General features: G+C 44.8%; 4 protein-coding genes and 1 long non-coding RNA gene across 26 annotated transcripts; 3 read left to right on the forward strand and 2 right to left on the reverse strand.

Moving 5' to 3' along the window:
* Positions 1 to 1,246: 1,246 nt before the first annotated feature.
* ARSF (arylsulfatase F) lies at positions 1,247 to 32,912 on the reverse strand. Of its 10 annotated transcripts, none has more exons than XM_077887805.1 (12): positions 32,748 to 32,912; positions 30,084 to 31,671; positions 23,853 to 23,914; positions 22,330 to 22,479; positions 20,697 to 20,818; positions 19,010 to 19,132; positions 15,850 to 16,273; positions 12,796 to 12,932; positions 7,416 to 7,550; positions 5,581 to 5,743; positions 2,369 to 2,490; positions 1,247 to 1,951 (listed from the first exon to the last, which is right to left on the reverse strand). In XM_077887805.1, exons 3-12 carry the CDS (start codon positions 23,861 to 23,863, stop codon positions 1,584 to 1,586), a joined length of 1,755 nt encoding a protein of 584 aa, XP_077743931.1. In that variant the 5' UTR covers positions 23,864 to 23,914; positions 30,084 to 31,671; positions 32,748 to 32,912; the 3' UTR covers positions 1,247 to 1,583. The 10 variants fall into 10 exon arrangements, with proteins under 10 accessions (XP_077743931.1, XP_077743932.1, XP_077743927.1 ...); XM_077887806.1 differs by having other exon boundaries at positions 31,514 to 31,671; positions 32,599 to 32,912; XM_077887801.1 differs by having other exon boundaries at positions 32,599 to 32,912.
* Positions 32,913 to 32,955: 43 nt separating this feature from the next.
* Positions 32,956 to 57,221, forward strand: LOC144308278 (uncharacterized). Of its 2 annotated transcripts, none has more exons than XR_013374797.1 (5): positions 32,956 to 33,217; positions 37,913 to 40,327; positions 47,605 to 47,763; positions 50,307 to 50,386; positions 57,027 to 57,221. It is a non-coding gene; the product is annotated as an uncharacterized LOC144308278 (long non-coding RNA). The 2 variants fall into 2 exon arrangements; XR_013374796.1 differs by lacking the exon at positions 57,027 to 57,221 and adding an exon at positions 50,576 to 51,854.
* On the reverse strand, positions 44,073 to 79,839 carry ARSH (arylsulfatase family member H). 2 transcript variants are annotated; one of them, XM_077888596.1, is made up of 11 exons: positions 79,479 to 79,839; positions 71,632 to 71,673; positions 70,025 to 70,174; positions 68,413 to 68,534; positions 65,941 to 66,066; positions 63,428 to 63,851; positions 61,909 to 62,045; positions 57,750 to 57,884; positions 54,362 to 54,524; positions 53,239 to 53,360; positions 44,073 to 51,624 (listed from the first exon to the last, which is right to left on the reverse strand). In XM_077888596.1, exons 2-11 carry the CDS (start codon positions 71,652 to 71,654, stop codon positions 51,257 to 51,259), a joined length of 1,770 nt encoding a protein of 589 aa, XP_077744722.1. In that variant the 5' UTR covers positions 71,655 to 71,673; positions 79,479 to 79,839; the 3' UTR covers positions 44,073 to 51,256. The 2 variants fall into 2 exon arrangements, with proteins under 2 accessions (XP_077744722.1, XP_077744723.1); XM_077888597.1 differs by having other exon boundaries at positions 79,116 to 79,839.
* On the forward strand, positions 78,865 to 100,901 carry ARSL (arylsulfatase L). 7 transcript variants are annotated; one of them, XM_077888599.1, is made up of 12 exons: positions 79,944 to 80,061; positions 81,684 to 82,204; positions 83,309 to 83,353; positions 84,545 to 84,694; positions 85,559 to 85,680; positions 87,631 to 87,753; positions 89,546 to 89,969; positions 91,498 to 91,634; positions 93,819 to 93,953; positions 94,699 to 94,861; positions 97,192 to 97,313; positions 100,464 to 100,901. In XM_077888599.1, the coding sequence occupies exons 3-12, from the start codon at positions 83,331 to 83,333 to the stop codon at positions 100,820 to 100,822; spliced, it is 1,758 nt and encodes a 585-aa protein (XP_077744725.1). In that variant the 5' UTR covers positions 79,944 to 80,061; positions 81,684 to 82,204; positions 83,309 to 83,330; the 3' UTR covers positions 100,823 to 100,901. The 7 variants fall into 7 exon arrangements, with proteins under 7 accessions (XP_077744727.1, XP_077744726.1, XP_077744730.1 ...); XM_077888601.1 differs by lacking the exons at positions 79,944 to 80,061; positions 81,684 to 82,204 and adding an exon at positions 78,865 to 79,009; XM_077888600.1 differs by lacking the exons at positions 79,944 to 80,061; positions 81,684 to 82,204 and adding an exon at positions 79,401 to 79,544.
* Positions 100,902 to 102,087: 1,186 nt separating this feature from the next.
* Positions 102,088 to 121,499, forward strand: ARSD (arylsulfatase D). Of its 5 annotated transcripts, none has more exons than XM_077888591.1 (11): positions 102,088 to 102,402; positions 104,482 to 104,631; positions 108,682 to 108,803; positions 111,072 to 111,194; positions 113,452 to 113,875; positions 114,059 to 114,195; positions 114,641 to 114,718; positions 115,287 to 115,421; positions 117,580 to 117,742; positions 119,041 to 119,162; positions 120,190 to 121,499. In XM_077888591.1, the coding sequence occupies exons 1-11, from the start codon at positions 102,350 to 102,352 to the stop codon at positions 120,552 to 120,554; spliced, it is 1,872 nt and encodes a 623-aa protein (XP_077744717.1). In that variant the 5' UTR covers positions 102,088 to 102,349; the 3' UTR covers positions 120,555 to 121,499. The 5 variants fall into 5 exon arrangements, with proteins under 5 accessions (XP_077744717.1, XP_077744718.1, XP_077744720.1 ...); XM_077888593.1 differs by lacking the exon at positions 102,088 to 102,402 and adding an exon at positions 105,299 to 105,378 and having other exon boundaries at positions 104,508 to 104,631; XM_077888592.1 differs by lacking the exon at positions 114,641 to 114,718.
* Positions 121,500 to 122,797: the final 1,298 nt, after the last annotated feature.

Here is a 122,797-nt window from a genome sequence, read left to right on the forward strand (position 1 = left end):
ATTTTAGGTTCACAGCAATATTGAAAAGAAGGTATGGTCTCCACAAACCAACTTGGAAAAAAGACACTTTTAAGTCCCTAAAAAAATCTAGAATTTTGTTTTATTTTATTTTTTTAAAGATTTATTTATTTATTTATTTATTTATTTATTTATTTGAGAGAGGGAGAGGAAGAGAATCTCTAGTCAGACTCAGATCATCTTCTGTGACATCCTAAATTCAAAATGAAACTTCTCACAAGATGTCTCATAAAATAAGGATGTGCTGGGAACTGTAGGAAAAGGAGTGGTGGAGACATGAAACAGCCTTTGTCAATAATCCCTTTATGGACACATAAGGTCCGACATGATTGCCCAGGATCACTTAGAAAAATGAAAACTTTGTTCAATATCCGGTATGAATATGGTTATTTGTGTTTGATAATTATATGTGGGGACTTGGACTTAGCACGGCCAGGAATCTAGTATTAGTCCAACAACACAAGCCATGTTCTCCTGAGCAAGTTACACAACAATTTCCAAGGCCCTTATACTTTATTGTATACATAGGAGTGTAGTGGATTGAATGGTCTTCCCCATAAAACATATGTTGGCATCCTAAACCCTGGTACCTGTGCATGTTTCCTATTCAGAAATAGGATCTTTGCAGATGTTGGGATGATGTCCTACAAATCCAACGATGGGTGTCCTTCTAAGGAGATTGAAATTTGGAGGTGGGCCCACAGAGAGGGAAGAAGGTCACAAGAATATGGACAGAGGGACTGGAGTGGTTGGTGTGTCTACAAGCCAACAGACACCAAGCATAGCCAGCCACCAGCTGGGACACACCCATGCAGTGCAGGTTTCTACCCAGAGCTTCAGAGGGATGCTTTGATTTTGGACTCCCAGCTTCCAGCACTGAGAGAGAATGAATCTCTGTGTTTGAAGCCACCACGCTGGCGGCGACCTGTTAGGGCAGCCCTCCCAAACTCATGTAAGGAGTCGTACCCAAATCACGGCGGTCCAGTACGAAGAAGAGCCTCCATCAAAGTTCTGGCACAACCTCAGGGCAAAATCAACACAGGGGTCCCTCCCAAGTTTTTGATGGACTACTCTCAACTCGGTTTCATCTGTGGATGAGAATCAATCCTTTCTGTCGGCTTAACGGCTACTTTAGGCTACTTCCTTTCACTGCGTCATGATTTAATCCATTATTATTTTGTCAACTATTCAGTTACCCAGATGGCAATTATTCAATTCACGTTCAATCGTAATTTCAATTATGATGCTTTAATAGTGGCTATTTTTCCGTTCCCCATCAACCAGTTAGATGCACACAGGACCTTACAGGGAGAGTTTGCTTTGGAGAGCAACAGAGACAATGGCACAAATGGATGCCATCGCATGTTTTCTAGCACCGAAAGACAGGTTTTGATACACACCTATCACCAAAAGCAGAAAAGAAGTTAACGATAGCGTCACAACCAATGGGCATTTAGTCATCCTGCAATGGTAGATGAACCCACTGGCTCTCCAGTTCCTTCCCGAAATTTTGCAGGTGCCATATTGGCCAACATTGACTGCTCGATCTCAATCATTGCTTCCCCTTATGCCCGCACAGTGGAGGTGCCTCCCTCCGTGTCACACAGGCAAAATGGGAACACTCCACAGCAGGGCTTCAGCCACGGGCTGTCATAATTCAATTCGGACAACTGCTGCTGGACGGGAAGGATGCTTTTCCTGTGTTCCTTCACGGCGTTGGCCACCGTCTGGATCACGACATCGTACAAGGGCTCTGTGTCCTGTGTCAGAGGTGTGGACTCAGAGGGATCCCTGGTGAGGTCAAAGAGCAGAGGAGGGTCGTGGTAGGTGACCAGTTTGCCGGAGCATCGGCAAAAGAGGGTCTCAAAGCAGGCGTGAGCTCCTGGCGGCTGGAACACGGGTGTCACGTAGTGAACCTTCCACACTGCATCACCTGGACAAGAAGAGCCACGTCAGAGACAGCCAACCCACATGCCAACCGACCTTGTGTTCTTCCACCATCTCAAGCATGTGTCCTGGTCTTTCTCTTGGCCCACAGGTTAATGCTAAATATCATTCAGTCCTTACAATTCAGTACTAAGAAATCAGAATCCCCTAATAGAACTTTCTGTATGCTTGGAAGCAGCCGTTCATTATGCTTCTCAAAATAGATCATTTCTTCAAGATATCCCCCCCTGTCTAAAGAGTGTGGCTCTTGGAAAGTTTTCCAAGACGGTATTTTCAGTGGTCACCCCAGAATCCAAGGACTGGTCTGGAGGTGGGGGAGGGGGAGAAAGGAACAAAGTTTTGAGAACGGACTTGAGTGACATCAATCTTGGCATCCGCAAGGAGCAGGGGCTGGTGTACTCACTGTCCTTGGGGTGCCAGCGCACGGCGTGAAGGAACGCGCCACAGTAGTGGTAAAGGAACTCATGCTCTGACCGCTGGACTTCACCCTGAAGTAGGGGCATGAGGTTCCGGCCGTCAATCACCCTGCAGACACACACAAAGGACATCAGGCAAAGGAAGTTGGCCAAGTGGCTGTTGGGAGGATGGTCAGTGCATTCCATGACATTTCCCGGGCCCGGAGAGCACCATGCTGACTTTTCTGGAAATCTGTGCACAGTGTCATGGACGCTACATTGTTATGGGAAATCCAGAAAAAAAAAAACCTCAGCTTTTACAGTGAAAAATCAAGAAAGAGGGACACGTGGGTGGCTCAGCAGTAGAGCATCTTCCCTTTGACTCAGGGCATGATCCTGGAGTCCTGGGATCGAGTCCCACATCAGGCTCCCTGCATGGAGTCTGCTTCTCCCTCTGCCTGTGTCTCTGCCTCTCTCTCCGTTGCCTCTCATGGATAAATGAAGTCTTAAAAAAAAAAAGAAAAAGAAAAATCAAGACAGAGGAGTGTGTCAATGCATGTCCATCTAAAGAGCACTGCAGCTCTCAAAAGCTCAGTTTTCTGGAAGACTTTACAAACCAAAATTTCATCCGCAATTGCCTTGCTCCCCTGAAAGGGGGTCTTACAGAACTTCTAAGGGGTGCCCGGTGGCTCAGTCAGTTAAGCGTCCGACTCTCAATTTCAGCTTAGGTCATGATCTCAGGGCTGTGAGATCGAGCTCCACATCGGGGTCAATCTCTGCTTGAGATTCTCTCTCCTTCTTCCTCTGCCCTCCCCTGACTGGTGCACACCCTCTCTAAATAAATAAATAACATATTTTTAAAAAAGAACCTTGGGATGCCTGGGTGGCTCAGCAGGTTGAGCATCTGCCTTTGGCTCAGGACATGATCCCAGATTCCTGGGATTGAGTCCCACATCAGGTTCCTTGCATGAAGCCTGCTTCTCCTCCCTCTGCCTGTGTCTCTGCCCCTCTCTCTGTGTGTCTCTCATGAATAAATAAATAACATCTTTAAAACAAACAAACAAACAAACAAAATAAAATAAAATAAAATAAGAACCTCTAAAAAATCTTATGCTTTCTCAGTTGTATTAGAAAATAGACCTTCTATCATATCAGAAAAAATCAAACCGACATTGTAATAAAAAATACAGTAAGTGTCACATGATCCTAAAAATGATGGTAAAAGAAATGGCACTGTGTTTATTCTCAGATACAATGCTTGCCTGTGTTGGTAATCCCTTAGAAAGCTGGTGGAACTAAGTTAGGCAAGGTCACTGGTATAGAATTTTTTTTGGTTAGAATTTTATTTCTAAAAAAAAAAAAAAGAATTTTATTTCTATATTTCAGCAATGAACAATTGGGAGTTCCATTTTTTAAAAGACCATTTACTACAGCATCATAAGACATGGGATATGGAGAGATATCTTTAAAAAAAAAAAAGATTTTATTTATTTGAGAGAGAGAGTACCAGTGCAGGCAGGGCCAGAGGGAGAAGCTTAGTCGCTGAGCAATGAGCCCAACTCGATACTGGGACTGCAAGATCATGACCTGAGCCAAAGGCAGGCGCTTAACTGACTGAGCCACCCAGGCTGGGCACCTAGGATATCTTTTTTTTTTTTTAATACCAAAATTTTGTGTGCTGCAACTACAAAACACGTGATAACAGAACTCAAAGGAGAGATAAACAATGTTCATAGATTGAAAGACTCAAAATTGTTCAGATCTTGATTTTTAACAAACCGATCTATAGATTTAATGCAATCTCGACCAAGATCCCAGAACGGTCTTGTAGAAAGTGAGAAACGTTTTTTTTTTTTTCTATAGTAGACAACATCGTTAGTCACGAGGGACACACAAATTTCCACCACCATGAGATTCGACTACACAGTTATTATAATGGTTACCATGGAAAAGAATGACCATACCAAATACGGTGGGAATGCCAAATGGGGCAGCCATTTTGAAAGTCAATAGGACAAGTTTCTCATAAACATATATCAACCCATATTGATAATAGACCAGATTCCCCACTCTTGGGCATTTACCAGAGAGAAATACAACATTGATGTCTACACAAAGACCTCTATGCAAATATGCAATGCAACGTTCATCGTAAGAGCCGAGTTTGCTTTTAGAATCTCACAGAGTCCTTCACCTCGGTTTTCCATTAAAGACTAAAAAAGTGCCGGTAGTAATGATAGGGCATTTTTAGAGCTAATTCTGAAAAAAAACAAAACAAAACAAAAAAAAAAAAAAAAAAACAGATTGATTATATGAAGGAAAACCTTAGTCAGAGCTCAGAGGACATTATTTCTTGAGACTGTAATTCTGCACGACCTTTTATGAGTCTAATACACAGACTATAGCAACATCCCAAAGTCCATAGACTCTACTGAGATCGAGGAAAGCTACTTTTATGACTATGATTGGCTTGGTTGAAAAAAACTACATTTCTGCTAACATAACTATTTTTAAAAAATGGATCATCAGCCAAAATTGATAAATATACTTCTTAGCATAGGGGACTTGTGTTTTGTTATTATTTCATATAAATTCTCAATAAATCCTATTATTGGCTAAAACAAAGGTTAAAAAAAAAAAGAGGAGATCTTTCTTTGCTGCTGTTTCTAATTTGCTTTGGGCTCCATTCTATTTTGCTTCAGAAAGACTTCAGAAAGGTCCATTGCATGAAGAAGGAAACATTAGAATCAGTCTTTGGGCTTACAAGGGGCAAGTGGCGTTGGGTTGGAGCCACTGCAATAAACTATCAGAAAGTCACCCGCAAGCCTGCCTTGGTTGGTTGTTCCCAGGGACTGGGACTGTGCCATATGAAGGCTGTCCTCCTGCCGGAATTCAAAATAGTCACAACAGAATTACAAGTAGCCCTGGAATGCCTTACCTTCCTGTCAGCCTTCCCGACCTTGCACAGTCCAGTCCAAGGAATCGTTATTCTCTTACATGGATGAGCATTTTACCAGCCACATCCTCATCCCCAAACCTTCCTGTGTCCACTTTTCTCCCCAGTGAAAGCCATAGAGTATCTAGAATGTGCCACGTAGTCATATAGGACCAATAATGCTCAATACACAAAGCTATACTTCCTGTTAATCTAGAGATTTGTGGCTTTTGTCCCAAATGCTCTGAGAACAAAGATGATGTGAACAGGGGTTATGATTATCACCTGTCCTGAGGGACCGAGCTTCCTGATACAGCTGCTAGCGTGGGGAAAATATCCATTAAACTGGTAGGTTCCTCAATCACTTTCCCAGCTGGCAATCTTCCCGACCAGCGGATGAGTCCCGGAACACGGATTCCACCTTCCCAGCCGGCCATGCCTTTCCCACCTACGAGGTGAGGCAACAGAGGGCCAGTTAGAATCATCGCGGTGGCAAGACTGCTTAAAAAAACAAAAACAAAAACAAAAACGTACAGTAGCATCAATACAGACAACATGTTCAGGGTCAACCCCATACAGAGTCCTGATGGGGTCAGCAGTACACGTCCATGGAATTACTATTTCTTGGGCTGCTGATGGGTGTTTAACCGAATAACTCATTGTATTTGAGATGGGGCATGTGCACTGGCTACACTGTCTGCCCCCAGTGCTGTTATCCTGCATATACAGCTGCTTCATTCTCCAACCACATTCACACCATTTGCTCCAAAGTTCTCCGTCAGCCTTTAAAATGAAAGCCGTGCCCTAGAACGTTTTCTGCTCCCTTTCTCTCTCTTTTGGAGATTTACTATCTTCTAATGTATCATAGAATTGACCTACTCTTCTGTTTTTCTTGCTGTGCCTCCCTCCACTAAAATGTAAGTTCCACGAAGGCAGTGATTCTTTGGTTTTGTTCACTGCTGAGTCCAGCGCCCTGAAAATAAACTTAATGGAATCGTGTGGTTCTACACGAACTGATGACCGCAAACCAGGCCATTACAGAGCATGAACCCAGGAGGCAACCATGACCTCAGGACAACAGGCATAGGCCAGGGTCCCCTTGAGTGAAGCAGGAGGAATGGCCATCCTACAGGCTTAATGGAGACTTATTACTTCATTAGATTGCTCCAACTGGAGTGTCAATCACACCAGATGGAGATTCTTTTTTTTTTTTTTTTTTGGAATGTCCTCATAGGTAAAAATAGAGTTTCAATAATAACGCTTTCCTTTATGGCACATACTTGCTCTCCTAAGCATGCACTTTACTTGTGCCAGCCCTAAGAGAGCAGACACCCACACTCTGCCTCCAGAATGAGGCAAAGATGATCCCATTCATACAAAAATCATTATTCCCTGCTGAATCCATACTATCATTCATGCAAATACAGGCTCAGTTGTTTCGCATTCAGTGGGAAAGCACAAATACTATATTTTCCTCTGGAAGGAAACTTTGAAATCTCTTTCGGTAGATATGACAACATGCACTGAACACTTTCCAGATGATTTTCTTATCTGGAAACACGTCAAGATACACGTCATGGGTCGGGCCAATGCGGTGGCTAACGGGACATGTTTTCATGGACTAAATGTTGCACCAGGATACGGGGCTGGTATCTGTGCATTCAATTATGAAACCAAAGACAGGGTTGCTACTTTGTGTGCTAAGTCATATCTTGACAAGAGAGCACCAACACTTCCTTAGTCACCAAGGAGCCTCTGGTTTTTGACGTCTTGGCTCTGGCTACCACATCAGATCATCTACCAACAGCCTTGTACATATGTAATCAATGACTTGGTACATATCCAATTCATTGGCAGAGTACCATAAAGGCATGTGGTTTCATTAATGCTTTATCATCTCATGGGGTTGCCAGGGAGGCTAGCCTCTCATAATGTTGGCAGATTTATGCCCATTTCATTGGGTATCAGCCCCTCACTTTATTTCACCCAGACTCAAGTCAAATGCACTTTTTCACCTTTTCCTGCGTTAATCTGTTCATTTCATGGATTCCCATTATCGTGAGCCCAGGAGAGCTGACTTACAACCAGACCCCACCCACGAGTGGATCCCCACTCCTCACCTCTGTATATTCCGTTCCACCCGCCACGCTGGGAGTGGCCCACCCGTGACTCCAAATGCCCTCCGTGGTCTGATGTAAAGTAGACAAGCGTGCGGTTCTTCAGATGAAAATTGTCGATAGCATCAAGAATTTTGCCTGAAATAGTAAAAAAAAAAAAAAAAAAAGGAGGGGGGGACACATGTAACGAAAGTCATTATGAGCTTTGGGCTATGACGCTAGTCCAACTTGCAGCACGTTTGTACGGGAGTCACTGCAGGACTGTTTCTCATTGACGATGCACCTGCTGACGGTGGGTGGTGTGTGAGCTCAAGAAGAGCGACGTTTTCCGAATTCCTCAAGAGCATCTTGTGTTGGACAGATGATTATGTTAAACTAGGAGTGGAAATGGATTTATCCTTTACTATTTTACTATTATCCCTTGTTACATCATTATTGCATAATAATATTTATTTTTATTATTTTATGATGCAGACACCAACATTCACACTTTTAACTTATAAGTTATGTTTAGCTCTTGTTGGTTTTTCTTTGGGGGCTTCGCTGTTTCTGTTCTTGGTTTATACAGACTCCTGTATTAAGGTATGAAAACATGTCACATCGTTGGCAATAGTTCCTCCTTTGGCAAGGAGCGTGCCTCGTCTTTTGCAATCACATTTGTCCCATGGCGTTAGGACCCACCCTAAGACCTCACCATAACTCGATTTCATCGGCAAAGGCTCTATTTCCAAATACCGACACATTCAGAGATTCCAGAAGTTAGTACATGGACCTTTCTTTTGGAGGATACAAAGCCACGCCCAACACTGACTTTACCCAATATATTCCATCCTTGCCACTCTGACTTGGTTTCCCTCCTTGTATCTTCTCACTGGACCATCTCCATGGTCATCTATTTCTGCTTCCCTGATCTAACATCAAAACTTCTGCGTGTTGTTCAGTGTCGTAAGTTTTATTTTTGATAGCACTTTCTTTGCAACCATAAAAGTGTGTCTGGATCCTTTCTCTTAACTGGCCTCCCATCAGACATCCTTGGGCAATTTCGTTTCTTATCACTTTCTTTCCCCATGTGTACTTCATCATCATCCTACTAAGGAGCACTCCCCAAGTGAGAGTAATTAATATTTTCATTAGAATCACCTTAAGCCTCGATATTAATTTTGGAATCATGAGTATTTCATGAGTCACCATTCTCATCCAGAACCTGGTATATTTCCACTTACTAAGGTTTTCTCTTATGAGTTACTTGGATTCAACAAGATCCTTACTTTTTGAACATATTTCTATATATTGGTTGTTGATATTGGACCTGCTACGAATGATACCTATCACCTACTGTATCTTAAAATGGGTTATTTTTAATATAGAGGAAAAGTCTTTTGGTGCATATTTCTAACAGAGAAATATTTTAACATGGACATGTGTGTACATAGATATTAGAGTATACACAAGTATAATTATATTATGCTTATTCTAAACTAGGGGTATACTTAATAATTATCACAATAACTTATATATTATCTCAATGCCTATATTATTATTTATATTATTACTATACTATGTATTAAGATAGTATACTAGCAACAATATCATATGCTGATATATGCACATGTTATATTATATAGAACATGATATACTATTACTAAAGACATATGTATACGTTATAGTATATTATTATAGTTTATATTATATATTATATATGTGAAGTATATATTTAGGTTGATGCTGGCAAGCATGTAAGTATTGTCATGGTTAGTACCTGATTAATAATTTTTTAAAAGATTTTATTTATTTATTCATGAGAGACACACAGAGAGAGAGAGGCAGAGACACAGGCAGAGGGAGCAGCAGGCTCCATGCAGGGAGCCCGACGTGGGACTCGATCCCAGGACTCCAGGATCAAGCCCTGGGCTGAAGGCGGTGCTAAACTGCTGAGCCATCCGGGCTGTCCTAATTAATAACTGTTTTAAAAATCTCTCAAAACATTGAAAAGAGAGCCAGTTAAAAGCATTGATCAATATCATGCTTAAAGGTACAATATAAAAACTATTTCATTAGTATAAGTTATAAAAGAAGACTTTTTCTGTCATTATTATTATTATTACTCATTTTTAAGATTTATTTGATTAATGAAATTAACAGAAAACCTAAATACATGTGTACTTAGAATAAGACCTAAGAATAAGACCTGAATAAGACCTGAAGTTGATACTGTTAATGGACATAATTGTCTATCTTGAGAAACCTAGAAAGTGTAATAAAACTATTATTATATGTATATACTATGTAATGTGCCTTATTAATTATAATACTGTATATAATCTATAATTACATAACACAATATATGAAAATATACTAATAGTTATATATTGATAATATATTAATAATATAATACATTACCAATAATGTAACTATATTATATACTATACATAATATAATTATAACATGCAATATGTACACAAATATTTGTTTTATTAGACTACAGTTTTCAGCATAGATAATCATATATTTTATTGTTACGAAGTTAGTTTCAGATGTTTCTAAGTATTTCAAGAGATTTAAAAAAAATAATTACATAGTGGTCATGGAAATGCATAACACCTTTATATAAAAATGAATTTATGTTATAAATGTAATATGTTTCTTTCTAGCAGCAACTGAAAAAGATCATATAAAAATGTATAGATATGAATGTATTTATACAGTCATTGGATTTGTATCATACAAATTTACATTATATATTTATTATATGGTATATATATTATATATTATCATGTTTATTATATTATATATTATAGATATTATATAAGACAAATATACACAAATATTATAGATACTGTATAGTACAAATATATATGTACACTTTTCAGTTGCTGCTAGACAGGTGCTAATAATTTCCATGGGTACTACCTAATATTTTTTTAAAGATTTTATTTATTTATTCATAAAAGACAGAGAAGGAGAGAGGCAGAGACACAGGCAGAGGGAGAAGCAGGCTCCATGCAGGGAGCCCGATGTGGGACTCGATCCCGGGACTCCAGGATCACGCCCTGGGCTGAAGGTGGTGCTAAACCGCTGAGCCACCCAGGCTTCCCATTACCTAATTATTTTTTAAACTTCTCTCAAAGTTACTTGACAATTGTAAAGAATAGAACTATGTTGGAAACCCTAGAGATTTCTGTGATGCTGGAAATAGATGTATCATATTTAAAATTTTATATATGCATTTCACACACGTGTCTTGGTATTTGCGTGTACAGGTAACTCTCAGACAGTTTGGCAGTCTCCTGGGCTCCTGCAGCCCTGTCCAGGGGAGCCGCCGAGTGCACCTGCACAACCTCGCACACAAACAGCCCAGAATCCAAATCCTAGACATCATCACTTTTGTGCAAACAGGTCCAGCCAAGTCTCTCCTCCTGCTGCCATGGCTTATCTGTCTGCCTCACCTTGGACACTCACCCTCTCCTCCCAATCTGGAGGAACCTGCTCTGAGCTACTGAATTCACCAAGACTCCTGTTGGACGCATGACTAATTAGGCCCCAGAGGATTTCCCCTGGGTCAGGTAGGGAATGTCATTTGCATTGGAAGCCTCCATCTGGGTTTGAGGAAGCAGGAAGCCAGGTGGAGGGTGGGTAGGTGGGAGTTTCCGAAGCTTTCCCAACACCTGTGAAATGACAGCCTGTAGGAGTCTGAGGGGTTATGGAATGCTTCAGAAGAACCTAGCCATGTTTCCTCATTTCTGTCCATCTCTGTCAGACCCTCCACCAGCACCACTGAGCTAGCGAATAGGAGTGAGTGGGTTCTGATTCTGGCTCCTCGGGGCATGACCTATAACCTGGAGCCAGCCCACAATATCTCATGCTTTTGTTTCCTCATCTTCCAAGGGGAATAACAAGGATGAGTATGATCCCCATCTCCTAGAATGTTTATGGGGATCAATCCAGAACACACCGGAGCAGTGCATGTCATATGAGTCAAGCCGTTTATTCGATCAATAGATCCCCCTGTTTAACCATTAAGAGTGCACTTTAACAAATGTATTAGTATGATATCCCAACCAGGACCCAATAAGTGATTTTTATTCTTAGTATTTCTGAAATCACATGTCGAAACAGATGATTATTTGTCCTGAAAGCTCAGTTCTGCCTGGACAGACAAACATACCCAACCCATGGGTCCCAATGGCTTATGAATTTCAGGCACATTCTTTGAAAATGTGGCTTTCAAATACCCGGCATGTCTGCAAAGCTTCAGCGCACCCATGGGGAGGTGTGTCATCACCTGAGGACCACGGAAAAAAATCCCATGGGGATCAAACCCCAGCTGGAATACCTTATTTGCTGCATTAATGCCACATCATTTGTTATATTAACTTAGTTTGCTAACTTTGTCTTGATTTAAAATTTTAAAGCAAATAGGATTCTTTTGTGGTCTTTGTCTGTTTTTAGTGATGACATCCTGACTTGGCGTTCTTTACATACTTCACACACCCAGACACACACACACGTGCTTACATAAACATAGACATATGTGCCTATGTTTAGTCAAATAGTATTTATATTTTAAATAATTTTTAGGAACACCTGGATGGCTCAGGTGGTAAAGCATCTGCCGTCGGCTTAGGTCATGGTCCCGGGATCCTGGGATGGAGCCCCACATCAGGCTCCCTGCTCAGTAGGGGTATCTGCTTCTCCTTCCCCCGGCTCTTCTTTTCTCTCTCCCTCAGTCTCAAAGAAATAACTAAAATCCTTTTTAAAAATTTTAAAAAATAATTTTTAAATGTTTTCTATATTTTTAAGACTGTGAATTGACAATATTGTTTGGCTTCCCTTTGCTCAGGCTTGAATTCTCTCTTTCTAAAAAGATCCTATTTATTTGTTCAAGAGACAGAGTGAGGGAGCAGAGGGAGGAGCAGAGGGAGAGGGAGAAGCAGACTCTTGTGCTGAGCACAGAGCTCAAGACAGGGTTCAATCCCAGGATCCAGAGATCACGACCAGAGCTGAAACCAAGAGTCAGGTGCTCAACCGACTGAATCAGCCAGGTGCCTCGGTCAGTCTTATTTCTCTGATTACTAAAATCTATTTCATGCCAACGTCCCACATTTGGAGGTTGTTATAACCAAAAGCCTGCCAACACACGAGGCCAGCCCCATGAGCTTTTCAGCCATCCTGTCGCAAAACTGGAACCTGATTTGCTCAGTAATATACGTACCATAGAAACACTGAGAGCTCCATGGAGAGGGCAAGCATTGAGTGTACTTTTGTGCTGACTTTGCTTAGGACTTCCACTTGCGACATCGTTGGGGCAGCCCTGGGGGCCGTGTCTGGGTGTCCTGAACTATCAAAACATAGAGTTCCCATCTCTGTAGGTCCTGCCACTTACCCACCATGGAGTCCATCTCCTGCACGTTGTCCCCGTATAAGCCATGCTTGCTGGTGCCAATGAACTCGGTTGTCGTGGGGAGAGGCACATGTACATGCAGAAAGGTAAAAACAAGGAGGAAAGGTCCTTCACGGTTCCTGGAGGGACATCAATCACTTAGCATATTGAGTTTGCAAAGTGTGGGGAAGTAGATCACATCATTTTTTTGTCACACCCTGTGTCCGTCTGTCCCCAATGCACCCCAAGAGAGCAGATGCACACATGAGGCAGAAACCATCCAGGATCCCCTAGCATTTGGACTGCTCCCCAAGGACACATGTGGGACAGCTAGATTCCTGCGTAGCCCCACCTGGCACGATGGAGTCATAAGCCCATCCAGCTCTTTGGCACACCTTCCCATGGCTAATAAAGTCTCTCAGGCCACAGTAACACCTGACAGACCCAAAGGGATGGTGGCTCGGGAGTGGTTTCTTAGATATGCCAACTCTTTCACAACCCCCAAGCAAGCATGGACAGAAACATCTTGGCAACATGTCTCCACACCTTCAGATATCCTGTGAGGACATAGGAAATGAGGTTGGCCCACTTTGAGCTGTGATGATCCACAGGGAATGTAGGTCAGCAGCTAACCAGAGCAGCACACGGCACAAATGACTGTCTTTGGGAAATTTCTACTCTGAGGACATATCATGGTGTAAAGAACGATGGAAAAAATGAAAAAAGAAAGTTGCGCTGTGGAGAGCTGGGTTGAATGGCATCTTTCCACAACTGATGTCCACCAGAAAGCTCAGAAAATTTCTGCTGTGTTAAGCCTCTCGGTTTTTGGCACTTTTTAATGGCATCACTATGAAGCTGACGCACGTCGTACTGAGGATTGAGATGATACCTATGTTGCTTTATGTAGCAAAAGGTAATCTGCAGATGGGATTAGGTTCAGGATCTTGAGATGGGGAGATAAGTCCAAATTCTCTGAATCACAAAGGTCCTTGAAAGCGGGACCCCAATATGGTCAAAATCGGACAAAAATAGTGTGGATAAGTGATAACCGAAGTAGAGATGCAACCAATCAGCTATACGCCAAGGAAATACTGCAGCTTCTCCAATCTGGGATGAGAAACAGACTTCCCCTGAACCTCCAGAATGGGCTAGTCCTGCCAATGCCTCGATTTTAACCGTGTAATGTGAGATTCAGATTCTTGACCTCCAGTACCATAAAGTAATACATTTGTGTTGCTTTAAGCCACTCTCATTTGCAGAAACCTGTTCCAGCAACCATAGGAGACTCACACACTCAGAATCCAGATAAAAGCAATTTATAGCATCTGTGAACCTATGCCACATGCTCATGGCCACATTATTAATCAGTGGAGTGAGCTTCTGAATCCTCATAGTCCCCATTTCTTTTCAGTATGGTACCACTGTGGATCACAAAGAGCTTCTGAAAGTCAATGCAAGTTTTGGTGATGGAAGTACATTTTTCACACCCCAGTATTTGTTCATGATGTACTAATGTAAACAGTAAGCAACGCCCTGTGCGGGTGTCTTCAGACTTAAAGGGGCTCACAGAATGGAATAGAATCTTTCATCTTGAGCTCTTGGTGTGATAAATGCCACCTCACAACATGCTAATGTGTCCCTTTGCAAAACATCTGTGCTTCTGTGCATATGGAAAGTAGCAGGGAATAAAGAGCTTGCCGTGAATGAAACCAGCCATTCCATTGCATCTACAATGCAAAGATGGTTTAATCTCTCACAGACTCTAAATTTGTATTGTGCCCACCTTGGCTATAAGGTAAGGACCAAGCTAGATACAAGTTGCCCAAGAGCCTTTACACCACCAAACAGTGCTATGTGCCAAACACACCAGCTTACAGATCCCTACCCCAGGATGATCTCAGCCTCAATGATGACACCTCCAAAGACCTTATTCCCAAGATCAACTGCTGAGTTTCTAGGTATACATGAATTCTGGAGGGATGCCATTTAAACCAGATCATCATGATACAACTTTTTTAAAATTCATTTTCCCCTTTCTTGACATTGTGATATTTATCAGAGCACAAATTTTTCAGAGTGGCATTTGCATTATGTGCTGCCCTCATTAGCTTAGGGCCTATCTTCCTTGTGCTTGAGCTTCATGCAGTAATGCCTGGCCACTTCTTCATTTCATCCTTGTTCACCTTTGAAGATTCAGTCAACATATCTTCTCAAGTATGGCTTTCCTGATATCTTGGAAAATCCCTACAGTTTGGACTGATACCACCCTGGATTTATGCCCACTAGCTTATTTCTTATCATGGGCTTGTACATATGTGATCATCAATTATATCAACTTGTCCCTGACATTCAGACCCCAGGATAGCGATCGATAAAGATAAAGCTTCAGTCAATGTTGCAATGGCCAATAGAAAATGTGTTCACATTCTCTCTCTCTTTTTTTTTTAAGATTCATAAAGTGAAGGCCCATAAATGTGGCTCCTTTGGAAAGTTTCCAGCGACTTTGTTCTGCATGCATTGGGCTTTATAATGATCACCACTGACCTCAGCTGAATAATACCCTTTACATATCTCATGCTCAATGATAAGCCCTCTGATTTTAACTTCTCAAAGAGATTTTTTGCCTAACAGGAAAACAGCACAGTGACCAACTTACTCTGCTATCTAGTTTCCTGGTAAATGCATTTCCCACTGTGCATTAACATGCAGACAATATAATTATTAATTATTAATATTATTAACCATAAATTAATAAGCCAGATTTCTAAGTGTGAGTCTACCTGCTTTGGTCTGACCAAATATGAATTTCAAGGCCAATGGAGAAATTGTGATTTTAATAACAAAAACTCAAACGAGATGGCCCCCCTTAGGTACTACCTAAAGAGTCCAACTGGCATCCAAAATATACGGTATTGTATTGTCTAGTCCTAACTAGTAATATTCCATTTCTTTTCTCAGTATTGTTCAAAGCATGACCTCTTATTTTTAAAAAATACTAGTTCTGTTAACTCTGTCTTAAACCCCTTAAAATACATGGACTTTTAAAATTATCTTTACCTTTCCATAAATGAAATTGCCTCCTTCACCATGATGGAGCCAGCTCGCTCTGCCTTCATGGGCTGTTCGGTGATATCGTGCTCCCGCATGAGGAGGCAATCCCAGTACAGAGGAGATTTGTAACTGGAGAACCAAAAGTAGCCCAGCAGAAAAATAAAAAGAATCATACAGAAGATGAGGGACCAGGGAAGAGAGACCAAGCGACTCAGTTTCCCCAGGGCAAAAGTGAGTGCAGCAACAGCGACCAGCTGCACACAAAGCCATATTTTGCTCCTGATGGCTAATTCTGTGTCACGAGAAGGGTCTGGCCAGCAGGGGTCAATCAGAGTGAATGGCATGCCATAGTAGTAATCAAACCCATAATGATACGGATGATGGCACTGGTCATATCGGGACTGGCAGTTTAAGCCTTGATGCCATTTGCCTGAAATTACAAACAGACAAATTAAGCATAGTATGCTCACACACCATGAAGATCACATGAGCACTCTTCATTCAAAACAGACGACTCATGCACAAAAATGGAGCAGCAAATAGTTCTCTTTTGCTTAAAAATGTGATTTCAGGACCTGATTCACTTTTTGCTCTCTTTTGCTTCACAGAAATTTGTGTTAAGAACTCATGGTGAGTGACAAGATAGGATGAAAAATAAAGGGAGGGAAATACAGTTGTGAGTTTGTAGCAAGGATGTGAACTGGGCAGTTTCTCCTCAACAGAAAGAAAAAAAGTCATAGGCACAAAGATGAATACATGACAGGGACAGGATAGATTATAGCTGGTGGATAAACTGGTTAGTAGGTAGGTAGATAATCGATAGATAATGAGATAGATATGATATAAGATTGATGGGCAATAGGGAAGATGGATAGATAGATGATGATAGATGATAGATAGATAGATAGATAGATAGATAGATAGATAGATAGATAGATAGAAGATGGATGGATAGATGTAAATTATACCTACAAAGATAGATAAATCTTAGAGATAAGATAAAAGACACATGATGAATAGATAATGAATGGGTGGAGATGATAGATGATAAATGATAGATAGATGATAGATGATAGATAGATAGATAGATAGATAGATAGATAGATAGATAGATATGATGGAAGATAGATGGGGCATGTGTACACATATGCATAGGTGGATAGATTGATAGATGAGGATGGATAGATGGGTACACTGATAACATATGGATATAGATAGATAATAGATAGATAGATAGATAGATAGATAGATAGATAGATAGATATAGATGAATGATGGAGGATGGATCAAGCATGGATAATGGATGGTTGGATAGCTCACTGGATGGAAACCCCAGGTCTACCACTAAAGTTCACTGAACTTTATTTGATAAAACTTGCCAAGCTTTGAATGGTAACAAAAAGATCCATGGGCATCCTATTGGGATGTGGACTCGAAGAGAGTATGGGCATGTGTAGCCACTAAAATGTTAATAGTTCTCTGCATGGAGTAAGGGCCACATGGAAGATGGACATACTCACATCTCTGAACACCTGAGAGGGTAAGCAGATGAGAGGCAAGGCTAGAGTCGAGGTTTTTCTGTCCTGACCTCTATTAAGACTGTCTTCTCTTATCAATGTCAAATTGGTTACAAAAATTGATTAAAAATAGCATGTTATTTTCATGCCAGTTGAAACCCAGGCTCTCAAATAGGGACAGTAGGTTTAGCTTCAAATTAGTCATCATCGGTTGAAGTCTATCATCTTTGGCAGTGAGAAAAAAGACATCCGTACAACATCGATGGTTCCATTTTAATGATAATGGGGTGAGCAAGAGAACTTATACTGAGAAAATATACACGCACAGACAGGCTGACAAATTTGATCGTATTGTGCAACATTTGCATCAAAACATCTCCTGTGTCTCTCATCCTTGGGAAGAAGCAATTACCTTATCTTTGAAGTTAGGGGGGATGGGTTATTCTCAGACATCCCTTCTGCCTGTAAGTTATCAATGATTCTGTCAATATGCAATGCAATTAACTAGAGATCATGATTCTTACCATCCCACTGCAGTGCAATTAGGAGACTAACTGGGGATTCAATCATTGCCAAAAGAGAGCAGCATTATCGTCTCCTCTACATTGACTCTCTCAAGCTGTAGGAGTGGTGCAAGGGGGAGCTAACCCAGGGGGACAGACTGGAAGGAGCCAGTGGAAACTTTCTGGGACAACCTAAATGCCCCTTATCTTGATTTGGGTGACAGATACAGGGTGTACATGTTTTTTAAAACATGTATATTTTTTCTATTTGGGTGATGGGTGTAGGATGTAGACATTTCTATGGAGTCAAAAGTTGACACTTCATAAGAAATGCATAAGGCTGTTTGTGTGGTTCAGGAGATGAAGGATTTCAGAGCCTGCAGAGAATAATATAGAAAGACCACCAGAGTATAGTGTGGTCTGTGCAAAGACGAAGAACATAGGGTGATAGAGAAATATGTAGGATGGCCACCTGGAAAGGCCTGGGGGTGAGGTGGGAAGGAGTTTTCTTTTGTCTGAATTATGTCTGAAAAGGACAAACAGGTGCCTTTGGAAGGAATGTGTGTGTGTGTGTGTGTGTGTGTGTGTGTGTGTGTTGGATGGGGGGAGGTTCATTATGATAGAAGGTCCCAGATGAGCAAAACACAGCAATGAAAGAAAGTTCTGGAGGACATGGGGGACACAGTGACTTGAGAAAGACATTAATATGACATATTAAGCAGATTAATGTTGAAAGATAAGGATAAAGGTCAGAGGTGGCCAATGAAATGGCAGATGTAGAACCTACATCACACAGAGGGTCTTCTCTGCCATAGCCAAGATGCATGATGCTTCTGAAATAAAGGGTTTCCAAGAAAACCATGTCAAGAATAGAACACAGGGGTCCCTGGATGGCGCAGTTGGCTGTCAGATTTGGTTTGGGTTCAGGTCATGATCTCAGGGTGGTGAGATGGAGCCCCGCATTGGGCTTCGTGCTCAGTGCAGAGTCTGCTTCAGATTCTCTCTCCCTTTTCCTCCGCCCCTCCCACTCATGCTCTCACTCTCTCTCTCTCTCTCTCTCTCAAATAAATCAATCTGTAAAAAAGAATAGAACAACACATATTATTTCTTTATAGTAAATACGTCACGCCTGTGGCTGCTTCTTACCTATCAGTGCCGTGCTATACCCTTGCTTCTTCAGTAAGGCTGCAAACGTCGTCTCATTATGAGGGAGTCCCGCGGGGGCTCCAAGTGTGATGATGACACGATCCACTGCGTTAGAAACCATTCCTGAGTGGGATGAAAAAACAAAACCAAAAAACAACAGATCACACACACACAGTGAGTAGGTGCCTGTCAGCTAAGGAGGAAGTGAGTCACGGATGGTTCAGGAGCTGACATTGGGGTATCTGAGAAGACCTGATGCATAGTTTTTGAATCTCTGCATTCCTTCCCCAAAATAGAGCAATAAGCGAAGAAAACTGCTCACCCATGGACATCACTAATGACAAAACTAGGTGACAGGTACATGGGGACAGGTCAACCATAAGCCCAAGACCTACATTTTACAGGAGAGGAAGGCAAACCAGTTTCTAAAGGACCCAGTAACCAAAGAACCAACCAGAATAGCCAACAGGTGTTCCCTGGAGAGGACTGGAAACAGAGGGACATTTCCCAGCCCCACTGCTAGAGTTCCAAGGGCGCTGGGTGTATTGAAAATGTTGCAGCTATCCAGCTTGAGGAACTCCCTAAACCAACCCATCCTGGCTTCCTTCCAAAATGGCAGCCCAACCCTGAAGCAATATCTGGGAGCAGACAGAAAATTGAATAAGACAAAACAAAGTACGTGAAAAGGAAGAGAAATTCCAGATAAAATCAGGAGAGACAAGTCAGGTGGAGACTTTCCGAGAGGGACCTCCCTCCATATACAAGGAGCTGAGAGAAAGGTCTTCCAAGTTAGATTTGCTGACCATGCCCTCTACAGGAAACCATCTTCTTCTGAATAGTTTTACATAACGTGTGCAGCGCGGAGCAAAAGAAAAGAGTCAAATCGCCTATAAGTTTACCGTAAGAAAAGAAAAAAGGATAAAGAACTTATCGGTTATTGGACCCAGCTCACCTTAGCACCAGCTAAGCAAGATATCGTCAAACTCATGGGATCCGCAAGGTTATGTGACACCCTTGGGAGCTGGACAAGGGGCATTTCTGTCTTGACGGAGAATGGGACACAGATCCTGACCTGTGAATTCTATGCTCTGCTTCCTCTTAACTACAGAATCTGTGCCCGTAAAACATGACCAGTCTCATCACCTTTGAAAATATAACCATACGGCCCAGCCATTCCACCCCTTGGTGTGTATCCAAAGGAATTAAAAATACGTGTTGAGTCAAAAACATGTATGCGCAGGTACAGAGCAGAATAATTCACAGGAGCCTAAAGCCAGAAACAACCCAATGGCTGGTCAATTGAGGGATGGAGAAACCAAACGGCTAAAATGTGCGATAAACGATTGAGACCTTCTGGTAAGTCCGCCTCATGACACCCGATTAGTGGAGACGCGTCCAGTCAATTAGTTCCTTCCAAGACAGCTTCTCATTCTTGCCCTGGGATGGCAAGTCCTGCCTAAGCCAGCTCGCAGGATGCACAGGGTGAGTGGACATAGCCACACACGGCGGGCTCGAGTCAAGTGGAGGAACCGTGGTTTCCACGCGGGCGTCGATAGCTGTGTATGCAACCGTGTGTGTACGCGTGTGCGTGTTTGAACTATTTTGGAGCAAACTTTTCAAAATGGACTAGCTACGTATCATTTCATTGAATCCTAGTGTCTCTACAGAGACTTCCCCGTCTACACACCTGATCGGATGGGGTATCTCCCCGTGAGGAAGGCAGCCCGGCTTGGGGTGCACATGGAGGCTGCGGCGATGTGATGGTTTAGCTGCACCCCTTCCCTGGCTAGGCGGTCGATGTTAGGCGTCCTGGATTGAGAGACAGAAAGGGAATTGCAGAGAGGATGGGGGGAGACACAGACAGAGGCGGAAACCAACACCTCCGTTTACGATGATTCCCCAAGCTCAGAACGGGAGAAAAAAGTAACTGCACACCGCGCCCTATTTCCTTTTTCTCCCCACATCGTGGAAAAAATACGGCTGAGGCTTTAGGCAGCCGTTGTCTATTGCAGGGTTGATATAACTTGGTTCTGCAATATGGTGTCTACTGAGTATACGGCCCTGCCTTCTAAAATATATATATAAATACGCGTCTGTGGACTGATTAATTAAGGCTAATGACTTACAGATCTTGGTTATGCCTAGCTACTTACGGACACGAGGACGCGTTCAATGCATGTGTTCTACAGACTCACGTCCCTGCTCTAGATAAAAGTTGCAACTGCTGCCTCTGTCATGCTGCAGATCCCTGCAGGTTGGAGACCATCAGAGAGACTTCCACAGAAGAGAAATAGTCACTGGCTGGATGCAAATAAATTGTAATGAGCTTCCTTAATGAGAGATATGATAGAACAAAGTGGAATTTTGTCCTGCCAAGACATGCTCTCAAGCTGTGATGTTTTCAAGACTCCCATAAATGGCTTCTGTTGAGCCTACCACAAAGCTCAGGCTTGGTTTCATGGATGTTCTTTTCTTCTTTCAGAGTGCCCATTCTTAAAATAGAAGGCTATCACCTTAAAAGGGTTCCAAAATTAGGAAGCATAAAGTGACCAAGTTCCATCGCGTAAAAAGTATGCATAAAAATCATCGCTCCTCAGGGGCGCCTGGGTGGCTCAGCGTTTTGAGTGAGTGGCTCTTGAGTTCAGCTCAGGTCATGATCTTGGGGTCATGGGATCAAGCCCCGAGTTGGGTTCCATGATCAAAGGGGAGTCTGCTTGAGATTCTCTCTCTGTCCTTCCCCCATTCTCTCTCTCCCAATAAATTCATGCATCTTTGAAAAAAATCATCAGTCATCATAATATTGCATATCCCAGAGGGCTCACCATTCTAAAGGCTTTGCACATACGAACGCACACCTGTATACCCCCCACCTGTGTGCTCAGCCAACAAGAAGGATAAGCAAGGCACACAGAAGTAACTTGCTCAAGATTTCACCGCCAGTAAGTGCAGACTCAAGATTCAAATCCAAACTGTCCTCATTTTATATTCTTTTCTTCTTTTATTTTTTTAAGATTGTATTTATTTATTCATGAGAGACACAGAGAGAGAGAGAGAGAATGAGGCAGAGACACAGGCAGAGGGAGAAGCAGGCTCCCCGCGGAGAGCCCGATGCGAAACTCAATCCTAGGACCCCAGAATCACTCCCTGAGCCCAAGATAGATGCTCAACTGCTGAGCCACCCAGGCATCCCTTATTTTCTTCTTTTAAAGAGAAATTCCAACCCATGGATTTGGTTTTCCACATGATGTAGCCATAAAACTTTATCAAGCCCCCAAGCCCAGACAACAGATGAAATAGCACAACTTAACTCGAAGCCATACCTGATTGTGTCATTGCCGAAGCAGCCCAAGTCACCGATCCCAAGGTCATCCACCATCATCAGGACTATATTAGGCTTATCATCATGTACCTCTTGGGACTGGCATGGGTTTAAGAGTACACACATCCAAGACAGAGCAACGAAGAGGCTCCTGAAAAGCAAGCACAGATGTTGCACGGATGATTTAAGGAGCTACGTCCCATTGCACTGTCCCCTTCTCATGAAAGCAACAGGACTCATGAGAGACCAGGCACATCTCCCTTGAGGAACAAGTGAGCCTCTCGGATTTCTCTCCCTGAGCATTGGCTGCTGCTGTGGAATGGGGCCCATGATGCTCAAAGGGAGCCTCTCCTGGGTCTCCAGCTCACATACACCAAACGCTCTTCCAGAAGGTGAAATCTGAAATTGTTTGCTTAGAGACAAAGCGTTTCTTAGGCCAGAGGCAATAAGACTCCTGAGGTCACGTCCTTGGGAGATGGAGCCAGCTGACTTTCCTTCACGGCAAACAGAATTCAAACGCGGGTGGGCATAGAGCTTTGCCAAAGGGACATTTGGTTGAAGGGAATGAAAACAGCCAGAAAAAAAAAAACAAGGAAAAAGTAATCCCAGGGTAAAGGGGAATGGAGAATGTTGGCGAGGGAACTAAATTCTGAAAAAGGAGCAGCCCGGACTCTGAAGACCAGTCTAATCTCCTTCACAATGCTGTTCAATCCCAGTAAAAGTCCCATTTTCTCAAAGAAATATATGATTCCCTTCCCACTGGATCCCTCTTTGATTATTAAGTAACGAATATTGGACACTTGAACTATTAGTTGCATCTCCATCTTGTCTTTATCCATATTTCAAAACCCACCTCAAATATTTCCTCTGGGAGGGGGGACAGTAGTGGTCGCTGACCCTCCTCTGTGCTCCCAGAACCCTTCGTAAATGCTCAGAAGCAATGCTGACCGCGTGAGTTGCAACATTTTGCTTTTACCCAAACCTATTCCCCAAGACTGGGACCTGTGTGCCCAGGACTTTTCCCGTTGTCAGATCACAATAGTCAACATGCGTGTTTTCATCTACCCAACGTGGGTTGAATTGCTTTTCTCACGTCCTGGTCTTACAAAATTTCATTTATTGTTATTTTTATCATTGAAGTGTAGTGAGAGCACGGTGTCACGTTCATTTCTGGTGCACAGCGCCGTGATTTGATAGTTGGACTAGTCTATATGTTATGCTATGCTCACCACACCCAGAGCCCTGCAACACCTGTCACCATGCAATGCTAGTAAAACATCTGCAGTATCTTAAAATAATACGACTGTGTTGGAAATCCGCAGTTCACATGTATCAGTTGCCAAAATATCTCCTATTTCATTATGGACTTATCGACGTCAGAATATCACTGTACGTGTTTACACCCAACCATATCTAGGAAACATAACATCGAATGCCAGTTATCTGTAAAGCTGAATTCACGGGTGTTCCCAGATTGTCTGTTATAGTCAATGCATTTGCAAAATAGTTCATGACTTCCCTCACCTGAGCTTCATCACAAGGCGCTGAGTGCCTTCTTATTTTCCTTGGCCAGAGATAAAAACGTGCTGAAAAACACAAACATGTGTTATCTTCGTGTTAATTACATTAGTCTCCATTGTGAAATCCTCACAAGATCACAAAGCCGTATTTCCACTTCCAACATTTAAAACTGGTTTTTGCAAAATCTGTCAGGACACGAACCTTCCACCATCAAGGACTCCGCTGCTCTCGCTTTGCTTTCAAGGAGCTCGGGTTGTACCGGGTCTGGGGTCCACCTGCTTCTTTGTGTCTCTTGAGTCAACAGACTCAATCCCCAAACCTACCCTAATATAAGTCTGCATGACAGCATAGTCTTGAGGAGCTGCTGAACCTGACAGCTTCTACTCAGAACGTCTACATGGGATGAATTTAGGTCACCTTAAAAGGCGTAGTTGCTTAAATGTATCTACTGCTTTGGTTTTGCGTTAGCGCAAATCCACACCACTCTGTGGTGATTTTAGGATAGCTCATCGTCGTATCCCATGAGGGGGGACAAGGATGGGCACAGTGTATTACAGTGAAATTCATTTCCACGAAAGACAACAAGCATTCATCTTCCACCTGCAAGCTGTTACTCATATTTATAATTAAAATAATATTGGGAACATAATACGAACCACCTCCTTCATCAGTCTGTCTTACCCAAAGCAAGATGCCACAGACCACAAGAGAAGAAGCTACTGGCTAAGATATGGAAACGAAGGAAGGAGAGAGAAAGGAGAGAAGCTTATTCAAACAAACATTGGTTTGTAATCAACCTCTCAATGCCTAAGCTGATCCACTGGGTTCTAGAAAATAGTCAGCCGGGACGCCTGGGTACCTCAGCAGTTGAGCATCTCCCTTTGGCTCAGGGTGTGATCCTGGGGTCTGGGATCAAGTCCCACATTGGGCTCTCCGTAGGGAGCCTGCTTCTCCCTCTGCCTGTGTCTCTGCCTCTCTCTCTCTCTCTGTGTCTGTCATGATTAAATAAACGTTTTACAAAAAGAAAAGAAAAAGAAAGGAAATAGTTAGCCAAGGAGTCTTCCGAAATCCCAAGTCTGCCCATGACAACAGAAACTAATCAAGAAGCAAGAAGAATCAAGAAGCTCCATCCTAACAAGGATGCCTCAACTCACCTGTCAAGTGATATGGTCTACCTGATGTCCAGGAGAAAAGAAGGGAGTCTTGAGCTCTTGCTCCTCCTCAACAGCCACCTGGACTCGTTAGCCAAGTGTCACCCTGCTGGTACCACCTCCCTCTGCAACGAGGAGGCTGGTCCACCCTCTGCCCACCCAGATGCTTCACATTTGTGAGACACAAATGAGGCATCCTGATTTGCCTCCCTGATTTGCATCTCCTTGTACAAGCCCAGGGTGTGTGGCGGTGGGGGGGGGGGGAATCCTAGTCAGCAAAAGCCTTGCAACCTTCCCTGCAGTAACTGAGACTTTTTATCTGTGACTACCACCAAAATGATTCATCAAGCCCAAGAAGGCTGGCTCTCCTACAGCCAGCCTACAGGGGAATGATCGCTTGATCCTGTTCACTGGATTCTGATGACTTCAGGAACTCCAGCGTTGCCTCGGGGCAACCTGTGTACCCAACTAGAGGAAGGAAAATACAATCTCTCCCCAACTCCCAGCATTATTTCTCCATTCTGTTCAGGAAGATAAACTGTGAGGAATAATTTGGGGGCTCATGGACATACTATTTCTCAACACAATGCCCCAAGTGGATTACCATCAAGCAGCAAGTGAAGCATAGCGAGACAGAGACAATCTCCCATATGATGAAAGGATCTGGGCGTAGAAGAACCAAGGCATTGTTATCCTACACATGAAGAAAAGCTCATGAACACCCAGTTAAACAAACCAGAGCAGTTTGGGGATTAGCTGAACAGATTCTCATTAAAAAGCCCTCTTCCTCCAGAACATAGTTCTCTATATTTGTCTCTTTCTCTCTCTCTCTTTTTTTTTTTTTTGAGGGGGGAGATAGGATGTCTCATTGCAGGTGCCACTATCTGGTTCTACCATAGAAACCAGATCCTGGACCATCGGACCCAATATACAGATTATCCCCAGGCCATCTTTGTTGCCCGGGGAACTCTGCATGGGAATGGTATAAAAACACCAAAAAAGCATGCATTAAGACGTTCTGAACCCATTCTGTGGAATGAGCACCACAAAGGGTATACCAAGTTTTCATCCTGAACAATAAAAAAAAGGCATAAAAGGGTTTCCAGATACAGATTCCCATGGCAGCTCCATAATCAGCGAGTTTAAAGTCTCATCGAGGGATCCCTGGGTGGCGCAGCTGTTTAGCGCCTGCCTTTGGCCCAGGGCGCGATCCTGGAGACCCGGGATCGAATCCCACGTCGGGCTTCCGGTGCATGGAGCCTGCTTCTCCCTCCTCCTGTGTCTCTGCCTCTTTCTCTCTCTCTATGTCTATCATGAATAAATAAATAAATCTTTAAAAAAAAATAAAGTCTCGTCGGTATGTTCATTCAACGGCCCTTCTCCTTCCACGTTCTGGGGGCTGTTATTATGCATCCCGTTTTTCTTTGTGTTGTGGGGTGAGATTCTCAGGGAGTTGCACGGGGCCCTTAGCTATCGTAGCATAAAAGGTTTTCCACACATGCACACTTGCACTCCGCGTCAGTAATTTGTTTTGATAGGATTTGCACATCTTGATATGTTCGGCACTTGCTGGCTGCCCCTTTATGTTAATAAATGCGACTAAGTGGCCATTATCTGTCCCGTTTCAAGTGTTGATTAATGCTACTTAATCAGCCATCCTTATATAATGCGATGCCACTATTATAAGCAACCATCTTAAAAGTCCAGAAACAAAATCATTAGAAGACAAGATGCAAGACGTCGGCCAGACTGGGCTCATGTTTCTTGAGTTGTATTCATCAGATACGATCCTATTAATGACGATGATTTGAAATCAACCCCATCCCTAGATTGAGTGCTTTATGGGAATGAGTTGGAAAACCCTGATTTTACCTAAATAGGTATGATTTGACACCTGGCTAGTCTCCTTGAAAGAAATGCATGAATCTTAAGAGGTAAACCTTAACAGATGCTTGAACAGGACTTTGAGGACGTGCAAACATTTGTGATCATGTTTTGGGCATGGTGTCCCTGGTCACCGTCTTCCAAGAAAAATTGATAAGATGCCTGCTTTGTCGAGGTTTGCAGGTTTCTGAGAGTGTAGACTCTGCCAGTGGAACAGGGCGTTGCCTCCAACAGGAGGTGGAGTTAGATCGTAAACACGCGCCTGTTTACCACGGATGGTGGAGAACTCCGCTAAGCTCCTTAGACTCTCAAGTTCACGTTCCTAAAGGATGGAATCATGGTTGCACTATGAACCCCGCTCAAGGACCGTCCGTGGCTGCAGCCACTGATAATTTGAGGTGCCCCCTGGAAAGGGAGTCATCATCCTCATCCTTCACAATGATGAGATGCTGAGGATTGGATAGACCATACCAAGTGACACGGAATCAGATTCTTTCTGACGTAAAAACGTTGCCTGCCAATAATCCAGTGTCGGGGAGGCAGCAACACATAACTCATTTTTGCAATGAGTAACACACTGAGAATATCCTTTATGGAAAAGTGGCCAAGGGCGCTTGAGTGCCTCAGTCCATTAAGCATCTGCCCTGGGCTCAGGTCACGACCTCAGAGTCCTGGGATGGAGCCTGGCGCCGGGCTTCCTGCTCAGCCGGGCGTCTGCTTCTCCCTCCGTTCCTCCACCCACCTCGCGTTCTATCGCTTACCCTCTCTCAAATAAAGGAGATTTTTTAAAAAAGAAAATGAGCAGAGTCCCGCCCGACGTTGGAGAACTAACTCTTCCGCCTCCAAGCAAAATCGCATTCGTTCATTGCGACGCCGGGGAAGCGTTCGGTATCTGCGGCAGACATCACAGCCATAAGGCTGAGGCGGAATGGCTTGTTGCTCAACAGACAGTCTTCAATTCCAGGACAGGAAGAAATGTGGAAATAACCAAGTGGAATAAAAGGCCACAGAGGAACAGCTGCACGCGTGCATCCTCGGTCGAAACAAGGGCGCAGATGAGAAGGTGGGAAAAAATTCTACTCGCGGGGCTCACAGGGGGATCTTGGCAAAGAGAACTCTTGGACTTGTCAAGTCCTGCCAAGGTGCATTTAGGGCAGGTCAAGAAGGTGAGGGTTTGCCGAGCGAAATCCACATAACACGGGAGCAAATAAATCTTGAGATGCTGGGAACTTTGACTTCACCACCTGGAATGGATTGTAGTTGACAGCAGCGGAGAGCTATTCAATGATTTATGACGGATTGTTGAAGTTGCAATGAGTTTGAGGAAAAGGAAAGCATCGATGGCAAAGAAAATGTGATGATCGGATGTCATGGTTCCCTCAAGGCTACAGGGTAGGACACCATGCGCATGTGTCATGGTCCTGGACAAGTGTGTGATTCCTCCTCAAAGGCACAAGATGCCTCCGGGACAGGCTGAACCACGCGGGGCTGAGTCCTGGTCCCAAACACGGGAGCTGGGGCCAGGACGTCTGTGATCCCCAGATACTGCCCCGCCTCCTGTTGCCGTACCCCCGATCCAGCTTCCCGACACACCTGTCTTACAAGAGCACACGGAGGTGTGTCTCCTGCAGCCATCACGCTCCAGGTCAGCCCCTTCCACGCAGGCTCTACAGGGCCACCAAAGAGATGGCTCCCTAGCCCACGAGCTGAATCCCACTCTCGCGGGGCTGTCAGATGGAGCAGATAAATGCCCTCCGGCTCACTCTGAATTTCAGTGACACGAGCCACGTTCGTTTTAGGGCAAGCATGTTCCCACGTACTACACGGGGGCCTCACACAGGGGACAAGCCCTAGTTGCTTCTCAGAATCCAAGTCTAACTGGGCTGTTTGGTGTCGAGCCTGGCCTCCCCCCAGCCCGCGAGCTGCGGCCCTGCACACAGAACAGTTTGCAGGATTGACGACGCTGGTTAATGTAACCCCTAACCTCACCAGGAGCAAATACACAGTCAGCAGAGGCATCCTCCTCCAAATCAAGGCAGGGATGCAGCATCCACCTCTGTCTCCACTAATACTAAACTCTAGCATCGGAAGCTCTGCCCAGTGAACATAAGAATCACAACAAAGAAAGGATGGGGTCATGCTATTATTTAAAAAAAGAAATCTTCAGCCCGGAAAACCAACAGTCCATGAAAATCGGATAAAACTAATCAACCAAAAGCCTGTAGATCCCTAAATCTACACCAAAGTGATGAGGCGCAGAGTCATAGCCAAGTACATGGCGTGAAGCAGAGGAGGGATGGTCCCCAGTTCCGAGGGACGAGGATGGACAAAGTGGGGGCGCAGAGCTGCCTGGGATGTTGGATCATCACAGCAAAAAGGAAACAAAAAGCACCTTGGGTGCCATAAAACATGGATGCCACAGTCATGGGTTGGGATGGTGAGTTCCGCCTTAGCCTGTGTGCCGCTCGCCAATGGGACCTGTCTACGTCTACAGGGAGGAGGATGCGAGGCAGGTGGCGGGGGGGGGGGTACCACATGCTCAGGTGACATCCAAGCCACTCTGGGGAACAGCCCAGGGTCCCTGCTCTCCAGGAACCCAACCTGTCAGCACCTCCTTCAGGATGGACCCAATTTACTCCAACACACCCAGGCAATTAGGGTTTCAGCATGTGGTTTAGGGGTGGGGGACCCCACTCAACCCACAACACGCCCTCAAACCTGACCTGTTGCCCACTCCCCAGACATAGACACAGGCTGTTCACTTACCTCCTCTCCGACGCTGTACGGGGGGCCATCCCTCCTTGACCACCCCTCCTGGATCCCTGCCTGCAAACCCCATCCCTGGGAGCTTCTCCTGATGACCGCTTGTGCCCCATTCGGATGTCAGCTGCATGAGGCTAAGGACAGGCTTTGCCGCCCCCCATCTGCATTCCCAGCCCACAGTAGACCTCCCTAAACAAACCCAGGCTCCCAGCTTGGAACTTCAAGACGGAACCACGAAGCCAGGTCCCAATCTATGACCTCTCGCCGCGACTCAGCTGACTCCCCTTTTGTACTTAAAAGAAAACCAACGAAGACCCTAAAATGTTGCAGTTCATTTGAGCAAAAGGGTCTGTCTACAGCGGGCACCTGCACACCTCACATCGTCCTGAGCACGGTAGGGACAGGAGCTCGGGAAAGGGTTTTATAGGATGCTCACAGCTGGACGGCTGTTTGTGCTTGGTCCTTCCCCAAATTTCATTTCCTTGGGGATGAGTGCATTTGCTGGTTTTGGTTTGCTGTGTTCGCTATGGACATATCAGGGCCACCTCATTCCAGCGCGCTTCTTGTTTAATTTATTACAGGATAACACGACCTTGTGGCCTCTTGACACGTCTGCTGTGGTCACACATTTTGACGTCACGATGAGGACCTCCATCCACCTCTGTGTGGGTCACCTGGAGCAAGCGCAGCCATGTCTCAGCCAGCGGCCTCGTTTTACCCGTTGCCCACTGCATTCTCCTTTCTGCGTCTTCCTTATGTATTTTCAGGTGACAGGTGTCAAGTACCCCGACATACCCTTGTTGGGAGACGTTTCAAATACAACCAAATGACCTTCATGCAGGTACATAAAGCCTAAAGAGCAAATGACGGACACTTAATAAATTATCAACGTGCCACGGATTGACGTCCAAGGGTGATCCCACCAGAACAGCATCCCTCGGAGTCTGTTCAAGCATTCCTTCAGCTTCGGATCTACTCCTGTTGAGAAATACTGAGCTAGAGACCGAAGGTGGAAAGTCTTTGCAGGGAATAAAATGGGATGATCGGTTGGAGACGTGATGTACGCAGAGCACCTGTGGGCTCCAGAACAGGAAAGACGGGCAGGCCCCGGGATAGGTAGCCGCGAGAGTGCTCTTCCTTGTGTCTGCAGCTGGGAAGGTCACAGTTCTCACAGCCGGGGTGTGAGCGTCAACATGCCTAAGGTTTAGGACAGCTGGGGTCATCACAGAAGGCAGCTGTACCGTCTTCACATCTAACGTCACGCACCCAAATCCGTGATTAAGTGCTAGTATCGAGTATTCAGGAGCACTGAACGTTCATTCTGTTGCGCAACCAGCAACGCAATAGGTTTCCATGCTGACAGGTCAAAGCTCTCCTCAAATGAGAGGTCCGTGCGAAGTGCACCACCCAGGGCGACTCAGAGAAGCCGCCGCAGCCTCTCCCAGGATGGAGCTCAGGACACTGAGCTACTCATGATGAGTGTCGGGATGCCACACGCTGCTGGCTGGCCATGGTGCCTGGGAAAGCAGCTTCCTCCAGCTGCCTCACCCCTGGGCGAGCACTTGAGGGCTCCAGGCAGGCACCTACTCAGCGGGGCAGCCGGCTTCCGGCCTTTCTTGCTCCACAAGTCCCCTTTGCGTTTCCTTCTGGTGTCCTTTCAACCGAGGAGCACTTTCATCTCATCAGGTGTCAACAAACAGTTCGCAATTAGGACAGTGAAGTGATGCTAGCGCCATGAGCTTCGGAGACGGGGACTCCGGAAAATGTCCTGGGAGCCGCTCTTAGGCTTAACACAAAGAACGATCGTTCGAAATTATATTTAGGATATTTAGGATATATTTAGGTGAGAAAGAAAAGCAGGGTTACGGGAAACAAAGACGTTGTCACTCGGGAGCTATGTTCCCTCACTTTGCACTTTTCCGGCAACGAACTATTTTGGTTTTACTTCTTAGAAGGTATTTCCACAGTAGGGTGTAAGTTGGAGCTGTTTTCTTTGAATGGCTGGATTGTAAACCTCTATAAGCCTGTGTCGACAATTGAGGAAAACTGTGCTGGAGTCTTAAGTGGAGCATTTAGGGCTCTATTTTAAGAATATACACATTATGTATAACACCTATGTTGTGTTTATTATATATAATATATAAAAAATATGATAATAAATATATAGTAACATTTATTATGTATATAATACAAGATAGCATAGATATGTTATATTATAATAGGTAATATAGTATAATAATATACTATTAATATATATTTAGTAACATTATAGTAATATATAATAAACATATAGTAATATGTAATAAATTATATTTATTGTATATATATTGTATATATTGTAGTAAGATGTAAAATATATGATAGTAATATATGATAAATGTATATATTATAGTAATATGTAATCAACATATATTATAGTGATACATAATAAATATACATTATTGTAATACATAATAAATATATGAGTAATATATAATATATATTGTGGTAATATAATTATATATTGTATGTACTATTATATAATATATAGTACATATACATATAATATATATTACATATTATAGTACATATATAGTACCATATACACTCAGTATATATATACTATATACATATTATAGTACATATAATATGTATTATAATAATATATAATAAATATATATCATAGTAATTAGATTTATATTTGAATAGTACATAATAAACACATATAGTAATATATTATAGTAATATAGAGTATATATTATAGTAACATACATAACAGTATATTACAGCAATATATAATAAATATATATTTATTGTCTATATTATAGTAACATACATAATAGTATATTATAGCAATATATAATAAATTATATTACAGCAATATATAATAAATATATATTACAGTAATACACAACAAATATATTTAGTAATCTATATGATATATATTATAGTGATAGATCATAAATACATACATATTAAAATATGTTTTTAATGATCGGTAGGCAAAGTCAGCCAGCAGAGCAGGACTAAGAAGGAGGTGATGGAAAGGAAGTCGTCCCCAACGGATCCAATGTGGGTGAAGACGTCGCGTTGCTGAAGACTAGAGTGAGCACCTACATACCTCTAGACGTAGAAGCTGCCGGAGACGGTGGGTAATTTTGACAGGTGGGCCTCTGTCTCCAGTCAGGAGAAGCTCGGTGTGCGGCAGCAAGCATGGTGGACGGGAAGGCTTGGCTTTCCCACAACACCGGCAGTGAGACATCTCCCAAAGAACTTTCCAGGAGAGTAGTAAGTGGTTATGACCTAATCAGTCCCAACAGAATGTTAAGGGTGATGACACAACACAGGGCGTCTTGGGATCTTGGATAGAGACAGAAAGGAACTGGTAAGCAGGCCACCTTTTCCCAGCAGAAATACACATGGTGATGATGAGACTCTGGGAAGTTGAGACCCACTGGGTGGCAGTGCCCACGTCCTGCCTAGGAGAAGTCACAGGGACCGAGGACAGCTTTGGGGACGGCCACACAAAGCCACATCTGTGTCACATCCATGGGCCTCAAGACAGGCCATCAGCTCTCTCTCCACTAGGAAGTAAGTCTCCGTCCCTAGACAGGCTCCTCTCTACCAGCATCTGCTTCGATGTCTGCAAAACACGTGCAGCGTTGTAGCCATGTCACTGGTGGGTGACATGGGTGGGTGAGAGATGGAACAGGATGTGCGGCACAGCACACGCTACGTTTTAGGTTTTTAATTTAATTCATGTATTTTATTTAATTAACTTATTTACCTTATTTTATTTATTTTACATTACTTACATTATTAATGAATGCATTTTATTAATCTTGTTATTTTATTTACTCAATTTAATTCGTTTTATTTTATTAATTTATTTTATTTTATTTAGGTTACTTACGTTAATTAATTTACTATATTTAATTAATTTAATTTTATCTTTTATTTACTTGTTATGTATTTAATTTACTTAATTTCATTTATTTTACTTTTTTATTTATTTACCTTATGTCAATTAATTAATTTATTTTTATTTTTATTTTTTTAATAATAAATTTATTTTTTATTGGTGTTCAATTTGCCAATATACAGAATAACACCCAGTGCTCATCCCGTCAAGTGCCCCCCTCAGCGCCCGTCACCCATTCACCCCCACCCCCGCCCTCCTCCCCTTCCACCACCCCTAGTTCATTTCCCAGAGTTAGGAGTCTTTATTTAGGTTACTTACATTATTTAATTAATTTACTATATTTAATTAATTTAATTTTATCTATCTTTTACTTGTTATGTATTTAATTGACTTAATTTCATTTATTCTTTATTTCATTTATTTACCTTATGTTAATTAATTAATTAATTTTTAAAATTTAATTCATTGATTTGAGAAATCTTGATGTCCCGGGATTGAGTCTCTGTTCAGCCCCAAGTCAGGCTCCTTGCTCAGCAGGGAATCTGCTTCGCACTCTTCTCCTGCCCCTCCCCCTACTCTTCCTCTCTCTCTTTCTCAGTAAATAAAACTTTAAAAAATTCTTTGCTTAAATTAATCAATCAATTTAATTTTATCGAAGGACAATTAAGACACAGCTTTATATTTCAAATATCTTTATCTATCTCTTGAAGAATTCCATCTTCCTGGCAGAAAAATCCCGTGGTTGTTTCATCTTTTTCTTGGCCTTCATAGATTTTAGGAGCCTTAGGGCCTCTGAGTGGCTCAGTTAAGCATCTACCTTGGGCTCAAGTCATGACCTCAGGGTCCTGGGATTGAGTCCCTCATCAGGCTCCCTGCTCAGCGGGGAGTCTGCTTCTCCCTCTCCCTCTGCCTGCCACTCACTCCCCCTGCTTGTGCTCTCTTTCTCTCTGTCAAATACATAAATAAAATCTTTTTAAGGAATGAATTTATGGGCAGGGAGTGTGAAGATCCTGAGGGCTGGGCTCTTAGCTTCACCACTTACAGCTGGGTGATTGGGGAAATTTAGCTATATAGACAACAAGGATGGTAACCACTCCTACCTCACAGGGTTCCTCTAATTCAAGAATAAAGGGAAATATGCTTATAAAGCCCTCAAGACCAGCACCTCGTGTCTGGAAATATGCTTATAAAGCCCTCAAGACCAGCACCTCGTGTCTATATATGGTATATATATATATATGTGTATATATATGTCTGTGTGTGTGTCCCAAATATATACATAAATGTTTATACATATTTAGACCATATACATTGGTAACATTTGTATACGAGATATATACACCACATATATACTCCATACATATATACATGCCATATACATTATATACACACAGCACACACACACATATATATACATACACCATATATGTGCTCCACATATATACACACCATATACAGATACCATATATATACCCCATATATATGTACACACCATATATATTATATACACACAACACATATACACCATATATATATACACACCACATATAGATACCATAAATATACTCCAGACATATGCATACACTGTATATATTATACACACAGCACGTATACACGCCATATACATATATAAACACACTCACCATATATATATATACCATATATTTATTTTCTATATACATATATACACATACCATATATATAAGCACACACCATATATACAGAGTACATGTATATGGTGTCCGTATATGGTAACTATATGTAAACACTGTATACACCTGCCATATATATAGTATCTATAAGTCCATATTAAAATACATATTTATATATTATGTGTATGTATATACATTGTACATATTACAAATACATGAACCTCATTTCAGGTCTTAAACGCTTATTCCCTGAAATCTCTGGCGTCGGCCAAATCCCTTATTCCATAGCTCATCTCCCAAACATTCTGATTTACCTGTTGCTAAGATATCTGCTTTCAATTATATATAAATATATATATAAGGAAATGGCTCTTTTTTGGTGGAGGATAAGTCAGCTTCAGAGAGCTTCCTTTAACTTGCCTGAGTACAGATCTCCAGTACTGCAAATTCCGGTCCGTGAGGCAAGTGCACACGTCCCTTAGCCATAAGCAGGACAGGAAGAAACAGGCAAACATTCGTCTCTACAGATTGAAAAGCCACTACCTGGGCCCCCCCCATGAGAACACCCCATTGTAAAACAGGGAATCAAATAGCAGCCAGCAGATGAACCACCAAGGAGCTGTTTATTCATGCATTCGCTGAAATAACTATTGGCACTAACTTGTAGATTTGTAAATGAGAGGTCCAAATTAACATATTATTCAAGGATATTCACTGGTTACTGGGAAAAAGCCCCATAGCCTGGAGCCCCAGCTGGTTATTAAGCTTACCACTGCAACTAATGGCCACAGATCCATTGTCTCCTATTTTTTTTTAAGATTTTACTTATTTATTCATGAGAGAGAGAGGGAGATAGAGACACAGGCAGAGGGAGAAGCAGGCTCCATGCAGGAAGCCTGACGTGAGACTCAATCCCGGGTCTCCAGGATCACACCCTGGGCCATACACAGGCGCTAAACCGCTGAGCCACCCAGGCATCCCCATTGTCTCCTATTTTTAGAGGTCAAAATTCTCCAGTAGCTACCATTTGGCCAAAACCAAGCTCTGAAAAGGGCTATGCTCCCTCTGGCCAATCTAGGGGAAGCTCCTGCCTTTGAGAAAAATAAATAAAATAAAATAAAATAAAATAAAATAAAATAAAATAAAATAATAGAATAGAATAATAAAATAAAACAAAATAAAATAAAATAAAATAAAATAAAATAAAATAAAATAAAAAGATAAAAATATGTACCTAACGGACTCCAAGTCAAAACCAAAACTGAAAATCATACATGATGTGTTCATCTCAGTCAGTGACTTCTTCAAAAAAGGCAATGCATGGGCATTAAGGAGTGCACACGATGAGATGAGCACGAAGAATAAATAAAGAGAAACTGGCGCTGGTGTGGCCTCGGGTAAGGAAAGGCTCCTTCGGGAAAGGGCGCTGTGCAAATTTGTACTTCCTGGTTTTCTTTTGCCGACAGGCCAGTGGGCTGTACATCATCAAAATGCCAAACTCTTCTTTTCTGACCCAGAATCAGGGTCAGACTGACTTCTGATTCTCACTTTACCATCTTTTAGCTGCTAGAATGTTTAAATGTGAGATAGGATCATATTTTATTATTCAACTAGTGGTATGTTTAAAACATCACGCAATTTTTAAAATTAAAATAGCTTATAAAAAATACTGTCAAAATGTCATTTTTTTAAAGAGAGAGAGAGCATTCTCATGCAAACCAGGGTGACGGTAGGGCCAGAAGGAGAGAGAGAAACCCAAGCAGACCCCATGCCCAGCTTGGAGCCCAACCCAGGACTCGATCTCCACAACCTGAGTTGAAAGCAAGAATCAGATGCTCGACTAAGTGCAAGCAACCCCAAAATGTAGCTTTAAAGCAGAAAAAGAGTAAATGTATAAAAGACCCCTTTAAACCTATGGAATGCTATAATTCTACATATGTAAAATACATTTATATATATTTATATATAAAATATATAAAGTGAATTTTTAATTTTATGTATAAATTCACATACATTTATTTAAATTTTTTTTTTTTATGATAGTCAGAGAGAGAGAGAGAGAGGCAGAGACACAGGCAGAGGGAGAAGCAGGCTCCATGCACCGGGAGCCCGACGTGGGACTGGATCCCGGGTCTCCAGGATCGCGCCCTGGGCCAAAGGCAGGCGCTAAACCGCTGCGCCACCCAGGGATCCCCATTTATTTAAAATATATGAATTTAATGTTTATACTTGTATAGATTTACACATATTTACATACAGAATATGCAAAAATATATAATATTGTTTTATTTTATATGCATTAATTATTTATTGTATTTTTTTATTCTCTATATACTCAAATTGAATCTCATAACTCGGACCTCAAAACACATGGACGTTTGAGGAGTCTAAGAATTGAGTTCACATGTTTCTTCTTTTTCTTTTTTCTTTTTTTTTTTTTTACATGTTTATTTTTCTATGAATTAAATGTCCAAAACATGACATGTTGCCTTTGGGGGCAACATGCATTTTCATGACAAGAGCATGTCATTTAAGTCATCGCTTAATTTTAAACAAGTATGAAGCGACCTGTGCTATTATTTATATGATTTTAGTGTCAGTAAACAAGTACGAACTGACCTACGGCATTATTTATATCACTATTAGTATAAAAAAAAGTCATGTCAACACGTATCGAGGCTTATAATCCTTTCGTCTTTCTTTTCTTTTTAGGAACTGAGTGCAAGCTATCCCCACTGTGTGATTTCAGACACGGATGCATCTTTTCAAGGAACTTAGTTTCAGTTGGGAAGCGCCAAGGATGTCAAAGCCGGGGGAGCCTCTGGGTTTACATGCACCGGCGGGTGAGGTGGCAGCCAGAGTCAGAACGTAGGACAGCCAGTTTCTACTGGAACTAGCAGGCCACCAGGGTCACCTCCGTGGCAGGTGGAATGGATCCGGGAGGCCAGGCAGGACATGGACATTCTGCACGTCCTTGCCGGCAAAAACACGAACTTGGAAACTGAGCCAAACCACAAATCCTCCAGGGATTCAGCCCACACCCCTGCAACCTGCTACAGGAAGATACTTTGCTTTAGTGAAAACCTTAGTAAGCAGTCAGGTTCAGCCAAGGTTCGTTTTCTGCCACCACCACCAGTTCCTTATAAAACAGCACACACAAGCATTCTCTGTCATCTCTAAAAACCCCTGACTTTTGTTCCCTGGGGAGGAGAACCGCGTTTGCAGCCAATATCTCTGTCCCAGCATGGCAATTCTGAGACCCCAAATAAACACTAGGGTCATTCCAATGTTGAAAATCTATTATTGGGACACCTGGGTGGCTCCGTGGTTGAGCGTCTGCCTTCGGCTCAGGTCATGATCCCTGGGTTCTGGGATCAAGTTCTGCATCGGGCTCCCTGCATGGAGCCTGCTTCTCCCTCTACCTGTCTCTCTCTCTCTCTCTCTCTCTCTCTCTCTCTCTCTCTCTGTGTGTCTCATGAATAAATAAATAAAATCTTAAAAAAGGAAAGAAGTAAAAGAAAATCTATTCTTATAAAAGAATGTTAAAAGAGAAGACGGTCACTTCTATAGACAGTGTAAAGACATCTGGGAAATGTCCATTCATATTTTTGAATCCTCTTAGTGAAAGAGAAATGCTGTATTACTCCCTTGGTACAGTAGCACACACACCTAGACACACACATGCACGCACACGAACTGACACTCTGTCGAAGCAAATATGTGGCTTATAGCGTGATTCTACATCTTCCCCTCAAGGTCACAGAATAACACACAGGAGCTCAGTCATGAGGGAGTAAGATTGTGAACGTCAAACTTACCATCTTTTATGTAATCAAATAAAACATAGAAAGTGTAATGAAAAAATAGCTCCATGTGGCTATGCTTTCTTGAGAATACATGTTGTAAAATCTAAACATGGATCAAGTATGTCTTTTCTATTTTTATTTATTTTTTTAAGATTTTATTTTTTTTATTCATGAGACACACAGAGAGAGGCAGAGATACAGGCAGAGGGAGAAAGAGGCTCCTCGCAGGAGCCCAATTGGGATGGAGGCTCAATCCCAGACCCGGGATCATGCCCTGAGTCGAAGGCAGACACTCAACCGCTAAGCCACCCAGGCATCCTCGGATCAAGTATTTCTAATGAAAACTTAGTGTCTGCATTGACATGGCTGTAGGCAACAAATACTCATCAGATTTTGAAGACAACGTGTTAAAAAGAATGTAAAATAGCTCGTTGATTACTTCCTACACCAATTATGTGTTGACACGGTAAGATTTTGAATATATTGAGTAAAGCAAAACACACTATAAAAATGAAAAAAATATCCAATAAACAACATGGCTCCAGATAACTATGGCAACAAATGTAAAATACATAAGAATGATACAAATCTGCATTAAAGAAACGAATGGACAAAAACCTATAATTCGACAAAGGTTTTTTTTTTTTTTTTAAGTTTTAAGTAAAGAAAAATACACACCTTTCCTTTAATGGGAAAATTTAGTACTCTAGAGATACAACTCCTCCCTACGTGACCCGTGTTTTTAAAGGAATCCTTTCAAAAACTCAAATTGTTTTTGTAACTGGACAAATTGACCTTGAATGCCAGCTAGAAAAACAAACAAAGCACAAAATACTTCTGCAAAAGAAATTATACCACCCGTTGACCCGACAGTCAACTGTCTTATAAAACTACAGCGAGGTAATGAATTCAGGGTTTAAGAAAGAAAGCGGAATGAGTATGTAAGGTGTGTACGTTACTTCACGCCAGCTGTGCGATTAGAGAAACACACCCACGATCTATCTATACTTGGGGCGAATGCCACGAGCTAGAAACCGCAGAGTTCTACACACAGGGGTGCTGGATAAAAGCCATCCTTTCCCTTGGTGATTTGATGGGGGTGACTAAGGCCATCCATGGACCTTTTTTTTTTTTTTAATAATAAATTTATTTTTTATTGGTGTTCACTTTGCCAACATACAGAATAACACCCAGTGCTCATCCCATCCATGGACCTTGAGACCAACAAGTGGATTAATCCAAATGTCTACATACACAAAGAGTCTGTTCAATGCCCCCCTCCTGAGCGCAAGGCAGGACCCTCCAGGAGCAGCCGACTCAGGTGGGTCCTAGAGTCTCGTACTGAGCGATGAGATCAGTATTGTTTCACGTTGTCCACATGGTAGTTGAATTAATTTGTTGTTGGCAGCAAATATGTCTGCACTGCTGCCGTAATAATATGTAATACATTGGTAATAATCAGTATGTAATAATATGTATCTACTAGGTACATCACATGCCTGTTCCAAAAATTTGGCACAGCCTTGCAAACATGGCTTTCCATACGTCTACAATCTCTCTGATATGCAGCAAAGCACAACTACTTTGCAACAGGATATTACAATACCACGCATGCACATACTTTTGTAAAAAAAAAAAAGTTTTTTTTTAAGATTTTATTTATTTATTCATGAGAGATACAAAGAGAGAGAGAGAGGCAGAGACACAGGCAGAGGGAGAAGCAGGCTCCACGCAGGGAACCCAACATGGGACTCGATCCTGGACCTCCAGGATCACGCCCTGGGCCGAAGGCAGCGTTAAACCGCTGGGCCACCTGGGGTGTCCAAAAAAAAGCTATTTTTTAATAGATGTAATAGAATTTAAGATTTAGTAGATTTGATGAGATCTATTGTCATAGATTTCATCCTTTTAAAGGATTTAATAGTGTTATTTCCGGGTGCTAAGAATATAGACGCTTGTTCTATTGGTTTTAGCGTTCTTTTTTCACATTTCCAATATTAGAAATTCAATCTGATTTTAAGACACAGGACAAACAAAGTCTGTCCAGAAACGAACCTTGGCGTGTCTTATTCCTTCTGAGCCAATTATTCTCTGACCTTATGTTGGTTTTCCTGGTTACCTTTATCTTTTCTGGAGCCAGAACAGATGGTCAACCAGAAGGCTGGATCCGACAGCCGACGGCTCCCATGTCAACAGACAAACTTGTCTCTGGATTCTTGACTTACAAGACCCTCCCTACTCCATAAATATAAAAACCAAACAAACAAAAACACCCCTTATCGTCATCCTGCCATGGACGTTAAGAGCCTTTGCAGGTGCGAAAAGGAGACACAGAGCTTGCAATGTTTCTGAGAGGTGGTGCTCAGGGCCCTTCATGGTTAAAAAAAACCCAAAAACATGGTGGGGTTTTAAAGAAAGTGTCCACTTATTTCATCTTGTAGTCTGATAGAAAGGCTAGTGTCCCCGTTTCTCCGATGCTCAAAGCATGAGAAGCATGTCCCAAGTGCCAGAAAAAGTGAAGACGCTTCTCTGGCACTTTGCTTTACACATTGTGCTTCTCATTCAAACCACAATTATTCTGCGATTCTCAATCAGGCACCCCAGTAATACTTCAGGAAATGTCCTAAAGAAACCATCTGCTCCAAGGATAATCAGTTCCGTAGGATCGTTCCCATATCCTATTGCAGTTTTGGTGAGTTTGGGGTTGTTTTCAGTGAAACGGAAGCAGGCGATCTTGACTCCCGTGAGAGCTGAACTGGGAACATTTTTGGTGACAGCTCAGTGCCTACCTTCTTGGGTCACTTTATACCTTGGTTGGAGATGGCAGCCCCTGGTTTGGAACAGGTGCCATCAGCAAGCATCTCATCCCCATGGGACCTCCTCACTCTGGCCCCCCACCAGCTGGCTTTACTCCGATGGGACTGCAGAGAAACCATGGCACGCTCATGGGGCTACAGCCAATGCCCCTGCACCCCGACCTCCAGGGCGACCCGGCCTCTCTCCCCACTGCCCAACATGGTTCTGTCCAGCTCTTCGGGAGTCTGCTGCCTGCCTGTCCCGCTGGCTTCCCTCCCTCCCTGTTCCAATCTGCAGAACCCTCAGTCTTGCTCCTTTAGACCTTTTAGATCCCCAGATACCTGACCTGCAGCTCTGAAGGGCCATTATATGATCTATGCCTCCTGCAACCCTATCCGTTTCTTCTTATTATTTTTATGTTTCCTTAAAAGATTTTTTAAAAAAAATGAAAATGAGGAAGAAAAGGGATACTGTATACCATCACCTCTGGCATCAGATAATATTCACACACAGATACAGGAATTAGCTGAATTAAAATCCAGCTCCGTGTCGTTCATGGATACGCTTCTTTTTTTAAAAAAAAGATTTTATTTATTTATTAGAGAGAGAGAGCACGAGCAGTGGGAGCAGAAGAGGGAGAGGGGGAAGCAGAGCTCCAATGAGCAGGGAGCCTGGGTAGGGCTCGATCCCAGGACTCTGACATCATGACCTGAGCTGAAGCAGATGCTTTATTGACTGAGTCCCCCAGGCGCCCCCATGGATACCAGCTTTCGTTCATGCTCATTCTAGAAATAGGCAATGTGTGGATCTGCATTCCGATGCATTACAGCCCATTAACCGTTGTACTGATCACCCCATTAGGCGGAAACGGTTTTTAACGTCTATAATCACAGGAAGCAAAAACAATGAGATTTTTAAGAATTTTTTAAAATTAAATGATTTAGGGATCCCTGGGTGGCGCAGCGGTTTGGCTCCTGCCTTTGGCCCAGGGCACGATCCTGGAGATCCAGGATCGAATCCCACGTCGGGCTCCCGGTGCATGGAGCCTGCTTCTCCCTCTGCCTATGTCTCTGCCTCTCTCTCTCTCTCTCTGTGTGACTATCATAAATAATTTTAAAAAAATTAATTAATTAATTAATTAAATGATTTAAAATTAATTGAGACTTAAAGCTGGACATCATTTGTAACTATTCTGTACAGGAGAGGAGCAGGATAGAGTGACCACGGGAAGCACGTCAAGGTAAGAAGAGCTGGGAAAGCAATGCCGCGGAGGTGCTGAACTGGTAAAAACAGAACAGAATTTCACAGAGAAGAGGCTATTGAAACTTTCTGAGTAGTCAAGAGAAGCATTTCCACGTTCGTATCTTTTTTTCTTTTTTAAACAACCGAGAGGTTAGCTCTCCCACGATCAACTGATCGGGTGCAGTTGAAACTATTTAAAACACAAGAGTAACCATGTTATCCTGAAACCTCAGCATCTACAAGGTGGTAAGGAGGCCACGAAGGCTCCCACAGAAACACAGCCAAGAAAAGACGAGGAAAACACGCACACTGCCTCGCCCCCTGACCCCCTTCAGGCAGCAGTGTGCTCCAGCAGCACATCCGTGTCAGCCCGGCTAATGACCTAAATGCTCTAAAATGCATTTTCCCCGTGGGAAAGCGACAGTCATTATACGTGCCTCATGGGAGTTGTCAGGTTGTCAGGTGTGTTACACAAAAAACTAAAAACACATTTATCCACGCTGTAGGAGTGGAGCCCTCCCGGTGGGCGGCTTCCCTCCTGGTTTGGGGAACGCCTGTCCCCTTTGTTCCGAGCAACCAGAAACCTAGCAGAGCCCTCCAAGCTCTCCTTGACAGCTCTAAGTTTCTTCTTACCCCTTGAGGATTATTATTATTATTATTATTATTTTTGCTTGAGGATTATTTTGATGTCAGTGCCCTCTGCAAGTTTTTTTAATGGAAAATGCGTAGATAAATATATAAGAACAGAACGTTGTCCCGGCAAAAGGCTCCTTTTATGTAATTTTGTCATTGAAATATACATAGAGGAAGAAGTACAGATTGCACGTGTGCCGCTTGATACGTTGCCAGCAAGTGAGCGTGAGAGCCACCAGCCTCCAGAGCATCTCACTTACCAAGGATATTGGATTGGTTTTCCCCTTTTCCTTCTAGTATTTTTAGGATTTTGAGTTTTGCAATCCTCGTTTGTTACATGGTCAAGGATGAGTGTCAAAACCTCACTTATTATTATCAAGACTGAATCAAATGCATTTTCAAGATGCATCAGTTTTATTTTTGGATAGCAATGTTTACAAACAGCCAGGTCTGCCACCGTGTGAGCTTGCAATGAAAAATGGATAGGTCAATGCGGAAATATTTTAGAACTTTATCAACTAATAATTAACATACGTTAAAAAACATGTGTGTTAAGTGTCGAGACCAATGACGTTTGACAAAGAAAAAAAGTTTCCTAAATGTTATACTGATGCAATCACCGTGAAAACCTCTCTGCCTACACCAGATCCACGTCCTGGACAACCAAAGCTTTGGTTTCTCCTAATCAAGATTCTATTGTCTTTTTCTAAAGGTTCATATAAATAGAATAATACTACAATACTTTATGTGCTCTTTGGGTGCCTTATTTCTCAATTTCAAGATGGTGGATTTGAAATTCCTCTATGGCTGTTGTATACGTTGTAGTCTCTTCTTGTTCGCTGTTGAGTAGTACTTCATCCTGTGCAACCTGTTTATGTGTTATTCTATCAACGAAAGATAGACTTTGTGTTATTCTATCAACGGATGGGAACTAATCAATGGCTATTAGAAATGCAATGTTTATAGGAAAGCCCAAGAACCAAAGTTTAGGAGAAAGAAAAAATCTGATAAAAATATGGCAAAGACTCAGTTCCCTAATAAGACAAACAAACCAGTGGTTGATGGTTTGGAAACCAACATGTCCTAGAAACATCCTTGTACGGGGATGTTCATGACCATGCGTCTCATTCCTCTTGGGTCAATACCCTTGGAAGGCATAACTTCATAAGTATATTTTCACTAGTATCTTTCCACGATGCCATCCACTCAGTACATCCACAGGGACCTCATGGTGGATTATTTCACACAGTGATAGGTTAGACATTGACTCTTCACATTCTGTCCCGATACTCTTGAGCTTTTAGGGAGGCGTTAAACTGAAGAGAGATTGTGCAGGAAGCCAGAACACAACTAACATTTGCCTCAAAGGAGCTGAAACAAAGCAGGAGATGGCCATTGGCAGGTGGTGTGAACCCTATGAACGCAACGAGTCTCACAAACTCTGTACAGCCTTCCGAATGGAGAAAACAGTCTTCTTTTCTACAAGGCGCAAGTTCATGAGTATAAATTCAGTATCCGTTTTATACAAGTGAATCTTCCAGTCAAACACCCTCCCATCTGAAAAAATTAAAACCACCCAAAAATATATGCGATATCTGGACACAAGCTTCTTCATATCTAAGTGGAGAAACTATAAACCCAGTAAGGCATGTCATATGACCAGTACTGTGACTTGCAAATTGTAGGTTTTATAGGACATAATAAGAGGGCACAATTTTGCAATTATTTGATGAGGTGATATGGTTTTGATCTGTCACTCACTCATCAGCCAAAAGTTTTTTTCTTTACCTTTTTTTTAAAAGATTTTATTTGTTTATCCATGAGAGACAGAGAGAGAGGCAGAGACATAGGCTCCCCACAGGGAGCTTGATGTAGGACTCAATCCTGGGACTCCGGGATCATGCCCTGAGTCGAAGGCAGACACTCAGCCACTGAGCCACCCAGGTGTTCCTCTTTACCTTTTTTTAAGCTCTGTGACCATTAATAGTTTCCACGTCCCCCCTCTTACCTATCCTTTCAGTCCTATATCCTACTTTCCTTAAGAGGGATGCAAATCTGGGATTCCTTTCCAGGAGCCCTCCAAGGATGCCAGGAGTAGCAAGGACATCCAATTTTGGACCAATTTTATTCAGGGCCATACCTATAATTGACAACATGCCATCTAGCAATGAGGGTCATTATAAAACGTGCACACAGCTCTTGGACTTACGTTCCACCTTGAAGAATGCAAGGTTATTTTCATTCAAGTTATTGTGAGTTGGTTGGAGACCACAAATCACTGAAGAAAATGTTAACTTCCTCATCAAGAATAGGGTCTAAGTCCCAACAGCATGAGCACAGCATCCAGTGACGCTGGGGTCAGTGTGTGTGTAATTCTGTTCTTATCCTGCACCATGATCTGTCTCCATCTGGCTGGCTAAAAATGTTGCCCCGAATGCCAGCCCCTGTTGCAAAAATGTCTACTGCTCTTGAGTATAACAAACAAAAGCAGTGAGGAATCCAGTGACTTCAAAACTTTAGGGCATATGGTTTACAATAAGCACAAAGCTATGTTGCTCTTTAGATTCCAGACAGGTCTCATTTTCACGGATGTGACCATGACACGCATGCATTATATACATTTTAGGCATGTGTGGTGGTATTTACAAGATAGTTCAGATGTTTAGCCCTTCATTCATCTTAGTTTTAGTCTTGAAACTTCCTTTATTTATTTTTTTCTACTGTGGTAACAATACTTCACATAGATTTTACCCTCTTAAATTTTTAAGTGCATAATATAATATTGTTAACTGTAGACACGGTGTTTTAGAGCTTATTCATCTTGCATAACTGAATTAAAATTTTTTTAAATTCTGTTTATTCATGGGACGCCTGGGTGGCTCAGCAGTTGAGCATCTATCTGCCTTCGGCTCAGAATGCAATCCTGGGATCCCAGGATCAGGTCCCACATTGGGCTCCCTGCATTATTTATTTAATAATAAAATAAAAGATTTTATTATTATTTATGTACTAATGAGAGACACAGAGAGAGAGATAGACAGAGACACAGGCAGAGAGAGAAGCAGGCTCCCTGTGGGAGCCTGATGCAGGACTCGATTCCAGGACTCCAGGATCACAACCTGAGCCAAAAGCAGATGCTCAACCACTGAGCCACCCAGGTGCTCAGTGAACAACTCTCCGTGACCCTTCTCCTGTAGCCTCTGACAACCACAAGTCTACTCCATATTTCTACAAGTTTAATGATTTTTGACGCCTCATGGGAATGGAATCTTGCAGGATTTGAATCTACAGTGTATTTATGTACCTAATATGTGCCTGGCCCCACAAAATCACCATGAGGGTTACAGAAGAAAAAGATATCACTCTAATTACTGAGTACATTGAGATAAATCCCTGATAAACATATGTATTTTTCCTAAAACACAGTAATAATTAAAAGTAATCCTGTGAGACCAATGAGTAAATTTCCATACTTAATGAATGGGAAATTCTTGTGGTCACTATATGGGTGATAATAGTTGTGTGGGGTTTACATCATAAATAAATTCATGATGTCTATCATTAACCTTTAATGAGGAGGGATGACTATCTACATTTCCCAGATGAGATATTACAGGGTTATCAAGAGGTGACACTCCTTAGAGATGGCATGAGTTTGGCCGTGGGGCTTAGTCTACTTAGTAAAGTTGGCTGACTTATCTCTCTTAAGCAAGAAATAAGCCTGTTGCTCCACTTGAACAAAGATCCTTAGAAGTTAGAACATACATACTCCTATCAGTTCACAGACACTTAATTCCCATAACTCATCCATGAAACTGAATCACAAAAAGTGTAATAGTGTCACTGAGGATGGTTGAACTGAATTATTGCAATGTCTGATCCCCAAAACCATTCACTAATAATAATTCCTCTGATTTCTATTTCAAGAATGGATGAGCAAGCTCCTGACAGACCTGTCTCCCCAGAGATCACAGCTGTAATCTCTACACAAAATACAAAAATGAAGTGGTGAAAGCTCTGGAGAGTGGAGCAAAAAAGGCAGATTCTGTAGAAGAGTCAACATTTGGAAGAAGGGACCATCAAAAGGTGAATTTGTCTGGTTTTTAAGGCTCTTAATCTGAGAGTAGCCTACAGATGATGCAAGGGGCAGCTAAAGCTCACATAGGATTCGAGGGTAGAGTCCAAAACACCAAAAATACATGTAAAGGAAGGTGAACATCGCAGAAAGAAAAGAAAGAGCCCGAGCGAGACATTTGTAAACACTGCATGTAAGCTCTGCCCAGATCTATGTCTGGAGCGAGAACTGCACAAATGCGGGGCAAACACAAAATGACCAGTTAAAGATAAAAGATCAGAACAGGAATCTGAGCTGTTATCTAGTAGCCAGAGCCTGCTTCCTTTCTTTCTTTTTAAAAGGATTTTATTTATTTATTCACAAGAGACACAGAGAGAGAGGCAGAGACATAGGCAGAGGGAGAAGCAGGGAGCCCGATCTGGGACTCAATCCCAGGACCCCGGGATCATGCCCTGAGCCAAAGGCAGACACTCAACCACTGAGCCATCCAGGCACCCCTAACCAGAGCTTTCAATTTGAGTCCAACCAAGTTAATTCCCTGATCAAACAAAAACATCAACAGTCTTTTGATGAATATCACAGAAACCAGAATCCCCATGCATAATGGTCAAAACGTCCAGGATAGAGTCCAAAATTATGCAGTGTACGTAGAGTCAGGATAATATGACCCACTCTCAAGAATAAAACAAACAAACAAAATAGCAACAGGGACCAACCCAAAGATGACCTAGACAAGGACTTTAAATCAACTGTTATCTTTATACTCAATGAGATGAAGAAAAATATGTTCATCACAAAAACAAGATGGTAAAATCTCAGCAAAGACATAGTAACAATCAAATATGAATTAAATGTAAATTTTGGAATCAAAATGTAGAACTCAAATAAAAATTTGCTGTAAATGCCTAAAAACTAGAGCACAAAGGGGAAGAGTCAATACATACATATGTATGTGTATATAACAAATCAGTAACTGGTATAAAGAAAAAGAAAAAAGAAAAAAAAGAAAACAGATCAGCAGAAATTATCCAATTTTCAGATCAGGATGAAAAAAATTTAAATGAAGCTATAAAACAATATCAAAAAGTCTAAAGTCCAGTCACAGAGGAGAAGGGAGAGAGAATAGAACAGTAACATTATTTGAATAAATACAAAATTTCCAAACTTTTCTGAAATACATAAATTTACGGATTCAGTAGGCTCAGGAAAACCCAAGTAGGATAAGTATGAAGAAAACCATATCTAGGCACATTGTCCACAAAATGCAAATGTTTATCTTTAGTCTGAAAGGTAATGATGACTGATGAAAACACAAATCCCAGATACAAAGAACATGAGAAAAAGTCAATGCTGAGCTAAACATAAAAGACTATTTTTTTCTCTCCATTTCTTTAAAATGTACACCTTGTTGAAAGCAAAATAATCACACAATCTGGCAGCTACATAACACGTGTAGTTGCAATCCATGTAACAACTAGAGCATAAAGAATGATGGAGTACTGACAAATATGTAGAGTAGCAAAGCTTCCCATTTTATGGGAACTGATAGGATATTAACTCTAATTAGACCATAGTAAGCTAAACATATATATTATATTTTCTAGATCCAGCACTAGCAAAGAGGAATAGCAAAAAGATAAAAGATAAAATTATATTCTAAAAGAAAAAAATAACCAAAGAACCCAAAGAAGCCAGAAACGCAATATGGTTGGTGCAAACAGAGTTGGAAGACCCATATCCAACCATATCAATAATTACACTAAATGTTAATGGAAAAAAACATTGCAATTAATACCCGAGGTGATCAGAATAGGTAAAAAAGCAAGACCCAATGATATGAGGTCCAGAGAAGAAGCACTTTATTATTTTTTTAATTAATCTATTTTTTATTTGAGAGTAGTTGACACACAATGAGAAGGACTTTAAATACAAAGCCACACATCTGTTCAAGGGATGAGGAAAGGCACACCATTTAAATACTAAGCAATTTTCAATTTAATTAAATTATTTTTTTTAGATTTTATTTATTTATTCATGAGAGACCCAGAGAGAGGCAGAGACACAGGCAGAGGGAGGAGCAGGCTCCATGCAGGGAGCCAAATGTGGGACTTGATCCCGGGACCCCGGGGTCACTCCCTGAGCCAAAGGCAGACGCCCAACCACTGAGCCACTCAGGTGTCCCAATTTAATTAAATTTTAACACTATGGCTATGATCATTTCAGCTTAACTGGACTTCCAGATAAAGAGCATTACCAGATACAAAGAGATAAATTGCATAATGATTAAAGACTTGATTCATCAGGAAAATAATTGTTTAAAAAGCTTCTAATACCAGAGAGCTTCACAATACAGGAAAGGAGATGAAACAGAGGGATAAAAATTCTAAAGTAATAACTGTCTATGTTTTTAAATTTTTTACCATCATTATAACATAAGCAGTACCTGGGTTGACAATTTTCTCTTAGTAGTTTAAGGAGATTATTCCCTTGTCTTATGGCTTCCCTTGGAGCCATTAGCAAACCCACTTTTCTCTTAATACTTTTTATTTCATAGGAAATCTGATGTTTCCCTGTGATCGATTTAAAGATATTTTGTTGGTCTTGCACCCGGCTGTTTTCCCAAGATTGCTCAAGGTATAGATTTATTTTTTTTACTTTTATTTTTTAAATTTATTTTTGTTTATACTGCTTAGAATTGTTTCCTAAGTGTGCTTCCTGAATGCCTTTCTTCAAGTAAAAGCTTTTTTCATCCATTTTTATTTTAAATATTATTTTATTTTAAATATTGCCTCTTCTCTATGCTTCCTACTGTGAACTTAACAGGAAATGATGAATTACAATGGACAACAATGACAACATTCGTAACAATGACATTGACTGAGTGCTTCCTGGATATAGGGGGTTTTCAGCATGTAGTGCTCACAGCTACTCTACGCAAGAGACATTGGTTTCCTCCATTTTACACACAAAAATACCAAGACACAACAAGTCTTTCCCAATCAAAGGTCAGCAAAACAGGACAAAGACGTGTCGGCAGGCCTTTTTTAAGACAGGAAGAGGAGGAAAGAAGAAAAGACAGGAAATGAAGGAGTAGAAATGAGAGTGGCATCACTTCCAGTAATATGTACACCGTCTGCTTCAGGATGAAACAAAATACTTAATCATTACTGATCACAAAGATAAGACGTCTCGGTTTAGGATCCGCAAGGAGAAGTTTCTATCAGAACTATGTAAACACAATGCCTTCGACCTATTGCTTCGAATCATCTTCTAAGAACCACAGATCCATAAGAATCTGCAGAAGGTCACCTTGGCCTGTCTTTTTGCTTGAACAATGACTCGATTATCTAAAAACATGGCACAACTCTAGGTACACTGGTGTCCAGATCCACTTTCACTTCATTGAGCTCCTGGACATGACTTGAAGAAAGAACTGAAATCTGAGGGTGGAGGGAAGAATTATTTATCCCCCGTGGACTGAACGAACCAGAGGCCCCTTTCCGCTCACCAAGCAGTGGATAGGATGTCATCTTCTTTATCACACCCACAAAAGGGGAAAGTCCCACAGCAGGGCTGCAGCCATGGTTTCCAAAGGGTGTTGAACACTGAGAACTGCTGTGGGACAGGTGTGAGTGTCCTGCGATGCTCTTTTATGGCCGCCTCGATTTTCTTGACCACTGAGTCAAATAATGCTTCGTTGTCAGGGTTTAGGGGTCGGGTCTCAGAAGGGTCTCTTGAGACGTCAAAGAGCAGCGGAGGGTCGTGGTAGGTGACATCTCCAGAACACGGACATATTCCGCTTCCATAGCAGGCGCCAGCTCCATCGGGGGAGAATTTGGGAGTCACATAATGGGCCTTCCACACGGTTGCACCTAGAAAACAAAGCTCGATTACAGTGCCATATTTCGTATCATTTTAGGACTCTTTCCATTGAAAATACATTTCTTAAATGCTTTTGCCAACAACTGATAATCTAGTGCACAGAATTACATGGCAACTGTAGCGTTTCCTCAACCATAGGCACAACTCCCAATTTTGCTGCAAATTTCAAGACTTTTCTTTTGACTTTATCATGAGGGCATTCGGAGATAATAGCTACCACTTGGATGGCTGCTATAATCCTTGAAATTCTGACTCCAATCACTATTTCAACCTGACGTGGCATAGGCAAAATGGAAAATTTTCTTTTTTTCTTTTCTTTTTTTTTTTAATGGAAAATTTTCTAAGACTAAATACCTCTTTCCAGTCTGAAATGGACAAAGCTCCTTTGGCAAAGTCCATCATTCCTCATTCTTTTCTTCCTCCTTCTGGCCCTCTTTCTCTCTTTTTTCCTTCCTTGTTTCCTTTTTTTCTTCCCATATAAATGGTTAGTGGTTCTCTTCCCAGAGATCAATTTTAACTGGAAAACATTGTAAGTGTCCTCCAGCCTGTGGTCAATGAGGCTTTTTCAGAAGGCTGTGGGTGGGGTTTTGCAGAAACACTAGGCTTTTCTAATAAAATTAGGCTAAATCACATGACTCGGTCCTTCACACCCTTTGCTCTTCCCTCTCCTTCCTGCATGGGGTGCAGAGGTGATGGTTGGAGAAACAGCAGCCACTTTGCAACCACAGCATTAGAAGGAGCATGAGAATGAAAACCAGCGTGCCAGAGAGGGCCGAGTGGAGATAGTAGAGAAAGAACCCAGATCCCGGTCATGGCGTTGAGCACTGTCCCAGCTCAGTGTTTCCAACTTCTGAAAACCTTATTATGAAAATATAAGTAGAATTCTATTTGTTTAACCCTCGGTAATTAAATCTGGGAAGATTTGGTTGTTGAGGGGAGCTATTTTCTTGTTTCTTACCATTGAACATCCCCCTAACTGATACAGAATCTAGAAGGAAGAGGTTTTTGTGGGTTTGTTCTTGTTTTATGTGGGACATTCATCCACAGAGACCTGAAGAATGGATCACATCACAAGTGATGCATCACATGGGAGAAAATCCATATCTTTTCTGAAAATTAAGTTATCTCCCATCAAACAAGAATTCTGGAACTTTATCCAAATGTCTGTGATAGAGCTTTCTCTACAGATGTAAGGAAATGAGTATTTCCTGTTAATTTATATTTATTTGTATGAATCCTATAGCACGAAGGTGAGGCAGAGATGATTAATTGGAAGGAGACAGTAACTGCTGTGCGGGTTACATGCAGACTTTACTCCTTGCTGCTAATTATCCCAGTGTCCTTAGTTGTGGAATCTCTCTCTGTCTCTCTCTCTGTCTCTGTCTCTGTCTCTATCTCTCTCTCTCTGATGTATTCATGCACACGAGCTTGCACACACCTCTAGAATCTACCAAGGAGCAATGGCTGCATAACTAACTTCCCTAAGGAGAAAGAACTATTGTGGCTGGATGCTGTTTGTCCATGGCACAACTTCTCCCAGGAGGAAAAGCAAACAGGGCTGTATCTCTATCATGTTCCCACACAACTGCCATCTTCATACTCACAGTCCTTCTGATGCCACCTGGCTGTATGAAGGTAGACCCCACAGTAGTGGAAGAGGAACTCATGGTCCGAGTGGGACACTCTGCCTTCCAGCAGGGGCATTAGGTTCCGGCCATCGATGACTCTGGGGAGAGAGGAAGAGATGCAGAAAGTGGTGAGAGAGGCATGGTTTGGTCACACATATTATGACAGCAGGAAGGGGGGAGTTAGTTAAGCAGACAAGGAGGAGGAAGAGAGGGAGGTGGAGGGAAGGAGAGAAAAGGAAGAGGACTTTAAAAAACAGTACACCTCTTCACTCATTTTATAACAGAGAATACAAAAAAAAAAAACAGAAAAAGAGGTAAAACTCATAATTTTTAAGATAGTAGAAGAGGTGAGCGGCTAGAGATGTTATTCCACTACCTTGTAGGATGCTATGAATGAGCATCATGGATTAGAAAACTGAGCTCTCGACATATATTGGATTCAAAAAAACCCCACTGCAGATGAACAGATACTAGTCCTCACACATGGAATTAAACCATTAGAGCACAGGATGTATTTATGCATCTTGGGAGCCCATAGAGAAATAAAGCATAATTCATCACACATACATTGATATATAATTACTTTTTGGGAAGATTTTATTAATTTATTCATGAAAGACACAGAGAGCAAGACAGAGACACAGGCGGAAGGAGAAGCAGACTCCCCACCGAGCAGGAGCCTGATGCGAGACTCGGCAGGACCCCGGGATCACGTCCTGACACTCAGCCGCTGAGCCACCCAGGTGCCCTGACCCATATTTACTTTTATTCAGTAATTTACCTAATAAATATTTGCTTAATCGTCTGGGTGCTTTGTGGGAATATACAACTGAAAGGCTCAATCCCAAGCCTGTGTCTGAGGACATGAGGACAACCAAGCCTGTGTCTGCGTAACTATGACAAAGTAGAATATTTTCCAATAGGGAAACAGAGAAGTTCTCCCACCATCCACTAGGTAGAGAAAGATGTTGTCTGCCTATCTTAGCAGAATATTGAAAAATGAAGTAATCACCACGTAGACCCATAGAACATTCACTGATGCGTCCAAGAGCACGTCAGCTATATCTCCCTAGGTTAGGAGCCAGCGCGGTGTCCATACCTGTCCTGGGGCAACATCCCTCCGCCTATGTAAGACAGTGTTGGGTAAATGTCCATTAGGCTCGTGGGTTCATTAATCACTTTCCCAGCCTGCAGGACTGTCGGCCACCGGAATATTCCTGGGACACGAATGCCGCCTTCCCATCCGCCCATCCCTTGCCCACCTGAAACCAAAGATGAAAGCCAAAGATGAATTCGAGTCAACTGCATTTGTCCACTTAGTCGGAAATCACATCTAGATGGAGTGTTTCCTGTCACTTCCAAATTCATGCCAGTGTGCTATATTCTCACACATACACACACACACACACACACACACACACACACACACACACATGCAGAGATACAGACAACCTGAGATATATTTCTTGCTTTCACAAAGTTGGAATGCAACTTCTGAACATCTGGCCCTCAATCGACAAACCCAGGTATGATAAATAAAAGCAAGTGTTGTCCTAATACACAGCATTTTTTTGTGCCAAGAGTGCCAACGCAGTTCCACTATTACGAGATAAGAACATTCTGGCAAATCTTCAGTCTTTATTGGAATCACGCGGGGCTCTAAAAGAGGGATACGTAAATGAAGCTCCAAGAAAGACCAGAGAAACAGGTTCTACCTAGGTCATGCTGAATCTTGAGAGACGATAAGGAATTTGGTTTTTATTCAGTGATCCCCCCCATATGGATGGAGACGGAGGGGTCATAGTCACATGAATGGGGTGCAGAGAATGATAAACTGTTCAAGATTGCATCTCAGACTATGGTCATTCCGGGTGTTCCTGAGCACAAAATAGAAGAAGCCCATGCTTTAGGACCTATCCTGAGGTCAAGACATTCATGCAGAATAGAGATACGGTCCTAAGCCAAGTGACATGGTCAAGATCATATAGTGTCTTTATGGGAAAACAATCAGATTCTCTGGGTGGGGTAAGAGGAAACTCTTCCAAAGTAGAACAAACATGAAATGCTCATGCAATGCCCTTCACATGCCATCACTCTGGTAGCATGAATTACAAAGAAAAGAAAAAGACAAGGTCTCTCTGTGAAAGTGGAGAGACGCTAAATAGTAAAACATTAAGGGACAAAGACACCGGTCTAGCCAGCGTCCAAAGCCATCCCAGCTCATGAGCACCATTCTTTCTGGAAAGCTTAACAAGCTGCCTGCCCTGAATTTGTGTTTGTTTTGTATGCCAATGAGCAACGGACAAAAAAGCAAACATAAACCCACCTTGACACTTCCACGGTCATGTTTAATGGCCAGCGACTGTGGTAGGCACCTACAACAAAACCAATCATCTACCCAGACACGGTGTCTGTCCTCCTGGTGAGCTGGAGGCCAGCTCCAAAGTTAAAAACTGCTCATGGGGATCCCTGGGTGGCGCAGGGGTTTGGCGCCTGCCTTTGGCCCAGGGCGTGATCCTGGAGACCCGGGATCAAATCCCACGTCGGGCTCCCGGTGCATGGAGCCTGCTTCTCCCTCTGCCTGTGTCTCTGCCTCTCTCTCTCTCTCTCTCTGTGACTATCATAAATAAATAAAAATAAAAAAAAAAACTGCTCATGACAATTTTGCCATGTGTCTTTGAGAGACATATGAAGGAGCTTTTTAGAGTGATGGTTTTATGCACAAACAACCCCCCACCACACACACACACACACACACACACACGCACACAAGCAATATCACTATTAATATAATCACAGCTTATTTGATGGTATATATAGAGTGACTTAATTTTATCACACACCGTTTCTACTAGGCTTGGCACCAACTTAGTCCATGCTACCTGACATGACCCACCAGAAAAGGTGAATACACTTAGGAGTTCACTTGCTGTCAGTCACTACATATAACGTATCTATCATGTCTATCTTTCTACTACTTATCTATCTAGTTATCATCTATCTGTCATCGATCCATCTATCAATCATCTACCTATCATGTATTATCTATGTATGGATCAATCAATATATCTATCATCCATTTACCAATTATCTGCCTGTCTATCTTGTCTTTCCACCCGTCCATCCAGCCATCCAGCCATCCATTTAGCCATCCATCCATCCATTGATTTATCACCTACCTATCTTCTATCTATATATGATTTCTATCTATCTATCTATGTATCTATGGATTGATCAATCTATCATCTCTCTACCTATCCAGCTACCTATCTATCATGTCTTTGCAACTATTCATCCATTCATCTATCTATCTATCTATCTATCTATCTATCTATCTATCTATCTATCATTGATCTATTCTATCCACCAATCCATCCTTCCATCCATCCATTCATCCATCCATCCATCCATCCATCCATCATCTATCTACCTATCCAGCTACCTATCATGTCTTTGCAATCATCCATCCATTCTATCTATCTATCTATCTATCTATCTATCTATCTATCTATCTATCCTCGATCTATTCTATCCATCTATCCATCCATCCATCCATCCATCCATCATCTATCTACCAATCTATCCTAAATTGTTCCATAAAGTACAAGGAACTACTAAAGTTCTGATTTTTGTAATGATGACAATTTTGACACCCTTTTGTTTTTGTTTTTGTTTGATTGGGATTGGGGATAGAAGGAGGGATGTAGCAAGCACCAAATTCATTTTTAAAATATTCGTTTTCATCTGTTTTTCTGATCCATAAGGGCAGACTCACTGGAGCTACTGAATATTCCAGCATGGAGTGCATCCAAGAAAGTCAGAAGAGTCCACTTGCAATGAGGAGGAAGGCACCCACTCCAAGTGAATACCTCCTTTCCTGATGATCATTTCACAGTGTTTGAAGCATAGTGGTAACATAAATTGGTTTTATTCCATGAAAAACCTGAATTTGATTATTCAACTGAGTATTATTTTAGAGCAAGTGGCTCTCAACTAGAGAGAACTTTGGCCCTGGGGGGATACTGGGGAATGTCTTGAGACAGTTTTGGTTGTCACTATTATGTTGGGGAGGGGAGTAGGAGGTGCTCCTGGCAACTGGAAGGTGAAGATCAGAGACTCTGCTCAACACCCTACAGTTCCCAGAGTGCCCCACATCAGAGAGCCATCCACCCCTAAATGCCCAGAGTACAAGGGCCGAGAGACCTGCCATAGGTGGTCATTGAGACCTTACACATTGACACTCAAGAAGCTTTCATTACATCAGGCATTTTCATCTTACATTCTCAGAAATTGCCCCAGAACTTGCAACTTTTCCCATCTAGTTTCATAAGAGAATATAACTCCCACAATAATCTGCAAACCGAGTTTGTGAATGAATGTGCACGCACACAAAACGGAGTAGACAGTACTGAAGTATTATTATTATTATTATTATTATTATTATTATTATTATTATAACTAAACCACATGGGTACTGTGCACATCACCTTTGTAGATGCCGTTGGAGCCACCCAGCTGGACCTCGCCTTCTTGCACCTCCAGGCGACCCCCGTTGTCTGAGGTAAAGTACACCAGTGTGTGATTGGTCAGGCGCTCCTGGTCCAGGGTCTCCAGGATCCTACCTGCAGATGGAAACAAGAGACTCTCACCTTTCACCAGGGACCACAGTTTTCACAGTGTTTTTATTATTAGGCGTTTGTTAGCACAACAGAATAATTAAGGGTTATTTTATTGTATAGGCTATCATAACATATGGTAAATCGCTATTACACACTCTAATACACATGTAGCATATATAAGTAGACTATACAGTAGACATATAAATATATACTACATGCCATAGAATATACTAGATAGTATACAATATAAAATTGAGCTTTATATATTTGTAATTATTTATTATATATTTTATATTTTGTAATATCTTATATATGTATATAAAAGAATATATTCAATATAAATTCATAATAAATAGTAAACATACAAATAATTTATAGCTAATAATATAACAATAAATATTATTATATTTCAAAATATAAAAATGTTCCTATGTTCTAGATGATATTAAATTGTAGTACATAATATATGATAAATTGTTCCTGTATGTTTTAGATGATATTAAATTGTAATAGATAATATATGATAAATATATTATTTGTGTGTAAATATATAAAATATAATTTACATATTATAATCCTGTGCACTTTTTATACTATGAGTATTATATACTAATATGTAATATATGATATGCAAATATGCAATATATGATATGTAGGTATAGTGAAATATTTATAAGCATAATTGATAATATGTTAAAATATTATATTAAATATATAATATATAGTATATAATCTATTATATAGTATAATCTATTAAAATATTGTATAATGTTTAATTATTATATATTATATCATAGCATTATATAATATTTACTTATTTTATAATACTAATGGATATTTTTTTTTTTTTTTTTACTAATGGATATTTTATCGTGTAATGTGTAATTTTATTATATGACATTTGATCCATCATTTCAGTATGTAATAAATGATTTTCTTGGGGATCCCTGGGTGGCTCAGCAGTTTAGTGCCTGCCTCTGGCCCAGGGCACGATCCTGGAGTCCGGGGATCGAGACCCACTTCGGGCTTCCAGCGTGGAGCCTGCTTCTCCCTCCTCCTGTGTCTCTGCCTCTCTCTCTCTCTGTCTATCATGAATAAATAAATAAATCTTTTTTAAAAAATAGTGAATAAATAAAATAAATAAAAATGGGAACATCCCATCTTTAAAATAAATAAATAAATAATAAATAAATAAATTATTTTCTTCTCTAATATTTAAGTGCTCGCTTTGGCAGCACATACATTATGTAATGTTTTTAAAATATAATATGTAATATACATAAAATAAGACAATATATGATACACACAAGAAACATATTATATATAATATGTAAGAAAATATATTTTACAACTCATGTAATAATATACACATATTAGATACACCCACTACATATACACATACACTATATTAGAAAGTCTGAACTAGTATGTAGTATACAGTATCGTCATCACTCAAAATACAAGTAACCATTAAATACTAGGTCTGGCCGTTAAAAGAAACTTACGAACGCTAATAAGACAGGAGACGGTTTGAAACCAGACACGTCCAGGAGTAAATTAGCAGAGCCCTAGCCTTGCTGCAGAGAGCATGGGCCCCACCCTGCAAAGGATGAACTGTCCCCTCGCCTCTCTCATCTGACCGGCCGGCTAGTCTTGTTGCTTAGCTCGTAGCTAAGCATCGGACCATAATTAGTACATCCGCTAGACTCAGCAGGCATTGCACTGCCGTGTAGACACTCTCTTTAGGGGACAAAAGGTTTTCGAAAAAAAACTAGTAGAAAGCTGATGTCGCCACATCCCAAACTATGCTGATTTAATTTCTGATTCCAGCTGGACGTTCGCCCTGGGTTTCTCGTGTCGCACTGTGGTCCTACCGTCCAGCATGACACCCCCCACCCGCCACAACCTTGTCCCATTCAGACATGCAAAGACAACGTGACCAGCTTCAAAGAAAAGTGATTTAAGCATAAACTCATTATCCTTGCTTCCTTGTCTAAAAGTGATTTGCTTTGTAAGGTACGTTGACCATTTTTTAGGAATGTTGCAGCTAAAAAAAAAAAAAAAAAAAAGGAATGTTGCAGCTAGAAATTAAAATATTTTATAAAAAATAATAATAAAATAAAATATCTTACAACCCAGATTTTGTAAAATAAACAAAATTATGGCTTCTTGGTAAGAAAATAATTACATGTAAATTATCAGTTCTTATCAGAGCTGGCTATCATATTTAGCATCATGGTGATTTATGCTATTTATACTAAGTAAATAAAATACATGCGAATCATTTTATTTTTTGGAAATCCATATCTGTAACCTTCTGTGCACTCGATGCATAAAACCTATAGGAGTGTGTGTGCATATGTATGTGCGTTTTGCAGAAGAATAATCATAAAACTTCTTAGACAAAAATGCAAGGAAAGGAGACAAAAATAAAAAGCCGCTAAAATATATATTTTTTAAATACGGGTTCCCTTGAACAAAGAATTTAAAATATTGCTGAATGCTTGGGGCATTTGGAAGATTCACTCTGTGTGTCATTCTGAGTCTAGCATTGGGACAGCTTCTTCTTGAGAAAGTTATTAGGAAATGGTCTTAAGCTTTATCATCATATCGCCAAGTAGAAAAAAAAAACACGCACACAAAAGACACCTGTCTGATTTTCAACCTGCCTCTGGTTTTGATAGGATTGTCATCAGCCACGAAGTGGGGAAAAGCATCGTATTTGGAAGATGTCATGCAGAGAAATACCTACTTTTCATTTCTCTCATGTGAACAGTATCAGCCCAGGAATGCAATTAATAGTATTACTAAACGCAATTAGTAGTAGTCACCGCACATCCCCATCATGTATTTACATAGACAACAGAATAAAAACATAATTAGCAAAAATAAATAAATAAAAATTTAAAAAAATAAAAAATAAAAATAAAAGCGTCATTAGCTGTTCATGGCAAACTCTACATATAAACATGAGCAGAAAGTCCTTTTGCATAAAAGTGTTCTTGGCCTCGAGATAGAAATGCAGCAAAATGCCTTGTTTCCAAAGCAGATTGTCCTGGGGGAGGATAAACGTCAAGGTAAGAAATCATAATCTTTTACAGTTACACTGACGTTATAATGTTAGAGCTGTTTTTACTGCAGCAGGTGTCACTAGGTTTCAATGTTTGTGTGTATCTGCCAGTAAAATTTTTTAAAAAGTATTTATTATGCATATAAAGACATATAAACAGTGCATGTACACATATATGAATATTAATATTTAACTTGCATGGATATATCTAAAATATCAATTTAAATTAATTCCTTGCTTCATTGACTTCATATTAATAGAGATTAAATGCATGTTTATATGTATTCAGTATATCCAACAGTAACATTTTGATCTTTAAGAAACTTAAAAAAATGTAAAATTCTGTGAATATTAGTTTAGGTGGTTCTGCACAGAACACTTTTCAGAGGCCTCCACTAGTAGAACGAAACAAACAAACAAAAAAAAAAGTCCCGTGTTTCAAAAGTAAAATACTATTTTGAGCCGAAGAAATCCTACATCACGTCCAGATGAGGAAAGAGGCTATTTGGAAAACACGATTGGTTGTTTTATTGATATGCACGTTTATTTATGACCCTTTGTGTTAATCTCCGTATTGACGCTTTATGACTTCTAAACGCAGGGCTTCGGTTTTGGTAAATTCTGTCCTGCTTTTCTAAGCATTTCTCGTAACAGTGAGCTCATGAGAATGAGGCATTTGCACTTACATGCATCCAAACGATGGGGAAGGGCCGTATCCTTCACGAGGCACCTTCATCGATTTTGAACAACGGGTCTCGACCTTAAGGACGGGGGAGCCCGTAATACGGGGAAACCCGTATTTCTAAGTGTGGCTGGTCTCGCTGCACAGTTGTTCATGGGAACAACTACTCAGCGACCGGCCGACCCACCCGAGAGGCTGTCCGTTGTTTGAGGGAACCGGTGCGGATTCGCTTTCTCACGCCTCACACAGTTAAGATGATTTCCCTCGATACTTACCCACCATCCAATCCATTTCTTCGACGTTATCCCCGTAGAGACCGTACTTGCTGTGCCCCACAAACTTGTCTTTGGTGATCAGCGGAGTGTGGACGTGCAGGAAAGACACAAAGAGCAGGAAGGGGCCGCGTTTGTACCTAAGTCGGAGGGGGTGGGACACAAGAAGTGAGTTATCATCGCAAACCGAGGTGTTTTCTCCACTCAGATATGATTCTATATCAGTTGAAAGATCCCGAAATGGTTGATAGAGGTTGTCTATGTCCTTACGTCACCCTTACCACTCACAACGAGTAGCAAGTAATGCAGTAGCAGAAGGACGTGAGTGGAAAGGCCATGAGTGGGAATAAAGAATATCAGAACGTTCGCAGCAGCGACAAAGCAGTGAGTGCAATCTGTCTTCATTCCTTCCTCCTCCTCTTCCTTCTCAGTACTGCCTGAAACATAAAAGCGATGGCTGGAGCTTTGGCATGAACTTTGGACCATGAGGCTGCTTGCACAGAATCCCGGGAAGCAACATAGAAAGAGCTAAGGTGCTAATACGCCTTATTTGTTGTGTGTCATGCATTTTAATGTCATATGGAGCCATTTAAGATTTCTCCTTCACACCTTTACAACCGGGTGTGATAAAGGGGGAAGGGCATAGAGCCTGGGTGTGTTCTGTCAAAGAGGGCGCATGGGAGTGGCAAGCAGAGCTGAGTGACCGCATTCTGACCGCTGTGTTACATGCAGCAAAGAATCAAAGCATAAGAGTGGATGAAATTCCACTGTCGGACTCATTAATTCCACAAAATTATCATTTTCCTCTTCCATCTACTCCCCAATAACACAGACAGAGCCGATGAATGAGCATCCACATCTACAACTCAATCTGCTTCTAGTTGGTAACCTAGAAGGGAGCTGGCGTGCAGAAGACAGGAGACCTTCACCTTCTGCTGAACGCATAAAAGTTCAAATTACGTATTTACGCCTAGAATCACTCCCTCATCATTCACGGTTAGAGAAGTATTTTCGGGCAGCTTCTAAGACAAACCAAAATCAAGATCGATCCCTAAGATTGATTCAGTTCAGATCCCAATCCACACTGAAGTGATATAGATCAAAGTCATAGGCATTCCAGTTTTTATAAAAAAAAAGAGTGAACAAAATGTATTTCTTTTTTTTTTTAAAGAAGATTGTTTGAAAAGATTTTATTTATTTATTCGAGAGAGACACACACACACGCAGAGGGAGAAACAGGCTCCCTGTGGGACTCGATCCCAGGACCCAGGGGTCATGACTGGAGCCAAAGTTCAACCACTGAGCCACCCAGAGGTCCCAAAATGTATTTCTTTACCATTTTAGTGTTTTGCAGGAAATTTCATGTTCAATTTTATTGTAAGGGGAGATTCTAGTATATGGCAAATATCACACACACACACGTGCACACACAAGGAGGCCCATACGCCCAAGACAAACCCGACTTCTCCGAAACACAAGCAAAACTCCCGTGCAAGGAATCGGGCTGGAAATGACCCCATACCTGTCGATAAAGGCAAGGGCCTCCTTCAGCATGAGTGAAGCCACTCTTTCCTCCCGCATTGGCTGCTGGATGATTTCATGGTTTCTCATAAGAATGCAGTTCCAACGCCGAGTAAACCCATAACTGGAGTACCAGGAAATGAAAAACAGAAAGGCGAGGAGAGCGAAGGTGAGGATGACCTTCCACGGAACCACGAACCAGCGGGCGTACTTGGGGATGAGGAGCAGCAGGGGGACGAGGCTGAGCACGGCCGTGGAGATCCAAAGTTTGATCCGGAGCCAGCGGTGGAGCTCCGGCGTCCTGGAGGCCTGGCAATCGCTTAGGAGGCCAAAGGGCAGCCCGTAGAAATAGTCGAACCCATGGTTGAGGGGGTGGTAGCAGTGATCATTCCGAGAGGCACAGCTCAAACCCTGGTGCCATTTGCCTGCGGGAGAAACAAAATGGCACCAGGGGAGCAGATACATCCACCAGTTTCCGGAACGTGGGCTTCGCTTAGAAAAGTTAAATATGACTTGCACTCGCTCGCCATGAGGGTGTCGCCTTGGTACTCCAACCACCTCCCTGGGAGATGCTAAGAAGGTCCCCATATTTGTCACCAACACCGCTTTCCCTACACCCCGCATCTGTTATCCAGCAGTGCCTTCGGACTCTTTTATTGCATCCCACTGAAAAGGAACCAAAATTCTACCAATGGAGCGGCTCCAAGGGTCCGAGGTAACGGCAAAAGAGTAGCCATAAGCAAAAGGCTTCAGGTGATGCTCACTATTCGTTTTATTGAGCTCTTACTAATCCACTTCCACACACTATTGGACTTAATCCACTCCAGGCCCTCCCTCGATTGCCAAAGAGAAATTCACCCTGTAGATGGATTAATAACCCTGAGGTCATGTTAACTAATAATGGCAGAGCTGAATTTCAACCTGGGTTTGGCCGTGCTCTGGACTATTCCAGAGACACAGTGTATGAGGTCTCCGTCCACACCGTGCTGCTTGCAGTTCAATAGGGACAAACACCATAGTGGTCACGTGGGGGGGGGCGGGTACAAAGTCATTCTTTTGTTAATTTATTCCTTTAAGGGAGGACATCTCAAAACATTTAAGAGTCTGACATCCCACGTGGAGAATCCTAAAAACCATGCACATAGTAAACAGGTGGCATTTCTGAAAGTTATTTGCTCACAGCACCTCACTCATTGGATTGGAATTCCACAGAACGAATGTGGTGGGATGCTGTCAAAATGTCATGCCTCCCCCGAAAAGGGCGTAAGATATCAGGTGACCCGCCTAAGTAGACTACAGCTGGCCGTCACACATCACAAGTCTGAACTCTGTGGGTTTACTTACACGGGGATTATTTTTGATAAATGCGGTACAGTCCTGTGAATGTATCTTTCTCCCCCGGGGATTTCGTTGGATCAGTGTCTTTTCTCCAGCTCACTTTGTTGTAAGAACATGGCATATAACCCGTAGGATTTACAAATATGCGTCAATCAGTTGTTTATGTTATTGGCAAAGCTCCTGGTCAACAGCAGGCTGTTGGCGGTTGATTTGGGGGGGACTCAGAATCTGTACGTGGATTTTCCACTGTGCAGGGTGGGCGGGGGGTGGGTGTCAGCGTCCATAGTTCCCTCATTAGTCAAGGGTCTAATGTAGTAATCGCCTCATCTTGATCATTATTCATGCTTTTGATTCTCCAGCTCAAGAGGAGCTGTTTAAAAACACATTTCCAGGCAGCCTGGGTGGCTCAGCGGTTGAGCACCTGCCTTCGGCCCAGGGTGTGATCCTGGAGACCCGGGATCAAGTCCCACATCGGGCTCCCTGCATGGAGCCTGCTTCTCCCTCTGCCTGTGTCTCTGCCTCTCTCTCTCTCACTCTCTCTCCCCTTCGCTCTCTGGCTTTCTCATGAATAAATAAACGAAATCTTTAAAAAATAAAAAAAAATAAAAAATAAAAACACACTCCCAGGGCACCTGGGTGGCTCCATCAATTAAGCATCTGACTCTTGGTTTTGGCTCGGGCCATGATCTGAGCGTTGTACGATCAAGCCCTGCATGGGGCTCTACCGTCAATATGGCATCTACTTGAGATTCTCTCTCCCTCTGCTCCCTACACACACTCACACACTCTCTCTCTAAATTAAGTCAGTCAATCGTTAAAACCATAAAATTTTAAAAATTAAAAAAAATCAAAACGCATTCACTTCTCTGCTAGTAATGATGTCATCAAAGTATGTATTCCTCTCCCCTCCTCCGCCCCGAACCCCCTACAGAATATTCCATTTTGGTTATAACAATGGATGAGCACATTTGCGATTCGTTCCCACGATTCTTCCAACACCCTGCTCTAGGTACCAAAGGTCCTGAACAATCGTGCATTAAATCCTTTCTGCTCGCATCTCCTCTTAACAAGTAGTCAGCTGGCGTGAGTCCAGCTGATGTCCCCAGGGAAGGCAGAGCCCCAGTGAGACGGGATGTGCACGACCGCGCTTCCCAGTCAGAGTTCAGCGGGCCATACCTATGAGGCCCGTGCGGTAGCCGTAGTGCTGCAGCAGCTTGGCAAAGGTCGTTTCATTGGTGGGCAGACCGCCCGAGCCTCCAAGCCAGGTGAGCCCGCGGTTCAGGTTGTAGGGAGACGCCATTCCTAAGGTCACAGAAGGGGGCACCAAATGAGTATCGTAGTCCCTCATTCATGACACTCATGACTAACTCTAGGAATCTTCTTCCTCTCCTCGAAGTGTGTGCTAGTGCACCTCCACCACTCTGTTCTTTCCTGACCTTTCCCTTGCTTTTTCGTCTCTACTGAGCTCGTCCTCCCATTTGTCAAATGCAGGTATCCTGTTGGGATTAGGATCACCAGCTCCATACACGATATCTGGTCACACTAGAATTTCACAATAATAACAAATGATTTTTTTTTAGTGCAGGCATGCCCCAAACGCTGCACAGGGCATACTTGTACTAAAGACCTATTCATTGATTATTCAAAATTCAAATGTAATTGTGCATGTTACTCTGGACCGTATCCTTGGACCTCAGTTCTGAGCCTTGATCCCATCTTTCTACATGGTGAGAAACCCACGTCTCCTCCAGACCCTCTGAAGTTGAGGTCCTATCTAGACGTCTCTATACTTAGGAACCCTGATCTCAACGTGAGCAACACAGAGTCAGTCGATGGTCATCGTACTTCAATCCTGCCTCAACAAAGGACACCAGAATCCCCTCCCCAGCCACTCAATGCACAAATGCCTTTGGAATCCTCCATCTCACTCAGACTTGCCTCTTCCGTCCAATCCCATGTCAAGTCCTGATAACTCTACCCTGGTAAACGATTCAGATATTTATCTCTGATGCCATAGCTTTGGGGTAGAGCTTAAGTTGGGTTGTGCTGTGATGTCCACCAGCTCCTCTTGAGCTGGAGAATCAAAAGCATGAATAATGATCAAGATGAGGTGATCTCCATCCACCATCTCAGGTACCTTCTGAAGCACTTTCCAACCCATGTCCCTCCTCTGGTCAAACCTCATTACCATCTGTCCATCTAAATCTAAATCTGGGGTATAGCTTACACAGTATTTGATAACAACTGATTCGAGATGGTTTGAGACAGTTTGAGACGACTGATTATTGATGTGGCTGCCTTATTCTCCTAGTGCACTCACGTGGGACTGCATTATCTGTGCATGCCACTACCTCTACTAGCACATCCTCACTTCTCACTCCTCACATTTCAAGGAACATCATCCAGGAGGATTCTCCTGGGATGCTTCATGGGCTCCTATGGGTTTCCAATGCTCATTGAACGACCACTGGGATAGTTGCACTTTGAAGTGCATATATCCTACTTAAATTACAACTACCAAGAATAAACCTATAATGAAAGGTATTACACCAACATACATAATCAATTAAAAAAAAACAGAATATGTTAAAATAGCAGTGATCCAATCTGCCTCTTGCTTTTCCCTTCTCAACAGAAACAGGTACATTAAAAAGGGCCTTTTGCCAAATCCTAAAAGATGGAAGCCTACCTGTCATTGTCAAGAAAAGTGGTTACATCTTTTAATTAATTATAAATATATGTACAGATGTTAGTGTGTGTATGAAAATTGGATGAAGGGGCAGCCCGGGTGGCTCAGCGGTTTAGCGCCGCCTTCAGCCCAGGGTGTGATCCTGGAGTCCCAGGATCGAGTCCCATGTCGGGCTCTCTGCATGGAGCCTGCTTCTCCCTCTGCCTGTGTCTCTGCCTCTCTCTCTGGGTGTCTCTCATGAATAAATAAATAAAATCTTTTTTTTTTTTTTAAAAGAAAATCTGATGAAGCAGAACTTCGATCCCATCTTTCTATATGGTGAGAAACCCATGTCTCCTCCAGGCCCTCCTCTCAAGTGGAGGTCCTATCGAGACACCTCTATACTTAGGTAGAAATGTGGAAATTTAGGGATCGGGAATATCGGTAACTTCTTCATCATAAAAGGTTTGATATGTTGTAGCTGAGTATAAATATTGATATTTGTAATGTTGATTCTACAACATTATGTTGTGTGTGTGTGTGTGTGAGAGAGAGAAAATGTATGACTCATTCTTTTCCACGTCCTCCCCAAGAGCTCCTTCTGGTTCCAATCACATCCCCAGGTACTGCACAGATCCACTTTTCTTGTAACTATTACATGCTCTCTGCTAGCTTGAGGACAAGAGGAACACTTTGAAGGCTCTGACTACACGTACCTGCAAATCCTAGAAGCAGTTGGGAAATTGCTCACCAGAGCCTGAAACCCTTTGCTGTATGCACACAGGTGAGCAGGCTTAGTGGCACCTGGCAAGAGACCCACCTATTTAATCTGTGCAGGTAGAGCAATACCATCCCCATTTGTATTTAGATCCTTAATACTGTAAGCGACCTTTGGAGAGTCTTTATGAAGAGTAGCAAGAAATAAATAAGAAGAAAGCACGACATATAGACAACATTGGCCTTGCATTGCCCTGACTCACCTGATCTGATGGGGTACCTCCCTGTCAGGAAGGCAGCTCGACTCGGGGTGCATACGGAGGCAGCTGCCAGGTGCTGGGTGAGCCTCACGCCTTCGCTTGCCAGGCGGTCGATATTGGGTGTGCTATAGACAGAAGGAGGGTTCATCACGTGGGTTTCCAATTCTCAACAAAATAAAGAAGATTCAAAGCCATCCCGTTTTTTGAGTCCAATGACTCTGTTTTCTGTAAACCTAAAATACATGCTTTTAAAGCTTCAACCCATCTGCCTGTTTAGATGCATCATCCACGGTCACAAGGAAATGGAAAGCACATTTTAAAACAATATATCTTCAGGCAAAACAATTGCAGACTAATACAGGTCCGCGGGTATAATTAAACTATAACCAGTGTGAGCTCATAGGCATTTCAATGGAAACGTTAGTCCATTTGTTCATATTATATTCCCCGAAATGAAGGGGTGACTTGGATTACATAAAATTGTACCATATTTCTTGTAGTAAAATGTATCCTTTTTTAAAAATAAAGGAATGGTAGCATTTTGGAGTTTCACTTACTGCCCACTTTGCTCATCTGGTATTTTACGATCTCCAAAGATTTTTGGGGGCATCTATAGGATATAGGCTCACACAGGTGCTTTTAGCAAATCCCATAAGCTAAGGTATCCACAATCTTAATAACACACAAATGACAACCCCACAGCAATGTGAGGGGGGGAGAGAGCCCCATATTCCCAAACACTCTCAGCATCTGCATAGGGGAGAGTCCATCTGTGCAGACCGGTATTTTGTGCAAGTAGAGTCAGCATCTGGCTGAGAGTGACAGTACTAGATTCCCAGGCAACGTCTCCTGCCTTACCCGTTACTTCCTTGCAGGAGTTTAAATGGGAAACAGATGTGCTCATGCAGACCTTAAACGCCTTTAAGAAGACCAGCTCCTTTCAAAGTACAAAAATTTGCTTAAAATATAGGACTAGTGCGTGAGACACATTCCAAGGAGAACCGGTGGTATTTAAATTCACGCTAGGAGGCACCGTGTATTTGCACACGAATAAGATTTGTTTGGTGCTGAGGAGCAAGGATCATGGTCACCAGAAGCTTCAGAAATAAATCAGGGAAGATCCTGAAAAATCTCTAAGGGGTCGTTCATCTGGGCCGTGGAATGTTACTTCCTTACAGACAGGACAGAATGACACTTGCTACCGCGTTGTTGAAAACATGATGCTCCGTGAAAGAAACCAGACACAAAAGGGCACGTGATGTGTGTCATGGGCTGAACGGTGGTCTCCCCAAATTCGTAAGTAGGAGCTCTAACCCTCAGGACCTCAGAATGGGAGTGTTTCTGGAGCATGGGGAGGTGGGGTCTTTTTTTCTTTTCTTTTCTTTTTCTTTTTGGAGGTGGGGTCTTTAAAGAGGAGATTAAGTTAAAGTCAGTGGTGGGTCAGTGGTGGGTCCCAACAGGAGCAGGGTGTTCTTAGAAGAGGAGATGAGGACACACACAGACGGATGACCGTGTGAGGGCATAGGAAGAAGACGGGTCTACACACCGAAGACAGAGCCTCAGAAGGAACCAGAGGACCCGAGGCACCCCCTCCACAGCGGGGTGGCTTCTTTACCTCACTGTGTTATTACCGTAGCAGCACAGATCCCCTACCCCCAGGTCGTCCGCCATCAGCAGCACAATGTTGGGCCTGGAGTTTCTGGTCATGAAGCCTGCGCTCAGGCCCCCCAACCAGCAGCACAGCCACAGCGACAGCCGGCAGGTCCTGAAAGCATGTGGGGATGTGACAAACACAACACACGCCGTCAATCCGTGTTTGAAAGCCTGAAGTCATGCTATTCCTTACCAATTCCCACTACACAGTGCACCTGACCTGCCTTATTCAGAAACCAGAATTTTTTTTAAAGTTTTGTTTTATGTTAACATCGTATAACATACACGTTAATTTTCTATGCCTTGTGATATTCAAATTCTTATAACTTTTCAAACTGTTTCATGATACGAGATTCCTAAAAGAAGACCTAATAGTGGTGAAACTTCCTTGGAAGTCCTAATAATTTGATTTAATTTATGTTAATTTTCTATGCCTTGTGATATTTAAATTCTTATAACTTTTTTTTCTTTTTTTCTTTTTTTTCTTTTTCTTTTTTTTCTTATAACTTTTCAAACTGTTTCATGATATGAGATTCCTAAAAGAAGACCTAATAGTGGTGAAACTTCCTTGGAAGTCCTAATAATTTGATTTATGTGAATAAAAATGTAAGCAAAATAGAAAATAGGAGGCTAATTGCCTGCTAGTCCAGCTTCTTTCTTTCTTTTTTTTTTTTTTTTGGACATTCAGTTGTACTTTTTAATACATTAAAATACATACTTAAAATAACATTGGAAATTCTTTTAACATCTGAAAAAAGAAAATTAACATATTTATATAGTCTACTAAGTGTTAGGCTGTACACTCACGCAATCCTTACTGCTAATGGCTATCATATGCTCAAAAACGCACAATAGCCTTTGATCAAAATTGCTCCAAGTTGAGGACCATTGTCTTATGCAGGAAATGGGTTCCCCAACCCCAAATTCCATCTGATCCATTATAAGTTGTTAGCTCTACCTCAGAAAATGCATCTTAAACCCATTTGCATCCATCCATCATGGCAGGCCAAGTAACTCACGGTGTCTCTCACTTGGGTTTCTCAAAACTCTCCTAAGTGGCCTGACTGGTCCCATTTTGGTCACTTGGGCACCCTCCAAAATGTAGCCAAGGTGGACAACCCTATCAATGTACCAATCTGGTTGCAATGCTCCCTAACCAAGTCCAGTGGCTTCCCATTCCCCCATGATTGGCGAGACTCACAAAATGGCGCTCTTGGCTCTTTCATCATGCTTTCCTCTCATTACGCAACCGCCAGCTTAGGCTCATCCATGGGCGTCCTTACAATCCCTTCAATGATCCGTGATTTTGGCCTTTGTGCAGCCCTCACCTTTGCAACATCCTGCCTTTTGCCCTATAAATTCGGACACACGCTGGCATTCTTAAGGTAAGTATTGCCTCCTCAAAACAGCCACCCTGTGGGATGCCCCCAGCACACCCCTCATTATCCTTAGGAGGTGTCACACAGATTAGGTAGGCCAAACATCAGCGGGGGTGAGGAACCCGGGGACAGAGAACCCTTCTGTCTGGCATACAGAGAAAAAGGAAGGTTTAGGAAGTCGCCTACTTACCAGTTATAGAACAGCTGCTTCATGTCTGCGTATTTGGCTCCCCTAGGGCAGAAAAGAAAAACCCGAAGTACTGCACAGCCAACATGTCTCTCATAGCCAGGAACTCAATCCAAAGTATTAGAGAACGTGTTAATGTGGTCATCCTCTCAATTCTTCACAGCTAATTGCAAACAAGTCCTGTTCCTCCAGAATCAATCTGACCAAGAACATGCACGACCCAGTCCATTCTGGAGAGATATCACGGCTGATTCCCAACACATTACGTGGATCTGACAACAAAAACTCTTTATTGCAAAGTCAGTGAAATAAATAAGCCATCCACAACTACGCATGCATTCCATAACTATTTGTATCAGGCACCCGGTACGTACGTACTCTGCTGCAAAGAACATTTTTCTGCCCAAGGTGGATAAATAAAAAACCCAGTGATGAACACCATGGACCTATGGTCTTGTTGCCCAAACTCATTGAGCACAATGAGTTTAGCAGCATGTTTAGGAGCTGTAATTATGATCCTTTTATAAGAGTCCAAAGAGTGGTAGAGTCTTGTGTTCCCCCCACCCCACCCCCGCGGAAGACCCTCAAACAGCTCCAAGTAGGTGATGCTTTGTAAGCTGAGGAGCCATCCCACAAGACAAGTTCTATGTAATAATGATTAATGACACCACCACAGAGTTTATTGGGCTTTCTCATTCCCAAGGCATCTCTACACACGTTCCCATTGGATCCTCAAAATATCTCACCCAGCTTGCCTTGAAGGCTTAATGACACCTCTTTTGTTTTATGGGAGAGGGAGCTGGGGTCATAGGGTTCAGAACACTTTCACAAAGGACGGTAAATTGGAGATGTGGCATTCGGGAGGTCTCTGTAATCAGGTATGTGTGTCCCATACCCAGGGCTACCTCACCATCTTAGACCTCCGGTAAGGCTCTCAAATGGGGCATTGCCAGAGGCCAACTCTCGAGGGGGCATTTGATGAAACCTACACTCCCACTGTGTCTGCCCCACGAACGCCGGAGCAATACTTGTGCATTCGACTTGGTTCCATGGTGACCTTTGAACATCTCCTTGAAGGCAGCTGGAAAATAAAACCAATTTGGAAAGCCACATTCATATGTGATGCCAGCCTCATGCATTTCTACACCTCCAGGAGCCCAGGTACGCCTCAGCAGTTTGCCCACCTTTTCTAAAATCCTATGTTAAATTTTGGGAGTAGGGAAAGGAAGTGGAGAATGGGATCATGCAGAATGGGGTAGAGATAGAGGAGCTACCTGGGTGGACATGGTCTTCTTGATACCCCTTAAAATCCAGATCTGATATGTATAATTCTTTGAGACTCTAGGAGCTCTTACACCAGGAAGTTAACTTTTATTTCCATTTATTTTGCAAATAGCTTTTTATTCCTTGCCAGTTAGGAAGAACTTTGCACAGGTGACCAAGACCATCCACTGTGACTCTTACCAATCTTGGGTTGGAGAGATACATTCTTATGAAATGACACGGCTACAATTGGTAAATTTTTAAAAAGCACCATTCTTGCTTTTTTTCACCCAACACTGAGGAAATGCTTGATGTCTCCGGGGAGCATGTACCGGAAATGCATTCTGGGAATTACTGGAAATATACAGGAATGCCATGTAATGGGTTAGGCAGTGGGGTTGGAGAGGGGGAACATAAGATTATGGTTTTTCAGGCCTTTGAGGAGATGTTCAAAGTTATGGACCTAATCAAGAAGCACCACTCGAAAAACTACCCTGTAAGATCACGTTGTCAATAACTTGCATCTAAGAAAAAGTAGGAAACACATTAGCCAACACGAGAATTACATCCTCAAATGGGTGAAAATGCACGTGCACATATGCGTGGACTGTGTTGAGAGTAAGAGTCAAAACAAACCAAAACCAAACCAAACCAGTGCCCTTGGATGGTGGTGTGGCCCTTCTAAAATATTGGGGGGGAAATGCAACTATGTGAGGTGATTCATGTGCTCTCTAACCTATTTTTGGTAATCACTCTGCAATATATACAGACAGCAAATCATCACATCATACACCTTAAACTTACACCATGCTCTATGTCAATTCCATCTCAATAAAGCTGGAGAAAAGTCTTTAAAATTCCAGATTTTCATGTTTTCGGCTTTAGAGGTTAACTCCCAATGACCAAGAAATAGCAAAACATATCAGTCATAGACAGCTTAGTGAGAGAGAGGTTATCAGCTGCTTACATGGAAGAACCTGTGGGTAGGGCTTTATATGGAAATAAGGTCTTTCCAAATGTGATTAAGTGAAGGATCTGGAGTTGACACCGTTGTGGATGAGGGTGGCCCTAAATCCAATGACAGGTGTCCTCATAAGAGACAGAGAGGAGATAGAGACACAGAAGAGAAGTCATGTGAGGACAGAAGCAGAGATGGCGGGGGGGGGGGGGGGGTCATGGCTACCAGCCCAGGGACTCCTGGAGCTCCTGAAGCTGGAAAAGGCAGGAAGGACCCTCTCCTAGAGCATCAGGAGGGAGCACAGCCCTGCCTCACCTGGATCTCAGATTTCTGGTCTCCAGAACTGCAGTAAGATATATCTCTGTTGATGTAAGCCTTTGGTTTGTGGTCATTTATTACAGCAACACCAAGAAACAAATATAAGTAACTGGGGCGGGGGGCAATTTCTGCACACCAGGAGACACCATCCACAAAGCAAAAATGCCATGTTTGGAGAAGGAGAATATATCTGCAATATTTTCTATAAATAGTTTGAAAGAGGGAATAAAAATATAATAGAAAAACTAGACATCTGGTGTCTACCGGCCACTCATGGAAGACACACACGTGGCCAATAAGCTCATGACTATATGCTTAGTCTCTTCAGCAACTAGAAAAAGTAAATTTTAAGGATCATCAGGTTGCATATCTATCAAAACCCCAGTAATTTCTTCAAGTTTGATAGCATGCACTTCCAAGCAAGATTCCATGAAGGTTACCTGCACACTGTCAGTGGAAGCTTTTGTTGCCACTAAACATTAATTTTTTAAAAAAATCATAAGCCATGACACCATGGCTTCTCACCCCGGAGAAACTCTCAGCCAACAAGCAAAAGGCGGGAGAAAGGGTGTTCATTGCATCATCACTTTTAAATAGAATCAGGCTGAAGCCAACTGAAATCATGTTGACGAAGAATAGCTGGATAAATGGGAATTTATTCATAGTGCAGAAGTCTATGCTATCTCCTTGAAAAGAAGGAGGATGCCCTCATTGACCTTTTGGGTTTCTTTGATGGTAAAGCTGTATAATCCTGTGAGGCATTCCTCAAGCACGGCGGCAATCAAAACAGTAATTACTTTCATGGGACCTTTCATCCAAGGACATAGTGATGCTACCTGGATGTTATGTCCTTAAGCTTTGGAGGAAGGACGGTAATGATAGGATTACTCCCACTCTTCTGTGGATACAGGGGGCCCCTGGGGTGAGGGTATAGCTTTAGGGCCAACTAGTAAAGTCAAATGCACCCTCTCCACTAATTAAAACATTCTCTCTATTAATATTCACTAATAAAAATCTTCTAGCCACTGAACCTAGTCTCAGAACTACCTGTATGTTCTTCCAAAAAAACGGAAGCTCCTTCTTTCCCCTACACGCCTGGAAAATCATGCAATTATATAACCAAAGCCACAGCCGACTTTCAGTGCTGGTGGCCTGATGTCCGGTGGAGGCCCACCATGTTACTACGGCGGGCGGCAGTAGTACGTGTGTAGGAGAGCGAGTCAGAGACATAGTTGCAACCCAGGGGGAGCCAGGCAAAACTCAGCAGGTCATACTCAAAGTGGAGCAAACAACTGATGATAATTTTCACTTGAGCATCTCCTTCCTTCTTTCCTTTGCTACATGCTCAGGACCAACGTCTACAGCGAGGCCGGTCAATGCAGCTAAAACAGAGGAGATGCTCAAAGACGTAAATTCCCACCCGTGTCCCTAAAAAGAGCTTGAGAGGCAGACAAGGGAAACGGGTCAGACGTACCAGATGGCCGTCTCTCCATCTCAGCACTGAGGGCATCTGGAGCTGGATGGTCCTCTGGGGTGGGGCATCCTGTGCACTGTGGGGTGATGAGCAGCATCCTTGGTCTCCACCCACCACATGCCAGGAGCACCCCCTCCCCAGATATGACAACCACAATTATTCCCACATATTGCCCAGTGCCCCTGGGGCATGAAATCACCATCTCTGTGGTGAGCTCCATTGAATCAGACTGTTCAGAAATCACCCTTGGATGATTTCAAATGCTGTTCATTCATGAAGCAAGATTCTGGTTTCTCATCCAGAGCTGTTGATTTAGAGTAGACCGGCTGTGATTCTATTCCCCCCCCCCTCATTTAAATATATTAAATATAATTGAATAATATATTAAATATTTTTAATGTTAAATAATTGAAAGTAGCAATTTTCTCATTGCTTTATTTTACTAATTCCTGCTGGAGAGCGTTTAATAGGTTGAACGGCATCTTGTGGTTCCTCAGTTAAACAAGACACTTCTGAAAAGATTCACATAAAGCCCCAAACTTCCTCCAAATTGACTGATATTCAATGACTCTTGCAACATCATTATTATAAAGTGAAAAAGAGAATACTCAACAGCATGAAACGTCTTAAATACATCTGCCATTAAAAGCCGACTCTCTTCCCCACCCCCAACAATTCCTATAAAGCCACATTTTCTGCCTGATGAGATTAACCCACCCCTCCATTATTTGCTTTCCACTAAGAAAAGGTCCAATAGTCAAACATTAAATGACAACCACCGTGAAGTAAATTCAGAGACCAGACCAGAAGCCAGGTTTCTGAATAGGCAAAACTGTTACGCTATGTGTGAACCTACGATTTTCAATATTTTGCTGTTCATTCATTCACTGCAATGGTACGAGCTGCATTGTCCCATTCAAGGATTATAACAGCATCTACAAAGAAGAAAAGGAAGGAAGGAAAGAACAAAAGAAGGACGGAAAGAAGAAAGGAAGGAAGGAAGAAAGGAAGGAAAGAAGGAAGGAAGGAAGGAAGGAAGGAAGGAAGGAAGGAAGGAAGGAAGGAAGGAAACAAATTTTAAAGTTTGCAAGCTTACTTGTAGAGACTTTTATCATTTTACTACCGAGCAAAGGTCACTCACCTCCACGACCTTTGATTAGCCCATTTGTCTTCCTGGGAATAACAAAAACCCTCTTGAACACATAGCATGCACTCCAGAAAATAGAATTTTACACACCGAGTGTCCACTAACAGGTGGATGGATAAGTCCCCAATCCAAGGGAATCCCCCCAGCAACCACAAGCCGTGCGCTATTGATAATACAGGCGACAACCATGAGGATCTCCACATGAGTATGCCGAGTGAAAGAAGCCACAGGAAAGAGTATCTAATACCTTCTGCTCCCATTTATCTAAAATCTTAGGAAACGCAAAAGAGAGAGAGAATGATGATTTGATACAACTAATCCTCAACCCTTCACTCTCCACCCTGCTGACCATTAAAAATTTAAGCAGGCCAAGCTGGAATTACATGAACTTCACATATTATCTATTGAATCATATGAGCTTAACATATTTTACTTACTGGAAACAAGTTGTTTCTCCAGCTCCTACATTTGTGGGTACTGATCCTGTGTGTCCAGGCTCCTGCCACAGTTCCAAGTGACTGCACTCATTATTATAATTAAACGTTTATTAAGTACCGAGGTTGGGCACTACTCAAGTCTGTCAATTATCTTTATATGTAGGCATAACCTACCACGGCAGCCCCGATACATAGTTATTTAGCAAAAGGATCTTTCATCTCAGCTTTCAAGGGCCACCAAACATACATATATAATTAAGGGGACTTAATTAAGTCAAATATGTTTTCCGCTGGGATAATTCTTTTAAAATCTCCACCAACGACTGCAGGTAGGTTTTTCAAAAGAGCAAAGAGAGAGTAGATGTACAAGGGGAGTTTCAGCATCTTAAAATCTTTTGCAAACTCTCAAGAGTAGCTTCCGTCTCACCGTCTAAATGTGTCTTATCAGCATTGCATCTTTAAGCCTCAACGCACACCTCTCCGGAAGGTGAGCATCATTAGCTGCACGTATAGGTGGATATAGCATCGCACTGACACAGCCTGGATGCAAGATTCAGTTACACACTCCTAGAAAAATAGGTGATTGAAGAAATGCTTAGAAGATAGATGATAGATAGATAGATAGATAGATAGATAGATAGATACATGGATGGATGGATGGATGGATGGATGGATGAAAAGGTGGATAGATATAGATGGCAGATAAGACAGGTGGATGAATGGATTGATGGATAGATAGATGATTATTGGATGCATGCGTGATACATAGATGATGGATAAATCAGTGGATAGATGATGGATTGTTGATAGATAGATAGTAGATATTCTCGATAGTTGGATGGATCAATAGATGATAGATGATGGATGGATGGTTAGATGATGAATGGACAGATGGATGGATGGATAGATGATAGGTGATGGATGAATAGGTAGATGATGGATGGATAGATGATGGACAGATGGATAGATGATGGATGGATGGATAGATAGTATATATTCTCGATAGTTGGATGGACCAATAGATGATAGATATGATGGATGGATAAATAGATGATGGATGGATAGATGGATGGATGGACGAATAGATGATAGGTGGTTGGATAGATAGAAGAATGGCTTCTATCACAACACATTTTCTCATTTAATCACCCTTTATTGCGGTCCTATCATGTGTCTGAAATGGGGATATGTGTGCAACGACATGGAGACACGTGTGTTGAGGTGAGAAATACCACGAAAAAGGCAGGCATGTCATCGGCCAAGCACACAGCTTCAGCCAGAGCTCCATCATTTCTGGAGATAGAAGCAAGGAGCCAGCCTTGCAAGGAGGTCACACCTCAAGGATACCCTAATCCTGGAATCCTGGAAGCCGTCATCCTATAATGCAATCTCTGCAAACAGACCTGCTCCCCAGGGAGCCTGGTTTGCTTCTAAGGCCAATCTACCATCTCCCTGTGATGTCTGGGCTGCTGCTGGAGACTCCACGGCCACCCGCCGGGACGCACAAAAGCAAATACAGTAGAAGCTGGATGGGGAGGGGGTGTGGTGCGAATTAGAGCCCATCCTGGCAGGAAGTGATGCCAGCCACATAGACACAGCGTTACATGTCATCTTAGAGCCACAAATGACTCAAAACCAAAACGCACAATGATCCCATTTCAGGGCAGCAGAAAAACAGGTGTCTCAAGAGGTGCTACGTGTGGGGCACGTACAGTGAAAAGTCGCCAAGGGCTTGTTCCTGGGATTTCTCAGCTACGAAGAGGATCCAGAGGCTCCCGGTCGCTGTAAGTCTGGGTCCAGAGCCTCAGTGTACCCGTTAGTGCCTTACCCCCCAGCATTATTCACCGGCCTCACCGCCAGCACCAGCTACTCCTACCGAAAGGCACTCACCTCCTTTTTGCTATGATTTGTTCAATTCATGACGGATTCTTGAAGCCGCAAAGTCATAAGATGGTTATGGGCCACGCGTGAGCCTCACATCAGGCCTCCCCCGAGCTCACAGAGAGCAAAAATGCACGAGGGGGGCTACAAGTTCGGGCGTTTGCATGTGATTCCCCCTCGGGAAGTGTGCAGAGAGCTCTCATCCAGAGAAGCCTTTGAAAGGGATCACGTATGCCTGGAATCTGCATCCTGCCCCCCACCGGAGGAAGGAAGACAGGTGGCTGCCAGTGAATAGAAAACACACAAACAGGAATGGGCTTTGGGCGTGGAAGGAGCTCACGGGCACGGTGGAAGGGTTAGGGAGGTGCAAACCTGCCGGCGGTGATGATGCTCGGTGCTGTGAGCACAGCTGTCCTCGGCTCTTTTCCTCTTCTTTTGGTAATCTGGTCATTTCTGAGGCAGATGCGGGGGCTGGGGCAGGGGCAGGGGGAGGGGGAGCCACAAAATGCCAGGCCTGCTCAAGAGGCATTCGTCAAGGCCGGGGCTTCCCCTGTCTGGAAGGGAGCGCAGCAGGCGAGCTCCCCCGGGGGTTAACACAGTCGGGAGGGGGAATGAATGAGTCACTGTGCTCAGCCCGAGGGGCCGCCCCGCTGCGGTAAGGCTCCTGCGGAAGAACAGCGGGTCCCCGGTGCGACCCGGCCACGGTGCCCTCCCGGGGCGGGACGGAGCGGGGGGGGGGGGGCCGCTCCCTGCGCAACCGAACTTGCTTCCCGCCAGCTCCTTGCCTGCGCTCTGAGGCCCGAGTCCTCTGCGCACATGCGTGCAGCGGCCCGCAGGCCCGGGACTCGCAGCCTCCGCTCCCCGCGGGGCCGGCGTCCACCCCACACCCCCAGCGCCCCAGCGCCCCAGCGCCCAGCGCCCGCCCCCGCCTCGCTCCCGGAGCGCAGCCCCTCAGGTAAGACGCCCTCCCCGCGGGGCCCGAGCGCCAGGATGCTGCGCAGCTGTCCGGAGCAGCACCCACACCCGCCCTGCAGGGCACCCCCCCCAGCCGCCCCAACCTGCAGGGTACCCTCCCACCGCCCCCCACCCTGCAGAGCACCCTTCCCCCGTCCCCCCCACCCCACCCCGCAGGGCACCCCCCCAGTCCTCCCCGCCCTGCAGGGCACCCTCCACCCCCACCGTCCCCATTACCCCCCCCCCGACCTAGAAGGCACCCCCCCCCGCACTGCAGGGCACCCCCCCAGCCGCCCCAACCTGCAGGGTTACCTCACCACCGCCCCCCCACCCTGCAGAACACCCTTCCCCCATCCGCACCACCCCACCCTGCAGGGCACCCTTCCCCCATCCCTCCCACCCCACCCTGCAGGGCACCCTTCCCCCGCCCCCTCTTGCCCGCAGGGCGCCCTCCCCCCCCCCGCCTCCCCCCAGGGCACCCCCCCAGCCGCCCCAACCTGCAGGGTACCCTCCCCACCGCCCCCCACCCTGCAGAGCACCCTTCCCCCGTCCCCACCACCCCACCCTGCAGGGCACCCTTCCCCCGCCCCCTCTTGCCCTACAGGGCGCCCTCCCCCCTGCCCCCCCCACCCTGCAGGGCACCCCCTAGCACTCCCCACGCTGGGGCACCGCCCCGCCCCCCGTCGCTCTGCAGGACACCCCCCCCAGCCGCCCCCAACCCGCAGGGCACCCTCACCCGGCCCCCCCACCCCGCCCCCCCACCCTGCACGGCACCCCCAACACTCCCCACCCTACAGGGTACCCTCCCCACCCCCCCCACCCTACAGGGTACCCTCCCCACCCCCCCCACCCTGCAGAGCACCCTTCCCGCGTCCCCCCACCCGACCCTGCAGGACACCCTCCCCCGCCGCCCCCCCCCCAGGGCACCCTCCCCCCTGCCCCCCCCCCACTGCAGGGCACCCTACCCCCGCCCCGCACGGGACTCTCCCCTAGCCCCCCTCCGCTCTGCAGGGCACCCTCCCTCCCCACCTCGCCCTGTAGGGCACCCTCCCCCGTCTTCCCCACCCTGCAGGGTACCCTACCCCTGTGCCCCCTCGCCCTGCAGGGCACCCTCCCCCGCCCCCCTGCCCTATGGGCACCCCCCACCCCCCCTGCAAGGCACCCGCTCCCCCCACCCTGCTAGGGACCCTCCCCCCGTCCCCCCCCTCCACCCTACAGGGCACCCTCCCCCTGTCCCCCCCTCCGCCCTATAGGGCACCCTCCCCCTGCACCCCCGGCCCCCCCAACTCCCCTGCAAGGCACCCGCTCACCCCGCCCTGCTGGGGACCCTCCCCCATCCCCCTCCTCCATCCCCCTCCTCCGCCCTACAGGGCCCCCTCCCCCCTACAGGGCACCCTCCCCCTGCCCCCCCCTCGCCCCGCCCCCCCATCCTCGGAGGCAGTCTCTGGCAATCCTCTAGAAGGGATTTTGCAGAAACATCAGTGGGAGATCTCAGTGGTTGCCCGGGGTTGGTGCAGGGAGGGATGAATAGGTGCAGCACAGGGGATTTTAGGGCAGTGAAACCACTCTGTAGGATGCTGCAATGGTGGATCCATGTCATTATACGTTTGTCCAAACCCACAGAATGGACACCACCAACAGTGAGCCCCGATGTAAACTGAACGTCTTGGATGATAGGAACAGCACATAGGTATAATCACAAGACACCATACATCCTCCAGAAGGGAAAACAACAACAAAAAAAGTCCATGGAGCTGGGTGGCTCACACCTCACTAAAATCCTTCCTGGAAATGAATAAAGCAAATCAACAGCCATGGTTTGGTGCTAGACTTTGCCCGGTGATGGAACCCGTCAGCCTTTATCGCATCTGAAAACTTCCCTACCACCCTACGTGCGGTGTCCACGTACAGCCCACAAATGAACTTATTCCGTGGGGTCTTTCTCTACACATGCTTGGCCCTGTCCTCTCCGCGCATTACGGGCATCTGGTTGACCACAGGCTCATTACCCTGCCCTTCTGCTGAGGTGAAACAAGTGTGCAACGGTGTGAGAAATCACCTGAGATGGCCGAGGAGCTTGGGAAAAACCCCTACCACCTTGTGGCCAAGGACTGATGTTCACAGAACATGAAGGGCACGGAAAGGTCAGGCTGGATTGGAAGGACGAGGAGCCCATCTGGCCCTCCTTGGGGTGGGGGGTGGCACTCATAGGAGGGCTGGGTGCCCTCTGGGCTCAGAAGCCCCCCAACTATGGAAGCCAAGATCTCTTCAAATAACTCATGAGTAGGGCTTCAGGTCACTGCAAAGGCCATGCCAGGTCAAGGTCTCTGACCCACAGAACCCCAACTTGGCTTTCCCTTCATGTCTGAGCCAGGAGCTGGGGAATTCGACGAAGAATTCATATTTAATGGGGACAGAGTTTCACTCTGGATGGATGAGAAATTTCTGGACGCGGGTGGTGGCGATGGTTGTACAACTGTGTGAATATGCTCAAGGCCCCTGAGCTCCGTGCTTAACGATGGCTAAGACGGTACATTTCGTTCTATGCATGTATGACAATTTTTTTTAAAAGATGGATATTGGAGATTATTTCAAGTCAATAATCTTATCACTTAATTTTGCATTTTCTCTCCTTTCTACATTCGATATCAAAGTTCACAAATCTGCGGTTCACGGGGGCAAACATCACCTGATTTGCAAATAATGTTGCAGCAGAAGCCAGCAACCCCAGTCACGTGTGTATTGTCCATGACAGCTGCCGTGTTACAGCCACAGAATGGACCATCGGGGCAGGAAAGCCCCAAATATTTTAAATTTTTTTTTTAATTTTTATTTACTTATGATAGAGAGAGAGAGAGAGAGAGGCAGAGACATAGGCAGAGGGAGAAGCAGGCTCCATGCACCGGGAGCCTGACGTGGGATTCGATCCCAGGTCTCCAGGATCGTGCCCTGGGCCAAAGGCAGGCGCCAAACCGCTGCACCACCCAGGGATCCCCCCCAAATATTTTAAATGCTTACCACCTGGCCCTCAATAGACACGCGTCCTATATTCTTTACGCAGCATTCAGCATCTTAAGTCTCTCCGATAAGGAAGATCATTCTTTTCATGAGTTTTCAGTCATTGTTTTAAGGTTTTATTGAGAGCATCAGAGAGAAAGTCGCCCTTTTGCTCCGTACTTACTATTTTACATATGGAATTGGTGCAAATCTGCTGCCTTTGTTATAATACACCTCTTTATTTCCTACAGGGAATAAAAGGCAGAAGACAATATGCTGCATCTGGAGCATTCCTGGTAAGACGGGATTACGGGTGATCGTTAATCTTCTGTTTCTGCTTCTACATTTCTGTACGTCCCTTTGCCAGGATGCGTCGACACAGTAGGCTTGCTCACCTAGCGCTGATTGTGCATCGGGGGGACTGGTCCTGGGACTCAGGATTCATATCAGTGACTCACACTCCCCGCATCCGGGAGCTTCTGAAGGAATCTTTTCATGTTTTCCATGGAGCCCATATGGCCAATCTTCTTCAGAGACTCAGATCCCATCTGTATTTCATGGCACTGGGGATTGGAACACTCTTGTCCTGCTCTGTGTGGACGTGGCCAAAGTGGCTCCATGGACGCCACAGTTATGGGAGTGATGAAGGTGAAACAGCCACCAGCCTTTGTGGCAATTCTTCCTTCTGATATGCCACCACGAGGGAGTCTCTACCCTGGGCTGGAACCCCCATCACCCCAACAGACCCACTTCCCATCAGGTATCAGTGAGCGAAAAAGGTCAGTCACATTCGTGCTGGACTATACGGAGACTTTGAATGGACTCAGAATCACCAGGTGGAGGGCACCTGGGTGTCTCAGTGGTTTGAGCATATGCCTTTGGCTCAGGACGTTACTCACGGTCCTGGGATCGAGTCCGCAGGGAGCCTGCTTCTCCCTCTCCTATATCTCTGCCTCTCTCTGTGTGTCTGTCATGAATAAATAAATAAAATCTTTAATAATTTTTTTAAAAAAAAAGAATCACCAGATGATATCGGTAAACCATTGCCCTGACTTTTCCCCTCTGCCTTACTCTGGTCAGTAGGTCCACTCCCACAAAGTGCCAAAGATAACCCAGTTCAGCACCGTTCACTTATTTAAGGAAAAATAAACAAGAGGCAAAGGGGAAGGAGCTATAGACGTTCCTTGGACCTGATCCATGCATAATAAGAAACCAAATTAGGGCTTTTTCTTAATCATGGGTATGATGATCTAACAACAGGGCTTCAAAAAAAAATTTACAGTGGAAATAAAACCATCAAGAGCATGAATTGTCTTCAGCTAAAAAAAAAATTAAATGCCTAAGAATGGACTCAAACTCTTCTGCAGTGGGATGCTAATATCAAAGTCCCCTAAAATGGTGACACCCCTAAAAAAATCCCATTTACAGAAGTCATGTAAATGAAATGGGAAGCAGGGTGAGGCGTTCATCGGCACCTTGTCTTTCAGGAGCTGGCTGGCTGTGATGGTCGGTGTGCTTCTGGGTGCGAGGCCCTCGGCTTGCAGGGATTTATCCGGTTCGCGTCCAAACATCCTTCTTCTGATGGCGGACGATTTTGGCATCGGCGATATCGGCTGCTATGGCAACAACAGCATCAGGCAAGGATCCGAGAATCGCTCATCGGGCATCCCGACGAAGGCACCAGTGACAATGGATCTCGCTCCTCATACGTGCGATCCAGACTTCGACAGGATTCTGTGCATGTTTCCTTGAACACCCTCTCACCCTTCCTTCTTCCCACCCCAGCACTAACCCCAGCTCGAATTCATCCTGCCTGTGACTCATCACTTCACTTTGAGACATGGTTTCCATCAGCACGGCCTGTGATAGACAGTGTTTGAAAAAACATTTGTGTTGCATCTGAGGCAAAGGCCCGAGCTTACTCATGCTCCGCTTCCACCCATCAGGCCAAGACCACTCGCTCATACATGACTTCAGCGCTTCCTGCTGAAAAGCTCTGCTTCAGACAGCCGAATCCATGTCACCACCACGACATGCTTATCTGTCAGTGCTGGTCCATCTCTCTGAGAATGAGCTCACTGCATCGCCTTAGTCACATTCCCATTACCCTCGAGGGCCCGGCTCAGGCCACAGCACGAAGCTACATCTGAATCCCACCCTCCCGTACCAACTACCATATGTTGGTGCCAGGAGGTCAAATTTCCCAATCAAAACTGTGAATCCCACGTGAAAAGGCCCTGCAGACTCTCAATTCTGAGTTTCCCCTAATGCCCATCTCAGTACGAGTTGCAAAAACTTAGCAAACAATATCAAATTGAGTTTCTGTTTCTTTGATGGTTTGGATGACATTTGAAGATCTTGCCTTTTGGTCATTCCCAAGAACACCTTGATGTGTTACATGATGATGGCCTGGTTTTCTATTGACTATGTAGGTGTGCCTGTGGAAAAGCCTGTTGAGTTTGTTTGTTAAGGAATAAAACTGTTCCTGTTTCCCTCTGCAGGACTCCAAATATTGACCGCCTCGCAGAGGACGGGGTGATGCTCACCCAGCACATCGCGGCTGCTTCAGTGTGCACCCCAAGCAGGGCTGCCTTCCTAACGGGCAGATACCCTCTGAGATCAGGTTTGTCCTCCCTCATGTCCAACCATGGTTCTGGAGAAGAAAAAGCTCCCGGTGGGATCCCTGGGTGGCGCAGCGGTTTGGCGCCTGCCTTTGGCCCAGGGCGCGATCCTGGAGACCCGGGATCAAATCCCACGTCGGGCTCCCGGTGATGGAGCCTGCTTCTCCCTCTGCCTGTGTCTCTGCCTCTCTCTCTCTCTCTGTGACTATCATAAATAAAAAAAAAAAAAAGCTGTTCCTGTATTAGAGGAATTAAAGGGTGGGGGAGATTATTAGAGGAATTAAAGGGTGGGGGAGATTATTCTCCCTGTGGGTAGACAATAATCTAATCCCTCCATGTTTTTACCATCAGATTAGGTCAGTGAGAGCCATAGAGCCCCACAGATAGTGAGGTCACACAGGCAGGGGGATTGAGCAGGAAGTAGACAAAAAGTTCAAAAAGTCTGTGTGATGTCCTTAGAGTGCTTCTGCTCTTTGACCCTAAAGATAAGAAACCTCCACATCAAGGGCTATCTCCTTTGGTTAAAGCCAACTGATTGCAATTGTTAACCATATCTTGAAAGACCTTCACAGAAACTCCTCAACTAGTGGACTTGTGTTTGAAAAACTAAACTAGAGACCAATTGGCTGTGGGACACATCAAACGGACTCTAGACCCTCACATGTGTGGGTCCCTGGCACCCTGTCATGCCCCAGGGAAGAAGGAGTCCCGCCCAACGTAAGCAGAAACACGCCGGCTGTCTTTGTTATGGCCAAGAACCATGTATGTCTCACTAGTCTTCCCCTGAACCAGACGCATGCTCAAAGGTTTAGAAAAATCTCAGAAAGAATTCTCCAACTTCCTAAATAATGATTGATGAGGTAGATTCACTCTTGGAACCAGGTAGATCTCTAGCAAGACGGAGCTGCATTTATCAAAATGATCTAGGAGGCACAGAGCATCTTCCGAATCGGTGGTTTTCCACTGCATATTGCAGAACTTTAGAAAAATGCTTAATTTACCTTTTTTTAAACACTGGAGTAGGTGCCCTGGATATATCAGAGTCCGTGTGATTTTTATCCGCGGCGTCCTACTTTGTTAGCACATACGAATTGTCTGCGGTATCCTGCAACCGTTCCAAATCTGCACTTCCACCCCCAAACCAACTAAAACCACAGTCTCTAGTGGGGAGCGGAAGCAGATGGATGGCTCAGTTGCCTAAGCATCCAACTCGTGGTTTTGGCTCAGGTCATGATTTCAGGGTCATGAGACTCAGCCCCACATTAGGCTCCACATTCAGCCTGGAGTCTGCTTGAGATTCTCTTCCTCTCCCTGCTCACTCCCTCTGTCTCTTTCCCTAAAATAAATAAATAAATAAATAAATAAATAAATAAATAAATAAATAAAATATTAAAATAAATAAAATAAAATATAAAATAAAACTTTATGGATTGACAACCAGGTTTCAGAATATTTTGGAGCTTCCCAAATGATTCCAAAGTACAGGTGAGTTTGAGAATCCCTGCATTATATAAAGACTTTGGTGAAATGATAAAACCATTTTTAAGTCTTTTTCCTTTTTTTACTTAAGTCTCTTTGTGTTTATAACCTTCACGTAAAAGGACACTAAGCCTTCTTGCTAAGTTTTCAACTAATTTTTCACCACAGGGGATCCCTGGGTGGTGCAGTGGTTTAGCGCCTGCCTTTGGCCCAGGGCACGATCCTGGAGACCCGGGATCGAATCCCACATCGGGTTCCCGGTGCATGGAGCCTGCTTCTCCCTCTGCCTATGTCTCTGCCTCTCTCTCTTTCTCTCTCTGACTATCATAAATAAATAAAAATTAAAAAAAAATTTTTTCACCACATATTTTAGGTGAAAAATTAATAATAGTGATAAAATCTGTCAATTAATAATAATGATAGAATCTGTCAATGTGCGATGGTAACGTTTCTTTGAAAATGGTTCCCCAAAGGTATGGTTTCCAGTAATGGTTATCGTGTTCTTCAATGGACCGGAGTATCTGGAGGGCTTCCGACCAATGAGACAACTTTTGCAAAAATATTAAAAGACAGAGGATACGCCACTGGACTAATAGGTATGTACATTTTTAGTTTTAAGCACCTTTCTTTTCTATGGAGAGTATATTCAACCAAAAAGGTTGGAAAGGCAGTGGTTTTGAGGCAGTGGGATTGTCCTCCAGACAGAAAGCTCCATGAATGCAGGGATGACCTCACTACAAAGAGTGCTTAGTGTTGGGGGCAGCCCGGGTGGCTCAGCGGTTTAGCACCTGCCTTCGGCCCAGGGAGTGATCCTGGAGACCCAGGATTGAGTCCTGGTCGGGCTCCCTGCATGGAGCCTGCTTCTCCCTCTGCCTGTCTCTCTCTTTCTCTGTGTCTATCATGAATAAATAAATTAAATCTTTAAAAAAAAAAAAAAAAGAGTGCTTACTGCAAAGTAGTTGCTCAAGAAATATCAGCTTAATGAAACACCTGGCATTTCTTGGTATTTGTTGATGCACCTTGATTTTTTTAAAAAAAGGAAATTTTTTTCCTAAAGTCACCAAATTACCATCAATTTCCATAATGCTGTTTTCCCTAAATTCTGCACAAAAATGCGACTGCAAGGCTTAATTACTTCCTTCTCTGCTTCCATAAATAGCATACTTATGTTTCTAGATGTCAACAAACCATGTCATATATAGAATGAAGTACGATGAAGGATAATCGTTTCTTGATAGGGGCCCAAGCTGTCACTACCATTATCATGTTATAGTAATAATTTTTTATTAACAGTGCCATCTATTGATCATGAAGAGCAACACTAGCTGATACACTGAATATCAAATGCAATAGGCTTATTATCATTTTTCAAGAGAGAAATCTATTTTTGTGGAACGTTCCTTGGAAAATTGGAAAATTGCATGAGGCTTTCTGGATGAGAGATGCCATTTGGGGTGGTGGGAAGGCACATAGGTCTCTATCAACACTCTAGGAGTGACCATAGAGAAGCATGTGCCATTGATTGTACTTGAAACCTGTGCCATGTAGAACCTATGGCCTACCATGACTCTGACCACCATTACAGTGGTTTAACAAAGACAGGGAAAGAAAGATAATTCCAAAGTTGGGAAATCTTGTATACCCACTGATTATAGCAGATTGCGTTTTCTACAGCAATCAGACCGCTCCGTGCCTTCCTTATTGCTCAGTCACAGACCTTTGCAAATTCAGGTACAGTAGACTGAATCATGGTCACCAAAGATATCATGTCCTACTTTCTGGAAGCTAAAAAAAAAAATATTAACTTATATGGAAAAGGGGTCTTTGCTAATGGGACTAATTCAAGGATCCTGAGATGTGGAGATTATCCTGGATTACCCAGGTGGACCTTATATGCGAGGGCAAGGGTCCTGTTAAGAGCGATGTAGAGGGATATTTGACACGGAGGAGGAGAAGTTCGTGTCGCCACAGAGGCAGAGATGGGAGGGATATGACCGCAAGTCAAGGAATGCATGAGTCCCCAGAAGCTAGAAGAGGCAGGAAGGATCCTTCCCAGGAACCTACAGGGGGAACATGGCCCTGTCACAGCTTGATTCTGGACTCGTGGCCTTAGAACTGGGTGAGCATGAATTGCTATTATTTTAAGCAACCGCGTTTTTGGAAATTTGTTTCAGCAGCTCAGGAAACCATGTATCGTGTAACGTCGCCACGCAGGGTCCTCATTCCCCTGTAACAGTGAAGCCAGGTTGTGATGGAACTCTACCCGTGCACCTCAACTTCCCTGCCCTATTCCTGAACCCAGCAGAGCACCTGGAATGCAGCAAGCACACAATACCTACCAGCCAGCGATCAACTAGTTGTCATGCGGGTGTACTTTTTGCCTTTCAGGAAAATGGCATCTGGGCCTCAACTGTGAATCTTCCAATGATCACTGCCACCACCCACTCAACCATGGATTCGACCATTTCTACGGAATGCCCTTTTCCATGATGGGAGATTGCATCCACTGGGAGCTGTCAGAGAAGCGTGCTGGCATGGAGCACAAACTCAATGTCTGCTTCCAAATCATGGCCTTCGCTGCCCTCACGCTCACTGCTGGGAAACTCACCCACCTGACGTCAGGCTCGTGGACTCCGGTCGTCTGGTCAACCATAGCTGCCACCTTGCTCTTCGTGACCTCATATTCTATAGGTGTCCTGATTGTTCACGCAGACTGCTTTCTGATGAGAAACCACACCATCACTGAGCAGCCCATGCACTTTCAAAGGACGACATCTCTTATTCTCAAAGAGGTCTCCTCCTTTGTCCAAAGGTGAGCATCAAAGAGTCAGCTCCATCCTAGCGCTCTGGTCCATGCTCAAAATGCATTTGAAAAAATCTTTTGAGTTCCTTTCTGTAATGGAGATATGAATGGGGAAATCGCCCTGGCCCAGAAAGATATTTTTGGTAAATTGGGCCAGAGATGTTGTTCAGTTGAGTCCAGCTTGATCGCGCCCATTGAAACAAGTGACAGGTCAGTTGAAACTTGCTGCTGGCCCCTCCTACTTGGAGCCAGTCCTCTTATGTAAGCACTGACTGATCACCTCAGGCCATATTTAACTAACAAAACAAACTGAATCACTGAAGATTTACAACAAATTCTAAATATTTTTAAAGCTCTATCATCAGAACTGTTGCTAACTTGACCCTAAATGTAAATTTGAATCACAAAGGGACTCAGTATGTCAGAGCCAAGAGGGGCCTGGTAAAAAGCTACACCAGGGTCAGTTCCATGCTCCCCAAGTGTGTCCCAGTAAAGTGGGGGACACCGTGGAAACCCAATTCACCTGGTGGTGATGAGGTTGCGATCATGTTCCAGAACGTTCTTCTCATGGAATTGCCTAACATGGGTCAGAAATGATGCTGATAATTACAGTTGACCCTTGAGCAACATGGGGTCCCTGGGGTATCAACAGCTGACACCATGTGTTGTTGAAAATCACATATACCTTTGACTCCCCCAAAACTTAACTGTTAATAGCCTATTGTTGACTGGAAGTCTTACTGAGAACATAAGTAGTCGGTCAACCCATAGGTTGTATGAGTTCTTACAATAAAGTGAGCTAGAGAAAAGAAAATGTTATTAAGGAAATCATAAGGAAAATACATTTATAGTACTGTACTGTATTTATATCTTTAAAAAAACCCACATATAAGTGGATCTGCAACACAATGAACCTGTGTTGTTCAAGGGTCAACCGTAGCTTGCAAACGGCAGCAGGTGAGCCTGAGGTGCCCCAAGTAAGTCTAAGACGTTCGCTTTTGTTTCTGTACTTTAACGACACACAGTGGGTCATAGAGATCAGATGGAGAGAGGGACAGGTGAGGCATCGCCTCGGTGGGGGGACGGTCAAACGGAAATCAATAACCTAATAATCATCATTTTAAAAGTGTGTTTTTCAACAATCATGTCAGAGCCTAAACTTTGTTGCTTGAGAGCAATTAAACAGAAAACCATATACGCAATGTCATTTTGTTCTACACGCTAATGTTCGGGACGGGAACATATCCCGAAATAATTGAATGGAATAATTGTCAGATCAGACAGTTGCCTGGCCTTCTTCTGTCTTACCTTCGCTTGCCAGAAGTATGTAGGGTTATAAGTTGATAAATTCAGGGAAAGAATGCACAATATCAGTGCAAATTTTGCAACAGGCTTTATAGAAGGGTCAAGTCATCCCATTAAAGAGTAGCAGATACACTCGTTTGGACGTGATCATCTCCGTCTGTATTTTGCATCCCCGGGACCCGAATCTCTGCTTTATGTAAAAGTGGCTCCAGTCGCTGTTATTTATTTTCAGAAACAAGCACAGACCTTTCCTCCTCTTTGTCTCCTTTCTACACGTGCACACCCCTCTGATCACTACCGAGAAGTTCCGCGGGAAGAGCGCGCACGGGCTGTACGGGGATAACACGGAAGAGATGGACTGGATGGTGGGTAAGTGCCTTTTCCCCGGTGAAAACGGAACTGGTGCTCCTCCCGGAACAGCAAGAGGAAAGGACATGCGGGATGAGATGACATTAATCCAGGCGACAGCTGGGAGAGGCAGTGTGAGTAGTGCCATCTCCTCGAACGTGAAGGGTGTACGCGATTATAGCCTTTTCCTCACTGTGTTTGCTTTGTTTCTGCTCATCACTGTCTTAGGTGGGGTGATTTTCGATTCTCTCCCAGGAGAACATAGATTAAAATCCCCATGGGTAGGATGGTCTTGCTCTGTTTTCCTCCTGCATCCCCTGGGCTTGGAATCGTATCTGGCACGACAGACAGCACACATTTCTTCAATGGTACATGGATATGGACACAGCCATTTTTCTGAGTCTCACCCAAGGACTTGGGTGCCCCTGAGTTGATGTAGTGGCAGACAGAGAGGGCCAGGAGCTACAGCAGCATGGGAATCAGAGATTTCAGGAGAAAACATACTTTTAAAAATCTGTTGAAAACGTCACCTTGGAGGAAAATGCATTATTTGAGTGAATTGTTGGGGGAAATGCTGGACGTTGGGAGACACGTAGGCAAAGAGCAATGTCACATCACATCCCTAGTGGGGCTTCAGGACAAACTCACTCAGTACTGCACTATGGTCCTGGTGTGGAAGAGATTAAGAATCGCTGGAAAATACAGGCTGTTTTACGTGATACCAAATATTAAGCGTTTAAAACACAATTCACCATGACGCAAGTTGAGGGAAACACTTTTTCTGTGAATATAGGTGAGGATGTAGGTAATAGAACACGTACTGGATGATAAAGTCTGAAATTCTCCAGTACAGAGTTAAAAAAAAAAAAAAAAAAAAACCTTAAGTCCCTCAAGATAAGGAACTCTGAAGCCGTATTTCAAGAATCTTCTCTATGGCTTCTGTGCCTCTGTGTTCCAGTTTCAAACTCAAGCCACAGTATGATCATTTTTTAAATGAAAACCGTTGTCCTGGTGCAGGTAGGTGAAGGAGAAGGGATTTTTAGGACAGAGAATCTATTTTGTCTGATACTATAATGCTGGATGCATAGCATTATGCATTGGTCAAAACCCTTAAAATGTACAACACCAAGAGTGAACTACCACAGAAACTAGACTTTGGTTAATAGTAATGTGTCACTATTGGCTCACTGATGACACGAAGACTCGGCTTACCCATAAAACCCAAAGCTGTTCTAAAAAGATTATAATAAATAAATAAATAAATAAATAAATAAATAAATAAATAATAAAAATATTATTAATTTAAGGAGGGGGATTTAGTAGAACCGCAAATTCACAAATCTGTGTCCAGAACAAAGCACCTGAAAACAAAGAAATGGTTGAACCGTGGATGAGACCAAGAAAGAGCAAAAATAATGACACGGTTAATTTAAAGTTAAGTGAATGGACAATTAATTGTCTTAATTGCGCTCAGTCGAACCAATAAAATGCAGGATCATCAGACCGTATCAAAAAGCAAGACCGGAACCCCAAAGACATGCTGTTTAGATCTAACGGCACAGATTAGGTGACAGGAAAAGCTATCCAAAAACAGGATCTATTTGAGACCATACTCAACTTTCACGGTGTCCGGTCCTCATGACGGGGCAGATTAAAAGCCTGGTCCATTGTTAGAAATAAAATAATATGATTCTTCTCGTCCAGTTAAAAAAAAAAAAAATCTCATGGACATGGCAAATTGCATCAACCATAAGCTTTCCCTTTGAGGTGACTATAAGACTCCTGGAGCCAGAGGTGTAAACTATTCTTCATCAATGGACACATGTCGCCAATGCCATTGTCAGCCTTCTTCCTAGAGCCCCTCCATCTCCTTCTTTTTTTTTTCTCCCCCTTTCCTTTTTTTTGAATTGAAGTATGATTGACTCTATAATCTTCTTCTACCTCCTTTTTAAGACTTTGCTATGTTGTCCTATGTAGTGTATGCCCTACAGCTTGCCTTAAACTTTTTGGAAACAGGATGGGGTGTATCTAAGGGCATATATGAATCTTGGGTCAGCATGATTCTACTGCTGCTCACCCCCATTAGATGTTAACGCTAAAGCCTCCTTCTCACGGAAAGATCCAGAATGCTGAAGCACACGCTGAATACTTTGGTTTCAGACCCTCTTCCATTTTGACCGGCTCAAATGCATGTATCCTCTGCAGGGCAGATCCTTGATACTTTGGATATGGAAGGGTTGACCAACAGCACGCTTGTTTATTTTACGTCGGATCACGGGGGATCTTTAGAGGCCCAACTCGGAAAGGAGCAATATGGCGGCTGGAATGGAATCTACAAAGGTAGAGAGATGACCAGATCCTTGTGTATGGTCTTTATCCCCATCCTACAGTTCCCAACCCTTCCCATGGAATGGGGCCACCCACCTCAAGAGAATCACCAGCGACTTTGCTTTGCGATTCAGGGTGGAAATGACAATTTGTCATGGTCAAATCAGTTGTGTGTGTGTGTGTGTGTGTGTTTTTCCTTTTGCACAATGCCGTGGGTTTTGGTATATTCACGGAATTGTGCAACCGTCCCCACCGCTGAATTGCAGAACATGGTCACCTCCTCAAAAAGAGACTCAGTACCCATTTGCAATCATTCCCCGGTTCCTCCTTCGCCCAGCCCCGGGCAAGCACCAACTTATTTCAGTCTCGGTGTGTTTCCCCATCGTAACCATGTCATGTAAATGGAGCCATGCAGTATATGCGGTCCTTGGCTACCGGCTTCCTTCACCGTTTTCCAGGTTCATCCACATTTTTACAAGTGTCACTGCTTCATTCCTTTTCATGGTTGAATAACCTTCCGTTGTATGGATGCACCACATTTTGATTATCCCTCCATCAAGTGATGGACTCAGGAATTAGGCAATGCATCCAAGCAGAGTGGGTACCACGGCAGCCACATCATATTCAAACTGGAATCCTATCAACTACAGACACATCATCCTTGGATGTACCCTCCCCCCCGCCCAAAGATCGTAAAACACGCTGCCAAAAAAAACATGGGACAATCACATTCTTTTCTGTTCATGTTTACACACAGGTGGCAAAGGGATGGGGGGCTGGGAAGGTGGAATCCGCGTCCCAGGGATCTTCCGGTGGCCTGGGGTGCTGCAGGCCGGCCGCGTCATCCACGAGCCCACCAGCCTGATGGATGTTTTCCCCACCGTGGTCCAGCTGGGGGGCGGTGAGGTGCCCCAGGACAGGTACAGTCAGCCCAGGGAACCCTAGCAACTCAATTTTGCACAGAAACATGTCTGTGAAATGTCATTGTCCTTCTTGTATTGCATGACACATCCATGAAATGAGTATCTGGGACAACACTCTAGGCTCCCTGTTATTAGCGACAGGGGTCAGCTGTCTGCTTCATTTTATACGTACGAATCCACTTCTCCTCTCCCGATTCTTAAGTGGAGGCATTTTATTATGGCGGTCATTGAAAAAGGTAACAGTTCATCACAGGAAGCTCCTTTTCACGTAGTGTGGTAGAGATTTTGCATAGATTCCAATTTTCCTTTCTCTTAAAAATTACAGAAAATTTAGGGTGGGGGAGTAGAAAATAAAATTATGTCATAATTGATAATTATGTATACAATCATAGAATTATTACGCAATCACATGATAAACGATCCTCATACAATTACAAATTTACGATATATATCATGTATCTAGATCTACATCTAGATCTATCTAGATATGCAGATTTAGATATATCTTTTAGATAGATTTTCCATAGTTTATATGTATTTATGTAAATATATACAGAGAGATTTAGAGGTCCTTGTGCCTCTAAATAAATATTTAATAATTAATATTTAATTAATAAATAAAGAATTTAATGCCTTCGTGGTATTTTCTTTCAACCATCCCCTTATAGTTGGACACTAGCCTTGCCATAAAAAAACAAACAACAACAACAAAAATAACCACTATCTTGTCACGTTACTGCCTGTCATAATTACTTCCTTAGTAAGAATCCTTTAGAACGTAAATTCCTGAGTCAAAGAATATGGCCATTTATAGGTAAATCTCTTGATATGTTTTGTCAAATCGTTCCTTGGGGATCACCACCAGCCATAAGGGAGATGTCTATTTTAAAACATAATAGAACTAAAATAAATATAAATTCCTGTATAGGTTCCTCATATGTGTGTATACAAACATGCATATATGTGTGTATTGTAATTTTCACTGTTTTATCACTAGAGAGGTTGACTGTTTCACCTTAACATTCTGTTTTTTCTTGCACTGAATATCATATGTTTTTTTAATATTTTTCCCCTAATTGGATGCTAATTTTTATTTTAATTTATTTTAATTTATTTTAATTTATTTTAAAGATTTTATTTATTTATTCATGAGAGACACAGAGAGAGAGAGAGACAGAGACACAGGCAGAGGGAGAAGCAGGCTCCATGCAGTGAGCCCGACTCGGGACTCGATTCTGGGTCTCCAGGATCACACCCTGGGCTGAAGGCAGGCGCTAAACCGCTGGGCCACCCAGGGCTGCCCGGATGCTTATTTTTAAATTAAGTTATAATGTATCATTTGCTTTAAAAATACAAATTTACGTGACATGTATATTGCGAATGTGTTGTTGCACTAGAAGGTAAAATAAATACAGCCATATAGTGTGTGCATATATATGTGCTTGTGCGTATATGAATACATATATTTGAAGGTGTAATTATATATATGTATACACATGTATGCACGCACATCCATGTTCTTGATAGATTCTTTTATTTCATTTTTCATGATAAATTAGAGTTACTTAGTAACTCTAAGTAAAGTCGACTTGGGGTTCTGAATTCTCTACCTTGATAAAGAACATGGGTCAAATTACAGAGAAAGATCCCTTTTTAGATTAGAGTTTTTAGATTAGATTTTTAAGATTAGATTAGATTTTTTAGATCTAAAGATCCCTTTAGATTTTAGACTTTTACATCTGTAAAAATCTATCCTCAGTATCGATGATTTACTTTTGATCCTGAAAACTGACCAGGTCACTGGGACAGAAAATGCTCAGGGCCATCCCTGCAAATCACAAGTGGTGGATTTGGGCTTTCTCCTAAGAAGGGTGGAGAAAAGTGCAAGTGGGATCCCAAGAAACCTCCACCCATCCTGAATGGGACTGGAGCTGGATCTTGGAAACTGAAGAAGACGAGGAAGTTGGAAAGGGGGGGGAAGACAAGGCAGGCAGGCGTTGGGGAGGGGCTTCGGAGGCAGACAAGGAAATGGTACCCGGTGTTGATGAAGAACGCACCATATCCCTTAATGGCTTAGAGCCCAATAGAGTGTAAGACCAAAAAGGCATTTCACCGAATCCTCAGCTTTTTCTTGCATTCATAATAAGGTTGGGCAGGTGACAACTTAAGCCGAGCATGTCGGATCCTCGGGGCTCTTTTAGCCAAAGCTGAGGTCTGTAGACGAGTCATGGGAGTGGTTGTTTCAATGCTTCCCCAAGCTCGCTAAGGCTCGCGCGTGCCTTGTGTGCACACTTGCAGCATCCGTGAGTCTCCGTGCTCCTGTCTAGGGTGACTGATGGCCGGGACCTGCTGCCCTTGCTGCTGGGGACAGCGCAACACTCTGACCACGAGTTCCTGCTGCACTACTGCGAGAATTTCCTGCACGCAGCCCGCTGGCGCCAACGGGACGGTGAGTGCTCTCTGGGTGACTGAGTCGCATCTTGGCCTCTGCTCCCGTGGCTCTGCTTCACACCAGCCCTTTTCTCTGTTTCTTGGCACTGATCTTTCCTGACATCAGCAACATCCTTGCTAACGCAAGCTGCCAATCACCTTAGCACCCCATTACCGGCGCTTATGGGATTTTCATATGGCTTTCCTGCGAACGAGTGCTCCAGTCGGCCTCTCCCGCTTCGAAGCCTCTGCCCTTAACAACGCTGGTTTCCACCCGTCTCAACCGCCTCAACTCAATGACTCCATTACCTCCTTGTTGTAATAATCATAACTTTGTGATATAAGCAGCAACGTCCGTGCGGAATAATCTTTGTACTTAGAAATTCCCTGGGCTGTTTTGGCCCAACTGGGCTTTTAAAATAACTGTAAAATCATTTTTTTTTTAATTTACAGCTAGATTATTTAAAATCCTATGGAAATATGAATTAATTGGCTTTGCATCCCATGTGTAAATTCTACTCAGGGAGAAGACTGGTTATCTTCATATCAGATTTTCCCAACTGAAACATGTTATGTCCCTCCACTTATTCTTCTTATTTCAAAAGTATTCATTTCATCAAGCACAGTTTCTCCTGTCCCAAGTAATCTCATTGTATTTCATTTGCCTCCACGTTTATATGGATCTGTTCTCCATCTTCAGCTAACTGGCATATCCAGAGGTTTTCTGTTTTTAGGCGTCATTTTTCTTTCGAAAATCCAGTTCTTGCATCTGCTCAAAAACTGTTATTTTTAAATTTTAAACGCAGCTGATTTCTGCCGCTACCTTTGCCTTCTGATAACAAGAGTTTCACCTAATTGAGTGACTTTTCTTAATTTCTAGTTCCCTATTATTTTGCCACGTGCTGATATTTTCTCCTGTCTTTTGGATTTGCCCTACGATTGATTGGATGTGTGACTTTGTGATTGCGTAGGTTTTATGATTCTTTTCTTCCTCTGGTGTTTGGGAAGAGCCGTATTCTCCTTGTGATTTATCTCTTACCTTTCCATTCCTCAAAACCATCCTCTTAGAAGCCTCCAGCGGTGTGAATCAAGAGCGAAGGCATACCTCTTGGGATTTCCCTTATTTAAAAGACATCTTTTTTTTCTTTTTCTTTGAATGTCCCTCCTTTTCATCCATTCTTTTCAATATCATTGTAATCTGGTATGACTTTTATTGCTACATTTTTGGTTCTTCAAAATCACTTATTACACATCTCCTTCCCTTTTTGAGGGTTTTCTAAAAACCATCATTCCATTGTACAGCCCAGTCTACAACCATGCATGCCTAGCAGCACAGATAACCGGGTCCAGTGTTCAAATCTGTTCTTTTACACTGTGGCTACCCCATCACTGACCTGTCATCTCTGTTATTGGGCGAATATTTCTATATTTTTTTAACGGTAAGTAGAGTGTATTCCCACGGCCCAAGCCTCTTCAATGGTACCCCTAAGTGGCCTCCAGAGGTCTCCTGTTCATCCTACATGCATGATCCACTTAACCCCCTGCTGAAAATCATCCCAAGACCACCCATTGCACACACATCAGGATAAATTCGTCCTTGTACTATGAGCGAGGCCCTCCCCATCTCAGAACACTCATAGGGCGACTGGATCTCCATGTGACTGGCTCATTCTTGATGGTCAAGTGCAAAATTACCTTCCCAGCAAGGCTTTCTTGACCCAAACGAGTCCCCCTACACTCATGCACCCCACACACTCACACCTACCTCCACCATCACCTCCTGCCACCTGGACCAGTTGCATTTTTTCCCCAGGCATTTTGCACTTCACCGTTTCCTTATTGTGTATGTTTACCACTATCTGGTCTGAGACTTTATCTCTCTTCTCTTTGTTCTTAACACATTTGCTGGATTATGGAAGTAGTGAGTGACCTTTATTGAGCAGGTGACAGAAGGTATTCCATTTCACCCCGGAGACAATGGTAGATGACAAAGGCTATGCCCATGACTCAGGTGAGCAAACTGGGAGTTGCTAGGTCACCCTAAGTGCTCAGAGGTGGACAGAGGACAGAGACGTTAATCACAGGGTGCAGGTCTGTAAACACCAAAGCACAGGGGCACCAGCCCCAGGAAGCAGGACTTGGGCAGGGCGTAAGAAGGAGGGGGCATGCCCTCCTGCTTGCACACACTTGCTAGGGAGGGGCCTAGGGCCGTGCTTCCTGGCCTCCTTCTCCTGATCCCAGGAGCAGCTGTGACCCATATCTGTCCCTGCTTCCTGGTCTTTCTGCCCCTGGAGGAGGCAGGGCCACTAGAGTCCTCTCTACCCTCCAGTGACACACATGGCTTCCCCAGACTCACTGGTGCCATTTTAAGCCTCTGAGCATCCTGCCTGGGACAACCTATGACAGGAGGAGCTCACTCCTTTGCCAACAGCTTTCCCGAGTTGTGATTCCGTCTTAGCTCGGGACAGACTGGTGGCTTCCAGACAACAGACATCTGCTGGGTGGTAGATGGCCACCTTCTTGCTATGTCCCCACATGGTGGAGAGACACAAGGGAAGCAAAACTCTGTCCTGACTCTTGTCAGAGCTCATCCCATTCCTGAGGGCTCTGTCCTCCTGACCTGTTAACTTCCCAACGACCACCTCCTGGTTCCATCCTGTTGGGGGTCAGGGCTGCGATATATGAATTTTGGAGGCACGCAAATTCGGTGTGTAACATTCACATACTGTAAGAGTCAGTCTTTTAAAATGTACAGCTTGGGGGCATTTAGCACATTCAACATGTTGTGCAGACATCATCTGTGCCTAGTTCCAGAACATCCCATTCCTCCAGAGACCCGGTCCCCTTTAGCTCTCACTCCCCATTCTCCCACCCAGGCACTGGTATCCACCCTTTTACTTTCTGGGTCTATGGATTTGCCTGTTGTGGATGCCTCATACAACTGGGATCGCACACTCTGTGGCCTCGTGTGTCTGGCTTCTCTCACCGTTTTTGAGGTTTATGTCAGAGCTCCATTTATCTTTATGGCAGAATGCCATCCCCTTGCGGGGCTGGGCCACATTGGCTTATCTGCTTATCCATTCCTTGCTTCAAGGACACATGGGCCTGTCTCCAGCAACACATTCTATGTCTCCACGTGAGCCCCCTGACATCCTTGTCCTTCCCTCAGGAGGAAGACTGTGGAAGGTGCACTACATGACCCCACTGTTCCACCCAGAGGGAGCCGGTGCCTGCTACGGGAGAGGGGTCTGTCCCTGCTCTGGGGACCAGGTAGCCCATCACAACCCGCCTTTGCTCTTCGACCTGTCCAGAGACCCTTCTGAAGCCCACGCCCTCACTCCGGACACGGAGCCCTCATTCTATCACGTGATGGACACAGTGGCTCGGGCCGTGGAGGAGCATCGCCGGACCCTCATCCCAGTTCCGCTGCAGCTGGATACGCTGGGCAACATCTGGAGGCCCTGGCTGCAGCCGTGCTGTGGCCAGTTCCCCCTCTGCTGGTGTGACCGGGAAGGCGACCCACGATAACTGCCCGGCGGGACAGCCGGGTCACCCCCAACCCCTGCCCTTCGTTGCCGGTGGAAATTAAACACCCCTGTGAAGTTAAGTCGTGCATTTCCATGAGTGGAACAGTTGTGCCCTTCAAAACGCAGAGGTATAAGGAAGAGGCAGGGGCGTGCGCTCATCGCGGCAACACGAGCCAGGAGGGGTCGTTCAGGCCCGGCAACAAGGGAGTGGGGAGCAAAGCCCGTCCTGCTATGGGCATTTCCACCAGCGGACCCCAGCCCCATCTGTTTGGTGGGACCCCACCAAGAGTGCACAGTCCCAGTGGAAGCTATTCCTGTGTCATACGGAGTAGGGGTTCGCGTGCGCAGAGACGTCCTTGGCTGTGGGGCCTGGGGGAAGATCCCCATCCTGTTGGAGGCCCATCCTGGGCGCGTCCAGTGCGACGAGCCGGGTCCTCATGCAGTGACCTCCCAGTACAGAGCAGGACACCGAGTACCCAGGACGGCCCCCCAATTCTGGGCTTCCCTAAGTCACCAGGGCATGTGTTCACCAAGAATCACTTGAAGAGGCCCCGTTTGAAGTGACTTTTTCCTCCTCGACGCTGAAAATAATAAACCGACACTCTGAGTTGGCCCCCGGGTCTCCCCTTCTTTTTTTTAAATATTTATTTATTTGTTTATTTATTTATGATAGAGAGAGAGAGAGAGGCAGAGACACAGGAGGAGGGAGAAGCAGGCTCCATGCAGGGAGCCCAACGCGGGACCCAATCCCAGGACCCCAGGATCCCGCCCTGGGCCAAACCGCTGAGTCACCCAGGGATCTCCTGGGGTCTCCCCTTCTCAGGGTGGGTTGTTACACTGGGTCCCAGGTAGCCTGTGTGCCGAGGCCACCACCCCAGAGAACCAGCAGGGTGGCAGCTTAGGCCTCGCCCTCATCCTTTCCAAGCTCTGGAGGCTGGAAGCCGGGACCAAGGTGCGGGCAGCAGGGTGGGTTCCTGCCCAGAGGCCTCGCAGGAGTCGGGAGCTCACGAAGTCTGCCCATTCCAAGGCGCACAGGTCTTTTCTCCAAACACATCCTTCGCAGAGTTTTCAAGAAACAGCCTCCAGGGCACTTAGGGCAGCCCCCGCCCCGGCCCCTCCAACACACACACACTTTGGGAAAGCTGAATTCCCAAGCATTGTGTCCCCAACGCGCAGATGGGAGTTGGGCAGGGAAACGGAGAAGTCCGGGCGGGTCATGGGGGGCAGGTCATGGGGGGCAGGGCGGGGATGCGGGCACCAGGAAGGTCCCCGAGGGAGAGTCCCCGGGGAGGGTCCGACCCACGGCCCCAGGGCACGCGCGCTGCAGCGCTTGCTGCAAGGAAGGGGCTCGTCGGCCGAGATTCCCCACGGGCGCCTGCACCCTAGTGTCCCGGGGGTGCGCCAGGGCCCCGCGGAAACAGGTCTGCAGGATCGGTTCCCGGAAGCCCCGGGGCGGCAGGAGGTGCGGCGGCGTGGGCGGGACGGGCGCCGAGGGCCAAGGTCCTGCGCGCCCCGTGCGCTCGCGGCCATGGCTCCCGGGGCTCCCGGGGCTCCCGGGGGACGCAGCGCGCCCGCTGCCAGGTGCGCGGGGCCCGGGGAAGGGGGCGGGGTGCACACGCGGGAGCGCGGCCCCCGGGGCGGCAGGGCGGGCGGGGCGAGCCCCGGGAGTCGCCAAATCGCGGGGAGAGTCCGTGTCGCAGTCGCAGGGACGCGGGGCTGGAGAGCTGGCGCTGGAGGGTCGGGGGCACCGAGAGGGCACCCTCGGGCAGAGCGCGGCCGGGTCCCCACCGCCCCCACGCGCTCCCTTGGCCCCCAGTGTCCCCTCACCCCACGACCCTGCACGGCCCGGTCCCCACCGCCCGGGCCACGCTCCCTTGGCCCCAGTGTCCCCTCCCTCCACGACCTTGCCCCCCCTGGCGAGGCCGGGTCCCCACCGCCCCCACGCGCTCCCTTGGCCCCCAGTGTCCCCTCCGTCCACGACCATGCCCCCCCACTGTTTGTCGGGTCTCCACCGCCCGGACACGCTCCCTTGGCCCCCAGTGTCCCCTCCCTCCATGACCCTGTCTCCCCACTCTCTGTCCCCCACCCCCGGAGAGGCCGGGTCCCCACCCTCCTCCACCGCCCGGACACGCTCCCTTGGCCCCAGTGTCCCCTCCCTCCACGACCTTGCCCCCCCGGGCGAGGCCGGGTCCCCACCGCCCCCACGCGCTCCCTTGGCCCCCAATGTCCCCCCCCACTCTCTGCCCCCCACTCTCCGAGGCAGGTAGCTCCCCCCGCCGGTTCCCTCTGCACCCCCACCCCGCTCCCTCCCTCCCTCCCTCCGTGCGCGCCCCCGCCGGGTTCCGCTCCCCGCCCCCGCCCCTCCCCGACTCGGCGGCAAGTCCGGTCCCACCCCCAGGTCCCCGCCCCGCCGCGCGCCGCTTCCTTCCTCCTCGCGGCTCGCTCCCGCCGCGGCCCCGCCCGACCCCTGCCCTGGCGCGGCGCTGGCCTCGCACCGCCACCCTGGGGCCCGCGCAGCCCCCGCGACCCCCGGGCGGAGCGCAGCCGTGCCCCGTGCCCCGTGCCCCGTGCCCCCGCCCGCCGGCGCCCCCCACCCTCCCCGACGCGCCGGGCCCCCCTCCCGGCTTGCGGCCTCCCCCGAACGCTGCGCCCACGGCCTGTCCCGCCGCGGCCACCCCAGACCCCGGGCCCCAGTCTCCGGGCGCAACGGGGGGACCCCGCCGGGGACCGCGGGCACGCTCGAGCCGCCAGCTTGGAGCCAGGAACGGGGACCAGGGCGCCCCGGGCCCCCCCACATTCCTCCTTAGAAAGTGCGTGTCCGCCCTTGCGGCGACCTCTGGGCCGGCCTGCGTCCCGGGGGTCGCCCCGGGAGGGACGGGGACGCCTGGGCAGCCGGGAGGCAGGACGGCGCGACCCGGGGAGGCGACCCTACCCTTTAGCGAGGGCACCTCCCAGAAGGAGCGGGGTTACCAAGGGTCGGGAGGAGGGCACCAAGGGCTTCCTTCTGCGCAAGACACTTCACTGGGGCACACGGGCCCTGCGGGGAGTCCTGCGGGGGTCCTGGGGAGGGTCCTGCGGGGGGTCCTGCGGGGGTCCTGGGGAGAGTCCTAAGGTGGGTCCTGTGGGGGGTCCTGCGGTGGTCCTGGGGAGGGTCCTAAGGTGGGTCCTGTGGGGGGTCCTCCGGGGGTCCTGGGGAGGGTCCTAAGGAGGGTCCTGTGGGGGGTCCTTCGGTGGGTCCTGCAGTGGGTCTGGCCGGGGGGATCCTGGGGAGAGTCCTGTGGGGGGATCCTGCGGAGAGTTCCTTCGGTGGGTCCTACAGTGGGCCCGGCGGGGGGGTCCTGCAGGGGTCCTGCAGTGGGTCCTGCGTGGGGTCCTGATGTGAGCTACTGCGGGGAGTCTTGCGGGGAATCCTGTGGAGGGTCCTGCGTTGGATCCTGCAGACGGTCCTGCTGGGGTCCTCCCGGGGGGGGGGGGGGGTGTCAGTATGGGAGCAATCAGAGCAAAAGGAGGCAGAACGCACAGGAGAGGGCTCCCTCAGTAAATCCGAACCCAGCACCCAGCGGGCACCACCTGCCTTCCCAGCAAGCTGCCTCGAAAGGCCGACTTAACATTGCAAGTAAACCCGAGACCTTACTTTTGGCCGCTGGCTTGTCTCTGCAGGCACTCCTGGTGGCCTCTCCTCCTTCTGTGTTTGCTCCCGGGGACATGCCAGTTAAAAGCAGCAAATGCGTTCAAACCCAATATTCTACTGATAATGGCAGATGATCTTGGCATTGGGGATCTTGGTTGCTATGGGAACAGCACCCTCAGGTACAGTATGCTGGTGGTCCTGGGTGTGCCCTAGCATAGGGGGGTACACGGCGCTGAATGATGCGCTTAAAATCTGCAAGTAGTGGGAAACTCCTTAGTGCCTCAGAGTGAAGACCGAAGAAGTGATTTTTTGACAGGGAAGCAGGGTGCCAAACTGAAATTTTCAGAGAGGGCACTCCGGTGGGTGGTGTATTTGATTCATTCGGAGGGCTGCCCTAACACAGGGCCCCACATGGAGTAACTGTAGACAAGAGGAATTTATTCTGTCTCAGTCCTGGAAACCAGATGTCTGAGATAGAGGCCCAGTAGGGGAGACACGCTCCCCCAAGAGGCTCCAGGGACGGTCCCTCCCGTCTCTGCCGGTGGCTGGGGCCCCAGGCGCCCCCGGGCTGGTGACCAAGTCCCTCCAGTCTCGGCCTCCATCTCCTCACGGGGCTCCTCCTCTGCATCTGTGTCTCCTCGCCTGTCTCTTATGAGGACCCCTGTCATTGCCTGTAGGGCTCATCCTCATCCCGGATGAGCTCATCACTAAATCCTTACCTAATTACACCTGTAAAGACCCCATTTCCAATTAAGGCCCCCCCACCCTAGTGGATTAGGCCGGGCGGATCTGCTCTGGGGGCTGCTATTCACCCACTGCCGATGGGCGCTGATTGCATATTCACAGTATGCAGGCTCCTAGGCCATCCCTGCAGGCAAACAAGTGGCCGGTGATGTTTGCAGGCTGATGCAGCAAGAGGAGAAAAGGTAGGAAAGCACCTCATTCCATTTCTTTTAGGAAGACCACCACCCCAACGTCACACAACCTGCCTTGGAATAGCTGCCCACCTTGGGACTGGCCTGCAGAGGCCCACCCCACCCCCCTTTGGTCACAGCCCCTCTAACATCAGCAGAAATCTGGCCTGTGTGTCCAGGGACCTTCCTTCCCCACGCTGACCCTGCCCACTTACATCTGCCAGAACAGATCCCTCACCCAGTGGAAGTGGACAGTTCACTGGCTTCTGGCATTTTCAGAGATGTGCATCCATCACCACGATGCATTTTAGAATATTTTCACACCCCCAAAGAACGCCTTGCACTCTCTGAGCCATCATGCCCTGTTATGGACTGAAGGGTGTCCCCAGAATTCATATATGATGAATTCCTAACCCCTCAGGACCTTCTGTGGGCTGCTGGTTTGGGTTCAGCAAACATAAGCCATTAAGAAATCAAGAAACTGGGGCTGCATTCCCATTACCACCCCTAGGGGGGCAGCACCCATGATTTTTATGTCTAGTGTTTCTCCTTCCAGCTAAAATACTGGCAGTGCAAGGACGGTCTTTGGGGGCATCCTAAAGCCAGCAAAGATGTTCTCTTAATTTAACTCATTGGCTCGTTGATGAAGACATTGGGCCAACCAGCGACACGAGTTGCAGCATGCCACTTAGGGATGTGGGGCCGTGCCCCTCAACGATGCACCTGTAAGAAACGTGGCCATTGTACCCAAACCTATTACACTTCGCTGGTCTTCAAAATGTTGTCTACACTGCACGTCCACCCACCCCAACATGGGCAGGCCACACCCCCCTTTAAAAATCCTGCCAAAGTAAGCTATCAAGGCTGACAGGTGAAGACTTAACGTGTGTAAGGACCACCTGCCTGAGGGAAACTGTCTTTGGCTCCACGTCCCATAAGCCATCTTTCCCTTCGTCCTTCAGTGATTTGCTATGAAATCATTCTGACTTCTGTAGCACATCACATAAGCCGCTCTTCACTAGTAAATCCGTCCCCTCGAATTATTTCCAGCAACCACAGTATTCGCTGTGCGTGCCTAAATACCCTGTAAGACGGTTGTGCTCGAAATCAGAGCTCACACATCCTCGTTGTCAATCCCTCCGGTCGCTCGTGTGGGCCACACCAGCTCTGTTTCGTATCTTGCCTCGTAAGAAAGGGGCCTCGAGAGCCCACAAGGTGTGTAATGCACGTGTAGCTGCGGAGGTTTCAGAGGAATAGAAGTTCAGGACAAAAAAGGGAGCCCGGGAACTGGCTCTGTGGCCCTCTCAACCTGCTTCTGAATAGCTGTGCCATCAGTCACATGTCCAGCCTCAGTTTCCCTTCTTGATGTAAGGCCATTGGATGATCTCCATGTTTCTTTCTGGGCCCATAATGCAAAACACGGAAGTGACCCCTGATGCTCTAACAGCAAATCCACACCAGGCATGTGTTAACGATATAGCCAAGTCTGTAAATAACGTGGAAACTGCCCGTTTTATTACCATCATAGGAAGAAAAGATATCTCTTCTCCCGGGAAAGTCGCATTTATGCCCTGCCCCTCCATTCCTTTGCTGAGAGTCACTGGGCTATTCCTCAGCATATTAATATCATTCTCAGAACTCTTTCTGGGTTTTTTTTCCTCTGTTTTTTTTTTTTTTAAATATCTGATCCCACATGCCAGAGAGTTATTTTAAACAAAAAGAATGCATAAAAAATGAAAGGCAGTTGAGTGTAGTATTTCAGGATTATATTTGCCCATCAACTTCGTTAGGGAAACAGGGAGATGATGTACATTGACTGAGAAGCAGAGAATTTAAAATCACTAGCAGCATCTTTCCTGTTTTAAGGTGTGTTTTAACAAGTAGAGGAATGAGATTCTGCAGGAAAGATTTCAATGCTGAGGTTGAAACCTGTGATGTTTTTCATTCTGTTCCACAGCGTAGATAATCATGAAGACATCTGTAAGAGATAAATACTTGATAGAAGAGAGATAGATACTAGACAGATAAATGATTGACGGATGGTGAAATGAACTGATGGATGAATGGGTGAAGGATGGATGGATGGAAGTATTGATGGATTTCCATCAATATGGATGGATGATTGGAAAGATGGGTGGATGGATGGGTGAAGACATGGATGGGTAGAAGGTTGGATGAATGGATGGATGGATGAGGGTGGGTGGAAAGATTGATGGGTGGAAGGTTGGATGAGTGGACAAATGATGGATGAATGGAAAGATGGGTGGGTGAATGGATAGATGGATAGAAAGATGGATGGTTGGTTTAATGGATGGACGAAGGATGGATGGATGGATGCATTGGTGGATGAAGGATGGATGGAAAGATGGATGGATGGAAGGTTGGATGAATGGACAAATGATGGATGAATGGAAAGATGGGTGGGTGAATGGATACATGGGTAGAAAGATGGATGATTGGTTTAATGGATGGATGAAGGATGCATGGATGCATTGGTGGATGAAGGGTGGATGGAAAGATCGATGGATGGAAGGAAAGACGGATGGGTGGATGATGGATGGAAAGACTGATGAGTGAAAGGATGAATGAATGGAAAGATGAGTGGACGGATGGGTGAATGGATGGACGGATGGATAGATACATGATACATAGATCGGTAGGTAATAGATGGACGACCATTGGATATCAAACTAGAGATAGAACTTTTGTAAACTGAGACATAGGTCAGAACTAACATAATTATACTTCGCTGCTAGAATCCTATAAGCCCTTGCAATTCATATTCAGAGCTTAGTAAAAAAAAAAAAGTAAATTTTAATAGTTGGGTTATTGAAAACACCCAACATGAATACCGAAATGGGTGATTTTTAATAACAGCATTTATATTTCAGTTGCTCACAATTTTAAAAAGAGTCAAAGGGGACAAAAGCAGCCAGAGCAATCTTAACTGACAGCTGTTCTTTGAAAACAGAGGTGTGTGTGGCCAGGCCCCCGCAGCTGCCCGGGGGAGCAGGTGTCGAGTACTAGCATCAGCTGTGGCTTCTGGGCCGGCGAGGGGCCAGGAAGCCACAGCCGAGGGACTACGGAGAACAGCTTGCACACAACAGGGCGAGGGGCGCTGTGTCTTTAGGAACGGAGTCGTCAGGAAAGAAGCTGCAGGGGTCACAGAGTGGGTGGGTGGGTGGAACCCCCACAGGCAGCTACCTGTAAAACCCTAAGGAAATACTGGTGTGCTCCACGCCCTGCTTCTCGGTGCAGGGGTCCTGGTCAGCACATCCCCCGCCTGACAGGGATGTTTGTGTGTGGTTTGCTCAGGACACCCAATATCGACCGGCTTGCAGAGGAAGGCGTGAGGCTCACCCAGCACCTGGCGGCCGCCCCCCTCTGCACCCCCAGCAGATCTTCCTTCCTCACAGGGAGGCACTCCTTCAGATCAGGTCAGTGTGGTGGGGACGACCGAGACGGGGGCACGTCTGCGTCCACTCGTGTCTTGTCCGTGGTATTATTAGCGATGCTTGAGATGCAGGGAAAATGGTGCAGCTACCATCTGCGGTGCCATCACCCTGAAATTATGTAAAAAGAATACTGTGTTTTAGGTAAGTCACGCGATGATTGGGTTGATTGGGAATTCAGAGGCCGAAGCTGTCCAACGGTAGCTGGTTTGGGTTGACATCACGCTTATTAGTTTAAATATTTTAGTTTAGAGGAATATTTCCTTATATGGCCAAGGGGACTTCGAAGAGGCGATTAAGTGGAGGGTCTTGAGATGGGAACATTATTCTAGATTATCCAGGTGGCCCCGTGTCCTCACAAAGGTCCTTATGAGAGAGAAGCAGGAGTCAGAGGACAAGGAGGACGTTGGTGTGGTGCAGTTCAGGTATGGCTTGTCATTGTCTGCTGAAGCTGAATGCACGCAGGTGCCGTGACCCAGCAATGCCTAAGTACGTGCCCACCATGTACACATGTGCATGTTCTGCAGAAGATGGAATGGGAATGTTCACAGCACCACAGTCTGTAAGGTGCTGACATAGATATAGTTCATCAGTGGAAGACTGCGTTAATAAACTGGCGTATCCACGTATTGGAATATTGTTGTATTCTCTGAGCAGCCAAACGGAGTACCACAGATGGGGCAGCCTAAACAGACATGAATCTTCTCACCATCTTGGAGGCTGGGAGGCTGGGATCCAGGTGTGGGCAGGACTGGCTCCCTGTGAGGCCTCTCTCCTGGGCATGTAGACGCCGTGTTCTCCCCGTGTCCTCACGTGGTGGCCCCTCTGTGCATGTCTGCGTCCTCACCTCCTCTTCTTATAAGGACCCTGGTCCTATGGGATCAGAGCCCACCCCAGTGAGCTCATTTATACCTCTTTAAAGTATCTTCAAATACAGTTGCATTCTGAGGTGCTGGGGGTCAGGTCTCTATGCACAAGATGCTAGTAGCAGCCACTCTCCCCACCAACTTGTGACAACCAAAAATGCCTCCAGGCATTGCCAAGGATTCCCTGCGGGGCAGAATTACCTTTGGTTGGGAGCCACTGCCACAGATAGATCATGGAGAGACAATAGAGATAGGTAGGTAGGCAGATAGATAAATAGATAATAGATTGATAGGTGATATTAATAGATTGATAGCTGGGGAGATACATAGATAAATTATAGATACATGGATGGATGGATGGATGGATAATAGATGCATTGATAGATTAATATAGATGGATAGATGGATAGAAAGATGAATGGATGGGTGGGTAGATGGATAGATGGAGGGATGAATAGATTAGATAGATAGATAGATAGATAGATAGATAGATAGATAGATAGAGGAATCAATGGATGGATAGGTAGGTGGATGGATGGATAAATGGATGGATGGATGGATGGATGGATGGATGGATGGATGGATAGATAGGTAGATAGATAATAGATAGATAGATAGATAATAGATAGGTAGGTAGATAGATAATAGAATTGATGGATGGATGGATGGATGGATAGATATATATAGAATTGATGGATGGATAGATAGATATATAGATAATAGAATCAATGGATGGATGGATGGATAAATAGATAATAGAATCGATGGATGGATGGATAGATAGATAATAGAATTGATGGATGGATAGATAATAGAATTGATGGATGGATAGATAGATAGATAATAGAATCGATGGATGGATGGATTGATGGATGGATGGATGGATGGATGGATGGATAGATAATAGAATCAATGGATGGATAGATAGATAGATAGATAGATAGATAGATAGATAGATAGATAGATATAGAATCGATGGATAGATAGATAGATTAGATAGATAATAGAATCGATAGATGGATAGATAGGTAGATGGATGGATGGATCGATCGATCAATCGATCGATCGATAGATGAGAGGATGGATGGTTGGATGATGAAGAGAGAGAGAAAGATAGAGACGCAATCTCTCCTGCTAAGACAGGGTTTCTCAACCTCAGCAGTGCTGACATCTGGGCTGGATGATTCTCTGTGGTGTGGACATCCTGGGCACGCTAGGGTGTCCCCACCCACCACATGCCAGTAGCATCCCTCCCTCAACTGCGATCACCCAAACCAATCCCGAGCAGAGTGAAGAGTCCACTGGCGTGGGCCAGGCCCCTCCCCAGGTGAGAACCCGTGCTGTAGCCGTGGGAGAGTGAGTGCGTGCTCTCTGCTCTGCTCCACAGGCATGGAAGCCCATGATGGGTACCGCGCCCTCCAGTGGAACGGGGCATCGGGCGGACTCCCGGAGAACGAAACCACATTTGCGAGAATCCTGCAGCAGCAAGGTTATGCAACCGGCCTCATAGGTACTCCTATTGTTCAGGGAGCAGGACGGTCAACCATCAAAAGAACTTGTTTCCCTGCAGGGCCAAAAAGTCACGCGTCCGAACCTAAATCAGGGGCTGGCCCCGTGTGACCTCTCTTGGACCAGTCATACTGTTGGATCGTCTGTCATTCTGTAGGGAATGATGGGAATCCTCTGGAGAGCCGGTTCTCAGACATCATTAGTTCAAGGGCCAACCCTGTAAGACCACCTGTCTGAGAAGGGCACTCTGACACCTGCTAGGTTACTTCTTTGCAGATGGGCACTCCCCCGTCATGGGCCAGACGCTTGTGACCCTTTTCATTCCTTGCTCAGCCTGTGTGCTTAGAAGTCGTATCCCGTCTTACAGGAATCAGAGGCTGGATGACGACGGCGTCTTCCCTGACCCCCCGGTCAAGGGAGGCCTGGGTCAGATCCGTGTGCAAGGGGGTCCCATTCGAGTCTTCATCAGCTTTTCCACACTCAGAGTCCCCGTTGAGTTTAGAGGGGACCGTGACACCCCCACTTTGTCAGGACGAGGGAGGGGTAATCACCCTTCCCCCCTTTTAAAATTTCCTACTACTTTAGAAATAGAGATTATGTAGATTTACTACCCACAGTTCCAGAGGCTGAGGAGTCCAAGATCCCGGGGCTGACAGATTCCGTGTCTGGTGAGGACCCTCATCCTGCTTCACAGATGACCGTCTTCTCTCCATGTGTCACTCGTGAGAAGAAGGAGTGACCGTCTCTCTGGGGCGCTAATTCCATTCGTGGAGGCTCCAGCCTTAGGACTTGATCTCCTCCTCCCCCAAGGTCCTGCCTCCAAATACCATCAGCCTCAGGGTCAGGTCTCAACGTAGGAATTTTGGGGAAACATAGATACTCAAGACACAGCTTATCGCTTCTTCAGGGACATTTTCAAGGACTTTGTACGCATCTACTCTACTGCCTGTATTTCTCTTTTCAATCTTAAGACGTAGAGCAAAGCTTCTTAGTTACTAGAACTTTCCATTACCAGCTCACTGCCATTGGGTCAATGTCCTTCACCCCCACAACCACCCATGTATCTTCTACTCCATGGGTGGAATTGTTTTTAACACTAGATAAGTAGATTTATTTAGTGTTTACTGGAACTACGGACCAGGGTATCGGTTCCTTCTGTGAATCTTTATTCTTCTGGTCCACACACCTCATCTACATTTAGACAAGGCTGTTCTTCACGTCCCAAATGGTAGAAAGCGGACGAGAAGGAGACTCTCCTCTATACTTTTCTTCTCCACCCGTTTCAACCCATTCCGGCATTTTCGTTTCCTTAAATGTAAGCGGGGGTACAAAGGGATGTCCTTGGGCTTGGAACTAGAACCAATGCTCTGTAATGGGAGGGAAGAACAGGGTGGAGACCTGGTTTAACCTCTGCACTTGGAAATTATGGCAAATAGTATGTTGAACCCTTTTCTGTCCTATTTTGTAGCTAGATTTAAGCTGGCTGAGTGTCTGGAGCACATAAAATAGGAAGAACCCAATTCTTGTATATCCTGCTAGAATTAGACATATGGGTCTCCTCATGTTCCATCTCAGTGATTTTATAAGTTACTGCCTTTGGAAAAAAGTCTATTACAAGCATTTGTTGCTCACTAGTTAGTGGAGTGAGCCAGTCCTTCTATTCTGTTGTAAGATTATTCTAGAGCCAACCCCTTTATTGAGTGGTTGTCTTTTAAGTAAGAAATATCAGTAAATGATATTTTCTGAGTTATTTAATAGCAGGATAGTCTAAGCTTGCAAACTTATAATTCCTAACAGTCCAGAAAATCTTAAACTTTCAATCTCTTGATAACGATCATGACTCCATACCTTCGTTTAGTAGTGCCATGCGCTTTATATCAAACAAATTCATTTTATTCCTTTCTATTTTGAATTTCTATTATGTCCCTTTTTTTAATGATTTTATTTATTTATTCATGAGAGACCCAGAGAGAGAGGCAGAGACACAGACAGAGGGAGACGCAGGCTTCCTGCAGGGAGCCCGACGCGGGACTCGATCCCGGGACCCCGGGGTCACGACCTGAGCCAAAGGCAGATGCTCAACTGCTGAGCCACCCAGGAGTCCCTATTATGTTCCTTTCCTATTTCAGATTTTGCTGTTTGCATAGCATCCTTTTGATTGGAGCACGGCAGTTACTGAGAAGGTGATCGGTAGCACGCAGAATTCCTTCAAGAGTACTTTCAATGTGTGTTCTTTACCCCTCTGCTCTTATTTTCAGGAAAATGGCACCAGGGTGTAAACTGTGAATCCCGAACCGACCACTGCCACCACCCATTGAACCATGGATTTGACTATTTTTATGGCATGCCTTTCACGCTGGTGAATGACTGTCACCCAGACAGGCCCCCGGAAGTAGATGCCACCACCAGAGCAAAGCTGTGGCTTTCCACCCAGATGGCGGCCCTGGCGGTACTGACCATTGCTGTTGGCAAGGTTTGCGGGTTAATCTCCGTGTCCTGGAAGGTAGTTCTGGGTGCGGCCAGCCTCGTCTTCCTCTTCTTTGTCTCCTGGTACGCCAGCTTTGGGTTCGTGCGCCGTTGGAACTGTATCTTGATGAGAAACCATGACGTCACAGAGCAGCCCATGGATTTGGAAAGAACGACGAGTCACATGCTACGGGAGGCCGTTTCGTATATCGAAAGGTAATAAAACCCTCCCATTTTTAAAGAGGAGGTGAGTTCTCAGAGCACCTGAGTGGGTCTCTTTGCCATCTTTGGGATTTCTTAAACCATCCCCAATGGTGAGATGGGTTTCAAGGACTCAGATGGATCAAATAGTGTTGAAACAGGTGCCATTGTATCTGAAGGATGTTTTTCTTCTTTCAGAAATAAGCACCAACCATTTCTTCTCTTCTTGTCCTTGCTGCATGTACACATTCCCCTGGTAACCACAAAACAGTTTCTCGGGAAAAGCCAGCACGGCTTATATGGCGACAACGTGGAAGAGATGGATTGGCTTGTAGGTAAGTCAAGGTGCGGCCGTCCCTCATTCACCCTTGGCCTCACCACACAACTTTGGTAACAGATGGGTCTCCCGACTATGAACTGGGTTGCAATAAAGAATAAGAAAAGGCAAAGGATAGGGGGAGACTTCCCCATATCATTCACATGCTCCTTCAGCACTTCCGGTTCCTCAATCTATTCCTGCACCAAATCATCCTTCCACAGAATGCATTATTTAAAGCTGTCATGTGACATTACAGAAAGGGAACCAAGAACACTGTTGTTCAGGGCAACGGACCAACATTGCTGGTCCCCCCAATGACCTTGAGAAAGCCTGGAGAGATCCAGTGAGTGACCTTGTAGATTCTGTTTGCTTTCACAAAGAAGTATAGTTGATACACAAGGTTACCACATTTCAAGTGTATATAGATTCTTAAAAGAACGTAGACATCTAAATTCTTGCAGGACCTGATGACTTGTCCTGGGAGAAGCATGATGATTATAGTAGACCAGTAAAGAGGCAAACAACCTCAAAACATGAGGGTGGGTTACATAATGCTTTAAAAACATGCATTTCCACTGTGCACCTGCCCACGTGGTTTGAAATCTCTACTTTCAGTGCTTTAGATGTGCATTTGGTCTCCGTAGAGAAAGCAAGGGCTGGGCTTATAGATGGCTCTGCTCTCCTGAGCCTTGGCCCGCATGTGCCAACACCACTAACTGATGCTCATGGCTCTGGCTTCCTCCTATCTCAATAGGGGTCTCCCATGAAATCCTTTCTCAGCACGTTCCCACCCCCATGCACTCTTTACAGACACACATATTCATCCCAGCAGTGCATGTTCAGAGCACGCCATCCTTGGCATACTGCCTCTAGGCGTTTATTCTGTTTTCCATATTTGTGATACCTTTGTAAACAAGATTCTGAATCTTGTGGTATCAGAAAAATCAAGATAGGGGCTCACACTTTGTGATCACATTCATAATGATGGTGTCTTGGCGACTGCCGAGTCCCCTTATGAGACTTTCTAGCAAGAAAGGACAAATTGGGGTTGCATTCGCTGATGCTATTTCACTGGCTCTGTCGTGAAATGTTCCAATTCTCTCAAAGGTGAAGTCCTTAATGCCATTGAAGAAAACGGTTTGAAAAACACGACATTCACCTATTTTACCTCTGATCATGGAGGACATTTGGAGGCAAGAGACGAACGTGGCCAGCTGGGGGGATGGAATGGAATATTCAGAGGTGAGACCAATGGATATCAGGGGTTAAAAGGCAGATAAAGGACCCACCAAATGACTCCCAGAAATACAGGTTGGAAAACAACCAGAAGGGGGAAAAGTGTGCATTTTCAAAGGTGGATTTCTTGAGCAGCTGCCATACACCAAATTCTATCCAGATGTTAAGAGAGAGAAAATAAGACATACGCCCTTCCCTTCAAGGGTTTACATTGTAGTGGAAGAGAGAGATATACAAATAAATAAGATAAAATTAAAATAAATGCCACCCTAAATCAAAGGTAAGGCAGTAACCATAAGCTTAGTTACATATGTCCCTGTATTCCACTATGTCATGTGAGATTTGGGGCATTATACCTTTGTTTTTCCATTTTTAAAAATATTTTATTCATTTATTTGAGAGAGAGATAGAGATAGAGATAGCATGAGCAGGGGGCGAGAGGGAGAAGCAGGCTCTCTGCTGAGCTGGGAGCCTGACACAGGGCTTGGTCCCAGGACCCCGAGATCATGACCTGAGCCCAAGGTAGATGCCTAGCCAGCTGAGCCACCCAGGCGCCCCTATATTGCCATTAAAAAAAATCTGATACAGTCACTCTGCATGATTCGTGGATTCCATATTTACGAATTCACCTACTTGCTAAAATTTATCTGTAACCCCAAAATCAGTACTTGCAATGTCTTTGCGCTCATGTGAACAGCAGTGAAAACATTCATTGCCCGACACACACGTTCTCAGCTAAGGTCAGATGAGGCGACCCTGTTGCCTACATTTCATCTCTCAGACTATACACACGTGTCCTTTTTGTGGTGTCTTTAGTGGCCATGTTTTTGTGATTTTGTTTGGGTTTTGTTGATGACTCTGCTGCTTCAAGTGGCTCCAACTGTACTGCCAAAGGGCTGTGCTCTGTTCCCAAGGGCAAGAAGCTTGCCATGGGCCGTATGGAGAAAATAAGTACGTTAGATTAGCTTCATCCAGACTCGAGTTCCCGCACTGTTGGCCGTGAGGTCAATGCAAACGAATTGCAGTATCTACTCAAGAAGGGGTCTTTAAACCAAAACATATGAAAATAGACCAATTGGCTATTGCAAATACAGGGACCAGAGTCTCCCTGGTACTGAGCCCTGGATTAAATCTGGAAGTCGGGGTTCAGTATTTGCTAACTGGGTGTTTGTGGTGACTTTGTAGAACATCACTCTGGGGAGTAATGAGGGTCGACTGTATATGTTCCTACGACTTGGAAGTGGATGTTTTCTCCCGTCTTCCGTGTACATCCTGAAGCTGTAATAGGTTCATGATTCTCATCATTTCCAGTAGTATATTCTAGAAACCGCCGACACCTTGACTTCCGACTGTGAGACCCAGAGCAGAGTAGCCGCAAAGCCACATCCGACTCCCAACGTACAGAACCGAGACCTAATACACAGGAGTGAAGCTGCTGGTTTACAGTAACTTATTATGCAACAGCAGCAGCGCAAAACGAAAGCAGGCGAGGCGAGTGCAGTTATTACAGTTTCCAAACTGCAACAAAGCTGCATTTATTTAGCAAGACTCCGAACACATGTACCCTTCTTGTTTACAAGTCTCCTTTTGTAACATAGGATGGCTTTAACTCCCATACCCAGAGTTCCTAGGGAGTGTAAGCATGTTGTCTAATGCTCAGTACCTATACGCCTTTCCCCAAGAGCCAATCTGGGCCCAAACCCATTGCCAGGGGTCCCAGAAATGAAAAATAACCAGGAAAAGCAGTAAAGGAACAGGTGGGTGGTATGGCAAGCAGGTGGGAGAGGAAGAGAAGCAGGAGGGTCCCAGACCCAATTTCTAGTCCTTCCAGAAAGAAAAAGGATAGAGGAAGGATCATGCACACTGTGAAATCCCAATGCATTACACCTCTGAAGCCACGCATCGCACGCCCCGTGTGTTCCAATGGTCATAAAGACTCATCGAATGTCAAGAGGAGAGCATATGGACTCCACCTGCCAGTGGGGGTATGGCGAGGTTCTGGAATTATTGCAGCAAACATTTTGGGAGGTGCAGGTTGCTAAAGTGTGCATTTGTGAGCAGGGGTGCCCAGGTCCATAGACAGAGACAGACAGGTGTATCCAGGTGTGTGTGTGTGGATGGGACCATCTCCTGGAGAATTCTAATGGCACTTACTTACTTACAGGTGGCAAAGGGATGGGGGGCTGGGAAGGCGGCATCCGCGTCCCGGGGATCTTCCGGTGGCCTGGGGTGCTGCCAGCTGGCCGAGTGATCCACGAGCCCACCAGCCTGATGGATGTCTTCCCCACCGTGGTCCAGCTGGGGGGCGGCGAGGTGCCCCAGGACAGGTACACATGCAGTGAGACCCCTTCGTGCCCCAATTCCTGACAGCTATCCTTTACTATTTCACATGTAATGAGAAAACCTACCACGAGATTAAAGTTCTCACATCCTCGCATGGAGGGGACAGCCTAATGCAAAATAATCACACTCGGCAAAGAGTGATGATATAAAATATTGGGTCCTTCTCGTTTTGCTGTTTTGGTAAAATTTTATAACTCCGCACAGCAATGGGGGGATTGAAAGCATTAGATGTCGATCCGTTGAAACTCATCTCCCTATGATTTCCTGAAATGGACTTTTGCCCATATTTTAGTGAGGCTCTCACAGCATGTTTTAAAAAATGATTTATTACCTCAATATTAGCACATGACCAAAGTCTCTTGCTAACACAAGATAAAAACAAAGCAGTAAATATTTTGATCATGATTGGATTTTACTCCATTTAGAGGGGCAAATAAATACTCCCGTATGAGAGAGATGGAACAAGTGCAGGTACATGTCTGTGCTTATAAAATAAGACATTTATCTTAAGGGATTGGCTCATGCAATTGTGGAGGCTGGCAAACTGAAATCCTTACGTCAGGCCATCAGGCTGCAAACTCAGGTAGGATTGCTGTGTTGCAATCTTGAGGCAAAATCCCATCTTCCCTGGAAAACCCGTCTTTGCTCTTGGTGGCTGTCAACGGATTTGGTGAGGCCCACCCTCATTATGAATGGGCTCTGTTTTGCACAGAGCCCACTGACTGTGGATGTCAACCATTTCTGAAAAAACAAGTGCCCTCACAGCAACCCTTAGACTGGTGTTTTACCAAATCACTGAAGACTGTAACCCAGCCACGTAGACACAGAAAACAGAACTGTCATCATTAGGGTATAATTCAAATAAAGGTGCTTTACAACCGTAAGGAAAAACACTATGTTTGCACATTAAATTCAGATCAAGGATTTTTTTTAAATATCAGTTGTTGTAAGGAAGACTCTCCAGGTCATGTGGCCATCACTGGCTGTCTTCATCCGCTTCCTGCGGACCGGATGGCATCTTTTGGAATCTGTTATGTCTTAAAATGTTGCCTGTAGTGCTGTGTAACAAATGACCCCACAACTTAGTGACTTTGTGTCTAAAAACAATGACATGCATCTTGCTCAGCAGCTTGCAATCTGCATAGTATCAGAGAGACAGCTCATCTGTGCTGTTGTTGCTCTTAGTTGGGGGGCCCTTACAAGGTTAGAGTTTCATTTCCAGGTGCAACACAGACTGAATGGTCTTGGTCTGATCCCTTCCTATGTCTGTTCATGGAATCAGGGTGATTGATGGCCGTAGCCTGGTGCCCTTGCTTCGAGGGGCTGCTGAGCACTCAGCACATGAGTTCCTGTTTCATTACTGTGGAAAGTATCTCCACGCGGCACGCTGGCACGAGAAGGACAGTAAGTACATACCTTCCCCCCGGTGCAAGGGGTGGCTTGCATGAGTCAGGGTTCCCCCAAGAAACAGAACCCACCGTGTGTGGGATGGATGGATAGATGGAGGGAAGGGAGGGATGAGGGGTGGATGGATGGATGGATAGATAGAGATGCATTGAGGAAAAATGGAGAGATGGATGAATGGGTTGGACAGATGAATGAACAGAGAGAGACAGATGGACAGATGGATAGATGGGTGGGTGGACGGATGGATAGATGGATGGATGGGTGGAGACATACATGGGTGGACAGGTAGATGGATGTATGGATGCATGAATAGATGCATGGTCAGATAGAGATGGATAGACGGATAGATGGATGGGTGGATAGATGGATGGGCAGGTGTATGGACAGATGGACAAATGGATAGATGGATGGGTGGATGGATGGATGAGTGGAGAGATGGATGGATGAGTGGAGAGATGGGTGGATGGATAGATAAATGGATGGGTGGATGATGGATGGATGGATGGATGGGCTGTTTCAGAGATGAGTGGATGGATGCATGGATGGACAAATGAACAGATGGACAGACAGATGAATGGACAGATGCATGCTTGGGTGGATGGTAGATGGTGGACTGGTAATAGGATAAATTAACACGTAATGAGATAGATGACAAGTAGATAATAGATGGATGAATGACAGAGATAGAAGATAAGGAGATGTAGACAAATGGATGGATAGAAACACACACAGAGATTTGAAAGACATGTCTCATGTGGCTGTAGGGACTGGCAAGTCTGAAATGTTCAGGGCCAGCCCACAGTCTGGCCGGCGTGGATGCTGCCACCTGGATTCTAAAGCCTAGAAACTCAGGCATGATTTCTAGATCGTACTCCGCAGTCATTCTTTCCTCTTTAGGGACCTTCAGTCTCCTTTGTCTCACACGTTCAATTGATTGGGTGAGACCCATCAGTATGGAGGGCAGTCTACCAATATAAATGATCATCTCATTGGGTGCCCTGACCACGTCTCCATTTGCCTTTAGGTGGAAGACTCTGGAAGGTCCACTACATGACGCCACGATTCCACCCCAAGGGTGCAGGGGCCTGCTACGGCCGGGGTGTGTGCCCCTGCTCGGGGGACGGTGTGACCCAGCACAGCCCGCCCCTGCTCTTCGAGCTCTCCAGGGACCCTTCCGAGGCGCGGCCCCTGTCCCCTGGCTCTGAACCTCTGTACAACATGGTAGTAGCACGGGTGGGTGAGGCTGTGGAGCAGCACAGAAAGACCCTGAGCCCTGTGCCCACCCAGTTTTCCCTGAGCAACATCATCTGGAAGCCATGGCTGCAGCCGTGCTGTGGGACCTTCCCCTTCTGCGCGTGTGGGCAGGATGAAGATCACAGTGAGACATGACCTCACACTTGGCAGGATGCCCGTCATCAGACAGACAGACGGGGTGAAACGAGTTGGCGGGAGTGTGGCAAACAGTGGAACCCTCATGCCCTGTGGGTGGGCATGCGAACTGGAGCAGCCACTCTGGAAACAGTATGGAGGCTCCTCAAAAAATTCAAAATAGAGCTTCCTATGACCCAGTGATTCCACTGCTGGGTATTTACCCCAAAGGAAATGGTAATAGGATCTCAAACAAATCTGCACCCCCATGTGCACAGCAGCATGATTCATGGCAGCCAAGACCTGGAAGGAACCCAACTTCTCATCGATGGATGGATGGATGGATCAATGGATGGATGGATGGATGGATCGATGGATGGATGGATAAAGAACAGGTGGTCCATCCACACGATGCAACATGACTCAGCCACGAGAAGGAAGGAGATCCTGCCATTTATGGATGACGTGGGGTGGACCTCAAGGACATTGTGCAAAGTGCAATAAGTCAGACACACCTAGGGAAAAAAAAGCATGAGCTCACCGATACATGCAATCTTAAAAATAAAAAGAAATTCGAACTTGTAGAAAGAGAGGGTACAATAGTGATGGCTGCTAGGAGTTTGGGGGGAGATGGCTAGAGGATGCTCAGAGGACACGAACTTTCAGTTATGAGAGGATCACATCCTGGAGATCCTGGGCCAGCACGGTGGGGGGGGAGGGGCTAGTTTCTGATCCTGTATCCTGTCCTTGAAATCTGCTGAGAGACTAGCTGTGCGGTGTCGTCGCCGTGCATACCCTACGTGATCATTAGCGAAGGTGATGGGTGCGTTAATTCACTTCACCGGGGTGGTCATTTCACGCGGTGTACGGGTATCGCATCATCGTGCTGTACACCATAAATACATACAGTTTTGCCAGTTCTGCCCCCGTGAATCTGCGAAATAAATATTGAATGTTTAAATTAAATACTTAAAAGGGAGAAGCACATCTCGCCCACAAACCAGGACGATGGAAGGGGACACACACCATAAGGTCTAGCTTGGGTTTCCCTGTCTTGAGTACCGTGTCCTGGGCACAGAGTGGGCAGTGGACACCCAGTAATGCCCCCAGTCCTGCTCCTCTCCTAAAGCTCGGGAGTGATCATGATGCCAGGATCCAATTTTTGTACACATTGATTTTAAAGCATCCATCCTTGGGGTTTCGCTGTGTCTGCGGACAGCCTTACACAAGGGGAGGCTGATGTTTCCGAGCCTCGTCTTTCTGGCTAACAGAGAAACCAGCTCCGTGTCTGGTGTTGAGGATTGGATGATCTCCTAAGCGGCTGATGTAACCCCACACATTACATTCACTGCCCCTCTGTCCTCATCTTACGAGTTAGAAATTACTTTGGGGCTGCTAGTAACAGACATCGGGAATAAATGCCATAAGCGAGAGAAGGATGTGTGCTCTCGGAGGGGAGCAACCGCGGGCTGGCAGCCTCATTGCAAATGCACGCTCTACTCTCCTCTGCCTCATGGCCTCAGGATGGCTGCAGCAGCTCCAGCCATGACGTGGACATTCCGGGCTGCAGGAAGAAGGGCATTCCTCCCAGTCGAGTCAGCCCCGGCGAAGGGGATTTTGCAGAAGTCCTAACCCCGGACCCCTGCCTCCATCCATAGATAGAACTGGGAATTGAGAGATGCACTCTTGCAAGTGGGCACATATCAGCCCCGGTGTTAGAATCAGGGTTCGTCTCAGCCTGAAGGTGAGACAGCCTTTTTTTTTTTTTTTTGACTTGACTTGACCAAGGTCTTTAATACATCATTTCATTGCTAAATTAAGTGACTTCTTTTTTTTTTTTTTAATTAAGTGACTTCTTAAGCATGTTTAGCCCTTGCTGTTCATTTATAAACGTCAGGAATTTCTGCAAGAAATCTCCTCCAGGGATTTTTTTTCTTTTTTTCCGTCCTTTATGACTTTTTTTATCTTCTTGTGAGTCAGTCTTTTCCAGTGAAATGTCTTTCTGCTCACAGAACACTATCAGTATCCAGCTCTACATCACTGTGTTTCTTTTTTTAATGCAAAACTGACTGGGTGATGGGCACCGAGGGGGACACTTGACGGGATGAGCACTGGGTGTTATGCTGTATGTTGGCAAATCAAACTCCAATGAAAAAATATACACACAAAAAAATGCAAAACCGAGGCAGAAGATGGGACGCCCAGCAGGGGGTGGGGGCGTGGAGGGGATGGGGGAAAGCCCCCCCCTCCCCCCCGCCACCGCC

This window comes from Canis aureus, chromosome X, assembly GCF_053574225.1.
Source record: "Canis aureus isolate CA01 chromosome X, VMU_Caureus_v.1.0, whole genome shotgun sequence".
In the NCBI taxonomy this organism is placed as follows: Eukaryota; Metazoa; Chordata; class Mammalia; order Carnivora; family Canidae; genus Canis; species Canis aureus.

What these genes read in the sequence shown, in the direction of transcription:
- ARSH (XM_077888596.1), bottom strand. Translation starts at nt 71,654, where the DNA reads ATGAAGCAGCTGTTCTATAACTG. An exon ending in CTACCGCACGGGCCTCATAG is followed by an intron (nt 63,852 to 65,940) that starts GTATGGCCCGCT and finishes TTTCTCCCGCAG; the next exon opens with GCAAATGGCACCAGGGTTTG. An exon ending in GGGATGTTGCCCCAGGACAG is followed by an intron (nt 53,361 to 54,361) that starts GTATGGACACCG and finishes CTCTCTCCCCAG; the next exon opens with AGTCATCGATGGCCGGAACC.
- ARSD (XM_077888591.1), top strand. Translation starts at nt 102,350, where the DNA reads ATGGCTCCCGGGGCTCCCGGGGCTCCCGGGGGACGCAGCGCGCCCGCT. An exon ending in CGCAGCGCGCCCGCTGCCAG is followed by an intron (nt 102,403 to 104,481) that starts GTGCGCGGGGCC and finishes TTGTCTCTGCAG; the next exon opens with GCACTCCTGGTGGCCTCTCC. An exon ending in GAGGCACTCCTTCAGATCAG is followed by an intron (nt 108,804 to 111,071) that starts GTCAGTGTGGTG and finishes TCTGCTCCACAG; the next exon opens with GCATGGAAGCCCATGATGGG.
- ARSF (XM_077887807.1), bottom strand. An exon ending in GAGATACCCCATCCGATCAG is followed by an intron (nt 19,133 to 20,696) that starts GTGTGTAGACGG and finishes CATCCCACTCAG; the next exon opens with GAATGGTTTCTAACGCAGTG. An exon ending in GTATAGCACGGCACTGATAG is followed by an intron (nt 16,274 to 19,009) that starts GTAAGAAGCAGC and finishes TTGTAATTTCAG; the next exon opens with GCAAATGGCATCAAGGCTTA.
- ARSL (XM_077888601.1), top strand. Translation starts at nt 83,331, where the DNA reads ATGCTGCATCTGGAGCATTCCTG. An exon ending in TATGGCAACAACAGCATCAG is followed by an intron (nt 84,695 to 85,558) that starts GCAAGGATCCGA and finishes TTCCCTCTGCAG; the next exon opens with GACTCCAAATATTGACCGCC. An exon ending in CCGCTGGCGCCAACGGGACG is followed by an intron (nt 97,314 to 100,463) that starts GTGAGTGCTCTC and finishes TCCTTCCCTCAG; the next exon opens with GAGGAAGACTGTGGAAGGTG.